This window comes from Oryx dammah, unplaced genomic scaffold (genome assembly GCF_014754425.2).
Source record: "Oryx dammah isolate SB20612 unplaced genomic scaffold, SCBI_Odam_1.1 HiC_scaffold_27, whole genome shotgun sequence".
NCBI classification, from domain to species: domain Eukaryota; kingdom Metazoa; phylum Chordata; class Mammalia; order Artiodactyla; family Bovidae; genus Oryx; species Oryx dammah.
This window is the reverse complement of record NW_024070211.1, coordinates 11,700,896-11,844,654: the sequence shown is the minus strand read 5'-3', so window position 1 is coordinate 11,844,654 and position 143,759 is coordinate 11,700,896. Positions and strand designations below refer to the sequence as shown.

General features: G+C 50.5%; 1 protein-coding gene across 3 annotated transcripts; it reads right to left on the bottom strand.

The window, feature by feature from the left end:
* Nucleotides 1–50,796: 50,796 nt before the first annotated feature.
* On the bottom strand, nt 50,797–137,375 carry PTPRU (protein tyrosine phosphatase receptor type U). 3 transcript variants are annotated; one of them, XM_040229853.1, is made up of 31 exons: nt 137,296–137,375; nt 119,521–119,652; nt 116,268–116,539; nt 115,669–115,750; nt 115,449–115,564; nt 114,892–115,066; nt 113,983–114,276; nt 100,057–100,365; nt 95,005–95,114; nt 94,564–94,765; nt 94,124–94,226; nt 91,451–91,724; nt 90,451–90,487; nt 89,380–89,518; nt 85,139–85,168; nt 81,674–81,831; nt 71,232–71,422; nt 70,458–70,533; nt 69,890–69,966; nt 64,288–64,324; nt 63,573–63,670; nt 63,375–63,491; nt 62,410–62,564; nt 60,855–60,990; nt 59,734–59,883; nt 58,664–58,837; nt 56,014–56,154; nt 53,807–53,932; nt 53,530–53,687; nt 52,203–52,338; nt 50,797–51,990 (listed from the first exon to the last, which is right to left on the bottom strand). In XM_040229853.1, exons 1-31 carry the CDS (start codon nt 137,366–137,368, stop codon nt 51,928–51,930), a joined length of 4,341 nt encoding a protein of 1,446 aa, XP_040085787.1. In that variant the 5' UTR covers nt 137,369–137,375; the 3' UTR covers nt 50,797–51,927. The 3 variants fall into 3 exon arrangements, with proteins under 3 accessions (XP_040085787.1, XP_040085785.1, XP_040085786.1); XM_040229851.1 differs by lacking the exon at nt 85,139–85,168; XM_040229852.1 differs by lacking the exon at nt 85,139–85,168 and having other exon boundaries at nt 63,582–63,670.
* Between the last annotated feature and the right edge of the window lie 6,384 nt (nt 137,376–143,759).

Genomic DNA, 143,759 nt, shown 5'->3' with positions numbered 1-143,759 from the left:
ACTTCCCTGAATAGGAATCAAACCTGGGCCCCCTGCATTGGGAGCAGAGTCTTAACCACTGGACCACCAGGGAAGTCCCTTTCTTTTCTTTTTAATGAGAGAAACCCTTGTTCATAATTATGGACTTAATTATTGTTGTTTAGTCAGTAAGTCCTGTCCAACTCTTTGTGACCCCATGGACTGGGGCCCACCAGGCTCCTCTGTCCATGCTCTTCCCAGGCAAGAGCAGGAGAGTGGGCTGCCATTTCCTTCTCCAGGGGATCTTCCTGACCCAGGAATTGAACCCACGTCTGCTGCATTGCAGGCAGACTCTTTACCACTGAGCCACCAGAGGGCCTGAGTGGACTTAATTAAGGTCTGCCCCGAAATCCTACATTGATGCCCTAACTCCCAGTGTGATCAGCATGATCGTATTATGAGATGCAGCCTTTGGGAGGTGATATGGGTCAGATGAGGTCATGAAGGTGGGGCCCCCAGAATGGGATTAGTGCCCCTATAAGAAGACACCTCAGACTGCTTGCTCACACACTCTCTCTCCCACCTTATGTGAGGCTGGCAAGAAGACAGGTCTCTGCAAGTCCCCTCACCAGGAACCAACCCTGCTAGCACCTTGATCTGAGACCTCCAGCCTCCAGATCTGTGAGAAATAAATGTCTGGTGTTTAAGTACCCATTTGTTATAGCAGCTGAGCTAAGACGTTCATTCTTGTGAATGATCTGTTAAGGGAGATGAATCTAGGAAATTCATGTACTGATGGAAAGCTATGGCTCTTTAAAAAAGCATTCATTTGTGGTGTAAAATACAGCTGAGTGAGAGTGTACAAACCCAGGCAAGGTCGATGGGCCATCACGGCACAGGCTGAATAGCTTTGCTGTAGAGCTGTCTGTAATTACCTGCTCCTAACTGGTACTCAGGGCTTCTGTTTCTATTCATTCCATGCAGGGAAACTAGAGGTCTGGTGGTGTCTGTCACCCCTTCAAGCCCCAGCTGCATTCTGTCACCTGCACCCTCTCTGCTGAGCTCAGATCCTTTCTCTGGTTGACTCCAGCCTTGGGGCTCAGGCCCAGGTGGTCCTATCTCTGGATCTTTATCCATGGCCTTGGCATGAGGCCTGTGGTCTTGCTCTCCCTAAGGACTTGGTGCAGCATCTTGGGTCTCTCCCACTTCAGAACCGAGCAAATGTTCTGGCACATGAAACAGAGCTCCACTTCACACCATCCCCCCACCTGGAGCAAGATGGATCCCTACCCTGGACCCCAGACATGAAAGGACCCTGCTTTGTCCCTCCTCTGGCCCTGCCTCTCCTCATAGGATGACAAACATGTATAGCCAAAGAAATATGCCCATTGGAGACTAGCCCCTAATTTAGACAATGGTTTGAATTCTTGGGACCTAGAATTCTCTGCCCAAGTAGCCTGAAGCACTTCCTGACCCAGGTGGGCCTCTGTCCTGGGTCTGTCCTCCTGAGAGTGAATACACTGGGAGCATACCCCAGGCATGAGGGATACTGAGGGGTACTGAGGGGTTTGTGAGAGTCATGGAAGGAGTTTGAACATGTGCCCTGGGGCCTCTACACCCTCAGGGTATGGGACAGATCTGGGGACAGAAAGGGAAGGAGGTGGGCCCAAGAAGGGCCAGGGAGGGTTCCTCCTGCACCTCCACACCTGGGCTGGAACCCCGAGGGGCCCAAGAACTTTCAGATCAAACCTGGCCTCCTGATTTATTATACAATTGACTCGGTCAAGATAAAAAATAGAATATATATTATTTCCAGTTCACTGGTGTGATTCGTCATTTTAAATATTTAGGAACGAGGGCCTCCACCAGGCACAGTCTCTGCCTGTCAAATGGCAGGGGCAGCCAGGAGCACCTGTAGCACACAGACAGCATGCTGGTCCCTGGGGTCAGTGGGGGAGAAGCGGGTCTCCGGCAGGTTAGGCTGACCGCCTTGTCTCTGAGTGGAGGAGCCTGATCTGGTCGAGAGGCAGGTGGAATCCTCACGGGGTCATAGGCTCTCCTTCTGTGGGCCCGGCGCAGAGCTCAGCCATCCATGGGGGTCCTTTTATCACACTGGGTGAGGAGTCCTGCTCTGCTTCAGGGAGCCTTCAATGCTATTCTGCAGAAAAGTAGGGCCCTGTAGGAAAAGAGGCTGGAGACGGTGGCAGAAGCCCCGTAGCTGGGCTTATGGCTCCATCCTCCCACTCTGCCTCATTTATTCCTCCCAACCAGCCTGCGAGAGGGTACGATCATCTTCCCATTTGCAAGTTAAAGCACCTGTCCTAGTCACACTGTCAGTACAGAAGCCCCCATCCTCCACTGTCAGACCAGGGCCCCTACAGGGGCCAGCTGAGTGTCAAGAGCAAGTGTCAAGAGCAGGGTCAGAGGCTGATATGGGCAGGAGCTCGGGGCAGAGAGCAGATCCCAGGCACTCCTGTTGCTCCCCCTGAACCTTTGGTGCCCAGCACAGATATGGCAGAGAGGGAGCATCCCCTGAGACGAGAGGCTGGTGAGGGGGCGAGAGCTGCAGGACCCAGGTGAGGAGGCTCCTCCAGACCCCTCCAGCCTGGTCTCTCCTGTTTCCCCAGCCTTGTTCAGTCACTGACCTCCCTACTCTGTTTTCTCTGCCCTCCAGCATCGAGGGCCTTGTCTCAGTCTCCCAGGATGCACCAGGCTCCCACCCACCACAGGGCCTTTCCATGTGCCCTTCCTGCTGCCGAGATCACCCTCCTGGTCCGCATAGCTCTTCTTCCTCTTCCCTAAGCAGGTCAAGTCCATATTATCGTTCTTTTTTCAGAGCATCAGAGCCCTCTCCCACGTGGCACTCACCCCAGGTACAATGAATTAAAGATATGGGCAGTGAGTCATCCGGCACATCCCTCCTCCAAGGTCCCCAGGTCCGCCTCTCCAGCATCAGAGTTCCCACACTCGAAATATGGAATGGATGAACAAATGGAGAGGATGAGATCTGAGCTGAGCCTGTGACTGCAGCCTGGAACCTCCCACAGCCCCGTATCATCAAGCTTCTCCAGTCCCTAGTTGGAGCCCTTATCATTCTGCTTCATAGATGGTCCTGTGACTGCATTGACCTCCCCATCCAGACCAGAGACTCTGAAGGGGGGATTCCCTCCAGGGCCCCAGGGCTCACCCCAGTGCAAGACTAGGGTGGGTACAGTGAGTGTGTATTGAATGAAAGGAGGGACTTTCAAGAGGAGGGAGGCCCGTGGCTCTACTCAGAGGCAAAAGCTCTGATCCTCAAAGTTGTGTGGTAGCCTGGATGGATGGGAGGTGAGTTTGGGGGAGAATGGATACATGTATCCTTATGGCTGAGTCCCTTTGCTGTTTACCTGAAACTATCACAACATTGTTAATCAGCTCTACCTCAATACAAAATAAAAAGTTGGTTTTTTTAATTAAAAAAAAAAAAAAAAAGCTCTGGTCCTTTGCTCTGCAGGCTGAGCTATGGTGTAAACTCTCCCCAACACACACACACGCATGCACACACACACGCACACATGTCTACGGCACAAATCTGGCTGCAAGCCTCAGAGCTCCTGGGGAAAGATACAGGAAACAAGATGGCAGCCGGGAGCTGCGGGGATGGGAGAAAGGCTGTCAGGGTAAGAGCATCAGTGAACTGGGGCCTCCTCTCTCCTCTGAGAAGAAGCAGGTGGTGGCATGCCTGAGACTGCTGTCTAGTGGTGTGGCTTCCATCACAGCTGTGGAGTTGGCAGTAACTGAGAGGCTTTGGTGGAGTGACGGCTTCTAACTCATTCCCACCCCCTTGAGGCTGACATCTTAAAATTCATGGAATCACAGCACCTCAGGGCTGCAAGGACTCTCCTAGGCACTTACTAATAACCTGCCATGGCAGGAACTAGATTTATTATCATGTGCATATTTGCAACCATTTACACACACACACACACACACACACTCACACTCATGAGAATTTTTCTTCACCCACTCAGCTTCTCCCCTTCCCTTGCCCTCTAAATGAGAATGTTATCTTTGCAAGATGGTTTCTGATGTATGTGTGCACCCACTTACAACACAGAGAAGTGAGGGGGAAAACAAAGAAGAAATCAAGACTGAGGTGCAATGGGGAAGGGAGAAGAGGGGAGACAGCAGCTCAGCAAGCTGCGGGCTGGAGAGATCTGGAAGGTTCGGCTTCCATGAGGCCCTGCAGTTCTCCAAAGATGAGGAAGGGGACCTGGAGAAAGTGTTGTGGAATGTACAAATTGCATCCCCTTTAGATTCCATCATGAAATGGAAGTAATAAGAAGTGAAGTAAAGTGAAAGTCACTCAGTCGTGTCTGACTGTTCATGCCCCCATGGACTGTAGCCTGCCAGACTCCTCTGGCCATGCAATTCTTCAGGCCAGAATACTGGAGTGGGTAGCCTATCCCTTCTCCAGCAAATCTTCCCAACCCAGGAATCGAACTGGGGTCTCCTGCATTGCAGGCAGATTCTTTACCAGCTGAGCTATCAGGAAAGCCCAGAAGTAATATAGGAATTCCTTTTTTTTTTAATTAATTTATTTTAAAGTGAAAGTGAAGTCAGTCAGTCACGTCCGACTCTTTGTGACCCTGTGCACTGTAGCCTACCAAGGTCCTCCATCCATAGGATTCTCCAGGCAAGAATACTGGAGTGGGTTGCCATTTCCTTCTCCAGGGGATCTTCCTGACCCAAGGATCGAACCCGGGTTTCCCGCATTGGAGGCAGACGCTTTAACCTCTGAGCCACCAGGGAAGCCCAGAATTTATTTTAATTAGAGGCTAATTACTTTATAACATTGTGGTGGTTTTTGTCATACATTGACATGAATCAGCCATGGGTGTACATGTGTCCCCCTATCCTGAACCACCCCCCACCTCCCTCCCCACCCCATCCCTCTGGCTTGTCCCAGAGCACCAGCTTTGGGTGCCCTGCTTCATGCATCGAATTTGCACTGGTCATCTGTTTTACATATGGTAATATACATGTTTCATTGCTATTCTTTCATATCATCCCATCCTTGCCTTCTCCCACATAGTCCAAAACTCTGTTCTTTACATCTGCGTCTCTTGCTGTCTTGCATATAGAAAGGGTCGTTGTTACCATCTTTCTAAATTCCGTATATATGCGTTAATAGACTGTATTGCTGGTTTTCTTTCTGTCTTACTTCACTCTGCATGATTGTTGATTGAGGCCTCAGAGGCGGTGCCACAGAAGACACAGACCAAGTGCTCTTCTGCCCCTTCCCAGACCCAGCGGATCGCCTCACCAGCACGTGCCCTCCCTCCGGCAGCCCTCAGGGGACTGTGCTGGGCTGCAGCAGACGGCAAGAATGTCCGAAAGTGACAGGGTGGCAGATTCTGTCACGGGAGACCTTCCGTGGTCCACAGACTTGTCATGCGACTTGGACAGATCTACCAGTCCCGGCCAGATAATTCTGCTACGCTCCAGGCCCGGCGATGGGTGGTGAGGCTGGATGAGAGCTTCCGCTACATGATCCGAGTTTATCTGCCGCAGGGTTGGGACATCGTCACCAATGCCTTGGGAGTCTATCATCTAAATCTCTTCCTAGCTTTCCTTTCTCCAAAAGTGGATCCCTCCTTAATGGAAGATTCAGACCATGCCCCCCCCCGTTACCAACCAAATAGAATGAGGGGTTCCAGCCCTTAATCCGGAGGCTCCCAGAGTTTAAGTTTTGGCACGCAGAGACCAAGGGCACCCTCGTGGCTGTGGTCTGCACCTTCTTTGAGGTGTTCTGGCCCATGGTGATGTACTTCATCAGGGAGTTATTTTCTTTCTAAAAAAGAGCTTCAATTACTTGTAACTGAAATACCAGGTTCTTGAAGAAACTGGCATTTAAACCGAATTTCATTGATTTACTTTCCAATGCCTGTCAGGCATGCAGGCGCTGTAATAGAGCGTGGGCTGGGGGACAGCCAAGCGAGCTGGGGAGGTCGGGCAGCTGGCAGCTGGGGCCAGACCCACGGAGAGAACTAGGACGACTGGCTGATGCCTCTGAGGATGTCTGCCAAGGCTGGACAGCCACGTGGAGGATGCCCACCATCCTGGGTGGGTAGATGCTCCAATAACTGCAAGTTCCAATGCCCGTTTCCCAGTTTCATCTCAGGAGAGAAGTGTCGAGTTGGTCTCTACCATAATGACTCAAAACTTTGTTCTTAACCACCATGATGGCTTTTGAGGTCAATTATACATTATGGATTATAATTTGGATTTATAAATATATTTAAATATATTATTATATATTATAAATAATTGTATTTGTATATTATAACCTATTAATATTATAAATAGGTGGCTCCAGTGGTAAAAAACCTGCCTGCCAATGCAATTGACCTAAGAGACTTCAGTTTGATCCCTGGGTGGGGAAGAATCCCTGGAGGAAGGCATGGCAACCCACTGCAGTATCCTTGCCTGTTGGCAGGACAGAGGAACCTGGTGGGCTGGAGTCCATAGGGTCGACATGACTGAATTGACTTAACATGCTGCTGCTGCTGCTGCTAAGTCTCTTCAGTCGTGTCCGACTCTGTGTGACCCCAGAGACGGCAGCCCACCAGGCTCCCCCATCCCTGGGATTCTCTAGGCAAGAATACTGGAGTGGGTTGCCATTTCCTTCTCCAATGCATGAAAGTGAAAAGTGAAAGTGAAGTTGCTCAGTCGTGTCCGACTCTTAGTGACCCCATGGACTGCAGCCTACCAGGCTCCTCCATCCATGGGATTTTCCAGGCAAGAGTACTGGAGTGGGGTGCCATTGCCTCTCCAAGATATGTGAAGAGTTGTTTTAATTTAAATGTGTTCTCAAGCAGCAGCCCCGTTTTCAGAAAAGCCTGGCAGGAGTGGCCAGTTCTGTGGGGTTTAATGCACGCACAGCTTCTCTTTCCACAGGGAAGCAACTCTGACCCGCACGTCAACTTTTTTAATGTAATAGAAAACCAATACTTGTTAACATTTTACCAAGTGACTTTTAAGTTCCAACTTTATTAAAGACATTGTCCTTGCAAAAGAAAAATTGTTGATCACTGGACTGTTTCTTTGGATACAACACTGGGTTGAGACTGGGCCCCACGGAACCCCAGTTATAATCAGTTCATGGCATCATGAGGGATGCAGACATTTTTCAGGGGCAGAGGTGAGATTGTGGGGATCATCCCAAGGGCCCAGGACCTGCTGAGGCAGGAGAGACACTGCATTAATAAGCTCTGAACCAAGAAGAGACTTTACTTGTAGAAGTTCATTTTAAAGTCAGAGGTTTGTGGGACAAAAACGAGGAATAAAATACTATCTTAAAGAGGGTGATCAAGCTAGCATTTGTTGGGTGCATTACTGAGAGTCAGGTGACAGTCTGGCCAGTGGATGTCACCTCCCCCACCCCACAGAGGCGGAAACAGCCTCAGAGAGGGGGATAGACTCGCACAAGGTCACACGACCTGGCAGTAAAGAGCTGGGTGCAAACACCGCCTGCCTGGCTCCCCCTTAAGCTCTTTCTACTCACCCCTGGGGCAGAGGAGGGGGAGGCAACGTGCAGCTTTGGAGGATCTGAACAGGAGCTGAAGGAGTGGCAGAGGTCACATGTGAGCTGGAGTTTGAAGAAGGCGAAGAATTCTGACCAACAGGGGCTAGGACATGGGTCATAGATGAGGGAGGGGTATTCCAGGTGGAAGAAGCTACATGAGGATCAGCTCGGAAGTGGAGAAGCCAAGGGTATTTGGGGGTGGGGTGGGGCAAAGAGGGAAGTGGGGTTTGGTAGGATCAGCAAAAGGAGAGTTAACAGGAAGGGTAGGGCAGGTGGGCCTTGACCAGGAAGTCCCTCCAAGGTCACAGCTTTGCCCAAATCTTCCAGCCCCCTGGAGTGAAATGGGTGAACTCAGCTTGAGTGTGAAAGCTTGGGCCTGTTTTTACAACCCTTCAGACTGCAGTTCTTTCCCTGCTCTAATCAGTAGCCAGCTGCCAGCCCTCCCTTGGGGCCCTGACCTCTCCCACAGACCCAGCTCTGCACATCCAGGTCAGCCGGCCCGGCGGACAGCATCAGCCTGCCCTGAGGCCCATCACCCGGCCTCCTCAGGCTCTGCATCATGGACAGCTCTGAGCTGAGTCACGGCCAAAGTCAGCGATGAGAGTGGCTATTGGAGGTGCTCACCCCTCCGGCCTATTGTCCAGATTAAAGCCGCATTTTCCAGAAGCACTGGCAGAATGAGACCCTCCCCTGCCTACAGTCCACCAATGACCTCCCATCCCAGCGTCTGTGGCCATTAAAGCCACTTGTGCTCTCACCTCCCACTGCCACCCTGTTATTCCCACTGTGGGAGGAAATTCGTTTTCAGGCTGTGCAGCTGCTGATTTACAACTCACTCCTGAGCCACCCACCAGCCATTAAGCACAGGCCAGGATTACACACACTGTTTCCACCTGACCACTCCCCCAGGCTTCCCATCATCCCCTCTCCCCAGACACAACCCCAGTGTCCCTGTGTTTCTCTGTGGTCCATGTTGTCTCCTGGGAGTCAAGCCTCCTGCTTTCCTTCAGCACATCTGCTGGTCTCTCTCCGGGAACCCAGCCCAGGGCACTCCATCTCTGCCTGCAAGTCAAGGAGCGCTTCCCCGTCAGCTCAGGGGCCACACTCAGCATCTCTCGGTGGGAGATCCATTCTGGCTGGTTGGCAGCCACCACCTGCCAGACCCCTGGGTCTCCACCATGCACATACAGGAGTCACGGGGGAGTCCTGGGGAAGGCATTACTGTTGTCAGAGCACCCTTGTGAAATGCAGAATCCCCGTGAAAGGAAGCACATCATGCGTTCAGCGTTCTCCAACTTCCCTCCCACCCACCTGGGTACTGAGTCCTGGAGTCAGGCCTCGTCACCAGGATCAGGTGCTAGGCTCTGGATTCGGCCGGGCCTGACTTCAAGTCCTGTCTCCGCCTCTCGAGCCCTCGGGCGACCTTTGATCACTCTGGACCTCAGCCTCCCATCTGTTCTTGGGGCAAAAGATATGAAGGAAAAGACGGGGTGACACTGGCCGCTCCGGAGGACAGAGGAGAGGATTCGGTGAAATGAGGCTCAGAACCACTGGCCCTGAGCCTGCGTGTAGGAGGAGCTCAGCTGTTGGCTGCTGTCACTGTCCCAGGGGCAGCGGGGTGGGGTGGTGACAGGCCGGGTGTGACCGTGGGCTCCACCCCTCCCTGGTGTGTGGCCAGGCAAGCTACTCAATGGTGCTGGGCACCAGTCTCTGCATCTGTAGCATGGGGAGGAGGATGGTGCGCCTGGCAGAGTCGCTGCGAGTATTCAGTGAGTTCTCACGGGTAAAGCACTTGCTCACGGCACCTCCATCTGAGCCCTCCCCACCATATCCACAGTGGCTCTTTCTGGGCCGGTCAGCCTCACCCAACCCCAAGCCCCCCGAAGGCAGGGCCAGTGTCCCCATTCAGGTGGCCAGCTCGTCCTGTTTTACCTGGGACTGTCCCAGCTTCAGCACTGAAAGTGTTATGTCCCAGGAAGACCCTCAGGACCCAGAAAACCAGAAGAGTTGGTCACCCTCTTCTCCATTTGTGCATTCCTCCCCAGCCCCAGCTTTGTCCAGCTGATTCCCCAGCTTGGTCCAGCTGATTCCAGCTTACATGTCACTGCTTCAGAGAGGCTGGGCCTGACCTGAGACGTATGTCCGCCTCCTTCCTCGTCCCTGTGTTGCTCATCACATTAACGTCTCCATCTGTTCCCCATCCTCCTCCCCGGTTCAGGAAGGGGAGCTCTCTCCCCCTCCTTCACAGGATTGCCAGGACCCACTTAAGATCTGGTGTGTAACTGGTGGTGCTCAATACATAAATCAATGTCATTCCTTTATTAAGCACCTAATATATGCCAGGCCCTGTCTAGGCACTGGGGACACAGCACTGAGCAGGACAGATTTAACATCTTGGGGAGGGAACATGGGCAGTGGGCAGAGCGAGATGGACAGTCCAGCCCAGTGGTGTCAGGGGCCTTCCTGGAGGAAGTGGTGTCTCAGGTGGGGTTGTGAGGATGAGCAGGGGTACACAAGTCACAGGAGGGGAAGAGGGTCCAGCAGACCCGCAAGTGGAGCAAAGGCTGAGAGGACAGAGGAGTCAGAGACAGGGTTCCTGAAAATTCCAGAAATAGAGTTGCCCACTGGCTGTGTGCTGGAAAAGGAAATGGCAACCCACTCCAGTATTCTTGCCTGGAGAATCCCATGGACAGAGGAGGCTGGTGGGCTACAGTCCACGGGGTTGCAAAGAGTTGGACATGACTGAGCGAGAGTCATTTTACGCAGAAGAGAGCCAGGCCTGGAGAGGTTAATGGGCCCACCCAGGTCACCAGGGGGTCAGCGATGGAGCACTTGCCTAGGAGTCCACTTCCCCAGAATCCTGGCCAGGCCTCCTTCACTTCGGGTCTTTCTCTGCACACCAATCCACCCTAGCCTCTGTCATGCTGATCTTTTTCCTCTTCTCTAGCAACTCCTCTTTCACCTTCCACCTTGGCAGCTAAGGCAATTTCTCAATGTCCAGCCAAAGGGGTAATACTTATCGGATTTGATTTAAGTAATAAAACATTTGCTGGCCCAGCCATTCGGTTGGGAGAGCTGGGAACAGTGGGACCTGGCCACAGACACAGGCATCAATCTTGCTGTTTTCCCAACATGAGGCCTCAGAGGTGCTGACTGGGGGCTTTAGGGCCAGCGGCTCTGGGGGTGGATCCTCTGTTCCCAGGCTGTGTGAGTCTGGGTACATCTCTTCACCTCTGAGAGCCTCGGCTCGCTCCTGTGGAAAGTGGGGCACCACCATGTACCCTGCAGGGGTTGTCATAAGAACTGGAGATGTTGGAATGCTAGCTGTCTTGGTCCTGCCCCCTCTTCACTAACTACCTCCTACATCAACCAGCACGTCTCAGGGTGGTTCTGCGTAGAAAGAAACAGGTCAACACACCTGTCCAAGTTCTCCAGGCCCCAGGATAGACCCTACCCATCCTCTGAGCCTCTGTGTGCAGGTGGGGAGGATGGCTCACTGGGCAGAGACTCAGGTTCAAGATCGCCCCTGCCCTGCCCCCTGGACCTGAGCCCCCCTCAGCTCAGACCGCCAGGTCTCACCCTTCTCACAGTACAAGGGGGTGGTTGCTCCTACGTCCGGGGCTTGTTGGGGACACAGACGCATAAAGGATGACCTCGCCCCCAGTGTGGCGCTCCCCTACGTTCTGTGATCGTCGTCAGCCTTCTTGGCTTCTACCCCATCGTCTCCTCTGCAGGTTCTCTTGGGGCTGAAGCTCTTCCTCTGGGAGCAGGAGGTCCCTGTTCTCATGATCCTCCCCTGTCCAGACTCTGAGTCTCCCTCAACAGAGCTTAGTACCCTTTTCCAGCCCGGAGGTTTATCATTTCCTATTTGTTATTCAATCTAGACCAGCACTGCCTTAGAGATCATCTGGTCCAATTCCACTATCATCAGATGGGGAAACAGAGTCCCAAGAAGTCATTCAGGGACTCAGAGCTGAGATTAGAGCCGGGGAAGCCCAGTGCCGAGTCCAGGACTGTCCACCTCTCCAGGCGGCCCCCTTCTGACACAACCTCCTCTGAGATCTTCCCCTGGGGGACTCCACGAGCATCCTCCCCAGGTCAGGAGAGGGTGGGTCCACTGTACCAACTCACAGTTTCTCCATCTATGAATCAGTTACAATCATCCCTGCCTCTCCAAGGAGCTGGGAGGAGAACCCTGCTCGGAACTGTCCCCATCAATAGACACTGCCTGGATGGACACAGAAAATTCAGGAACGGTTTGAAGGGTCAGGCACAGTGTCTTCAAAGGAGCTAATGAATAAACCATGAGTCATTCAGAGGTATCTGAAGTTCATCCACCTTCACTAGACTAGTCCTCCTCTCCCATGCTCTCCTTCCCTCCAGCAGAGGTGGGAGGTGAGAAATAAATAAACAGCAGCTTCCCCCACACCACCACCCAAGAGACACACACGTCTGTCTCTGTGCAGACATCACCCATCGGGCTAGCAGGGCCAGAAGAGAGAACCCAAGTCAGCCTCCCTTCTAGGATCAACACAGGTCAGATATGCCACACATCATCTTATTTATCCCACAAGAAGTTATTTAAACACTATAATTAGCCTCAATTGACAGAACTGTAAGAGAGTTCAGTGGCACAGAAGAGAAACAACAGGCTCTGAGTCAAACTGGCAAGAGTTTGAATTCCAGCTCTTGCACTTGACCATTGTGAGGCCTTAAGCAAGTTATTCAGCTTCTCAAAGCCCAAGTTTCCCCATCTCTAAAAAGGTGAATAACCACCTCACTGGGCTCTTTTGAGGATCTCATGAACAAGCAGGTCTGGGTCTAGTAATCATTCAGCACACAGTGGCCTTGGCTATTCATATTATCATTGTTGTCAAAGCATTACTCCTGTGTTATTTATTTCCCCTGTGCCACCCTGGCTGCCGCTACTGGGAGAATTTGGAGCTGAAACCAACCAGAAAAAGAACATGAACTTCAAGTGGCTCAGAGAGTTAAGACTTCCCTGCTGGGAGGGAGTCAGCGCACGCGCACGCGCGCACACACTTTTCCTCCAGCAAGAAGAGGTGCTGCTGCTGCTGCTGCTAAGTCGCGTCAGTTGTGTCCGACTCTGTGCGACCCCATAGACAGCAGCCCACCAGGCTCCTCCATCCCTGGGATTCTCCAGGCAAGAACACTGGAGTGGGTTGCCATTGCCTTCTCCTAAGAAGAGGTGGGACAGGGCCTTCTTCCTGATGGCAGCTCCTGAGCACTCTGCAGTTCCAATGGTTGCACGCTCCTGGTGTGTTGCCCGTCTGGGTCAGGATCCTATTTGCTGGCACCAAAAGGAAGGTAAATGAAGCCTGGGCAGCCAGGATGCCCAAGTGAGGATTCTCCTCTTGGGATCCTGCTTCCACTCCTGCTTCAAGAATCTGTTCTCTGAACTTCTCTGGTGGTCCTGTGGTTAAGAATCCATCTGCCAATTCAGGAGACACCGGTTCATTCCCTGGTCCAGGAAGATTACACATGCTGCAAGGTAACCAAGCCCATGCACCTCAACTACTGAGCCTGGGCTCTAGAACCAGCGCTCGGCAACAAGAGAAGCCACCACGCCAAGAAGCCCAGACAGTAGCCGCTGCTCGTCACAACCAGAGAAAGTCCGTGCACAGCAACCAAGACCTAGCAAAGCCAAAGATAAACACATAAATAAAATCAAAAAGAAAAGAACCTGTTCTCGACCTGCAAAATTGTCTCAGTACTATTCCCAGAACCTAGCACAAAGGGGACAGTCAGAAGATGCTTATTAAATGAACACACAAAGTCTAAGAGGCTATAGTTCTAGCTACCTAAGATTCTGATTCTCAGATTCTGTGGTTCAAGACTCTTAAACTGCTAGTGCTTTCAGTCAAGGATCCCAGGTTCAAACACCAAGAGGAGACAGGCAGGGAACATGTGAGTGAAATGGGCCAGATATAAAGGCAAACACATCCAACTGTGTGATGGGGACAGGCTGGGAGGGTCTGGGGAGCCCAGTCCCATCATAGCTATGACCTATAGGAGAACAGTGTAGCCAGGTCTTTCGATTTTTCAGGGCAAAGCAGACAGCTAGTTTTTTTTTTTCCCTTTTCTCTATCTTGTTGTGGTTGACTAGCCTCATTTTTAAAACTGCTATGTTTTTAAAAATAATAATAGGAGAAACTGGGTACGGGGCTTATGGGAACTCTCTGGACCATCTTTGCAACTTTTCTGCAAATCTAAATCTATTCCAAAAGAAAAATTTTTATCAAAGGGAACAAAAACACCAGAAGGGCCAAAAGAAATAGACCTGTTAGCGGAATCAGCCCCCAGGCAACTGCTTGCAAACTCTATTTTCAATAGCAGTAAAACTGGGCACTAAACTCAAAGCCAGGGCCTGCAGTCTGAACAGCTGACACACTCCCCACGACCTGGCTAGGCTGGGGAGGCAAAGCCCACACTTAGAAGACGGAGGCTGAAGAAGACAGGGGACAGGCAGAGAAGAGCAGGTGAAGGGTGTGTGGGGCTGGAGTAGGGGGTTCTGGGTAGACAGTTTAAGTTGAGAGGATGTGGAGAAAAGGGGACCCTCACGCACTGTTCCTGGGAATGTCGGCTGGTACAGCCACTATTGAATACAGCATGGAGTTTCTTCTCAAAATTAAAAATAGATCTACCACGTGATCCAATCATCCCACTTCTGGACTCGATCCAGGTCCACACCCTGACTCTGCTGCTTACCAGCTGAGTGACCTCAGGAAAGTTACTTCCTCTCTTTAGACCTGTTTCCTGATCTGTAATATTATGAAGATAATGATTTCTTGGCCTCGGATGCTACCTGGTCCAAAGTGTCAGCACAGCAGGCAGTTTCTCAGGCTCAGGGGAGCAGGGCTCCCACAGGCAGATCTGGCTGGGGTCCCAGCTTGGCACAGCCAGGCTCTGCCTCTGGTTTAGCTGACAGCTGGCAGCCCTCGCTGGTAACACAGCCCGTTGTTCCCAGAATCTCAGCTCTGCAGTTTCTCTACTTCTCTGTTCCAGACCTTGCTTCCCTTGCTGAGTAGGGTTCTACTCCTTGACTCTGGCTTGTTTTAGGCAGAACCTTTTATTGCAAAGGGCAGAGCACAAAGAGTTAAAGCAAAAGTATGAGGACTTATTGACCCAAAGAAGTAGAACAAACAGGATGTGGAACTGGCTTCACAGGGATGACTAAGGACAGAGGCTCTACCCGCTTCCTCCCTTCCCTTGGCTCTGCTTCCTTCTGTGTCAACACCCTTCTCAGGCAAGTCTTCTCCTCACCAGGGGGAAGACAGCCACCAGCGACTCTAGGCTTAGCTGGTCCTTACAGCTATGTGATCTCAGAGGGAGAGGGCCTGTCTCCCTCCCAGTGTCCATATCAGAGGATCTTGTTAAGAGAGAACGGAAGGGTCTGGACAGACCCCTCAGAGCTCCTCCAAATGAGCTAATACACCCTCCCTTCACAGGGTCTGGGGAGAACGATGGTCTGTCTCCCTGATAGAACTGTCATCCATGTCCCCCCAACACATGAAGGTAAGCTGTGAGGTTCATGGTGTCAGCAAAGGCAGAGTGGGCTAGATCAAAGGGCTCAGAAGACAGTGGAAAATTTGGAAAGGCAGGAATCTGCTTCCAGTCTTTCTGATCAGAAACTGGAAACAAAGGGACATCGGAAGGGACTGGAGGCCAGGGCTCGATCTCCCACAACAGTCTCCAGGGGCCCTGGAAGAGATAATGCCCCTGGCCTTCTCCTGGGCTCTGGGTCTAGCCAGGCTGCCTCCTGTACCAGGTAGGCAGATTAATAAACAATAGGAAGATGGGTGCCTTAGAATAAACCAGGACTGGAGAAGACCATCCCCAAGAAAAAGAAATGCAGAGAGGCAAAATGGTTGTCTGTGGAGGCCTTACAAATAGCAGAAAAAAGAAGAGAAGCTAAAGGCAAAGGAAAAAAGGAAAAATAAACCCATTTGAATGCAAAGTTAGAAAGAATAGCAAGGAGAGATAAGAAAGCCTTCCTTAGTGATCAATGTAAAGAAATAGAGGAAAACAATAGAATGGGAACAACTAGAGATCTCTTCAAGAAAATTAGAGATACCAAGGGAACATTGCATGCAAAGATGGGCTGATAAAGGACAGAAATGGTATGGACCCAACAGAAGCAGAAGATATTAAGAGGTGGCAAGAATACACAGAAGAACTGTATAACAAAGGTCTTAATGATACAGATAACCACAGTGATGGGGTCACTCACCTAGACCCAGACATTCTGGAATGTGAAGTCAAGTGGGACCTTAGGAAGCATCACTACCAACAAAGCTAGTGGAGGTGATGGAGTTCCAGCTGAGCTATTTCATGTCCTAAAAGATGATGCTGTGAAAGTGCTGCACTCAATATGCCAGCAAATTTGGAAAACTCAGCAGTGGCCACAGGACTGGAAAAAGTCAGTTTTCATTCCAATCCCAAAGAAAGGCAATGCCAAAGAATGTTCAAATTACCACACAATTGCACTCATCTCACATGCTAGTAAAGTAATGCTCAACATTCTCCAAGCAAGGCTTCAACAGTACGTGAACCGAGAACTTCCAGATATTCAACCTGGATTTAGTACAGGCAGAGGAACCAGAGATCAAATTGCCAACATCCATTGGATTATCGAAAAAGCAAGTTCCAGAAAAATATCTACTTCTGCTTTGTTGACTACACCAAAGTCTTTGACTGTGTGGATCACAACAAAATAGAAAATTCTTGAAGAGATGGGTGCAAAGAACTGACTCATTGGAAAAGACCCTGATGCTGGGAAAGATTGAAGGCAGGAGGAGAAGGGGATGGCAGAGGATGAGATGGTTGGATGGCATCACCAACTCAGTGAACATGAGTTTGAGTAAGCTCCGGGAGTTGGTGATGGACAGGGAGGCCTAGTTGTGCTGCAGTCCATGGGGTCGCAAACAGTCAGATATGACTAAGCAACTTAACTGAACTGAACTGACTGGGAAAGATTAAGTATCAGTGCATGAGCAAATCACAAAAGGAACCAATCAGCAGGAAACAACATCAGCTGCACCAATCAGATGAATTTGTTTTTCAGCCAGTCACCCATTGAGAGCTGCTATTCAGAAACAGGGAGGCTGGCGTTGGTGCGGCCTCCAGATGCTCAATGAACTTGGGCTTCTGAGAGTCTCCCCACCTCCCACAGGAGAGGGTACTCTCCTACTGAACACACAAGTACAAAATGACCTTTCATTGGATGGAAGCCTTTCGTCGCAGGCAGGGAGAGGGGGGGCCAAGCCTGACATTTCAGTGGTGCGTTGAGACACTCCTGTCTCCAGGCCCCTGATGATGTCAAAATGTTATGATTTTCCTGGAAGAAATGATGAGTGGAACCGAGTGGAATTAAACATCGGCCTGACTGGAGAGGTTGCTGAGGAGTATGTAGCCATGGTGACAGCATCCCTGCTGGCTCACCAGTCACCAAAGGGGACATGGGAAGCTGGGAGAGGAGGGGCCTGTCAGACCCTCCTGGGGACCCCACCCCTGAATCTCTGTCTCATCCAGAAGACTGAGGACCCCCTACTTTGTTAATTCATTCCCTCCCTCCTTCCATATGTTTCCCTAGCATCTATTTTGTTCTGAACAGCATGACATGTTCCCTATCCTCAGATATCCTATGGTCTAGCAGAGGAGGGAGACATAAATAGATAAGCTAATGAATATAATCAGAAATTGGGATGTTTATTGTGAAGTGAGAGAAGAGAACAACATGAAGGAGAAGAAAATCAGACTTAAATTAAGGGTCTGAGGAGGGCCTCCCTGAGGGAGCCTTTGCACTGAGGCCAGAAGGATCAGCAGTCAGACAAAAATGAAGAGCTCTCCTGGTGGCAGTAACTGCCAAGCAAAGGCCCTGAGGCAGGAAGGAGGTTGGGGCAGCCCAGGAACAGAGGCTGCCAGTGTGGCTAGAACAAGGCTGGAAACTGACAAGGACCCAGGTCAGGAGGGACCACGTGGTCTAGTAGCGGTTTATCTCAAGACAGTTGGGGGTGTGGGAGAGCTTTAAACTGGTTTGTGATGCCATCAGGCCCTTGTTTTAACCTCTTTTGTCCTCCCTGTGGAGAGTGGACTGGGGGAGGGGAAAGGAGGAAGAAGAGCATTCCAGGAAGAGGGGACAGCTTGCAGGCAGTCAGGTCAGTCTTGAAGAAGCAGAAACTGCCAGAAGCAGGTGGGAGCATGGAAGGAGAGGGAGGTGCTTGAGATGAGGGTGGGGATTGGATGAGGTTCTGCTACAGAGGGCTTCACAGGTGCCTGTTTAGTTCAGTCACTCAGTCTGACTCTTTGCGATCCCATGGACTGCAGCATGCCAGGCTTCCCTCTCCATCACCAACCCCTGGAGCTTACTCAAACTCATGTCCATAGAGTCAGTGATGCCATCCAACCATCTCATCCTCTGTCATCCCCTTCTCCTCCTGCCTTCAATCTTTCCCAGCATCAGGGTCTTTTCCAATGAGTCAATTCTTCACATCAGGTGGCCAAATAGTGGCCTGTTCAGAGTGTAGCTTTTTAAGTGGGGGAAGTGACATGATCCAGTTTTTTCTAAGTTCCCCTTAAGCTCAGCCTTACTTTGTCCAACAGTCACTCCTGAACAAGGTGTTAGGAGGCTCAGCTCCTACTGGATGGAAGGAGAGGGAGGAATCCTCAGACAGGGACATTAGGGCCCTGGCTCTGTGCTTCTCAGCTGTGTTACCTTGGGTGAACTCCTGAACCTCTCTGAGCCTCATCTCCCTCCTCAGGAAGCAGCGCGGAGACCGCTCACTCCATCGACCTTCCCTCAGGGTCTGATAAGCAATCATGTGTGGCTGAGTCCTCAGTGCTATCACCCATGTCATCATGAATCCATCTTCCCCAGGGAAGGGGTCATCACTACATCCCTGGAAGGCAGAAGAGCCGAGGGCGTCTCTCCCATTTCCCAGATGGGAAAGATGAGGTCCAGGGAAGGAACACAACTTACCCAAGGGTGGTGAGTGGCAGGTAGCAGCCAGGAGACAGAGGCTGAGGATGCTGGACTGTTAGTGCTGGTATTCTCTGGAGCCCAGTGGATATGAATTCACATCCTGTCTCCTAGTCACAGGCTAGGTGCTTGAGTCAGGTGACCCAACCTCTCTGGACCTCGGTCACCTCATCCCCAGTTTGGCAGAAGTTCAGACGGACCGAGGTCACCCCAAGTGTGGAGCCTGGCACAGGGAAGAAACTATTTAAACTGACCAAAAGGACACTGCCTGGGAGAACTACTCTCCCCTCCTAGGGAACAGTTGCCCAAGTCCCCCCACACTTGAATCTCTCATCTCCCACTTGGCTCTTGGCAGGATCCCCTGTCATTTCTATACAGATGTAACAGTAACAATAATTATGCTCATCCCAGCTCACAGACCCACCCTCCCAGCAGCGCTTGACAGCACCGGCTGCACTCCCCCCACCGCCCCAGAAAGAAGGGTGCTCAACACTGTCATAGGGCAGGACATCCAACACCCACACACCGTGGGACTCTGAGCGGGCCGGCCTTTCTCATCCTCAGCCTCAGTTTCCTCATCTGCTCAAAGCAGGTATTGAACTAGATACTTACAGAGGTGTGAAGTGTCGGTCGCACTGGGCAACCAAGTTCTGAGGATGTTTATGGGATGTGTGTGTGGGTCACGCCCTCTGACCTTACCCCCCTCCCCTCCCCCCAACTCACAAAGCAACAGCCATCATGACCTTCTGTATGACCTTCTGTCACACAGGCTCTGCCTACTCCAGCCTCAGGGGCTTTGCACGCGCTGTTTCTCCTGCTTCCCTCAGGTGTAACCAGGTTTGCCCCTTCGTTTCATTCAGGCCTCAGCTCAGACATCCCTTAGAGTGTCACCCACTCCAGCCTACCAGTCCTTGACCCCCTGAGTTTGTCCCCCCTCCAGCTTCATGTGTTTAAGTCCTAACCCCCAGTACCTTAGAATGTGACTGTATTTAGAGACAGCACCTCGGTTAAAATGAGGCTGTCAGGAGGGGACTTAAACCAATCTGACTGCTGTTCTTTCTCTAAGAAGAAGAGATTGGGACACACAGAGAGACACCAGCAGGTGTGTGTACACAGAGGAAGACACAGCAAGAAGGTGGCTGTCTGCAAGCCAAGGAGACAGGCCTCAAAGAAAACTAAATCTGCCACCGCTTTGATTTTGGACTTCTAGCCTCTGTAACTGTGAGAAAACAAATCTCTGTTGCTTAAGTTACTCAGTCGGTGGTATTTCATTAAGAGAGCCCACGTAAACCAATACAGCCCCCAACTCTACTTTATGTTTCTGTATAGCACTTATCAGCTCTGACATTTTGTATACGTGCATGTGTGTTTATTATTTGCCCCTTCCCCACCCCGTACACCAGGAACTCCATGAGATCAGGGACTTAGTCTGTTCTGTTCTGTTTCCAGGAAGAGTAAGCAGAGAGTAGGTCCTCAATAAGTGAAGAAATTGGAGCCAGATAGCCCTGAGTTCAAGTCCAAGGCCCTTCATTCCCTTACACTGTAACCTTGGACTGCATCTTGAGCTCTCTGAGCCCAGTGTGTCTCCTCTGTAAAATGGTCCTAATAATCGTGCCAGACTCAGAAGAGGGTGTGCCACTGTGTGGATTAATGCAGGCCAATCGCCTAGTGCAGGGCTCCAGAAATAAGAGATAAATTGTTGCTGTTACCTTAACAGCAGTAAGTCCATTCTTTCATCCATTCCACAAACACACACTGACATCTTTTCTGCTGCCAGATGCTGGGAATTTAGAAAATCAGGCTTGGCTTCTGACCTAGAGGTGCTCCCACTTTAGTGAGGAAGACAGAACAAAGAATCAATAATGAGGGGCCAGGAGCAGAGACAGAAATAGACTCTTCAGTGAAGGCTCACAGTGAGGAGGGTGTAGAGGCTGGGTCTTGAGGAGTGAGTAAGAGCTCTCCATGCCAATAGGGAGGAACGTGCATCCAGGCAGAGGAAAGCATGCTAGTTGCTCAGTCATGTCTGACTCTTTGTGATCCCATCCTCCTCTGTCCATGGATTCTCCAGGCAAGAATATTGGAGTGAGTTTCCATTCCCTTCTCCAGGGATCTTCCCAACCCAGGGATGGAACCCAGGTCTTCTGTACTGCAGGCAAATTCTTTACCATCTGAGGCACCAGAGAAGCTAGGCAGAGGAAAGGGCAGGGGCAAACCCAGGGGTGGCTCTTCGCAAGGTGTTTTCCTGGTCAATGTCCATTCCTCTGCCTAGCTGGTGAAGGGCCAAGGGATTTAGACCATGATCCAAGGACAGCATGGAGCCTGGAAAAGATTTCCAGCAGGAGGGACACGGTCAATTTTGTGCTGTGGAGGATCACTCCAGGGCAGAGTGGAGGGTGGGCTGAAGGGAAAAGGTTTAAGGGCAAAGAGACTGTCAGTGCATAGAGCTGGAGTATGGCAGGGTGGCAGTGGGCCAGAGGACCAGGAAGGGGCCCAGTGGTGAGGATGAGGCCCAGGTCAGCTCAGGAGAAGCAGCCAGGCCAAGGGGCTTGATGTGGAAGTGTCTGAGCTGCAGGATGGGTGTGCCCCGCAAGGTAGAGCTGGGCTGACTGGCAGGTTTCCATGGTTATGGGTCAAAGAGCTGAGGCAGGTCAGTTAGTGTGTCATCTTCACAGTTCACAGGGAGTCAGGAAGGAACATTCTGTCAACCAGAGCCAGAGCAGGAAACTTGAGGGCAGAACTGGAGAAGTTTCCTTCCACAAGAAAGCCAACGGGAAATACATTTGTTTTCATGACACATGTTTTCAGAAGCCCACATGCTTGTTTTTGTACTGGAGAGCCATGAATGGAAAATTCCACCTAGCTGAGACAGACACTTCCTCCTCCAGGCACTAAACAATAGAGGAAGCTTCTGTCCTAAGTTACTGGTGCCTGAAATTCTGCTATTTGAGCTTCATTCCTAAAGCTTGAGGCTTTGTCCTTTGTAAAAACACAAACAAATCCACAGGAGTCGTGTCTTCAACACAGACTTATTTTCATTAATTCAACATATATTTATTGACTTCTTCTTCTAAACCAGGCAGTAGCTAGAGGCTGGGAATAAAGAGATTAATTAAGACTTGTCCAGGTCCATACTTTTGTTTTAAAATGATTAGAGAAGACAGTGTAAGTGATACAAATCTTAACACTTTGTGAAGCAGGAAGTCTGTGTTCTCAAGGGTCCAGAGAATTACAAACTGGGGCAGAAGGCAGGAAGTATTTATAAGATAAAGAATAAAGAACAAAGAAGAGAAAAGCAGAAAACCAATATAAAACAAGGACGAGAAAAGGGGAAAATAAATAAGAAACAAGGAAAAAGCCTAGAGTCCAGAGCTGACTTGGCCTTTGGGGATTGGCTTATTAGATACACTGCCTTTCTGGTCAAGCGGAACGTTATCTGGGTTTCGTTATGCTGATGTAGCACCCTGGGCAGGAGTAGCTTGATCTTGGGCCTAGAGATTTATTTCAGCACCTTCAAGGAACTGGCAAACTCTGTGTGTAGTGGTGGGGGGAGGTGGGGCGGAGCAATAGAAAATCTGACCTTAATGGTGCAGCAAATGGGAACCCCCAGCAGAGGTAACTCATTTCATAATTGCCAAAGGTGAAGCAGGGGCTGCAATCTAAAGGGTGAAGTGGGTTGGGTGGGGAAGGACAATCCTAGCTGAGGGGCACAGCCAAGAAGAAGGGATGGAGTCCTGAGCCAGAGTGGTGGGGAATAGGAGACTCCATGCCCCTCAACAGGCTTGGCCATGAGGCAGGACGTGGGCAATGTGGCAGGGAAGACTTCTCATTGACTGATGTTATTATGCATCTCAGGTGGGAGCATCTGTCACAACCTTTGCTGCTTCCATCCCCAGCTTCCAACTCACCTCCTCCCGGCAATTCCACCACACTCCTTGGCTGAGCTGCTGGCTTCCTCAGTCATGGGGTGTGAATGATTTGCCCTCAAGTCCAGAGATGGGGTAAATTAAGACCACTGTGAGGGACCGTGCGGCAGAAGCATGCCGGCTGCGACGGACCACACAGAAGCGTGACCGAGAGGAGCTACCCCTGCCCAAGTTCAGGGGTGGTGGCCAAGAGGAGCAACCCCACATCCAAGGAGCAGTGGCTGCATGGGCGCAGGAGGGCCAAAAGGAGCTGCTCCACGTTCAAGGTCAGGAGGGGCAGTGGTGAGGAGATACCCCTCGTCCAAGGTAAGGAGCAGCAACTGCGCTTTGCTGGAGCAGCCGTGAAGAGATACCCCATGACCAAGGTAAGAGAAACCCAAGTAAGACAGTAGGTGTTGCGAGAGGGCATCAGAGGGCAGACACACTGAAGACATACTCACAGAAAACTCGTCAATCTAATCACACTAGGACCACAGCCTTGTCTAACTCAATGAAACTAAGACATGCCCTGTGGGGCCACCCAAGACGGGTGGGTCATCGTGGAGAGGTCTGACCAAATGTGGTCCACCGGAGAAGGGAATGGCAAACCACTTCAGTATTCTTGCCTTGAGAACCCCATGAACAGTAGGAAAAGGCAAAATGATAGGATACTGAAAGAAGAACTCCCAGGTTGGTAGGTGCCCAATATGCTACTCGAGATCAGTGGAGAAATAACTCCAGAAAGAATGAAGGGATGGAGCCAAAGCAAAAACAATACCCAGTCGTGGATGTGACTGGTGATAGAAGCAAGGTCCGATGCTGTAAGAGCAATATTGCATAGGAACCTGGAATGTCAGGTCCATGAATCAAAGCAAATTGGAAGTGGTCAAACAGGAGATGGCAAGAGTGAACGTCAACATCCTAGGAATCAGCAAGCTAAAATGGACTGGAATGGGTGAATTTAACTCAGATGACCATTATATCTACTACTGTGGGCAGAATCCCTTAGAAGAAATGGAGTAGCCCTCGTGGTCAACAAAAGAGTCTGAAATGCAGTACTTGGATGCAATCTCAAAAATGACAGAATGATCTCTGTTCGTCTCCAAGACAAACCATTCAGTATCACAGTTATCCAAGTCTATGCCCCAACCAGTAATGCTGAAGAAGCTGAAGTTGAACGGTTCTATGAAGACCTACAAGACCTTTTAGAACTAACACCCAACAAAGATGTCCTTTTCATTATAGGGGACTGGAATGCAAAAGTAGGAAGTCAGGAAACACCTGGAGTAACAGGCAAATTTGGCCTTGGAATGTGGAATGAAGCAGGGCAAAGACTAATAGAGTTTTGCCAAGAAAATGCACTTGGTCATAGCAAACACCCTCTTTCAACAACATAAGAGAAGACTCTACACATGGACATCACCAGATGGTCAACACCAAAATCAGATTGATTATATTCTTTGCAGCCAAAGATGGATAAGCTCTAAACAGTCAACAAAAACAAGACCAGGAGCTGACTGTGGCTCAGATCATGAACTCCTTATTGCCAAATTCAGACTTAAATTGAAGAAAGTAGGGAAAACCACTAGACCATTCAGGTGTGACTTAAAATCAAATCCCTTATGATTATACAGTGGAAGTGAGAAATAGATTTAAGGGACTAGATCTAATAGATAGGATGCCTGAAGAACTATGGAATGAGGTTCATGACATTGTACAGGAGACAGGGATCAAGACCATCCCCATAGAAAAGAAATGCAAAAAAGCAAAATGGCTGTCTGGGGAGGCCTTACAAATAGCTGTGAAAAGAAGAGAAGCAAAAAGCAAAGGAGAAAAGGAAAGATATAAGCATCTGAATGCACAGTTCCAAAGAATAACAAGAAGAGATAAGAAAGCCTTCTTCAGTGATCAATGCAAAAAATAGAGGAAAACAACAGAATGGGAAAGACTAGAGATCTCTTCAAGAAAATTAGAGATACCAAGGGAACATTTCATGCAAAGATGGGCTGATAAAGGACAGAAATGGTATGGACCCAACAGAAGCAAAAGATATTAAGAAGAGGTGGCAAGAATACACAGAAGAACTGTACAAAAAAAGATCTTCAAGACCAAGATAATCACGATGGTGTGATCACTCACCTAGAGCCAGACATCCTGGAATGTGAAGTCAAGTGGGCCTTAGAAAGCATCACTACTAACAAAGCTAGTGAAGGTGATGGAATTCCAGTGGAGCTATTTCAAATCCTGAAAGATGATGCTGTCAAAGTGCTGCACTCAATATGCCAGCAAATTTGGGAAACTCAGCAGTGGCCACAGGACTGCAAAAGGTCAGTTTTCATTCCAATCCCAAAGAAAGGCAATGCCAAAGAATGCTCAAACTACCGCACAATTGCACTCATCTCACACACTAGTAAAGGAATGCTCAAAATTCTCCAAGCCAGGCTTCGGCAATACATGATCCGTGAACGTCCAGATGTTCAAGCTGGTTTTAGAAAAGGCAGAGGAACCAGAGAACAAATTGCCAACATCCGCTGGATTATCGCAAAAGCAAGAGAGTTCCAGAAAAACATCTATTTCTGCTTTATTGACTATGCCAAAGTCTTTGACTGTGTGGATCACAATAAACTGTGGAAAATTCTGAAAGAGATGGGAATACCAGACCACCTTAGCTGCCTCTTGAGAAACCTATATGCAGGTCAGGAAGCAACAGTTAGAACTGGACATGGAACAACAGACTGGTTCCAAATAGGAAAAAGAGTACATCAAGGCTGTATATTATCACCCTGCTTATTTAACTTATATGCAGAGCACATCATGAGAAATGCTGGGCTGGAAGAAACACAAGCTGGAATCAAGATTGCCAGGAGAAATATCAATAACTTCAGATATGCAGATGACACCACCCTTATGGCAGAAAGTGAAGAGGAACTAAAGAGCCTCTTGATGAAAGTGAAAGAGGAGAGTGAAAAAGTTGGCTTAAAGCTCAACATTCAGAAAACAAAGATCATGGCATCTGGTCCCATCACTTCATGGGAAATAGATGGGGAAACAGTGTCAGGCTTTATTTTTTTGGGCTCCAAAATCACTGCAGATGGTGATTGCAGCCATGAAATTAAAAGACGCTTACTCCGTGGAAGGAAAGTTATGACCAACCTAAATAATATATTCAAAAGCAGAGACATTACTTTGCCAACAAAGGTCTGTCTAGTCAAGGCTATGGTTTTTCCAGTGGTCATGTATGGATGTGAGAGTTGGACTGTGAAGAAAGCTGAGTGACAAAGAATTGATGCTTTTGAACTGTGGTGCTGGAGAAGACTCTTGAGAGTCCCTTGGACTGCAAGGAGATCCAACCAGTCCATTCTGAAGGAGATTGGTCCTGGGTATTCTTTGGAAGGAATGATGCTAAAGCTGAAACTCCAGTACTTTGGCCACCTCATGCAAAGGGTTGACTCATTGGAAAAGACTCTGATGCTGGGAGGGATTGGGGGCGGGAGGAGAAGGGGATGACAGAGGATGAGATGGCTGGATGGCATCACTGACTAGATGGATGTGAATCTGAGTGAACTCCAGGAGTTGGTGATGGACAGGGAGGCCTGGCGTACTGCGATTCATGGGGTCGCAAAGAGTCGGACACGACTGAGCGACTGAACTGAACCAGAGGTGGGGCCTGATTGGCTTAAGCCACTAGCCTACTCCATCCTGCTGGCAGGTGATTGGTTCAGGGCAGGGCACATGACCCAGCTCAGGCGATTGAAAGGGGAGACACTTGCTGGGCTTTTGGGAAAAGGATTCACCTCTCCCCTCTGAGGGTCTTCCATGGTGTCGGATGGTAAAAGAATCTGCCTGTGATGCAGGATACCTGGGTTTGATCCCTGGGTGGGGAAGATCCCCGGGAGGAGGAAGTGGCTGGAGAGTTCCACAGTGGAGCCTGGCACGCTACAGTCCACGTGGTCACAAAAACTCTGACACAAATGAGTAACTAACACTTCTCACTTCCCCACTCTGAGAGAGCTCCCAGAAGGGTGTTCTGGCTCAACGGAGTGAGGGGGTAAGGAGTCAGGAGCAAAGATGACACTGGAGGAGAAAATGTCAGAGAAATGGAGCCTGACTGGACCTACCTTATGGGTCTCAGTTCTCTGAGCCAGCAAGCTCCCACATTTGTTTAACCCATTTATTGTGCCTGTCAGTGCAGGAGACATAAGAGACATAGGTTCAATCCCTGTGTCAGGAAGATCCCCTGGAGAAGGGAATGGCAACCCACTCCAGAATTCTTGCCTGGAGAATCCCATGGACAGAGGAGCCTGGCAGGCTGCAGTCCATGGGATCAAAAAGGGTCAGACACAACTGAAGTGACTTAGTACATTGTTACCTTCACGTGAAAAGTTCCTAACTGAAGCAGGGCATTTCTGGAGGAGAGACTTGGATAGAACTGGAAAAGGGGTGCCACAACCTGGGGTAGGGTGGGGATGGTCAGATCCCATTTCTCTTTGATTCCATCTCCATGAATAGTACTTAGGAGTCAAGATCTTTCCCCAGAAAATAGCTCCTGACCCCTATCACTGCCCTATGTGTGATGGACAGGGAAGCCTGGCGTGCTGCTGTCCATGGGGTCTCAAAGAGTCAGACATGACTTGGTGACTGAAAAACTATGTCACTGCCCTGGCTCCTGCTCAGGGAGCCCAGGTGTCAGGAGTCCTGGGTTCCAGCCTAAGCCAGCCAGCTGCCTGACTGTGGGGCTCTGTGTGAATCATACTCCCTCTCTGATCCTCCATTTGTGATTCACCCACCAGCCCCTAGACTGAGCTCTGGGGTGATGTCCAAGCAGCCCCAGAACCCAGAGCAACCCTGGCCAGAGCAGGTATCAGCTGGCTTGTTGATCAATCAGTACGGGAGCTGTACCTTCCAGCTCTAACCTCCTATGTAAGGGACCATGTTCCTCTGTTCACCCAAAATGCCTCCTGGAGACCCCAGCCCAATCTTACAGCAGCAGAAAGAGATTTCACTGGGAGAGATTCAGCATGCAACCTGCATGGTTCATCTCACACAGAATCTCTAGTGCTATTGAAGGCTCACTGAAACACAGTTCGTCTGTAGAGTGAGAAAAGAAATTCCCCCAAAGCTCAACCCTTTACTTTCCAGTTGCAGCTGACCTGGGCAGTAAAGCTCTAAGATTCTTTCCTCAGTCTGCTCATTGCAGGCAATGATGAAGAGCCTATGCTTTAACAAGAGTCGAAGAGTTAAACAAATCGATGAGATGGGTTGTGGGGAGCGGGGAGTGGTTTCGGGGTGGGCAGAGGATCAGCCTAGGTTTATTCCTTTGCTGGGTGGCATGGGTTGCATCTCAGAGTGTACGAAATGTGTCTGTATTCGCAGGCAGGCTCAGAGAAGGCAGGGGTGGAGGGAATCATCTTCTCCCAGGAGGAAAAGCTACAACTCAAAGAGGACCGAAGGGGAGTCAGGGGTTCAGTGGGATCCTATATATATGTGGCATGTGTGTGTGTATGTAGCCCTTGTGTGAGATGTAAGGGTGGGGTGGCCATGAAAGTGATAGAGGAAAAGGAGGAAGTAGCAGATGATGGTGTGAATTCCAAGATAAGTGTCTTGAGCTTCATGCTGTGAGCACTATACCCCACCACACACACACATATACACTCACACACACACATGATACACTTGCCAGAGGAATTTTTCAGGTGTGCCTAGCAGTACAAGAAGCCATAAGATAGGCATAGGACATCTTCCCTCTGTTTCAGTTTTACTCTAGTACGTGAGAAATACCATTGGTTTGTATTTTGTATTTTTTTAACATTTATTTATTTGGCTGCATTGCATCTTAGTTGCAGCACACAGGATCTTTGTTGCCTAGTGTGGGATCTTTCATTGCAGCACATGGACTCTCCAGTTGTGGTATGCAGGCTCAGTATTTGCAGCACATAGGCTCCAGAGCACTCAGGCTTATTGATAGTTGCTCTGCAGCATTTAGGACCTCAATTCCCTAACCAGGGATCAAACTCGCATCCCCTGCATTACAAGGCGAATTCTTAACCACTGGACCACCAGGGAAGTCCTTATATTTTGTATTAAAACAATCATGGGTATAATATAGAGAGCAAAATATGCATATTTTTGAAATTTTAAATTGCAGAATTCAAAGAACCTGTTAGCCTGGTTTGGGGTCTTGATGAAGCACTGTCTGCATTCAGACCTTTTGGTAACCTGGGTGTTTCCATGTCATGCCAATTAGCAAGAAACTTCCAGTTCCTGCTTCTCTGGGGCAGACTGGAGGGCGGGGCGGGGCTGTTGAAGGGATCTGTCCATGGTGCTGAAGCAGGATTAAATCATTTTAACAGGTAAGTTCAGGTCTTTAAGTCTCTGATCTATCTCTGTCTCATGGAAGGGGATGCAGAGGGCAGGGTCAGATCTCAAGAAGCTGAGGAACCCTAAGGGCTGGGGAATGGATATTCCTTACTACTTACCCTTCAGTTCAGGAGACAGAATCCTCAGGGCAAGGTAGTGATGGAAGTTAAGGAGGAAAGCTGGAGAACAAGATTAGAGCAAATGTGTGTGGCATTCACAGACTTCAGGGTAAATGTTTTGTTGAGTTTAGAGACTTTTTTCAACTTCCTAAGAACCATCCTGGGTTCTTGAAGAAGTAAGAAACCCAAAGTTGTGTGTGTGTGTGTGTGTGTGTGTGTGTGTGTACATGCATGGGTATCTATCTGACTGACTGCATGTAATAGATTCTCTGAGATGATACATCTCTCATATTAAACAATTGGCAGCTCATAAGCCAGTTATTCAAGAGGGAAAATATAGGGCAAATGTTTAGCTGAAATTTTATCCCAGTTCAAAAATGTAATCATTCCATGATAATTTTTAAATGTGTGAAAATAGCGAATCACTATGCTGTATAACAGAAACTAACATAGTGTTGTAGGCCAATTACACTTCAAAAACAAACAAACAAACTCATAGAAAAAGAGATCAGATTTGTGTTACCAGAGGCACGAGGTGGGGTGAGGGGGAACTGGATGAAGGCAGTCGAAAGTTACAAACTTCCAGTTATAAGATGAATAAATACTAAGGATGTAATGTACAGTATGATAAATATAACACTGCTGTATGTTAAGAGAATAAATCCTAAGTTCTCATCACAAGGAAACATTTTTTTCTGTTTGTTTAATTCTGTATCTATATGAGATGATGAATGTTCACTAAACATCGTGATAATCATTTCATGATATATACAAGTCATTATCCTGTACACCTTAAACTTATACAGTGCTGCATGTCAATTATATCTCAATAGAACTGGAAAAAATTTTAATTAAAAACAAAAATTAATTAATTATTTACATGTGTTAAATTTAAACACATCTAATTTTAACATTCTGAGTCTTTTCAGCTTCACGCATAGCTTTTTGGTCATAGCAACTAGGTAGACATGCTAAAAAGAGAAATCTCTCTCATCCCCGAGAAAAGGGTTCCCCTCTTGGTGGGTGCCGTGGGGAAAGCCTACAAGGATTTCATAACCCCAGGAAGCTGGAAAACCCACAGCTCAGTGCATCCTTCCTTCTGGCAGGCACTATCCATGGTTCTACTTCCTGTTCAGCCCAGTAGGACTTCAGGGAAGGTCCCCTCCCCCGGCCCCTCAGTCCTCAGCTGCTCTGCCCCCGAGTCTTGCTAGGCCTTCGACTCCTGGGAAATTCCAGCCTGGAGATGTGATGCTGATCAACTCTGACAGGTGGTCAGAGCCTCAGCTTCAGACATCAGGGTTGGAGTGTGGGCGCCACTCACCCACTGGGGAATTTGGGGGGATGTTGTTTCACCTGCTGCGTCTTGTTTGATATCAATGCTGACTCCAGTGAGTGCCCAGGGTGTCTGCATATGGTCAATGCCCTGTCACCCCCTCTCCCATCTCTCTAACATCACACCCATTGTTTACACATATGACAGTCATTCGATCATCATTGGCATTGACATCTCTTCCTGGTTGATCTAATGACTTTAAATCTGCCTTATTGTTATTTTAATCAATTTAGCCATCATTAGCACATGAATTGTCCCTACTAATATAATTGCTGTTAACCAGATAAAAATAATTCCTGCTATAATCAGCACAATAAATATGTGTTAACTATATTTCTCTGCCTGTGTGACCTGAGTTTCTGTGCTTTTCCAGGCTTCTGTCAACTTGGACAAACCCACTTGCTCCTCTGCTTGACCAAGGCTCCCGTCTTCCGGTATCCACAGTCGCTGGGATGGATTCTGCATCCCTTCTGAAGAACACAGTAATCTGTAGATTTACAGCTACTTGCTCTGCTTATGTGGCCACTCTAGTTATCGTGTATTGAAAACTTATTCTGGGTCAGGTGTGGTGCCAAGCACTTTGCCAAGATTATCCCTAAGAATGAGGCGCCATTCTAATCCCCATGTTACAGGTGTGAGAGCAGGTTTAGAACAGTCGAATGACTAGTGCAGAGTCCCACCATATGATGAGTAGATGAGCAGCCCTTTGATGTCAGGTCTTTCTGATTCTAGAGCCCACACTTTCTGCTTGCATTTTGCACCATTGAAAGAAAATAGTCACCCCCTCCAGATACCCCTTCTCCTCCTCTTTGCCCTCTTCTTCCTCACCTCTTCTTCCCTTCACTCCTTTCTGTTCCTCCCCACCTGTTTGTAAATCACACTTTCTCCCTTCCCCTTCCTTCAGCTTTTGCCTACAGCCCAGCCCTGCCAAGATCCCTTTCAACAGGCACCGTGAGATTTGATGTTCCACATCACTTGCTGTGACAGCAAGAGGGAAATGGCTTCAGAGACAACTTCACCTGATGGGGAGGAAATCCAGATTTAAACCCCTTCCCTGGCTCCAGGGCCACCTGGGAGACCACATGGGTTTCCCTTCATTTCTTCTACAGATTAGATGTGGAACTAGCGCTATCCTCAGCATCACCTTGCTGCAGACGTGGGAGTGATGGTAACGCTGACCCTGAAGTTACTTTCACACGACTGTGTCAAGGAGCTTTTGGACATCAAGCAATTCTCATAGCACCCTAGGAAAAACAGCATTGTACCCCTTAAATGAGGAAACTGAGGCTCAAGGTGATTTTTCGAAGCTGAAGGATTCTAGAGGTCATTAATCTTCTATTCGACAGATAAAGAAACTGAAACCCAGAGAGGAGTCACCAGCAAGAAAGAGGCAAAACCAGCATCTGATCCCAGAGTCTCTAATCTTCAGGTCAGTGTCTATAATAAAATGGCAGGCACAGCCTGTAAGTCTGTCCAAGTGTTTGTGTTTTTTTGTTTGGTTGGTTTGGGTTTTAGTTTCATCATGATTTCCATCCTTCCTGGTCTTCTGAGAAGTTGGGGGGTGGTTGGGGGCAGATCTGTGTGGATTCAGACTTGGGAGTCTGACGTCTGCCACCAACTCACTGTGTGTGACCTTGGGCAGCCTCTTCTTTGCCTCTGCGCTCCTCAGTTTTCTTATGTGTATGACAGAACCAGGTCGCTGAGTTTGAGTTCCCCAGGTATTCTGGATGTACTCAGAGCATCCCGTTCCTCCAGGGGTTTCAAAATTGGACATGGTCGTCATGACCTCTTGGCTTGGCAGCAGCTGCTTCACTTCCTCAACAATGATTTTATTTCGTCCTGCTGGAAACTCAGCTCCATGCACTTGGGCTGAATAAGTTGATTTGTAGAAATTAACATTTCCTGGGGCTGTTCACATCAGAAGCAGCAAGTCGTTGATCTGAGTACTTCTGAATGGGCTCAGGAGTCCAGCTGGGACAAATTCATCCCTCCAATGTGACATCTGCTAGACAGTGACATCGAATTATGTCACATTATAATAGCATCTCCCCAGGTTCCCAGAACCTTTATTTAACTGAAGTCGGAATCTCCCACCAAGAGACCCACGCCCCTCAATGAGGACTTTTCCTGGTGGACAGCTTCCTGGGAACTGATTGCAATGGCGTTATAGAGAACAGAAAGGGTGTTGATGGCAGGGAGGGGCCTCAGGACCCTCAGGGGGACAGGGAGCAGGGATAGACCCCCTGACAGGAGAGGAGAAGGTGGGGATGGAGGGGGCCACACTGATGGGATAATTCACTTCACAGGGTCTGTCATCCAGGGTAGGTGGCTTCGAGATTCATGTCCATCATTTACCCAGTTACTTTTTCACACACTCACTCAGCAAACTTCTTGGCCGGTGATGGGCCGAGTAATGTGCCAGGTAAAGGAGACACAGGGGTGACGAAGAGCTTGCCTTTACCCTTGGTGGGGCTGACAGTCTGGTACAGGAAACAGAGGCTCTGCCTCAAGAAGTACAATAAGAGACCCCAGGAAGCAGAAGGAGGGAACACTGAACTTTCTTGGGAGGCAGGTAGGGCAGGCGTGGGTCTTAGGGTGGGGGCTCCCAACTGGACCCTGAGGCAAGGTCTCTAGTGCCAGAGGTTCATCTGGGAGTGAGCCCCGGGAGCACACATGAGGACTGGAGAGACCGAGCAGGGGAGGGGGGAGGGCCAGGGAGCCTGGGCTCATGAGCGGGCTCAGTCCTGCTGGGGACCTCTGAGGAAAGAATAAAAGAAATGCAGTCACTTGGGTGGGAAGCTGTCAGCAGGCCCAGAAACTTCTGTAGCTGCAGGAGAATTCAGAAAGTCAGGGGGGTGTGGTGGTGAGGTGGGAGATCAATAGCATCTGCTACGGCTTCTTCGAAAAGCTGACATTTGAGCTGGATTTGAAGCGTGACTCGGAGTTTTGCAGCTGGAGTAGGCGTGGGGAGCGGCTAATCCAGGCGACTTGAAGAGTATATGGATGGGAATATGTTAGTCATTCAGTCGTGTCCAACACTTTGTGAACCCATGGACTATAGCCGGCCAGGCTCCTCAGTCCATGGAATTCTTCAGGCAAGAATATTGGAGCAGGTAGCCATTCCCTTCTCCAAGGGATCTTCCCCACCCAGGGATCGAGCCCAGCTCTCCTGCAATACAGGCAAGTTCTTTACCATCTGAGCCACCAAAGTGGCTTAAAGGGCCAGAGGGTTTCAAGAAAATAATTTATTTTAAAATTAATTATGGGGGAGATTTGAGCAGCCTTTATGCAGGGAAGCCGTAGGTAGTAGAGTTGGGGAAGTTGACAAATGTGAGAGACAGAAAATACTCAATAGAGACAAGCCCTGGAAAATGCAGAAAGGAATGGATCCAGGGGATGGGAAGGGATGCTTTCCATCAGAAGAGAATATTTTCTGTTCCTGAGTTGGTTAAGAATGCTTTTCCTGAGCTGAGGGAAAATAGGTTTAGCTGTAGGACCAAAGGGAGTACCCAAGAAACTCAGTTACCTGTTGAGAGCAAAGGAGTTGATGATTGGGATGGACGAGGGCTTGTGAAGGTGGAGGACTTGAATAGTCCTTGAAGGTAGGTGAGTAGAGCAGACTACGGGAAGGCCAGAAGGATGGACGGTGCTGGAGCCAGCTTATGTTGGCACTTACTCCCTGGCAGTGTTGCCAGTACTCACTGAGTACAGTTTTCTTGATGGCTTCCTGGCAGAGCAGAACAAAAGTTGAGAAAGCAGATGGCTGCATTGGAAAATGGCTGGGATTTGGCAGGGCAGGGTGGCAAGAAGAGAATGCCAGCCCCCTGCAGGCACACAGGATTCAAGGCAAGGGGACAGGATTTACTGGCTTCCTATCTCCTTTGCTGTCCTTGAACCAAAAAGAATGGGTGATAATGGACTGTCATGCAAGTTCCGCAGCCCCCTTTCTGTGTCACCCTAGGCAAATCATTTCCCTTCTTTTGGACCTCCTTTTCTATATGTTACTTCAGGACTTCTCAACCTCAGCCCTACTGGCATTTAGTGGCAGATAACTCCTTATTGTGGGGAACTGTCCTGAACATCATGGGATGTTAGCAGCATCCTCGGCCTCTATCCACTGGAGGCCAGTAGCAGAAACACACACCCATTGTGACAACCAAATGTCTTCTCAGGAGCAAAACTGCCCCAATTGAGAACCACTGTCTTAATTGGAATAAGAAGACCTATCCAGTCACACCATGTGAAAAAAGGGTCCCAAGAGGAACACACAAAATAATGGGAGCTGAAGCCGGCAGAAAACCTTTGACAGCTGATTAGAGATGTATGAGTAGTTATTTATCACAACCTCTGCTCCATTTTCCCATGTAAAATACATGGCTCAGAGGCTGCACTGGACCTACAACCCAGGCACCCCGCTTCCAAGATCCAGGCTCTTTCCAGACTACCAGTTTTGTGAAATTTCATCCTTTGGCAAGACGTCCTTAGAGGATCCTACATCCTTGTCCTTGTACAGTGGCTGGCTGTTCAAGATGGATCTGAAAGAAGCAGACGTGAGAAGAAAGGCCAAGATAAGAACAGAAAGGAGGGACTTCCTGGTGGTCCAGTCGTTAAGACTCCATGCTCCCAGTGCAGGGGATTTGATCCCTGGTCAGGAACTAGATACCACATGCTGCAACTAAGACCCAGCACAACCAAATTTTAAAAAAAGAAAAAAATTTAAGAACAAAAGAGAACTCAGATCTCTGAAAGGTTGACATGAAGAGAGCAAAGGAAACCAGGGTGGAGTGTACTGAGTCAGGGTCTGTTCAGGAGGAAGAGACCACACGAGTCATTTGAACATGGAAAATGTACTGTAAATAAGTGTTTATTAGAAAAAAAGGGTTATCTACTAAAAGGAATAAAAAGGATGCTAAAGAGCAGAGAACAGCAAATGTAGGGAAATTTTACTACCTCTAGCAATGTCTGAGAGTGTGGCTGAAGCTGGTCTGGAAGAGTGGCTGCTGGGTGAGGAAGGCATCGCCATGGAGTTGGTCCCCAGTGGCTGCTCAGGTGGGTGCCACCGGGCAGCTCCCACACTGAAGGAGGTCTGAACCCAGAAAAGCGGCTTCTCGTGCCATCGCCTGGCAGCATCCCTCCAGTGCCCTCTATTGACAGATATTGGCATTGCACCGGCTGGCAGAAAGAAATGTTAACAGGGTCCAGCTCCAGCATCACAAAGCAGAGCAAAGAAGGGTAGATGTGGAGCTGAGCGAACATGAAGTGACAGCTGCCGCAGTCCTGGCCTTGGGCCAACCAGCTTCCACAAAACCTTCCGTGCACTCTGCAACTCCCACTGGTAACCGCACTGTTACCACCTAACAGGGCACAGTTATCCCCTGTCCAAACACAGAGGTTCTCACACCTGCCTCGACATGAGATCTGTAGCTCCAACGTCAGTGTCTCCATCACTGGCTATATGAATGACTCCTCAAATACAGCACAGTCACACTGAACATTCTGTTTCCTACAGACTAAATTGTGCAGTTAACCTCCAATGACTTATTATAGATAATAACAGGAAGAAGGAGAGAAGAGAAGAAAATGGTTAACATATGGACATAAACTTATAAACATAACAAACAGCCACTCTGGTCCTCATTTCTGTAACTGGTCAAGCTATAATTTATATTAACGTCTATTGCTACCTGTTCCACATTTCTTTCCCCGCTCAGCCAGAACCTCAGCTAGTTGGAGTTTTGGTTTTGTTGGTTTTTTTTTTTTAAGGAAGAGTGAACCAAAACTTCATTCTTGAATGGTATGACTCCTCAATTATTCTGCCTTTTTGTGTTGCTTCAGTTTTTCAGTTATATTTACAGTTGGATGTGGAAGTAATAAGAGGTGCCCCAGACAATCCTCGAGTTCTACATATAGTCCTCTCTACTCTCACTGTGTAGCAGCAACCCAATTTCCCCTTGGAAAAGACCCTGATGCTGGGAAGGATTGAAAGCAGGAGGAGACGGGGACGACAGAGGATGAGATGGTTGGATGGCATCACCGACTATATGGACATGAGTTTGAGCAAGCTCCAGGAGCTGGTGATGGACAGGGAAGCCTGGCATGCTGCAGTCCTTGGGGTCACAAAGAGTCAGACACGACTGAGTGACTGAACTGAATCAGGATCAATCCTTCTGTCCAGTAGAGTAACCCTTCTTTGGCTTTGGTGTTTGTTCAATGACACAAAGACCTCAAATAGCTACATGGCAGTCTCCTCCTTCTGTTCACTGGAACCATCATGGTATCCTCGGGTATGCCCTCTCAGGAAAAAAGATCTCCAAGCTGGAAGAGCTCAACTTTGCTACAACAAGAAGCAACAATTCTGCAAGTGTGTGAGAATGAGCGTGAGAAGTGCCAGTCATTATTTACTGCTTCTCAGCTCCAGATCCACCCTTCAGGGCCTGCTCGTGATACTGGAATAGTCATCCTTACCAGCATGATGTTGATCTTTGTCAACAGATGGCACTGGTAGTACATAGGACACGCTATCTGATCTCACTGCCCTCTGCTTCTCCTTGCTCCTGCAGCACCAGTTTGGGGGCAGGACACTTAGGAGACCACACCCCTCATGGTATCAGCAGCAGCTGCACAGCTGGCTTCACAAAGGCAAGGTTGATGGGAGCCCCAGCTCATTTCCAAGAATGTTCCCAGTCCTCCCTAATCCTAACCCTAATCCCAGTTCTGTGGGAAACTTCTTAGCAGCCGGTTCTTCAGTGGGCTTCTCAGCGAGTTCAACAGCAGTTACCCACAGGCAACTTCAGAAATTCATCAGCACCCCAGCAGGCCACTCTCTGCCCACTAACCTTGGCCTGCTTGCGGAGCCAGATCACCTCTGCCCTGGGCAACCCAGTGAACTTTTCTGCCATCCAATGGGCTGCATCCACACTCTGTCCAAGGGTCTGAATTCCACTCTTGGGGAGGATCCTCCCTCCCTCTCAAGTTTTATTCCTTGCATACTCTCCTTCCAGCTTAGTGGTATTCTTTAGAGTTCTTTCTTGTTCCCCTTTAGTTAATTTAATGTAGTTTCCGTCTCCTGGTTGGACCTTGGCTAACACAGAACACTCCCATTTCCACACCTTGATTAATGGAATCCATGTATTCTAATGATGAAGGAGGCAGCCTTATACAATGGTGTCTGATTCAAAGCGTATATTACATCCTTTCAGAATTTGTCTGCCAACTCGTGCCCTACCTGAGCCTTCAATATGTCATTCCACCTTTCAATTAGGCCATTCACTTCCGGGTGATGAGTTATATTGTAAAAACTAATGAATTTCATGAGGATGTGCCTACTCCTCCACTTTCTTTGTTACAAAATGAATTCTTTGAGATGAGGCAATTCCAGGTAGAATACCATGATGGTGGTATGCTGTAAGTACTTGGATGATGGTGTGGACAAAAACATTACAGAGACAGCATATTTGTATCCAGAAAAAATATATATATTTTCCAGTAAGGAAGTATCTCTGTGCTGTACATGATAGAGGAGATAAAATGAAGTCAACTTACCACCAGGTAAACAGCTGGCGTATCCAGGGAAAGGTGCCATATCATAGGCTCACGTTGGTCTTTTCTACTTAAGGACTGAGCACCCAGCAGTGGCGATATCCAAGGCAGCCATTGTTGTTGTTGTTGTTCTCAGTCGTGTCCGACTCTTTGTGACGCCACGGACTGCAGCACGCCTTCCCTGTCCTTCACTATCTCCCAGAATTTGCTCAAACTCATGCCCATTGAGATAATGATGCCATCCAACCATTCCATCCTCTGTCACCCGCTTCTCCTCCTCCCCTCAGTCTTTCCCAGCATCACGGTCTTTTCCAATGAGTCAGCTTTTCATATCAGGTGGTCTGAGTATTAGAGCTTCAGCTTCTGCATCAGTCCTTCCAATGAATATTCAGGGTTGATTTCCTTTAGGATGGACTGGTTTGACCGCCTTGCTGTCCAAGGGCCTCTCAAGAGTCTTCTCCACCACCACAGTACAAAAGCATCAATTCTTCAGTGCTAAGCCTTCTTTCGGAGAAGGCAATGGCACCCCACTCCAGTACTCTTGCCTGGAAAATCCCATGGATGGAGGAGCCTGATAGGCTGCAGTCCATGGGGTCACTGACAATTGGACACGACTCAGTGACTTCACTTTCACTTTTCACTTTCATGCATTGGAGAAGGAAATGGCAACCCACCCCAGTGTTCTTGCCTGGAGAATGCCAGGGACGGCGGAGCCTGGTGGGCTGCCGTCTATGGGGTCGCACAAAGTCAGACACGACTGAATCGACTTAGCAGCAAGCCTTCTTTATGGTCTAATTCTCACATCCATACATGACTACTGGAAAAACCATAGCTTTGACTATGTGGACCTTTGTCAGCATTAGTGAGGGGAAATTCATGTTTTTGAGCCCACGCATGTCCTCCATTCCTGCCACTAAGGACACTTTATTCACAGTACCACTGGACAGGAACAGGGACAGCTAGGTAAGCAGGGTGACTGATAACCATGAAGCAGACATACTGTTCCTTTGATAACTGAAAGCCTCCAGGACAGCAGATACCCATCGGTGAGCCTTCATGTGGGACACAAATCTTCAGTCTGTTCCCATCCTGAAGAGTCCATCCTCGTACCTCTTCCCCAGAATTCTTTGTCACCAATTTTCCAATCCTATTCCTTCCAAGTCCCTGACCATCCAGCCAAACCATACCATTAACAACTGCTCATTAATCTGTGTAGATTCCTACTTCTGCTGCTGCTGCTGCTAAGTCATTTCCGTCGTGTCCGACTCTGTGCAACCCCATAGATGACAGCCCACCAGGCTCCCCCATCCCTGGGATTCTCCAGGCAAGAACACTGGAGTGGGGTGCCATTGCCTTCCTACTTCTGGCCATGTCTAATCCCCAAATAGACAACCAAATATTCTGCTTAAAGTTCTACCCACTGAAAAGATTTTCCTTTATCACTATCCTTCAGGGTCACCCCCTGATGGTCTTTTAATGCTGCAGTCTTCTATTTGGAGGTGGTACTGTCATATCATGGAGCAGCACCTGTACACCAGGCTTGAGTCTGTATTTCTCAGCTAACTGGCCATAAGGCACTCTCCACAAAGCCATCAGCAAGATTTGAGGAAGAGGAGGCAATGAAGCAGGAGTCTGAATCATTGCTTCAGACAGCTTACCCATATCTCCCAGACTTGCCCAAGCGTGGTCTCTTTCACACCACTTCTATCTGATGATAGATTGCTGCTTCACAAAGTTAAATTTATGGCTAGCTGTGTCAGGAGAATCCTAAATGGGGGTCTCAGGCAGCATGGTCACCTGCTGTAGTCTCTTCACCACAGTTCAATAGAAAACTAGAAACTGTTTCTCAAAAAGAAAGTGTTTTACGCAAAAGAGGGCATAGATTTACTCTAAAATCCTAGAAGGGATGTCCCTGGTGGTACAGAGGATAAGAATCCATATGCCAATGCAGGGGAAATGAGTTCAATCCCTGGGCTGGGAAGATTCTTCATGCTGCAGAGCAACTAAGCCCGAGTGCCACAACTACTGAGCCCGAGATCTTGGGCCCACAGGCTGCAACTATTGAGCTCATGGGCTGCAACTAGAAGCCCATGCGCCTGTGCTCCACAGCAAGAGAAGCCACCGCAGTGAGAAGCCCGTGCACCGTAACGGAGAGTAGCCCCCGCTTGCCACAATTAGAGAAATCTTGCAAGCAGCAACATAAGCCCACAGCAGCCAAAAATAAATAAATAAATATATCCATACATAAATAAAAACTACTGTGAAGATGTATTGTTGGTCTTTCCAAGTAAAGGCAAACTGATTTTGATGGTCTTCACAACTTGGTTTGGGCAAAAAGGCAGTATCTAGGTCAATGGCTACATACCAAGTGCCATAGTGAGTTGCTCCAGTAAAAATACTAGATCCGGGATGGCAGCTGCAGTAGGAGTTACTTCCCTGGTGAAGTAGATGAAGAACCTAGTCATTCTTCCAAACTCATCATATGTCTGCCCAGGGCAAACAGACAAGTTAAATGGGAATGGGACGGCAATCATCCCCTCTGTATATTTCTGCCTTCTTCATTCTCTGAACTTTCCCCAGAGAGAGAGAATTGCTTTCAATTTACTATCGGGGTAGAGAGGAAGTTCCAGGAACTTCTACTGAGCCCTGCCTTTCACAGCTTCCCTCACTTCATGAGTCAGAGACCCAGAGTGGGGATTTCTTCCAGCTGCCAAGTATGTGTACTTCAATTACACATTCTGGAATTGGGGAAGTGACCACTGGACACACCTGAGCTAAGGATCTAACGCCTGACTCCCTAAGTTTTCACTTTGACTGGTGGGCCTCAGTGGCATTTTGCATCCCCTGTCATTTATAACTTTGTTGCTATTTCTGTCTTGGGTATTCCTTTGGAAAAGGTGTATGGATTCATTACATACTCTAATGTATGGTCTATAGATTATAAGAGAAAATCAAGTATCTGCTGATACTTTTTAAGTTGACCTGTCTTTATACTTAGAAATGTCTCTTAATAGTAGGCTTCCCTGGTGGCTCAGATGGTAAAGACTCTGCTGCAATGCAGGCTCCCTGAGTTGGGAAGATCCCCTGGAAAAGGAAATGGCAACCCACTCCAGTAATTTTGCCTGGAGAATTCCATGGACAGAGGAGCCTGGCAGGCTACAGTCCATGGGGTTGCAAAGAGTTAGGCATGACTGAGAAACTATCACTCACTCTGGCATTCTGAATTATCATAAATTCAGAGCAGTGTCTAATAATCTCCAAGGTCTGCGTACCTTTCTTTCCCAAGTGCTTAGCTGCTCAGTCATGTCCAGCTCTTTGTGACCCTTTGAACTGTAGCCCGCCAAGCTCCTCTGTCCATAGGACTTCCCAGACAAGAATATTGGAATTGGTTGTCATTCTCCTCCTCCAGGGGATCTTCCAGACCCAGAGATCAAACCCATGTCTCCTGTGTCTCCTGCACTGCAGGCAGATTCTTTACCCACTAAGCCATGGGGGAAGCCCCTTCCCAAGTGCATTTGTCTAGTAAATGGCCACAGACCCCTCTGGTGAAAGCTTGGAGGAAGATTTATGGTACATACTCAGAGCACTGCTGCAGGAAGCTTCTTCCAGGGGCCTGGCCTCCCCTGTCACGGGGCTCTAATCTGTCTCCAAACTGATGAAAGGCCACCACTCTCCAGTGTGGTGAGTCAACTCAGGCTTAGGCCACCAGTTTCAGAGGTCGATGGGCTGGTTTTCTTCTGTTATATAAAACAAGCAATACTCTAGTAGCCTGTCCATCTGGCTCATTTCTAGGACTGCACTGATCAATTCAGTTCAGTTCAGTCACTCAGTCGTGTCCGGCTCATTGCAACCCCATGAACCGCAGCACGCCAGGCCTCCCTGTCCATCACCAACTCCCAGAGTTCACTCAAACTCACGTCCATCGAGTCAGTGATGCCATCCAACCATCTCATCCTCTGTCGTCCCCTTCTCCTCTTGCCCTCAATCTTTCCCAGCATCAGGGTCTTTTCCAATGAATCAGCTCTTCGCATCAGGTGGCCAAAGTATTGGAGTTTCAGCTTCAATTTCAGTCCTTCCAATGAACAATTAGTTACTACTAATTGATCTCTGTTAGCCAAGGCATTCTGATTACTGCTACATTCCTGCTGCCATTTACGGTAAATGCACTCACCTTGTCTTTGGCTGTTAAGTACTTAAGTTAAGTACCATCTACCACTCCAGGAACCTACCATCCCCGTGAAATCAGGGAGCCCATCTGAATACAGCATCGTAACACCTGGTCTACAAAGACGAACATCCGCAGAGTGTCTTAAAGATGTATGTTCTCACCTCATTAATATGCCTTTCAAAGACTTATTTAGGAAAGTGTGTTTTGGAATATTCATGGAACATAGGTTAGGGGTGGCTGTGCAGATCACATATGATAAATCCACTATGAAATCCTGTATCCTTAAGCCTTTGGATCAGAGGAAAACATAGGCAGAACACACTTTGATATAAATTGCAGCAATATCTATTTCAATCCATCTCCCAGAGTAATGGAAATAAAAAACAAAATAAACAAACAGAACCTAATTAAACTCAAAAGCTTTTGCACAGCAAAGGAAACCACAGACAAAACAAAAAGACAATCCACAGAATGGGAGAAAATATTTGCAAATGAAGTGACTGACAGAGGATTAGTCTCCAAAATTTACAAACAGCTCATGTGGCTCAATACCCAAAAAGCAAAAACCCAATCAAAAAAATAGGCAGACAACCTAAATAAACATGTCTCCAAAGAAGACATACAGATGGCCAAGAGGCACGTGAAAAGATGCTCAACATCACTAATTATTAGAGAAAGGCAAATCAAAACTACAATGAGATGTCATCTGGTGTCAGTCAGAATGGCCATCTGCAAAAAATCTAAAGACAATAAATGCTGGAGAGGGTATGGAGAAAGGGGAACCCTCCTACACTGTTGGTGGGAATGTAAATTGGTGCAGCCACTATGCAGAACAGCATGAAGGTTCCTTTAAAAATAGAGCTAACATATGATCCAGCCATCCCTGTTCCTCATTGCAGCACTGTTTATAATAGCCAATACATGGAAGCAACCTAAAGGGCCACCAGCAGATGAACAGGTGAAAAAGATGTGGTGCCTATACATACAATGGAATATTACTCCACCATTAAAAAGAATGAAATAATGCCATTTGCAGCAACATGAGTGGGTCTGGAGATTATCATACCAAGTGAAATAAGACAGAGAAAGACAAATATCATTTATTATATGATATCACATATGTGAATCTAAAAATAATGATATAAATGAACTTGTTTACAAAACAGAAACAGACACACAGACTTAATGAATGAACTTATTACCAGAGGGGAAGGGTGGGGTGGGGATAGACTGAGAGTTTGGGACTGACATGTACACAGTGCTATATTTAAAATGGATAACGAAAAAGGATCTCCTGTAAAAAATTTAAAATAAACAAAATAGATTACCCTTTTTTAAAAAGCCTTTGGAGTCTTTCTTCCAAATTATTCCTTGGAAGCTCTAGTCTCTCCACTCTTTAAATGTAAGCCACTTTCAAGTCCAAGTTTCAGGCAACCAACTAAACTGTTAAAGTCACCTTCAGCTCAAGCTGACACTCTAAATCTCAAATCTACATCCATGAATTCAGAATGATTTAGTATTCTTCCCCACCCTTAGAATCAACTCCTGTGTACATTCCCCAGGATTATGTCAAATCTTGGCATTCTCCTATTGTATAAACGATCTCCCCCTGGGTCACAGTGTGCACCTGACCCCTTGGAGCACTTTGAGATTTGACCTTTGTGATGGATCTAATGACAAGAAAGGATACATGTTGTGTCCTCAGGAGAATGGTCATCCTTTTTCAAGGTATCTGTCCCATATCACAGGGTTTTCAAACAAAGGAAAACTAGTCTGTTCAGATACAAGAGGGAAAGTTCTTTCCATTGGTAAAGCGAGCCTCAGAGTGACTCTCCATTTCATCTGAGTCCAACCAGATGTCTCTAACAGATGTTTCAGGACCCCATTCTTTCCTAACTTATGTTCAAGCTCTCATGTGAGAAACTTGGCAATGCTATAAATCTCACTGACATTTAAATTCCGTGACCCACACCATTAAATTTTATATTTTCTTTTCAGCAATATCAGCCCTGTGGCTACATGAAATAAGATTTTTTAAAGATGCCGCGGAAGCTCTGTGGTTCTCAAACCATGATTTGAGCTGAGAATTAAATGACCTGAACTTATTTTCTTTCGAGTAAGTGCTCCAGTGCCTTCAAGAATCCATCCCCCACCACAGTCTTTGCAGTCATAATTACTGACATGATGGTCAAGTGCACTAGTCAGTTGGGCTCCCCAGACATTTGCTTCAGTTAGCATTCCATCAAAATCCATCACAGGTGATCACATAATTATGATGCCACTACGCTGCTGATTACTAGCATCCCAAGTCCCATTGGCATGGTGCTTAGCGCTCTGCTCAAGCCCAAGGGCACAAGGAAGCCAATCAAATTTCCACCACTGAAGGTCTGTCTCCTGGGACCACCCCTGCTCCCAATTCTATATCAATTAGAACCCAGTCAAGAGACAGAGTTCAGAACCCATAAACTGAGCATGAAAAATTTTAATATAAAGAATTATTAACTAGCATAGGGTAGTTAATTACCAACAGGGGTAAAAGAGGACTCTGCTGCTGCTGCTGCTGCTGCTAAGTCGCTTCAGTCGTGTCCAACTTTGTGCGACCCCATAGACGGCAGCCCACCAGGCTCCCCCATCCCTGGGATTCTCCAGGCAAGAACACTGCAGTGGGTTGCCATTTTCTTCTCCAATGCATGAAAGTGAAAAGTGAAAGTGAAGTCGCTCAGTCGTGTCCGACTCTTAGTGACCCCATGGACTGCAGCCTACCAGGCTCCTCCGTCCATGGGATTGTCCCGGCAAGAGTACTGGAGTGGGGTGCCACTGCCTCCTCCAAAAAGAGGACTCTAAAGGACCTGAAAGCAGCAAGAAAGAAACACCCAAAAGAGCAACTTCCCTGGTGGTCCAGTGGTTAGGATTTTTGCCTTCCATTGCAGGGGGTGGAGGTTTGATCCCTGTTTGGGGAGTTAAGATCCCACATGACAAAAATCCAAAATATAAAACAGAAGCAGTGTTGTAACGAATTCAATAAAGACTTTTAAAATGGCCTACATCAAAAGAAAATGTACATTTTAAAGAAAGAAATAGCCAGAAGAAAAAGTGGGCTGCAGAAAAAGAAAAAAAAAGTTGCTAATATAGCTAGGCTGCTACTGCTAAGTCACTTCAGTCGTGTCCGACTCTGTGCAACCCCGTAGACGGCAGCCCACCAGGCTCCCCCGTCCCTGGGGTTCTCCAGGCAAGAACACTGGAGTGGATTGCCATTTCCTTCTCCAATGCAGGAAAGTGAAAAGTGAAAGTGAAGTCGCTCAGTCGTGTCCAACTCTTAGCGACCCCATGGACTGCAGCCTACCAGGCTCCTCCGTCCATGGGATTGTCCAGGCAAGAGTACTGGAGTGGGGTGCCATCGCCTTCTCCGTATCTAGGCTGAGGGAGAGTGAATCATGACAGAACTAAAGACCGAGGAAAAAGCCCTCCCTCAAGACGGAAATTCAGACCTCTTCAGGGAGGGTGTGAGGAACACAAGCTCATGCAGCCTCTAGTGGCTAAGAACTTTGCCAGGGAGTATGGGCTAGAACTGGAGAGTGAAGCTTGAGGATATATCAGAGCTGGTCCACAAAGACCACTGAGGTCGTGGCTCCTGTGCCGAGAAAAAAAAAAAAAAAGATGGGTGGAGGATCAGAACCTGAAAGCGTAGCCCACGCCATCACTTCGCAATGTCCCTCTAGTGCCCCCTACTGGCAAAGCCGAACATTGCTCCCGCTGGCAAAAGAACTGTTTACAGGGTCCAGCTGCAGTATCTCACAGCAGGGCAAAAAAGGGTGGATTTGAAGCTCCGAGACAAAAAAGAAAAAAAAATTAGATAACAGGTATTGTGGGAGAGACAGACATGGAAGGGAGCAACGAGTCTGTCAGGCAAAGAGGCTACAGAGGCCAGGGTTTCTCTGCCTTTGGCAGAGAAGGGGCACACAGGGACTGTAACCCTGCAGAGCAAAATTCTGTCCCCAGCCCACTTCAAAAGGAGAATGCAGTCACAAAATAAACACAGCTCAACAAAGCCACATTGTTCAGCTTTCAAATGAACAGAAAATAAAATTCCTGGAAAGGTTCCCTCTTCCCACCCCGGGGAGCAAGTAGGAAGCGAGTTAGGATGCATTTCATTTTTCTTGAAGAGGCTTTCTCAGTTCCTTGGTTCCTGCTGACTCAGGCCACCTCCACCATCTGCAGATTCAACAGACATTCAAACGTTCATTCAACAGCGTTGTCATCAGGCCTACTAGGTGCCAAGCAGTGAATCTGGGAGGCTCTTTAACTGTGGGCTTCCGTTAGGCCTGCCTACATCTTTCTGTGGCTGAGCCCATCTTGAGCGAGTGTTGAGAGGGGAGAGTGATCCATGGACGAGAGAAATTACAGGTTCAGACTCTCCAAAATTTCTATGAGGATTTTAAGAGCAAGGGCTTTGGAGTCAAGTGACACAGGTTCTCATTCTGTCCCGTTTCTTCTTTTTTTAACCACCCCCCCACCACACACACACACGCTCTGTCTTGGCTCTTTAGTGACTGTGACCTTAAGCAATTCACTTCAATTCTCTGAGCCTGTTTCTTCATGTATCAAATGATTTTGGCAATATCTATCTCAGAGTTTCTGGGAAGATCAGGGGTAATGTCTGTATTAAATATAATCCAAGCATAGGTGCCCAGGTCTATCATGCCAAAGTCAAACCACACCCTAGATTTCACCAGACCCAGAGAGCAGATGCTTAGGCCAGGGGCCTGGCACCACCACCAAACAATGCCAGCCCATCGTCACTGATATTGAACCATCACTGCCCCACCTAGTTCTACCTCCTTATTGGACAGATCAGAACACTGAACCCCAGAGAGGGCAGGTGATTATCCAAGGCAGCACAGCATGGTGGTGGCCAAGCCCACACTGGAACCAGACCTCAAATGGCGTTAAGCCACTTGACCATTTGAAAAACTAAAAATAATGTGCTTCAGGGTATGGACTCTGGAACAAGGCAGGCCTGAGTTCAAGTCATCTCTCTGAAATTTCTACTCATTCAACAAATATTTATTGAGTATCTGGTACAAGCCAGGCACCCATGCTAGTGCAGGGGACACAGGAATCTGATCTACACAGCTCCGGCCCTTGCACAGTCTGGAGGGTGAGACAATGAATAAATAATCAATGTATAACCAAGTTCATCATCAGCTTCGGGAGAATGAGGAGGGACATACAAAGGGTGAGGCCCTGAGATGACAGGTCAGTGGGGCAGGGGTCCCCCTTGGGGCCATCAGGGAGGGGCTCGTGATGGTGGGGGGGGGGGGTCTCTGAACTGGGACCTGAACACCAAGAAGGACCAGCCATGCAGAGGCCGGCGGAAGGCACCCAGGCAGAGAGCTCGGAGCCATGAGAAGGGAGGCGCAAGTGAGCAGAGAAGCAGGAGGGACACGCGGAGAGAAGGCAGAGCCCATCAGCAGGGCCTCCAAGGTCACCCCAGGAGCTCAGCTTCGCCTGCCGAGTGGCAGGAGGTCGCGGGGGTCTGAGCAGACCGGGGATGGGACCCGGTGTAGCTGTTCGAGCGACCACTCTGGCCACCACTGTCAGTCACTCCAGGGCTCTGTGACCTTGGGCAGGTCACTTAAACTCTCAGAGCCCCAATCTTCTCACCTCTAGAGTGGGGATGACAATGTCCCCTGCCTCACAGGTCTCCTCGGAGGCCAACAGGACAGTCCACACAGAGTAGTTGGCAACAGGCCCCGGGCCTTGTAAGCACAGAACGGAGCTTTGCTCTTTCACGTCACCACGTCTAAAGCTCTCGTCCTCCACCACAAGACGGCACCTGGCCTGAACCTGTTGAAACCATAGGTCCCTCTAACCCTATGCACCATCCAGTCCCCCCTGCCCTGGGAGCACCACAGCCCCTGGTTCCTTCTCCTGTTTCTCAGATGAGGCCCCCGAGGCTGACTGAAGGTCAGGACCAGCCGCGGTTCCCCCGCGGGGAGGAGGCCTGTGGACCAAGGGCCTTGGACGCCAGAGTCTCTGCTCCCACTGGCCCATCACAAGGCAGTTCTGCCCACATAACGACCTCTTTATTTCTGCACTGGCCTCCACCCTGAGAGTGTCTATTAAGCCCCTGTCCAGTAGAGGTTGCCAGGGGAGGTCAGTAGGAGCCTGGTAACAGGGAGCAGCCAGGCCCCGCTCTCAATCAGGGCCTTGCAAATGGCCTTAGCATCCATCAAAGTCATGACTCCATCTCCTGGGTGCCCAGGATGTATAACATGTCCCAATCAGGGCCCAGCAGAGAGGTGGTGAGAGGTAATAATTACCTTGGCAGGTTCCTACAGCCAGATTTATGATGACATAAAGAAAAAAAATTAGCTCCGGGCAGTAAATAGGCAGCTGGCCCCTCTGCACTTGTAGAGATTCTAATTACTGGAGTGGGGCGGGCGGGGCCTCTACCCCACGTCTGCTCCGCCTGCAGCCCTGGGCAGAGCCAGGCTGGCCCATTCAATTCCTTTGCTCCAGGCCACCTTGTCCAAGAGACCACATTTCACAGCCCTTTGAAAGTCAGCGCCCAGCCCACGGATCACATTTGGCATTGCATCAAGGGATCCCCTGGTTTCCAGCACCCCCAGGCAGGCCACAGTGTAGCTACAGGCACCGCCTTTGGAGTCAGCCTGGTGTAGGTTCAAGGCTGAGCTCTGCCGGGCAAAGGCTATGACTTTGGGTGAGGAACGTGCCTTTCTGAGCCTCCGTCTCCTCATCTCTAAAATGAAGGGGTGGCCCCTACTTTGAAGGGCTGTCGTGTGGATTAAGTAAGAGACAAAGGCTGCAGGTGCTAAACAACAGGCACTGGCGAGCACGCTTACCATCCAGGGCTTCCGGATTGTGGTAAGAGATGGTGACTCTGAGGGCCAGTGATGCCAGGGGGACCTGCTAGTTCCTTTCAAACACTGTATCTCCAGACTTTGCAACCAATCCTGCGAGGAGGTAATGCTATGTTCCTTCTCTAGATGAAGAAACTGAGCCTGGGGTAGTTCAGGGACTCGAGCAAGGTCACCAGCTCGGGGGATGTGGGAGCTTGGCTTGTTGATTCTCGAGCCTGCACTCCTCCTAACACACAGCCCACCCTCCCAGCTCCTCTGAAAGCTCGAGTAAAGCCAGACAGACAGGAAGAACCTCCCTCCCTCCCTCCCTCAGGCCAACATTTCCTAAGCATCTGCTTCAAGTCCAGTCCTTTGCCAGGCAATGGACACAATCAGGTGATCACGGAGACACTTCCTGCCCTTAAGGAACTCAGCACCTGATGGGAGAGGCAGGACCGCTGACCCACTGCACAGAACTCATATGTATTGGTTAGCTTTTGCTGCATAACAAAACAATCCCCAAATCTCCTGGCTTAAAAGAACAATCTGCTCTCTCTTCCAGTTCTGGGAGGCGGTTGAGCAGTTTCTGCTAAACCTAATCATGTGGGTATACTCACCTGACAGGTCAGCCTGACTGGAAGGCCCAAGATGACCTCATTCCCATGTTGGTTCTTCTCCGTGTGCCCTCAAATCTCCCAGTAGGCGAGACAGGCTTCATTATATGGCAGAGTGCCAAGAGGGCAAAAGCAAAAGCTGCAATGCCTCTTGAGGTCTAGAAGCCAGAGCTCATGCTACATGCTACGCTGCTTCAGTCGTGTCTGATTCTCTGTGACCCCATGGACTGTAGCCCACCAGGGTCCTCTGTCCATGGGGTTCTCCAGGCAAGAATACTGGAGTGGGTTGCCATCCCCTTCGGCATGGGATCTTCCGGACCCAGGGCTTGAACCCACGACTCTTATGTCTCCAGCATTGGCAGGTGGGTTATTTACCACTAGCGCCACTTGGGAAGCCCAGAAGCTCACCTGATGTCAATTCTGCCACATTCTGTTGGTCAAAGCGAGTCCCAGATAATGCTTGGCCAGTATCTATGACATACATTTGCGGCCCATCAGGTAAGTCTTAGTGGTCAGTTCAGAATGAATGGGAAGGTCAGCTTGTGCCCTCGCTAAGTGGGATCATAACCGTCTAAGGGATTTTTAATTCAGATTAAAGGATATTGAATTGTGAGGGTTTTAGGATGGGCTGTGTCCTTCAACCAATGGAGAAACTGAGGCAGAGTCAGTCAGTGCAGACCAAATCAATACATCATAGAGCCAGTCTCCACATGAAGAAACCAAGGCCCAGAAACTGCAAGAGTCTTGCCCACATCCTACAGCAAGTTTGTGACAGAGCCAGGGGTGACTCGGGTCCCTGCCAGCCAGCTCACTCCTCCTCCGAGACTGGGGACGGGCCGGACTCAAGCAGCTGAAGTGGGTCCACCCTGTGGATGTGGATCCACCCTGTCCTGTCTGTGTTGTGTTTTAAATGGAGCTCTTTCCACACACCCGCCACCACACAGGCACTTAATCACTCTCTTCTTTCATCCTAAATAGAACTGTCTCCATTTTACAAATGGGAAAGAAACCAAGGTCGGGAGAGGCAGCTGATTGGCCCAGGGTCTTACAGCCCTGGGGGACCGTCTGTCTGACACCGAAGCCTGAGTTTCTCAGGAGGGACCCAAAAGAGCTCAACCTGGATCCAAGCCCACAGGGGCTGAGAGGCAGCTCCGTGGCCATCAGAGGTCTCAGGATAAAGCCTCCTGTCTGAGTAAGTGTTTCAGAGGCTTGGGTGGAGCCAGCTCTGCAAGTGGAAAGCTCCTGAACGATGCTCGGGTCCATGCCTCTCCCCCCATTTTATGGATGGAAAATCCAAGACCAGACCGGGGCCCTCCCATGGCACTGGGAGGCTGGGGGCAGGCTCCTGTCAGGCTGGTCAGACACATACAAGGCTGCTCGGTGGCATTCAGAGAGCACGTTTATTTACAAAGCACTTTACAAACAACCAGTTTATGCCTCCCCACAGCCCCCTGCGAGGTAGGTCAGTAGTCATATCTACAGTTTACAGATGGAGAAATTGAGGCACGGAATGGGGGTGTGGCCTGCCCCATTTTAAAGAGACCTTCCCACCCACCCATCAAAAAATAAACAGAAAAGCATTGATCTTCCATCTCAAAATATACCTTCTTTCTCCAAACCCTAGGGGGTGGTGAGCACCCCTGATTTAACAGTGTCCCAGGAGGCACCCTGACCAGGAGCCACAGGGACTTCAACCCCAGGGGCTGTCGTTCAGCCTTGCCGATTGTCACTGACCCAGGCGGAGCAGAACCCAGCCAGTGAGGCCTGAAGTGACAGGCAGAGGGGGCTGAGGTGACTTCATTTTGCAGACATTGGGTCAAGCAGGAAAGGGACCCCACACAGGACAGGGTAGGGATGGGCAGATCTTGGTTTGGGGGAGGTCAGGGCACATTCAGGGAAGCAGGAATTCGAGGTGGGAGGGATCATGAGCAAAATATCCCCAGGGCTGCAGGGAGGTGAGGGGTGGAGAAAGGAGCTGAAATTGCTCCTGCGAGGACCAGTCTGAAGTGCCTACTGGAGAATCAGGGTAGAGTGTGTGGTCTCCCCAAGACCCGCAGGGGCTGGCCAGATGGGATATTAGATACCAAGCCCCAGTGCATGCTCTCCCCACATTGGGCCAAGCTGGGTGGAAACCCTGGCCTGCCATTTGCTCTGAAGGGCTTCACTCATCTCTGCCAAGGGCTGGAATGCAGTCCAGGGGCTTGGGTCTGGGTCCCCCTAAGCTGGCAGTTCCAAGCCGGTCACTCTGCCAGGCGGTGCCAAGCCTCTCAGCAGGCCTGCAGGACCCCGTGGAGGCAGGCTGGGCTGCAGTCTTGCTAAGCTCCTCCTTGGCCCGCAGCCTGCTCACGGCTGTGCTGAAAGGCCCTGCCCACAGTGGAAGGGGCACCAGGCTGGCCCAGCACGCACTCCGGTGCTTTCCCTGGGGGTGCACGTCTTCCTCGTCGGTCCGTTGGGGGTGGTGGGCCTGGCCCTGAGTGCGCAGTGGGTGCCCCAGGCCAGGGGCCCCTGCTATCTTGACTCCAGCCCCTCCAGGTACTCCAGGGCCACGTCGTAGCAGAAGTGGTACTGATCCTGGGAGAGGGAGAGGAGTCACCAGCCGGGTCCCTCCCTGCCCCACGGTCAGGGAGAAGGGGAGAAACGGGGGTGACGCTTTCGCACCACAGAACTAGACCCCAAGGCCCAACAGTGGGGCCCAGATATGGAAGAGGGTATCCGAGGGGAGCCTGGTAGGGAGTGGACTGGGAAGTTGGAAGCAGACGGGCAAGGGGTACAGGGCTTCTCACCAGGGTCTCCACCATATTGGGTTTGTAGTTCCTAAGCGTTTTGGCAGCAAAGAAAACGTCCACCAGGTTATGGCAGCGGATCATTTCCAGGACCGTGGCGCAGGCGCAGAAGGTGCCGCTGCGGCCACCCCCATTGCTAAAGGAGAGACATGAAAAGATTTGGGGCTGGGCTTGCAGGGTAGGGTGAACTCAAAGATGAAGGGCAGGGCCAGGGAATCCAAAAGAGAGGAGTCAGGGAACCCAGAAGGGAGGGGCTAGGACACCCAGAAGGGAGGGTCGGGGCCTGGGAACCTAGAAGGGAGGAGTCAGGGAACCCAGAGGTGAGAGGCTAGGAAACCCAGATGGAAGGGGTCAGGGAGCGCAAAGGTGGGCAGCAGGAAGGGCTGGTTAAGGGGGCGGAGTCAGAGGATAAAAGACTAGCATCCCAAGCAGAAGGTATCTAGAACAGAACCTCTAAGAGAAACAGAGATTCTGAGAACAAGGAGTCGAGACACACTCCAGGAGAAAGACACCCAGACAGTGACAGAGGAGCGCTGCAAGGCAGCAAACAAAAAACCAGACAGCAGAGTGGAAACCGAACACTGAGATCACCAGTCACCCCCAGCATCACAGACACAGCCTCAAACGCACAGAGACTCTCCCAAACGGGCAGCACTGCCAGGGAGACCCTCTGCTTCCCCCAGCCCTCTCCCTCCTCTGCTGTCTGTGACCCGGGGTGGAGTGGGGCAGGGGGGGCTGCTTCTCTTGGGAGATGAGGGACAAACCAGGCCCTCTGTCCCCTTCCTGAGGGGCATCTCCCACTAAAACCAAAAGCCCTCGAGAGGGCCAGGCCATGCCTGACTCAGCTCCCTGCCCCTGCATCCTGTGTGCCCAGCCTGGCACTGGGGTCAGTAAGTGCTGAAAGCATGACAATGTGGGAGGCAAAGGAATGAGTGCACCCAGATGTGCGTGAATAGATGAATCTGTGAATGAAGCATGTAAATGAATGCATGAGGAAGGACAGAAAGAAAGGACACGCATGCAGGCACAAACAAAGGCCAGGATTCCACTGGCTTAGAAAATGTACCACCACCGTATCATGGGGTCAACTATTTAGACAGGACTCTCTCCAATTAAACTGGCAAAGTCAAACATCACACAGAGGCTATAGTGGTCACGTGTTTAGGATGGAGCCCACACCCTGGAAAGTGACAGGGCTCCTCCAAGGAAGGCAGGGTCAGCTTCACCTGGCCATGCTGCCTGGAAGCTCAGGGACTGGGTGCCAGGCCGGAGGCCGTCTCGCACCCCGGCCTCTGCCCTCCCCAAGCCAGGGGCGGCCGCCACTCACAGGCAGTGCACGACAGTGCGCCCGTCGCCACTCTCCGCCTGCCACTCGTCCACCGCCGCGAGCAGGTGCAGGAAGGCCTTCTTGGAGTCAGGCGTGTCCCGGTAGGCGGACCAGCGCAGGAACTGGAAGTGTCGCACCAGCAGGTGCCCCTCCTGCATCTGGGGCGGGAGCAGGCAGCCAGGGCACCTGAGTACCAGGGTTCCACGGCCCCCTGGGGACCTCGAGAGGGTCGTTCAAGGCCACCCAGCCCCGATCCTGGGGCTCCCATCCCACTCACCCGAGAGATGTTCTGCACCCGGAAAACTCGGGCCACCAAGTCCTCGTCCGCTGTGCCCGACACAAACTCCACCTCCATGAGGCCATACTGCTGCCGGCCTGGCTCCGGCCAGTACTGCAGGCAGGGCTGGGAGTGTGGGACGGGGAGGCGAGCTGAGCTGAGCAGAGCTGGTGGGGCAGCTGCTGCTTACACCCACCCCTAGACCTCCATGCTTGCCCAGGAGCCCACCACTCACTCCAGACTCACGTCCAGGTCCCCCCTCCACCCCTCAACATCCCACCGCTCACCTATCAGATCACAGCATACACCCACCCGGTGCGTTTGTACTGATACACTCAAGTCAGCCGAGACAAACTGTTGTGGGTTCATTGACACCGCTGTGCTGCTAGACAGCTACACCTAACACCCTCACAAGCACATACACCTACCCCTGGCTGCCTTCTTCCAAGGACAGGCCTCAAATGACCCCCACTCGCCCCAGCACCCCTGCCCCGAGGCCTTCTCTCTCGCTGCCTCAGCCCTCCAGCATCAGCTCACAGACATGGGGTGTCCCTCTGCTGCAGCACAGCTTAGCACCCCCCTACTCCTGCCCCAGGATCCCTCCATGGAGTCAGGGTCCTAAAGGTAACCCCCTCCAGGTCACATTCTCAAGCCAGTGGAGGGACAGGGAAGGCACAGCCCCCTTACACACAAATATGTGGGTCTTCTGGGGAGTTGGTCTGAGGCCCCAGCCTTCTAGTGTAGCCTTCTAGCAAGGCTCTTCCTTCCTCCAAGCCCCAGTTTCTCCAGCTGTGAAATAGTCCCCAGGCCCCTCCCAGGCAATACCCTGTTCCATCTGCCTCCCTCTCTGACCATGAAGGGAAGACACCACCTCCCTCTTTCTCCTGGGGTCCTGGCAACTCCTTGCATTCAGGCCTTTGCACGTGCTGCTCCCTCCCCATGGACCACCTGTCCCTCATCTCTTCACCAACTCAACTCCACCCTTCATGTACCTCTCAGCTATTACCTCCTCCAGGAAGCCCTCCCTGATACAACATACCCCAGGCTCCTCTGTGTCCCTGTACCAGCTCCACGGTAGCCTTCTGCCTTTGCTTTCATGATCAGTTTCAGTACCTGCTTCCCCTAAACCATGAGATCTGGGAGGGGCCACGTGTTGGGCTGACAGAGAGTGGCCTGTGAGCAAAGGTGGTTGAATGAATGAACAAGCATGTGACTAGTGAATGACATCTCTGTGAGCCTCCCTCTGGGTCCCTCCCCTCCATCTTAATAAGGGCAGGGTTCATGCAACATGGGACTCCCCAGGACCCCTGCCCAGATCCTGGAGCCCATTACCCTGAAGTCCTGGGTTATTTATACCAACTGCCTGACTTGCAAGGAGCCCAGTTAACAATCTTCTCCAGGCAGCCATCTCCAGGCTATCATGCTCATCTTATAGCAATGGTCATACGGAGCTGGAAGGTGGGGTGTCTGGACTTCCCAATCCAGCTTTCAGAGCCCCAGAAAGAAATGAGGGGAGCTGCCTCAGGCCGAGACCACTGACCACCTTCTGGACCATCCTCAGAAGCAATGGTCACCTCATCATCTTCACCCCCATCATGTACTGAGTACCTGCAATGTGCCAGTCACAGTGCAGTGCTAAGCATCCCACACAATCTCACACGATCCTGGTAATAATCTCATGACAGAACGGGTGCTGAGATAGTCCCCATTTCACAGAAAAGGAGACTGAGGCTTGAAGAGGTGTATTGACTTACCCTAGATCAAACTGTCAGAAAGTAAGGAGGCTGGACTTCTACTCTGCCTCAAAGGCCCCCATGATTAGCTGAGTGACAGGAAGCAGAGGCTCTGGGAGGAGGCAGCCCCAGGGAAGGGGCACAGCTCTGCCACTTCCCAGCTGTGTGACCTGGGAGAAGTCCCTTCCCCTCTCTGGGTCTTAATTTTCTCACCTGAGGCCCATAAGTGCAGAGCAGAGTCCCTAAGATACATCAGATACCCCATAAAGAGCAGCTGCATTTCTCCAGGCTGAGCCTGGTTTTACAGACAAGGAAACCGAGGCTCTGGGAGTGGGTAGGACACATCTGAGGCAGCTCAGCAAGTAGGCAGGTGGCAGAGCTGGGCTCCAACCCCTGACTTTTGCCACGCGCCCTTGAACAGACTGAGGGCCTGGGCAGCAGGCAGCTGGCCAGCCTGGCCAGCGGAGCCCTCACCCAGGCAGAGTTGGACTGGTGCAGCTGGTTGAGCATGACGATGGAGGTGCACCCGTAGTCGTAGACCAGCCGCCAGAAGTCAGGAGTGGTGCTCTGCAGCGGGTGGAGGGTCACAATGAAGGCCGCGCTCCGGGTGTAGCTCTGCAGGGAAACCGGGACTCAGCGCCCAACACTGCCAAGCCTCTGCCCCACTGTCCTCCTGCCCTGCCCACCCCAGCTCCACCCCACAGGACCAGGCTGCTTCCAGGGACCCAATGTGGGGGCTGGCCGGCACCGTGGCCCCTAGTTGACAGGGTGAGCCCCCAGGCCTCTAAGGCCCAAGTCCATGGCCCCCCTGAGCTAAATAGCTGAAGGTTCCCAATAGGTGGCAATAGGAGCTTGGGCGTTGTGGGCAGAAGCTGGCCAAGCTTGCTCCCTGCTATTTGCACCTGCTATTCCGGTTACCTGGAACAAATTTCCCAGGTGTGCAGGGCTCTCTCTCTCTCACTTCTTTCCAGCCATTCCTTAACTTCAACTGCTTCAAAGAGGCCCTCTTTACCAATTCATCAAAAACAACCACATGCATACCCCAAAACCCACATTAAACACTTCCTCTATCTGGTTGCTTTTTTAAGAAATTAACAGTAACTGACAGTCCATTGTATACTTGCTTGTTGACTGTCTCAATCCATTTCCCCAAAGGCAAGGTTCAGGAGAGCAGATTTTTTTTCAGGGTGTGGCCTGTGACCAGAATTTTATCGGAGTTCAAGAAATATTTTTTTAATGAACAAATATCTAGGTGCCTTCCAACTCCATGGATGAAGGGTCTGAGACCCCAACCCAAGCCCCAGACCAGTGACCAGTACTGACCCCATTCTCCACTCCTGATGTTGCCCCACCGGGTGAGCCAGCCACAGCCCTCCTCCCATTTCAGTGCTCCAGTCCCAAGTCTCCTGTACCCTGCCCTGTCCCCCCTGTCCATGTCCCCTCCCTCTCCTGATGCTCTTCTCTTACCACCCCCTCTCCCCAGAACCCACCGAAGGCTCCCCCTGATTGGCAGCTCCCCAACGCTGGGCCCAGCCAGACTCTAAAACTCAGGCCTGGGCACCCAGTGGGGCTCCCTGAAGACTTAACCACCAAAAACAGCCCCCACCTGGCCCCCAGACAAGCTCACCGCAATGCAAGCAGCAGGGCCTGGCTCATAAGCCTCAGGCCCTGCATGGCTGGGATCAAGTGTGAGATATCACAGTCCCAAGGAAGTTTCTCCACCAGACTGGCCCATTCCCACCAGGCCAAGGAGCCCAATGTGACCCTCTCCAGCTCAGGGGCTCAGGACCTCAGAGAGCCTCCTCTCCATCACCCCCATGTACAGACGGGCACACTGGGGGCCAGAGAGCAAGCTGAGAGTGAGGCCACAGATTCCTACGTCCCCCTCCAAAGCTCACCAGCACCCTAGGCCACCTCCCCAGGACCCCAGCCCCTTCTCCGCTCACTCCCTTCAGTGGCTGCAACTGCTCACCCCTGCTTGCCTTCAGCTCACTCCAGGAAGCCCCTGGGGAAGGAAGTGTGGGAGCTTTCTCTTTGCAGAAACCCCACTGTTCCCTGCACCGTTGTGCCAAGGGGCTCTGGCTAAGAACTGGGCCAAGAAAGGCCCATCTGCCTCATCCCTGCGGTGGCGGAAGCTCCCTCCCCACAGCTCTCATCTCCACGTGGAAGGACATCCAGTGGTGACATCCACCTTCACAGGTGGATTTGGGACAAGACGGGACGTGCTCAGCTTCCAAAGGGAAGGCCCTCCCCCTCTCTTCCCAGGCCAGCTCTTCCTCAGAAGCTGTGCATTCAACTGTTGCCGCTCCCCACCAACATGTAAAGGCCTGCCCCTTGCAGGAAGGGGCTCCAGCTGGACCACTGGGTCTGAGAGGACAGTTCTGCCTGCCCGAGGCTAAAGGAGTAGCCGTCCAAGTAGCCACACAGCTGAAGTCACCTTCTCTAGTCTCACCAGTTTCCTTAGAATAGTAACATCTTACCTCCACCTGAGCCCCCTGCACCTGTCTGTCAAACTGGTTCCATTTAGGAAGGAATAGGGGGTCACTCACAAGACTTGTCCCCCTCAGGCAGTGGCACCCTGAAGTTATTCACTGGCCCCTAAATGCCCTGGTTCTGTTTGCAAAGCCCAATAAAGGGGTGGAGCCTCCTGAGCTGGGAGTAGAGGCTTCTAAACAGTCCTGAGTCCTCAGAACCACTGGGCGTGGGGAGCAAGTCGCTACTCCAGGCCAGGCTCCTGGGCAGGCTCTAGCTCCACCACCCCAGGACAAGCTCCCCTGGCTCCAGATACCAAATCTCACGTCCCAACCCCAGACCCTCCCAGCCTCCCCAGCCAAAGCCCTTGAATCACTCATCCTACCCCTTGTTCTGCTGGGCCTGACCCTGGAGACAGCCCTGCCTGAACTTCACCACCCAGATCCCTACTCAGACCAAGGGTAATATCTGATGGGGAGCACTGGTTCTTGAGTGCCCCGAATAGAAGATCCTTGGTGCAAGAGGAAGGCCACCCAATGGGCCGCCCCAGAAAGGCAGAGGGCTCCCCTAACCTGAGTCCTCCCTGGCTCCTGCACCTTCCCTCACTGCTGGGTGAGGGTGTCCCAGAGCCCAGCCCACCCCCGCGCCTCACGTCAGTCAGGGCCGCATTGATGTAGTTGTTGGGGTCCCCGTCCGTGGAGACGAGGAAGGGCAGGCAGCGGTCAGGAGGCAGGACATCCATGCTGCGGTTCTTGTCCCGGTTCCGGGGCAGCAGGGCGATGCTGCACTCCTCCACATCCAGCGGCGGTGTGACAGAGTTCAGGGTCTACAGAGAGAGAGAGGAAGGGAAGGTGATGTCCTGTGTTTGTGGCGTCTCCTCCCCCCATGAGACCCCATGAGGGAAACTGGGCTGGATTATTATGCCCATTTTATGGATGGAGAAACTGAGATCCAGAAAGAAGAGAGAGAGGGAGGGGACCCAGGCTCCCTGGATTCAGGCTGTGCAGGGCCCGGACGGAGCTCTGGAGACTGGAGTCTGCCTCCTCGCCACCTGTATACTGTAGACAAGCTACTCTATCTCTAAGCCTCATTTTCCCTCTGCTGTAAAATGGAATAATTATTTGCCTACCCCAAGGGACTGCTGGGAGAATAAAGTGAGATGACACCAAGCCTGGCACGTGCACCACCTTCAACACTCAGAGGGCACCGTGAGGATCATTCCCAGGAGCCAAGCCCTGAAACCCCACATCATCCACAAAGCGGACTCCGGAGCCCTGGCACAGATGGTCACCTTCCCAGCCCTGGCAAGGAACAGCTGGCACAGGGGTAAGCCGAGGACTCTGGGCCACCTCCCCTCCCCTCCTGCCTTCATGCTTTGGGCGTCCTGGCTTATGGGGTCCCCGTTTCTTCCTCTTGTTCTTCTTGTTGCTGTTTAGTCGCTCAGTCGTGTCTGACTCTTTGGGACCCCATGGACTGCAGCCCACCAGGCCCCTCTGTCCATGGGATTCTCCAGGCAAGAATACTCAGGTGGGTAGCCTTTCCCTTCTCCAGGGGATCTTCCCAACCCAGGGATCGGAGCCAGGTCTCCCACATTGCAAGCAGATTCTTTACCGTCTGAGCCACCAGGGAAGCCCCCTACAGCACTGAGGACCTCCCACTGCCACACACATGCTCACTCACTCACTCACAAGCCACACCTATACACATATACTCATGCCCCACCTGGAACTCCTCCCGCAGCTGGGAGGAGTTACTCTGAGGGTCAATGCGGATCATTTCCTTATATGTGGCCTTGAATTCGCTGACAGGGATGGTGGTCTCCCCACACAGGCAAGCCTCCAGGATTGCATCATGGATAAAGATGTACTGCTCCTGGAACAACAGGAGAGAATATGAGGAACCAGGAGGGGAGCAGAAGTGAGAGACTTCAGGGTCAGGAGGAGGCAAGTTCAAAGTTGCAGCTGGGGTGCTCTGAGGTGGAATCCAACCATGTGATACTACACGTGGGACCCACCATACTTGAAACAGCCTCCACAGATATTTGCTCATTGATCTCACGTTTCATCCCAGAATAACCCTACGAGAAGCTCTGAAGGTGAGGGGACAGCCCAGGGTCACACATCTAGAGAGGAGACAAACCCAATAAGCATTACGTCTTGACTGTAGAACTTATGACCTGGGCCCAGTGCTGTGTGACCTCACCCAAGAGAACATAGTGGAGCTGAGCTTGGGAAGACCCTGAGAGGCTGGCAGCTCTGTGATGACCTGGAGGTATGGGATGGTCTGTGATGGGGAGGGAGGCTTCAGAGGGAGGGAATATATGTTTGCTTACGGCTGATTCATGCGGTTGAACAGCAGAAACTAACACCACAACATTGCAAAGCAATCATTCTACAGTCTTAAAAGATATCCTATGATAAACCATTATAGAAAGCAATATTCAAAAGAAGAATGTATATATGTATAACCAGATCACTTTGCTGTACAATAGGAATCAACAACATTGTAAATCATCTACGCTGTTCTTCAGTCACCAGGTCACGTCTGACTCTTCGCGACCCCATGGACTGCAGCATGCCAAGCTTCCCTGAACCATCTCCCAAAGTTTCCCGAAGTTCATGTCCACTGCCTCGGTGATGCCATCCAACCATCTCATCCAAATCAACTGACTTCAACAAAAATAAATTAAAAAAAAAAAAAAGAGGCTGGCAGGCCAAGTCCAGGGATGGGAAGGGACAAGGGGACATCCTAGGACACCTTTCTGACACCCTCCACCAGCTTTGAGCTCCTACATGAGGGACTCTTGTCCTGGAGGGGCTGTGGGGGGAGGGCTGCACCCCCACCTCGGTCTGGATCATGTTGACGCGCCGGGAGCAGAGGGTTTTCACGCAGTTGTAGATGTCCACGACGCCCTCACACTCCGCCATGTCCAGCATCACATCCAGAACGATGTAACACCCTGTGCGGCCAGTGCCTGCGCTGTGGAGAGAGCACCCGCGGCCAGGTCAGAGGCTTGGGGAGGGAGCCCAAGACCGCGAAGAAGAAGAGAGGAGACCTGGGGCCCTGGGTCATATCTCCACCACACAGGCGATGGGGGACATGGCGGAGCCTGGGAGGAGGCTGCCAGAAGAGTTCCAGGGAAAGTGGCAGAGGACAGAGGGGGAGCTGGGCCTTGGGGATGGAGAGGAAAGGAAGGGTGGGGAGAATGCAGACCTGAAACCAGCTCAGCTTGGCAGCCGTGATGGGGGAAGAGGAACAAAAGTGATGCTCAGCGTAACCCAAGAATGTTCTGGTCTCCTGGATGTCTGGAAATCTCCTACACATCCTTCAAAGCCCTACACACTTAATCCCATAGTCAGTGGAGCCTCCAGGAAATGTCAGGCTTTTGAGTTCCCAGAGCAATCTGGGTGGACTCTTACCAAAACCCCCTTCTCTGCTCCGTGTTCACTGTTTATAGGGCTATCTCCCTACCTCACTGTGAGCTCCTTGAGAGCTAGATGGGGTCGAACCCATCTCTGGAATCCTTACATTTAGCACCAGGTAGAGCAGAGTTGAGAGGAGTGGGGAGGACAGAAATGACACCAAGATCTCAAGCTTGAAAATGGTGAGAGCGACGGGTTGGCCAGGACACACAGCCAATGGGTATCCCATGTGCCACTGATAGGGACTGGAATTAGTGAAACCACTTTGGAAAACTGCCCACAGTATCCAGTAAGGCTGAACATTCACAGAGCAATTCCACTCCTACATACTTACCTCCCAGAAATGCGAGTGTGTGTGTCAGCCAAAAGACATGTAAGAGAATGTCCTTAGCAGCACTGTTCATAACAGCTCAAAGCTGGAAACCACCCAAATGCCTCCCCACAGCAGAATGGATAAGCACACGGCGGTTTGTTCATGCAGTGGAATCAGGTACAATATGGATGAACCTTACAAGCATAAGGCTGAGAGAAAGTCAGACTCCAAAGAGCACCTGATGTGTGATTCCACTGATACAAAGTTCAAAAGCATGCACAATGAATCTCAGACTTAGAAGTCAGGAGAGCGATCACTCTAGAAGGGAAGAGGTGGGGTACAGGCCACAAGAGAGCTCCAGGGACTTCTGGGTTCTGTTAATGTTCTGTTTCTTGATCTGAGTAGTGCTGAGTCCTTCACAGTGAAATTGGGGAAATTCCTAAAGCTTACTTTTTATTACAATAGCCCATAATAATAAGCTACACTTGGTGTGCACACGATGGTGCCAATCCCAGAGCCAAAGCTCAAAGGGCAAAGGGCATCAGGAGGTCATTCTCCCCGTCCTCTGCCTCTGAGCAGGATGGACTCGGGCCCAGTCTCCCTTAGGAACCTCAAACAACCCCATTCCCCACCCCCTTCTCCCTGGGCTCCCCAGCACCCCACCTGCAGTGGATGACCACGGGCCCAGCGTCAGGGGGCGTGGAGGCCTTCACACGCCGGATGAAGGCCAGCAGCCCCGTGGCGTGGTAGGGGACGCCGTGCTCCGGCCAGGCCGTGAAGTGGAACTGCCGGACCTCGTGGCGGGCAGAGTAGCCTCTCTGGGGAGACAACAGAAGTGACAGTCAGAGCCCCTGCCAGCGTCTACCAGACACCTGCAGTGTGCCAGGCACGGGAGTGAGCATCTCACCGCAGGAACTCAGTTCACCCCAATGAGACTCACGAGGTGGGTATTAATGACTCATTGTACAAGCAAGAAACCTAAGCCTCAAAGATGAGAAACCGCCTGCCCGAAGCCAAGACACACATTAGGCAGGGATTGGGCCGAGATCTGCCTGGTGCCACATCTGCTCTGTAAGTCACCCATTTCCACCACCTGCTACACAGCTGCCCTAAGAGACCATTTTGATGCTCCCAGTCTTAGTTCAAAGGGAGAAAACTATCTTTCCTGAGGATTTTATAGACAGTCAAATAGGACTGTGCCATCCCTCACCTGGGGCTTTTCATGAGTGATGTAACCACTCTTGAGCCTCACTTTCCCTATCTGTAAAATGGGTCTAATAGCAAAGGCCTAACCCACAGACTGAAGCAGGGCTGAAACAATATGTGTAATGGGCTGAGCACAGCGCCTGGCACAGAGCAGGATCGGCACCTGGCAGTTATCCTCATGGTCCTCATCGTTCTCTACATTCACACCATGGTCATCATCTTGACTTTCTCTTGCAGTCACCAGTCAAGACGGCCACCTTTCCATCTTTTCACAGTGCCCCCTGTGAGGCGCTGTGGCTGCCCTGCTCAGGATGCAGAATGCCACCCCCACCCTCCACTCCTGGGCTGGGGGGGTTGGGGGTGTGCCCTGCCCCACCTTCTCAGGCACCCTGGGAGGGGTCTGGTGACCACAGGAGACTCACCCGCTCCAGGGCAAAGCTGCGCACAACATACTCGGCTAGAGTCTCCGTCTTCACCAGCGTGATCTTGATGTCCCCGTACATGTCGGAGTCCTCCGGCCAGTACCGCGAGCATTTCACCTGGAGGCCCCAAGGGGCAGGCTCAGTGGGCTCTTCACTGCCCCCGGCCTGCCACGCCCCCTCCCCCAGGGCCCCACTTACCCTGCCCACCTCCACCAGTTTGGTGATCATGACGATGCTGGAACAGTGTTCCTGCCATACCATGCGCCAGAAGTCGTAGACCATTTCAGGCTTTGGCCCTGGGGCGCAGAGAGGGCTTGTCTCTAAGGCCAGGTCTCCACCCAGGCCCAGCACACCGCTGCCCCACACCACCGATGCAGGCCAGGAGGGTCCTGAGCCCCAGTGGGGGCTTCATGCTTACCCCCACACACCCCCATCAACTGCTGACTCATGCCTGTTGGGCCCTTGGGGTGGTCATTATCAGGGAGAGCCTGCCTGGAGACCCCAGTCATCCTAAGTGGAACCCAGGAGGAAGAGCTGGAGGGCCATGGCACAAGCCTCCAGGAGGGATGGACAGATGGACAGTGGAGAGGATAAGATACAGCCCAAGGGACCCAGGCAGCCCCCAGACCAAGGGGCACAGTCCACACCCATGAGGACCGAGGCTGGCTGACCCTTTTGCATGCAGACAGACAGGTGGACCAGGAGCTACACTCAGACAGCAGACATCGGGAGATACAAACACAAAGAGGGAACAGATATGGATGTCCAGATTCCAGAAGATCCAGACAGACAGACAGATGGAAGGTAGACAGGGAGGCAGGCAGATCAGCAGGGAAGGCAGGAAGGCAGGCAGAGGGCACTCAGCACACTGGGGCGGGGGCTGGGGGGAAACATGGGAAGAGGTGCCAGGTACCTTGAGTGGCTATGAAGTGATTTGACCTGTGGTAACCCTGGAACAGGAGAAGAGGGGGTGTTAAGACCTCGAGGATTGGCCCCTCACTTGCTCAGGCCCCTCTGCCCTTCTCTCCCAGAAGCTGCACACACAGCCCCCACTCAAGGAAGTGCCCCACCCTCTTGACCTGTCCTTTGCCCATCCCCCAAGTAAGGAAGGAAGTAGAGCCTGGATACCAGGGTCATGGGTTTAAACCCATCTTTGCTACGTGACCCAAGGGAAGACACGACTCCTTCATGGGCCTAGAGGGTCTCCCCTTTCATAATTGGGGATAATTGTCCATAATCTGCTTATAACCCAGCTGCTCTTTAGAGACAAATACATTGCAGGGTGACCCTACCCTGTTCTCAAAGCCCCAGAGACCCTAAGCAACCCCACGCCGCAGGCTGGGTCTTGTCAGTTATCTCAGTCCTGCTCAGGGCAACCAGAATGGGCAATGTCCCTCCCCACGACCTGGTCACCCAGGGCTTGGGGTGGCCCAATGAAGGCTTCAGGTTAGGAGCAAGTGAGCGCAGGAGTTGCTCATGGCCCTTAGACAAAATTTTTTTTTTAATCTTCAAAATCAATAATAATGATAAGAGCGATAATAAATAACTTACATAGTTATTTATTAAAATAATAATAAATGTTTGAGGCCCTGTTATGGACACATACTGTGCTAAGCACTTTACCTGTATTGTCTCCTGCAAAAGAGGCCAGGAGCCACTTTCATCTTCCATCCCCAGAGCCCCCAGGCTGAGAAGTGGAACCAGCCAGACTCCACTCCCACCCTGAGGCGGGACCCACCCATGAGATCTTGCCCACATGAGACACCCAGGGAATCAATGCAGGTGACACAGAATAAGTAAGAAGCACTGCAAGCATGGGATAAGTAAGAGATCAGCCACTGGCCTCCAGTTCACACCCTCAACACAGCTCCCAGCAAATCCTTTGACCTGGTGGGCTTCCCAGGCCCAAGGGGCCCTGCAGTCAGACTGCCAGAGCACAAATCCCAATTCTACACAACTCCTGCTAAGTGCTGGGCGAATCCCTTTATTTCTCTATGTCTGTATTTTCACATCTATACAACGGGAATAAGTATAGTATTTATCTCCTTGGGCTGCTGGGAAGGGTAAAGTTACATACATTAAGGACTTGGCACATGGCAAACACAAAGCCCGTACTTAATCAATAGTCGCCATTATTACTGCTACCACTTTAAATGTCAACAAGTATCACTGAAGGTCTCAATGGTGTGAACATCAAGAATTACTGGGCAGACAGCAGTGTACGACAGGAGTTAACAATACGAGTCTTGGGTTAGGCTGAGCTGGGTCTCTGCTGCCAGGTAGTAACTGTGTGATTCTAGGCACTAAGCAGGCACTTCTCAGGCTTTAATGTGCATGCAAATCTCCTGGAGATCTTGTTAAAAGGCAGATTCAGATTCAGATGGTCTGGGCAGGGCCTGGGATTGTGCATTTCCAACCAGATCCCAGGTGATGCCAAGGCGGGGCCTCAAAACACACTTGGAGTAGCCAGGCTCTCTGACTCTCTAAGCCTCTGTCCTCCTCCAGAATATGAAGATAATACCAAGACAGGCACGTGCTGTATACCTACACGTTCCCATGAAAATGACCAAAACATAGTCAAAGTTACCAAGACTGAAGAGCCTCCCAGAGTCACTTAGCCCTCACTACCGGAACCTCTCCAGCTCTAGCCTAACTCCTTCCCACTGTCTCCCCAGCCACGCCTCTGCTTCATGTCTTTAGGGGAGCTACTGGGCAACAGGTCAGAGGGGGCGCTTGGCAGAGGTGCTGCCAGTGTTGCCCTCCACCCCTAGCCTCAGTCAAGCTGGGAACAGGCTACTCCACCTAAAGCCAGTTTGCTTGAGACTCTCACACGAGAGCCAGAGTCTCCAGTGCCCAGCATATTGCCAGCACCCAACTGCTAATCAACACATACAGCAAACAGCTCAATAATTTTTCAGACAGATGGCTTTCAATATCTGTATATTCACTTTTTAGTTGCACATGTGCATTACTGCACAATACATCACACAGAGGACAGTGAAATGGAAAGTTTTAAATGATCAGATGTTAAAGGAAGATAAGGAGACCACCTTGAGCACACCCGCTTTAGAGACCAGGATTAGAGAGCAGGGGTGCTCCTACTCTGGGGCATCAGCATGTCCTAGGAGCCTGTTCCCGGGCAGACACTCGCCCCTCCCTGGTGCCTTTGAGAGGGCAGATCTAGGAGACTGACTACCTGCACAGTGGGCAAGGCCCCTGGGGCATCCCAATGCCCCCAAAGAGAGAGATCCAAAGTCTCATGTAAGGGTGGGTGGGGTCTCACGTAAGGGTACAGGGCTCAGGTTGAATTTGAGGCCCCGGCTCTGCTAATCCAAAGCCTTGGGGCCGTGAGTAAGCCACTCAGTCTTTTTAAGCCTCAGTTTTGTCATCTGCCAAATGCAGGTCTCAACCTCATAGAGTGTGGCAAAGATGACATGAGGTGCCACAAGTGCCTGGCACAGAGCACATACTCAGCCAATAATGTTTTTGGTAGCAGGCCTTTGAAAATGAAATAAGCCATGTCCCCTCAGGATATTTCCTAAGAGTCTGGCAACAACTAAATGAATGCGTTGTATGGAGATTGAGATGTAAAAACGTAGAACGATCTAGGGACTTGCTCAGCCGGCCAGCGGTTAAGACTCCACACTCCCAATGCAGGGAGCATGGATTCAATCCCGGATTGGGAAACTGATTGGGAAACTAAGATTCCCATAGGCCGTGCCATGTGGCCAAAAAATTTAAAATAAAACAAGTTTTTAAGTAAAAATGTATATATATAATGATCTATATTCATCACCTCCTAATGGGGTTGCTAAGGCTGAGTACATCCATTGCCTTCTGTGGGTCTTACATTTCATTTAAGTTTAGCAACTTTACAAATCAACTGGGTAAAGAAACTCAAAACAAGGCAGAGGGTATCTAGGAGCACATGAGGAACAACTTCCATCTTTAGCAGATGTGACAGCAGGGACCTTACACTTTACATATTAGTGCAAGGCCCCAAGCATATACCTGTCGTCTGAAAGTCTAATAATGAGCTGTATTTTTCCAATCATAAAAAAGCCAGGCATATATTTGTAAAAGAAAAAAAGAAGATAAAATAGACAAGGTATCCCCCCAAAAATCCCACCAACTATTACAAAAGTTAGATTTGAAAAATCAAATAAGAGGACTCTGCTAGATGGATTTTTTTTTTAATTCTTATAAGGCCCACACATAGCAAAATTATAAAATACCCAACTGCTCCCCCAAAATAAAACATTCAAATTAGGGCTAAATTTGAGGGCAAAGCGGTGAGGGTTGAGTTTCAAGCAAACTGACCACAAAGGGACTGGAACACAAGGGAAACTACTACGAAAGGGGAGCGCCTGGGGCCATCCCCGGGACCCCCAAGCAGCGGGAGGACAGGGCACCCAGGGCAGCTCCTCCCACCCGACCCCTCCCAGGCCCACAGAAGGTGTGGCTAATGAGGACTCATCGGGCACAGGGAGCTGGGGAGAAGGAAGACAGAGGTGTTGGCCGGGGAGATGGCCGGGGCCTGGGGAGGCACCCAGACACTGCAGGCCCCCGCTTAGGGTAGAGGAGATGGAGGGCATTGTTTACAACAGGGGTCGTGTCAAACTTCCAGCCCCGGCGGCCCCTGGCCAGGCTGCTGACGTGGACGGTTGGTGCTGGGCACACAGTGGAGGAGCAGGAAGACAGAGACGAGAGAGAGAGAGAGAGAGAGACAGCCAGAGACCGCGAGAGAGCCTGCGATACGGCCGGTCAGACAGACAGGAGGAGGAGGAAACGGGAGAGAGATACTTACTTCACGGTTTATCCGAATCTTAATGATTCCAGTGAGGGAACAGGACAAAGCAAAAGAGACAGATATTAGGCCAGAGGCAGATGGAGGTGGACGGCAGAGCACAGGAGTGGCTGGAATGGGTGATGCCCAGCAGGCGTGGCAGAGCAGAGACGGGTGGCCGGGCCTGGGCAAGAGAAGGGCAGGGGCAGGGCCCTGGCGGGGCCCCAGGAGAAGCCGACTAGGGCCTTGAGGACCCCGAGGCAAGGCCCCTGTCCCTGTCCCCGTAGCTGCCTAAGTCTGAGAGGCAAGGCCAGGTCGGACCATACTGCAGCCTGGGGAGAGGGTGGGAGAGGGGGTGGGTGGGGGAGAAAGCAAGGGATTCTGGCAAATATGGGCGAGCGCATCTGGCCACCAGGAGGAAGTGAAGAAGGAGAAGAGAGGTCACCTCCACCGTCCCTGATCGCCCCCTGCTCCCGGATACACCTCTGACCTGGCACACTGGTCCTGCCTGAGATTACCCTTCCCTTCCCTCTCCAGCCACCCAAAGCCAGCGCAAGCCCTCTGACTCCATGCAGCCCAACACGGCTAAAGCTGGCCCCACCACTACCTTTGCGGTACAATGCTGAGAAAGTCATTCACTCCTCTTTCCTGGCCTGTGATTGCCCATCTAACCTGAATTCATTCCACTTGTATGTTTACGAGCCTCCCCGACTAGAATCTACGGATTCAAGGGAAGCAGGGACTATGTCTCCTTTTTCACAGGTGTGTTCCCGGTGGCCAGCACGATGCCTGGTACACAGTAGCTGCTCAAAATATACTTAACATCCAATGAACGAGTAAGTGACTCTCTGCACACTTGACTTGCTGCCGGTCGGGGAGTCTGATCAGCGTCCCTGGGCCTGTCCTGTCCCACTCTCATCCACACTTGGGAAGCAGTTCATCGCCTCTTCTTCACAACCAAGCCCAGGCCCCCCTGGCTGCCTGCCCTGTCTCCAGCCCCTCCCCCTGACCAGTAGCTGCTACGGCTAGCAGGACAGCCTTGTCATCAGCAGCAAAGGCTCTGGAGACCCTGACCAGCTGAGATGCGGCTCCCCTCTTGACCACTTGCTAGCTGGGTCACCTAGAGGAAAAGTAGCTTCACTTCTCTGAGCCCCAGTTTTCCTCACCTGTAAAGTGAGGCCACGATGCTGACCACAACATAGGGTGGTTGTCGGGATTATAGACAATTAAATATTTGGCAGAAAGTGCTTAGCACAGTGCTTGGCACACAGTATATGGTCAATTAACCTGAGTTTGCCACAGTCCAACACTTCCAATGCTCCCTGATGGCCCTAGGAAAAAAGCCCAGCTCCTCAGCCTGCCATTCGAGGCCTTCACAGTCCAGCCCCTGCCTGACTCAGCCTGACTGTGTGCCATGAGAACCCCACCTCCAGCCTTGGGGCCCGTCACCAAGAGGGGACCTGTCCTCACGTCTAAGCCTGACTGTCTGCCCTCTTGCCTCCATTCTGCTTCACTCACACCCCCACCCCAGGGAAGCCCTCCTGAGAGCCTCTGCCCACCCTGTCCTCCCCTCTGCTGAGCTCCCTGGCACTGACTGCAGGAGGTGGGGGCGCTCAGAAATCCAGCCACGTGAACCCCAACTTCTTCTTTGCCGGGTCCCGCCCCGCCAGGACAGTGAGCCTGGAGTGGCCAGGGCCAGTCGGCGGACGCAACAGGGCAAGGCACTCACGTCTATGTAGTTGGCGTTGATGTAGTCGGCGTCGGGGTCTCCCAGCATCGGGTGCAGCTTCACTCGGTGCCGATCGTCTGGAAACACAGAGCACGTGGCCATGGGGCGGGCAGGGGCTGAGCTGGGGAGTCCAGCTCCGGGCAGTAGGGGGGAGGCTTCCTGGAGGCCAGAGCCGGGGCACAGGCAGGGCAGTTAGGGAACCTAGAGACTCAGGGCCGACCAGCGGGCCCTCCGTATCACTGGAGGTAGGACAGGCCAGTGGTTAGTCGGGGCTACAGTGTCAAGGAGGCCTGAGGCCCGGTGCTGCTCTGGCAAGTATCAGCTTTGTGACCCCGGGAGGGGGGCTTAACCTCTCAAGCCTCAGTTTCTTCATCTGTAAAGTGGGAGTTCTACTACATCCCACATCACAGGACTGCTGAGAACACTAAGTCAGATGAGGAGCATGGTGCTCAGCGCACAGCCCAGCCTGCGACAGGCCCTCCATAAACGGCTCACTCTGCTCTTCTCCCTCTTCCTGCTTCCTCCCACCCACTGCCCCCCCGATCGCAGGCCCTCCTGCAGGACTCACAGGCAGGCATCGGTTCCTGTCGGCCACCCTTGACCTTGTCTTTCTTCTTTGTAGCATCCCAGCCTTCAAAGAAGCTCTGCCAGAAGGGAAAGGCGTAGTTAGTTGGGGGAGGGAAGCCCCTCCCCTCCCAAGAGCCCGACCCTGTCAGCAGAAGGAGGTAGGACCACGGTAAGGGCCAGGTTCAGGGTTAAACTTGGGGCCTGAGATGAAGTCACTGTATATTCCTTTATATGTGAGGGACTAAGTTTAATACCAAGCAGTGTGGGGAGAGGAGTGAGAAAAAGAGGGGGAAAGAGGTAATTATAGTTCAGAGACATTTCAGAATGAAGGTTAGGTTTAGGTCAAATCCAGGTCTGAGCTGGGACAAAGGTAAAATTTTGAGGGTCAAATTAAGCCCAGACGGAGGTAGGATGGGATTCAAGTCAGAACTCAAACGGAGCTTAGGATGAAAGTTAGGGTCAAAGTTACACTGGGGTTTAGGCTGGAGGGTCAGGTTGGTGGTCAGGTCCACATCAGGGATAGAAAAAGCATCCTGGCAGGGTCCAGACGGAGACCGACATAAGATTCAGACACTTTTTAAGTCAGGGTTAGGATGAGGGAGAAACCAGGTCAGGCTGAGACTAGGGCCAAGGTCAAGGCCAAGAAATTAGCTTGAGATGGGGACTGTCAGGGCAAGGATCCATCCAGGAACCAGCTGAGGGCTGCCAGGGTCCACAGTGAGGAGGAGCCAGGGAAGGCCCTTGGGAGGGGTCCCAGCTGGACGGGGCCAGGCACCTCATATTCCTGCTTGAAGCCGTAGCCCTCGGCCGTCTTCATCTGGTTGATGTGCTGCAGGAGGTCGGCCACACGCACAGCGGGGTGCAGCTGCCCCGTGTGATACGGGGAGCCCTTCCGGCCACACGGCCGCCGCGGTGAGCCCCCCAGGAGGCTGCTGGCCTCAGTGACCCCACCGCCTCGCTGGTCTCCTGCAGCCAGAGAAAGGGAAAGGGGACTCCTGACGTGCACAGGCCCCAGCCAGGGGAACCCCACGTGGACTCAGGGGGCCGTGGGAGTGATGGGAGCACAGCCAGCGTGGAGGGTGCCCGGGTTGTTTGCTGGAGCCAGGCAGCTGGCTGGGCCGCCCTGGGTGACCCTGGACGAGCCCCTTCCCTGGGGCATCCCGGTCTTCCCATTGGTAGAATGAGGGGATCGGGTCACGTGCCCTCTGGAGGCCCTTCTGGCCCAGCCCTGCGGCTGGGATCCCTCGTCCCCTCACCCTCCTGGGCTCCCCAGCGAGGGCCCACTCTGTGACTTCAGCCTGCAGGGGGCAGCGCTCAGCAGAGCCCACGACATCCCCTCCTTCCTCCCCCTCTTTCTCCCAGGGAACAGTCTGGAACACTGACAACTCCCAGCAATCACCCCATTCAAAGACAAGCAAGTCCTGAAATTAGCTGCCGTTGCCACCCCCTCTACAGATGAATGGGAAGCACCTGAATAGAGGCGTTTCTCCAGCGCAAGCATTTCCATTGTCAGCCTGGGTGGCAGCTCAGCCCATGGGGAGCAGGTGGAGAGGATCACGCTGCCCCACACTCCAGAAAACCATCCCTTCCCCATGGACCACTACTCCCCAGCTCTCCTGGCCAGCCTCCCCAAGAACATCCCACCCTGGTCCCCCTGGTCAGGTCCTGGGATGGAGGAACAGCCCCACTCAGCCACACCTAGCTTCCAACACTCACTCCCACACACTCAGCACGTATTCCCTCCTCCTGGCCTGGCTGCGGTGCAGGGGCTTTCTCTGCATGTCTCACCACTGTTCTCTGCCCAGCTCTGAGCCCGCAGGGGCAGGTGCAGGACTCCCAGCGGGCCTCCCTTCCCAAGTCTTCACACATGGTCTTCCTCTGCACCACTCTCCCCTGATGCCCGGTGAATTCATATCCATCCATCAGGTCTGGACTCTTAATTCCCAGTCTTGACTAATGGGTGGAATGAATGCAATACCCAGACAGACACCACCACCCTCCCCAAACTCCAATCTCTGCCTCCTCAAATCAGGGAGACTGCGGGCCCTGCTTGGGTTCCACTTCCTGTGCCGAGGTTTGAAAGCTGCCTCAAGGTAGAGGGGCAATGCGAGGCAGGCGCTTCGGTTTGTTTTGCTTTTCTCAGGAATCACAGTGGAGGACTGCCTGGTGCCCAATGTCTGAAAACAACTGTTTCACACATTTTATCCAGATTTCCAGTTGCTTACAGCTGGAGGGCAAACCACGCACCAGTTACACACGTGTATGTGTATGTATGTGTGTGAGTTACTCATGTCTGACTCTTTGTGACCCCATGGATAGTAGTCCACCAGGCTGCTCTGTCCATGGAATTCTCCAGGCAAGAATACTGGGGTGGGTTGCCATTTCCTTCTCCAGGGCATCTTCTCTACCCAGGGATCGAACCCAGGTCTTCTGAATTGCAGGCAGATTCTTTACTGTCTGAGCCACCAGGGAAGCCCACCCATTACACATTTGTGGTCAAATGCCTCAAGACCTTCATTTTTCAGGTAGAGAAACTGAGATCTGAAGAGGAGAGATTTGCCTAAAGCAGTGGCTGCCCAAGTGTGTTCCAGAAAATACTGGTCGTGCCCGATGACTCACGCATTCAACAAAGAGAAGGATCATGGGGAGGGGTTCTGTGTTTTAAAGGAGTTTGTGAAATTCTGGTTTAAATAAAAATAAGTAGGTTGTTTTCCCCTGTGAAACCTCCTAGGGCTTCCAACAAGTTAGTATTTTAAATCTCCAAGAGATGGGTGGGAATAGCAAGGTTTCACCTCCGTCTTTCACCACAGACTGTTTGTTTCATGAAATATCCTCAGGGGAATACAGTATACTATGGCAATTAAGAGACAGGATCTGGTGTCAGACAGGCTTCAGATCAAATCCCAGTTCTGCATGTAACCTTGGGGGTGTTACTTACTCTCCAGAAATTTCCCTTTTCATACGGCAAATGAAGATTAAAACTGTTACTCTCCAATATGATGATATAAACATTCAGTGTGCATGCATGCTAAGTCACTTCAGTCGTGTGTGACTCCTGTGACCCTGTGGCCTGTAGCCCGCCAGGCTCCTCTGTCCATGGGATTCTCCAGGCAAGAATACTGGAGTGGGTGGCCATTCCCTTCTCCAGGGGATCTTCCCGACCCAGGGATCAAGCCCGGGTCTCCTGTGTCTCCTGCACTGCAGGCAGATTCTATACCAAGATTATGTATATACAGCACCCAGCCCAGTGCCTGGTACATGAGCACCTGCAGATGGGGCTGTGGACATCATTGGGAGTTTCCAGGAAAAGGAGGATCCCCTTGAGTTTCAGAAAGCCAGGCCAGATGGTTGACAAGAGGTGGCCTTTCTGCCCGGGTCCTTCTCCACCACTGGATCCTGGTCTAAGACATGACAATTCTAAAGAGCATCCACAACAAGCACACAAGACAAGCACACAAATTTCAAGCAAAAAAAGACTTCTGCCGGTTCAAAGATCTCAGAGATGAGGGGGTCCTCAGTGTTCTTCAGGGAAACTGTGTTGACAGCTCCACAGTGAGCTCTCCAGACAGAAAATCCAGCAGCTCATCTCAGAGATCTTGAAAGGCTGAAAGCTCTGATACGGCCTCACAAGTAGGCATGGAATCATCTGGCAAAGGCCGAAGACAAACAAATGTCCCCACTGGTTGGGAAGAAGCCAGAGCCAAATCTGGGCAGCTTCCAGGTGAGTCCGAGAGCAACAAGATGTTCTCCAGACAAGACCACCAGAGGACAAAGGATGATGAATGATGATGCTGCCAGGAAGATGTTCCATTCCCTGGGCCCAGAGAAGACATGTCCTTACTCTTCTCACCCATGCATCCCCATGGGATCTCTCTCTCTCTCTAACACACACACACACACACACACACACAAGATCCTTGGCCTTGGCTTTCTCCAGCTCCGTAATGATTATGGGATAATTTGGGGGAGTAACCACTGGATGCTTGCTCCTTGGAAGAAAAATTATGACCAACCTAGACAGCATATTAAAAAGCAGAGACATTACTTTGCCAACAAAGGTCCATCTAGTCAAAGCTATGGTTTTCCCAGGAGTCATGTATGGATGTGAGAGTTGGACTATAAAGAAAGCTGAGCGCCAAAGAATTGATGCTTTTGAACTGTGGTGTTGGAAAAGACTCTTGAGAGTCCCTTGGACTGCAAGGAGATCCAACCAGCCCATCCTAAAGGAAATCAGTCCTGAATATTCACTGGAAGGACTGACGCTGAAGCTGAAACTCCAATACTTTGGCCACCTGATGCGAAGACCTGACTCATTTGAAAAGACCCTGATGCTGGGAAAGATTGAAGGCAGGAAGAGAAGGGGACAGCAGAGGATGAGATGGTTGGATGGCATCACTGACTCAATGAACATGAGTTTGAGTAAACTCCAGGAGTTGGTGGTGGACAGGGACGCCAGGTGTATTGCAGTCCATGGGGCTGCAAAGAGTTGGACACGACTGAGCAACTGAACTGAACCACTGGACAGCTGATGTTTTGCGGGGAGGACTGGAGGCCCAGAGGAAAGAACACTGGGTGTGGAGTCAGAGGAGCCTGAATGTGAATTCTGACTCAAGTCACTCGACCTCTCTGGACCTCGGTTTCCTCATTTGAAAATAAGGATCCTCAGACTTCCCTCAAAGATAGGCACTTCCTCCAATTCCCATCCACCCTTGATGAAGACAGGCCACCAGTTATGCAACCAACAGCACACACTATACTTCTCCTTACTATTTGCAATTAGCAAGCAACTTTAAAGAAACACAACCTGTAACAATAGCTAACAATATCTAACATACTGAGGGCTTTCATATGCCTGGCATGGTTCTTAAGCCATGCATTCCTTAGAATATCCCTGTGATGTAGGTGTTATTGTTATTCCCCTTATTACACAGGGGCTTCCCTGGTGGCTTACAGGGTAAAGAATCTGCCTGCAATGCAAGAGACCTGGTTCATCCCCTGAGTTGGGAAGATCCCCTGGGGCAGGGGCTGGCTACCCACTCCAGTATTCTTGCCTGGAGAATTCCATGGACAGAGGAGCCTGGCAGGCTACAGTCCACGGGGTCACAAAGAGTCAGACACAACTGAGTGACTAACACTTTCACTTGTATGGGCTTCCCAGGTGGCGCTAGAGGTAAAGAACCCACCTGCCAATGCAGGAGACGTAAGGGACACAGGTTTGATACCTGGGTCAGGAAGATCTCCTGGAGGAGTGCATAGCAACCCACTCTATATTCTGAGGCCAGAAGGCTTGAGTGTCCTGCTGCTTAAGTGGCAGCATTAGGATTCATGCTCAGCCCATCTGACTCCAGGACCCTACTGTCTTCCTCTGATTTCCTCTTCCTGATAAGAGGGCATTTGCGGTGTCAAATAAGGGGCATTTATTTGACAAACCATTTGGCTGGAACCCTCTGGTTCCCATAGCAGTCAAGACCTCTGGAAGGATGAGAACCCAGAGGGTTTGAGGGTTTCAGGGCAGGATCAGAATCCACAGGGGCACATTCCAACAACTTGGGAACATCCCAGCTCAACATTTACTCAGCATGGGAAGTCCCTATTTAAAATTTCCATACTGAGGTTGAATCTAATCAACATGGTTCTAAACCACAAAAATCTGGCCTCACTGTTAGGAAAAGAAAAGTAGCGGCTAGACCAGGACGCAGCATAAAGAAAGAGAGAAGCCTTAAGACTGAGTTTCAGTCTCCTGAATACATCTTGAGCTTCCCAGCCGCCACACCTTCCCCCTGCGTCCAGCATCCTGCCTTCAGTGTCCACCCCTCCTCACCGTCCATCAGATCTTATCCATCTCAGCTGAAACCCTGGCCTCCCCTGCCCAAAGGTGTATCTTCTCAAGACTATGGCAACACATTTTCCCCACTGCTCCGCCAGCAGTTAGCCCAGTGCTGAATCTCCTGGGTCCATCTCACTTCCCAACTAGGCAGTGAGCTGCTTGGGTGCAAAGCCCGTGTTTCCTGCCTCTCTCCGTCTCTCCCTAGGACTCAGCAGCAAGATGTGTGCCCACAGCATCCCCACCTCCCACTCCCCCCAAAACCCACTTGAGTTTTCCGCCCAAGCAGGCCTCGCCAGGTTGTGAAATGTGCATTTACACACGCATTTACATTTTCACATGCTCTGTGCATTTACCTCATCATAGATGCCTTTGCTTCCCGACTCTGCCAACCCAAATCCTACCCGGTCCACCAGACCTGCGTGATACAGCAATTTGCAATTCAAAGATACCTGCATTTAAATCCTGACTCTGCCACCTTCTGGCGGTTTGACCCAGACAAGTGATTCTCCTCTCTGCATCTCTGTTTCCTTGTTTGTAAGATGAAGAGTTGATTAACAGCTCAATGGCAACCCACTCCAGTACTCTTGCCTGGAAAATCCCATGGACGGAGGAGCCTGGTAGGCTGCAGTCCATGGGGTCGCTAAGAGTCGGATACAACTGAGCGACTTCACTTTCACTTTCACGCACTGGAGAAGGAAATGGCAACCCACTCCAGTGTTCTTGCCTGGAGAACCCCAGGGACGGGGGAGCCTGGTGGGCTGCCGTCTATGGGGTCGCACAGAGTCAGACACTTCTGAAGTGACTTAGCAGCAGCAGCATGCAGGACTGTAGTTAAATTTAATGAGGGAAGGTCACAGAGAACATCAGGCAGAAATGCAAGTCAATGGACTTGAACGCATAAATGAAATGGACACATTCCTAGGCAAATATAACACTAAAAGTGTCTTTTAAAAATAGAAAGCTTGAAGAGCTCTTTATTCCTTTAAATAAATTGAATTAAAAGTTTTAAATGTTTCCATAAAGAAAACTAAAGAAAAGGACTCTTTTGGTTTCACTGATGAATTCCACCCAACTTTCAGGGACTTGGAGCCAATGACTCCAATCTTCTGTGATAAGGAAAAGAGACAAGATCTCCGTGCATTTTATAAGACGAGTAGAATCTGGATACCAGAAACCAGACAAAGATAACACAAAAAAGAAAAATTACAGGCCAATCCCACTGGGGAATACAGCTTTAGAATCTTGAACTATATTATAAATATACTAAATCCAATAATTCATAAAAAAAATATTACGCATCAGACCAAGTCGATTTTACCCCAGGAGTGGAAGGTTATTTTAACATTAGAAAATGTATCAACACAATATTGTAATGCAATTATCCTCCAATTAAAAATAAATAATTTTTTTAAGGGAAAAAAGGGAAAATCTAAAACTGTCACTCACCTCACTAACAAACTAAAGGAAGAAAAATGACATTATGAGTAGCTCCTAAAGAGTCAAACAAATAGACAAATATAACAATACAGATATAGACTCACAGACATGGAGAACAAACTAGGTTTTGCCAGAGGGGCAAGGGGTAGGAAGAAAGGCAAAATAGATGAAAAGGATTTAGAGGTACAAACTACCAGTTATAAATTTTAAAAGCCACAGGGATGTAATATACAGCACAGAGAATATAGCCAATAATATTGTAATAACTTTCCATGGTCTATAATCTAGAAAAATATCAAATCATTATATTATATACCTGAAACTAACAAGACTGTAACCCAACTATACTTCAATAAAAAAAGAAAGTTTATCAAGGTGGATGGATATAAGACATTAGTCTATTCACACAAAAATCAATTGCATTTCTCTATATGACCAATACTTAGAAATATAATATTCTAAAAATATACCCCATGTGTGCTGGGAAAACTGGACATCCAAATGCAAAAGAATGAAGTTGGACCCTTATCTAACATCATACACAAAAATTAACTCAGAAAGGACTAAAGACCTAAATGTAAGACCTAAACACAGGGCAAAAGCTTCATAACATAAGATTTGGCAAGAATTTCTGGGCTATCATACCAAAGGCATAAGCAACAAAAGAAAAAAACAGACAAAATGGACAACATCAAAGCACAAACATTTGTTCATTAAAAGATACTAATCGCAGAGTAAAAAGGCAACCGACAGAATGAGATTAAAATGTTTGTAAATCATTTATCTGATAAGGATTAATATCCAGAATAAATGTAGAACTCCTAAAACTCAATAGTAAAAGGACAAACAGCCCAATTCAAAAATTCTCCAAATAAAGTACCCAAACAGCCAATAAACTCATGAAAGGATGCTCAACATCACATCACTCCAGCATTAGGGAAAAGAAAATAGAAACTACAAGATACCATCTCACATCCATGAGGATGGCTGCTATAATTTTTTTTTCTTTAACAGAAAACAAGTACTGGCAAGGATGTGGGAAAAACTGGAACCCTGTGCACTACTGGGGTGATGCGAAATGGTGCAGCCACAGTCGAAAACCATGGCAGGCCCTCAAAAAACTAAAAATAGACCCACTATATGATCCAGCAATTCCATTTCTGGGTATATACCCAAAAGTACTGAAAGCAGGGACCCGGAAAGATGTTTGTATATGCCCATGTTCATAGCAGGCTTCCCTGGTGGCTCAGGCAGTAAAGAATCTGCCTACAGTGCAGGAGACCTGGGTTCCATTCCTGGGTTGGAAAGATCGCCTAGAGAAGGGAATGGCAACCCACTCCAGTATTCTTGCCTGGAGTGTTATTCACAATAGCTAAAAATTAGAAACCACCGAAGTGTCTATCAACAGGCAAATGGGTCAGAAAAGTGAGCATATACATACAATAGAATATTATTCAGCCTTAAAAAGAAAGGCAATTCTGGAAGTTCCTTGGCAGCGCAGTGGTTAGGACTCTGAGCTTCCACTTCAGGAGCCACAGGTATGACCCCTGGGCAGGGAATTACGATCCCTCATGCCATGCGGTGCAGCCAAAAACTAAGAGTTAAAAAAATTAATTTTTTCAAAAAGCAATTTAAAAACAGGCAGTTCTAAAAGGTGCTACGACATGGATGAACTCTGAGGACATTACGTTAGGTGAAATAAGCTAGTCCCTAAAGACAAGCACTGCATGATTCCACTTATATGAGACAGCAATCAAAGTCATAGAAAGTAGAATGGTGGTGGCCAGGAACTGAGAAGAGAGGGAACAGGAAGTTTAATGGATATCGAGTTTCGGTTTTACACAATGAAAACCAATCCTAAGATTCAATGCACATTCCACCAACAAAGTTTGCCAAGGAATTTGAAGAGATGATTCTAAAACTTGTAAGAAAAAGAACGAAGGCAAATATAGCCAAGACATCCTTGGTGAAGAACAAGGTTGGGAGGGCTTGACGTTTCAGATATCAAGACCTAGATACCTATGGTAATTAGCTAGTTTGGTACTGACATGGAAATCACCAAACTGGCCTATGATAAAGAACAGGGAGCCAAAACATAGTCCATATATATATGGAAATGTGATATATGATACGGGGTGGCTCTGCAAATCAGTGGTGAAAATATGAACTGTAATACCTGATGCTGGGACAGTTGATTTTCCCTATAGAAAAAAAATAATTTATATCACATACAAAAATCAACTACAAATGGATGAAGATGTAAAAGTGAAGTGCAAAATATTAAAAGTTTTAGAAAAAAGTAAAAAATGCCTTGCAATTTTGCATACAGAAGAATCCACTAAACAAACACAAAAATAGAAATCAAAAAGGAAAAGACTGATGAACTTGACTAAATCGACACAAAAATTTGTTCCTCCAAAGACACTATAAATAACCAGTGAAGATGAGCCACAAATTGGGAGAAGATATTTGCAATTCATAAGAGACAAATGAGTCTCATCCTAAATATATAAAGAACTCCTAAAAACCACTAAGAAAGCAACAGAAAACCAAACAGAAAATTAGGTAAAAGACATGAACAGGCATTTTACGGAAGAAGAAACCTGAATGGCCGATGATGATTTACAAATATGTTCAACTTCATTAGTAATCAGAGAAATGCAAATTAAGACTACAGAGAATTACCATCTTTATACAAACTAGTTTGGTGAAAGTGAAGAAGCCTGGCAAGTTCTGATCTCGATGTGGAGTGATGCAAACTCTTGCACCCTGCTGCTAGGAATGAACACAGGCAAAGACGCTTTGGAAAACAATTTGGCCCTGTCTCAGAAAGCAGAACAAGCACATACTTTATAATCCAGCAGCTCTTATTTCCAGAAGCTGCTGTGCAGGTGCATCTAGAGATTCATTTAAGAACATTCACAGCAGCCTCGTTTGTAATAACAAGAAAACTAGGAACAAATCAAATGCCCGTGGATGGCAGGATGGAGAAATAAATTGTGATATATTCATACAATGGAAAACTATACATCAGAGAAAATAAATGAACTATAGCAAAATATCCACCTGGGTAAATGTTGGAAACATGGTGTGAGCTGAAAAATAGAGAGCAATTTCATTTTTATCAAGCTCAGAATGAGCGAAATTATAGCATGCACTGTTTGGGGACACACACACATGGTAAAAATTACTCCCCCAAAGCCAAGAAAGTTATAAACATAAATTTCAAGGGAATATTTACATCTAAGAGGGAGGTAGGGGCTATGAGAGACGCATTCAGATGACTTTCACATTCACCAGTGGGCTTTACCAGTGTTTATTGTATTATTACGACTTCATGATTTTCCTAAATAGTCTATTTCCTTTTGCACAAATCAGCACTAAGTCAGATCAAAAGATGTGTGATGAAGCGATTGATGAGACGCTCCTAGCATATACAGCTGACTCACCCTCCTCCCCCTACTAAACGATGTGTACACATTCTCATTTAGTCTCCCAGTGGCACCACCAGCAGAGATGATCTCCTTCCTCATTTTATACATGAGGAAGCAGACAACCAGAGAGGTTAAGCCACTTGCCTCAGGTCACACAGCTCAGGGGACCTGAGATGCAAACCGAGGTCTAACTCCACAGCACTCCCTTTCACACAGCAGGAAGGAGATGGCTCTGACCCCACAGCAGCGCTCCCTTCCCCGAGTCTCCAGAACACTTCTCACAGTTAACAAGGGAACTCACACTCCTTTTAGATGAATCTGCATCTAAGACCTCGATTTTTCCTAAAGCTCACACCAGTGCCCTCTCTGTATCCCCAGGGCCTGTGCTGGTACCCAGCAGGATGCTTAGTCCTGTGGTTCGCGGTGTTACGGGATCCGCTGATGGGGGGCTCCGTGCTGTTGGCTCAGGAGTCTGGGGCAGGAGTGCCTGGGGGCCACGAGGAAGGGGCAGGCACTCACCCCGGGGGCTGTAGCCGTGGGCGTCCATGAAGGAGAGGCCCAGCCGCTCATCCTCCTGCAGGGTGCTCTGGTCCGTGAAGCTCCGGTCCACAGCGCTCATCATGTGGGTCTTCTCCTGGCGGTAGTTGACGGTGGCTTTGGTCATGTTCACTGGCTTCCTGCAGAGGAGGGTCGATGGGAGTCACGGGTGCTCAGCTGGGCAGGACAGCACCCAGAGGTGGATGGGGAGACCCGGCAGTCAGGGGCCTTGAGGCCAGGAGCCAGTCTAGAAGCATCTCTGGATACTGAAGGGACTCTGGCCCCATCCTTTGCTCACCAGACCCGGAAAGCTGCCTCTTTGCCCAAAAGGGACCAGGCGGGGTCCCTGATGCTGGGCAAGATTGAAGGCAGAAGGAGAAGAGGGCGACAGAGGATGAGATGGTTGCATGGCATCACTGATTCAATGGATATTAGTTTGAGCAAACCCTGGGAGATAGGGAGGGACAGGGAGGCCTGGTGTGCTGCAGTCCACAGGGTCGCAAAGAATCAGACACAACTTGGGAACTGAACAAGGGTCCCTATCCTGTGGACCTTTGCTGAGAGCAAGGGATGGAGCAGTGGTGGCCTCAGGCTGGGATATGCCTCCTAACTCTCACTGGGCCTGAGGGCTCAGAAAATGGGGAGGACAGTCACTCTAGGCCTATTGTCGCGTCACAACAATCACCACATCCATAACGAGGAAGACGGCAGCCCAGCTCCGGCCTTGCAGGCCCTACACATAACCTTCCTTCCTCTGGCCTCACCAGGCAGCTGCCCTGGGACCTCTTCCTCCTGCATGGGAAAGCACTGCAATTCTCCTTCAGTCAGAGGGTCTGGTTAGAGCTCGGCCAGTCTCAGTGTCCAGTGTTCAGTGGACACAGAATAAATTCCAATCACAACTTTTTCTTACCCCCAGGAACCCCAGGATGGTCCTCCCACAGGCCACACTAGACTTAAGTAATTCACACAGCATCCATATTCCTGTCGCTGCCCACCAGCCCATCCAGCTGCCAGAAGCTGCAGAGGGAGAAGGCCCAGTCCCTCCCAAGAGGGGGAGCTTCGGAGAGGACCCTGGGCAGGGACCCCTGCACAGCCCAAGTCTCCAGTCCAGCTTTAGACGTGGATGGTAGTTTGCAACCCCAGGGAACTCAGAGGAAAGTGGGAGGGAGTACAGGGGTGGGGAGGCAGGGCTCAAGGCTCCACGTCCGAGGGGCTGAAAGCCAGACAAAGAGAAAGGACGTGGGAACAGCACTGAGACTGGAGAAGAGCCGGGACCCGATCACAGGGAAGGCTCGAGACCAGAGAGCCGTTCACCTGCCCAGCCCTGCAGCATGCAGGACTCAGGGCAGACCTGAGAGAGGACTTCCAGGTCGTGCGGGCTCAGGGACACTGGTCATCGTGGAGATGAAGAGGATAGTGTGGGACTCACTCCCCCAGAGAGACAAACTCCACTCAGCCCATCCTGGCTCCAGAGCTGCTGGGGGCAGGGGGAGAGACAGGATGACCTCTGGATGCCCCTCCTGCCAGGACAACAATGTGTTTCCTCTGGGAAACACAGGAAAGAGGACTCTGTGTCCGTGCTGGGGACCAGTGTGGCTATGCGCTGCGGTGGGTATGACTTTCCCAATCTGAGACAGCTCAGCAGGCCCAAGCCTCTGACTCCCACCCACCTTCAGGCTCTGGCTATCTCCCTCACTGTGGCCCAGGGCAGAGCCAAAGACCCTTTGGAGGCAGATGAGGAGAGGTCTCCGTGGCTGTGACCTTGACCATCAACATAGGACAGAAGGTGGAGGAGGAAGGGAGGTGAAGAGGGAGACAAGGGTGGGACAAGAGAATTAGAGATACAGAGAAGGGAGAGGAGGGAAAAAAAGGACTAATGACAAGAAGAGAGGTGGGGAAGGAGACAGAGGGCGGGGGGACAGGTCAGACACCAGCGACCACAGGGACGACAGACAGAGGGCCTCGGACAGAGGACAGCCCTGCCGGCTGGCTGGACCATGCAGCCCCAGGGGGACCCGTCCCAAGAGGATCCTGGCCTAGGAGGCGGTCTGCAGCGGTGAACCACAGGGCTGTTCCCGTCCAGGCCTCCTGCTCTACTTGGCAGAAGAACTTCAAACACCAACCAACCAGATCCGCAGACAGAGCCAGGAGGGACACCGCTCACTGCGGCCTCCAGCCGACCTCAGGATGAGATCAAGCCGATGGCGTGTAATATGGACACTCAGAAAAGTTCGGCATTTAGATTCAAAATTAGGTGCTCTGTGACAACCCAGAGGGGCGGGATGGGGTGGGAGATGGGGACACATGTATACCTATGGCTGATTCATGTTGATGTATGGCAGAAAGCAACACAATACTATAAAGCAATTATCCTCTGATTAAAAAAAATTTTTAAAGAATACATATATGTGTGTAACTGAGTCACTTTGCTGTACAGCAGATATTAACACAACATTGTAAATCAACTACACTTCAATAAAATAATGTTTTTTAAAAACAGCTGCAGAGTAGAGGGAGCAGGAGAGCTGCCTTGTTAGGAGCTCAAGGAACAGCTGAGCTGGAGGCTCCACGTGTGTTGACGGGGGTGTGGTTGCTGGAAAAGCCAGGGTGACAATGGGTGATGTCGATACAAGAAGAGGGTCCAAGGAGGAGGTAAAAGACCACCGTCCTCTGGGCTGGCCCAGGGCCACCTGGGCCTGCTCTGCAAGGAGGGGACAAGCATGGGTGCAGGGGAATGATCTGGAAGGCTTGCAGGGTCAGAGATCCCAGAGGCAGAAAACAGAGTGGCATCAGCAGGCCATGGAGTTAAAGGGGGGCCTGGGCTGTACCCCTGTGTCTGCATGTCCTGTGACTTCTGACAAGTCCTTAACCTCCCTGAGCCTCAGTTTCCTCATCAGTGAAATGGGGCAATCACAGGGCCTCTTCTCAGGGTTGTTATGTGGTTTCTGTGTGAAGAACTGAGCTCAGGGGAGGCAACCAGGGATAGGTGGGTCTGAGGAGCTGGGCCCAGCTAGAGAAAGGCTGGAGGTGCCCTGGGAGCCGCCCTATGTCTGCCCCCCACACACACGCGCACACAGGCTGTGGACCCAGAGCGGGACCCGGGCTAAGACCTTCCTGGATGTGGACTGAGGTCTGATGTCGGGAGGTCCTGACAAGCAAGAGTGGCTTGAGACACAAGGGGCTGCCTCGGGGTCAAGAGGACAGGAGCCTCCGGGAGGTCCAGTGACTTGTCTGTGGCAGCTCAGAGAGCTGGTTCTGAACCCGAGACTCAGCACAGAGCGAGCGCTCATGACCTCCACACAGGAGGACGGCGGGGAGAGGAAAGAGCAGAGGAGGGAAGCTCAGGGGCAGGGTGGCCGTGGAGGAGGCGCTGACCCCAGGCAGGGCAGAGGCGGGGGCGGGGGCTCCCCAGGAGGGGCGGGGCCCCCAGGCAGGGGCGCTACTTACGGGTAGTAGGAGTACGCATAGTGGTTTCTCCTGGCAGCGTGCAAAGAGAACACACAGGTGGGCCACGGTTCGTGCACGAGGCAGGGCCCAGGGCAGCACCACCAGCAGGAGGGGCCTGGTGCTTTATCTGCTGGGGACCGGGCTGGCCTGGGACCGACGGGTCAGAAGGGCCGTCTCTGACCCAAGGGCTGGCCCTGCTCCTTCCAGAACCTTCCCCAAGCCCACTGCTGGAGTGAGAAGGAGGTGGGGAAAGGGCCTGGAGGGAAGCAGAGCTTTTACACACATGTGTTCACAAAGAGAAATACTCACACATGCAGACACACTCATGGATACACACACTCACATAGAAGCACATGGACATACTCATGCACTTACAAACACAGACCTATTACATATATGCACTCAGACACGTACTCAAACACACACACTGGCACACACAGATACACAGACATATATATTCACAAACACACTCACACACAGATGCCTGTACTCACACACTCGAGGTAACTGTGCACTCACCCCTGCAGACCACCCCCCCGCCCCCGCAGTCCCCCTGCCCGCCCCCCCCCCCCCCCCCCCCCCCCGCAGGCTCCCCTGCCCTGAGGGGACAACCCTCTGCAAGCTGGGAAGAAATGAGCCGGGAAGGGGAGGGGCGCTGGATGCCAGGACCAACTGGGGCCACCCTCAGCCACCCAGACTGCCCCTGGGTATGGGGTCCATTAAAGGAGCCACGTGACCCCCTCACAAGCACCCAGAGCACAGCTGGGCCGAGACCCCTGACGGGACCTCGAGGCACCAGCAGTGGGGTCGTGGGGCAAGTCTGATCTCACCTCCCCGGCGGGGAGCCGGGTCCCGGAAAGTCGAGTCAGCCCGCGGCTCTCGGGGGATCAGCGAGAGTTCAGACCAGGCCCAGGACCCTGACCCCAGAGCCAGCTCCTCCTGAGGCCCCTTCCAGGCCCGCTCCAGGATCCTCCACTCACCTGCGCCCACATCACCCCATCAGCAGGGAGGGGAAGGCAAGGAGAGGGGAGGGGAAGACAGAGGCCCAGCCAGGGCGGGAGAAACACTTGCGGTCACACAGCACGTCTCCCGTCCCAGGGACAGAGTGGGGGTCCAGGGCCCTGAGCTGGTCATAGTGGCCCTGAGGGCAGGGAGATGGGCTGAAGGAGTGGCATTCTTCTGGTCTCAGCTGAACTGTCATAACTTCAAAAGGGCCGATCCTAAGGACTCCCCCGCAATCACCAACTGCATTAGTTCCCCTTTTACTCTCTGCCCCTTCACCTGGACACCCTGGTCTTTTCACAATTTGTAATCACGCATTTGTGCTTTTTTTAGTTTAATGCCAGACTCCCCACCCACAGCCACAAAGCACAGGAGGACCGCATCCTGGTTGCTTTTGCCCACTGTGGATCCCCAGGGCCCAGGACAGTGCCCAGGGAATATGTATTCCCTCGATACAGATTTTATTAAACTGAGTAATCAATAAATGAAGAAAAATAACTAAAAGAACTCCACCTCTATGAGCTTCCATTTTCTCCTCTAAACAAGTGAGGTTAAAAATAATCCCCTCCCGGACAGCAAGCAGGCACCCAGCCCTTCCCTGCCCCCTCTGGTTGCTGGGTGGGGGCACGGGTTCAGGAGGACCCGAGTCATCCATAAGTCATACCCAGAGGACCCAGGGAACACACAGGCAACAAGAAAGAGCCTCCTCTGCCCTCGTGCAGTTCTCAGTCCAGCAGGGAAGAGCAACACCGAGCAAAGCCTGTATGAGTGAAGTGCACGGTGGGGTGGGCAGGGTGGGGGAAGTGCTGCAAAGGGAAGTGGGGAGGGTCTCTGGAAGCAGAACTAAAGGGTCCAGCTGGCCTGGGGCACCCCAGAGCTCCCAGGGGCAGGTGCATCCAGCCTCACTCTCCAGGGGGCAGGATGAGGAAGCTGAGACCTGCTCCCAGCCACCTCCTCCCCACCCCAGGTGCCTCCTTCCTGGGTGCACGGGAGCTCCCTGGGGGCTGCTATCCCTCAGCAACCTCCTAATCTGTCCATTTCATCCATATCCCAGGTTGATCTGAACACCCCCATCCCTGCCAGAGCTGCTCTGCCCCATGGCACCCACGGTGCAGACTGAAGGAGCCCTCAAGAGCACAGTGAACCCGGAAAGCCAGGTAGGATTCGGGGGAAAGCAGCAAGGGGCTACAGAAGGGGGCTGAATGGCTTTTAGAGGATCTAAGAAGGAACAGGGCGGAGGCAGGTGGCCATGGGGAAGGGGTCCTAGAGGCTTCCAGTAGCAGCTGCATGAAGTGGAGGGCTTCCCAGTGAGGCCCTGGTAGCATCTCTGACCCATCCATCCTCTCCTGGGCCTGGCACTCTCTTTGCTGGGGTGGGTGACCTTCCCTACTTTGCCAGTCTTCCCTCAAGAGTAGATCTGGAGAGACTCAAATACCACCTGCAATTCCCCAAATCTGATCCCTCCCTTACAGCCCTCTATCTGTGCCACTCCCCACCCCAGGGCCTCGCCCCCTACAGGAACTACTGTGTGCCAGCTGCGGTGAGGCCCTTCACATGCCCGGCCGTAAGGAGGATGAGCTTTGCGGTCAGGCCCGGGTCCAGTCAGGACCTGCTACTTAAAGTGACATGGGCGAGTCACTTAATAATAGTTTCCCGACCTGTAAAAAGGAACTTAAATCTGCTTTGTGAGTCAGGATCCAGGAAGGAAAAATTCCCTGATGTCTCCCGAGTGCCGGAACAGTGCCTGGTACACAGTAGGTGATCAGTAACTACGGTTCTAATGGGTGATGTGTGGAGAGCTCTTGGCACAGCATAATACTCATTAAATGACAGTTTAAATGATTTTGCCTCAGGAAGCTTCACAGGGAACAGTCAGAGCCTGATGCCCTGAACAAACCATCCCAGCACCCCACTGCTGGCATGTCCCCACCCCGAGAGTCTTGGGGAGAGTCTCTCTCCTGCTGGGGCCGGGCCTCAGGCAAGGGGGGCCCTGCCCAGTTCTCCCTCATCTCCCTGGATCCTGCTTATCTGCTCCTGACAGCCCAGAGACCCAGAGCCAACCCACCCACGCGTGCCCAACTTGGCAGCAACAAGGGCCGCAAAAGCCAGAGCCCAGGAGGGGAGAGGATGGAGCAGGCTCTGCCTCTGGCTCCCGGGTGACCTTGGGCGGGTCTCTGCCCCCTCTGGGGCTCAGCGTCTCCATTCCTCAACTAAGGGGCTTGGACCACAGTGTCCTGGGGCTACCTGGTAGGAAATGAGGTGGGGCAAGGAGAATGAGGTGGGGCAGGGTCTCAGAGGCCCACCGAGCTCCAAACCAAGGCTCAGTCTTTAGTGCTCCATGTACTGGCTCTCGGGAGGGGTTTATTTAGTGTTTTGAAGATAGGTTCTGCTGCTTTTGGAAGACGGGAAAACCACTAGGCTAGACATCCTTGAACTACAATGGCAGCTCTCAGTGTCCAGGTTCTGAGCATCCACAGTTCTAAACTTGGAGATTCTCAGAATCTCACATCCTGGATTTCTAAAACTCCAAAACAGTGTAAGTTCTAGGTTCTAGGATAGGCTGGTATTCACTCCGCCCACTGCGAAATGTACCTGAAAGTGCCTCCCACACAAACATAAGGCTGGACCTTTGAGGCCTGGGAAATGGCAAGGGCAGGAAGGGAGGTCTCCTCTGAGTCACGGGCCCAGAAGGACTCCTCAGGGATCAACAGTAACAGAGCCCAGGGCAAGCTGAGCCCAAGAGAAGATGGAGCCTGGGAAGAGCCGCTGCTCAGGGTCCTCGGTGTGAAGGGGAGTGAGCCCCGCCCCCCACTGCTCAGGGACAACGCGCCAACCCCGGGCTTAGGGCAGACACGACGGCAGCAGATCTCTGTGCACTGAGGATGCCAAGTCAGGTTACCTCTCCACCATCCCCATCAGAACAGCCCAGCAGGCAAGGCGGGTGGGGCCCACTCCCAGCACGGCTCCTTGGCAGCGGGCACTGAGAGCCTGTCCCTGGACAGGGGCACCTGGTACCGGCCAGACCTGGGCTCCAGCCAAGCCACTCTGGGGCAGCTCCATCTGCAGAGTCTCAGGCTTCCCCTCACCGGCTTGGGTCTATCCACAGGCCTGATGCCCAGGTTGGCAGCCCTCCACACGCCTGCCAGGCAGCTGCCCAACCAGCCCTCAGCCTCCTCTCTGCTCACCCGGCCTCGGACAGGCAGAAGCCCCGGGTGGGCCAGGGCACTGGCCTCACTCACCCCTTTCGGATGATAATAATAATGGCCCCCAGCAGGAGGATGAGGACAGCAAGGCCCCCCGCACAGATGCCCAGGATGAGTCCCATCTCCTCCGACCTCTGGGACACCTCCAGGGGCTGTTTGCTTTCCTTGCAGGCGGCTGGGGAGAACAACACAGGACAGAGGATCAGAGGGGAGGCGGGGACCACCTTCCCCCTGCTTGCAGGGATCTTAAATTCCAGGAGTTGGTGATGGACAGGGAAGCCTGGCGTGCTGCAATCCATGGGGGTCGCAAAGAGTCAGACATGACTGAGCGACTAAACTGAAGCCCCAAGGAATAAACCAGGCTGCACAAACAGGTGCACAAAAATATCTGCCCATCATCCTCAGCACGTGTCCCGCCTTTCAGTCAATCAGACCCATCTCTCACCGTCCCTCCCACCTTCCACATCCCCCGGTCAGAGGCCTTACATGCCCTGTGTCCCTATCTGGAATAGCTCCTCATCAGAACAGCCCAGCAGGCACAGGACTGTGGTGCCCACTGCGATGCCCTCTCTCCTGCCTCAATCCTCCCCATCCTTCAGTGGATGGGGGATGGCGGATGTGTGTGGGGCCTTCAGACGCAGCCTCCCGCCCTCCTGGGAGGCAACAAGGGAAGAGAATTATGTATCGAGGGCTCAGTTAGGGCATCTCAGGACTGGGAACCACCCACATTCCTCATCTGGGAGCAGCGTCAATCCCGACACTACAGGTTCCATGCTATCCCCCTTCTCCTCCCCACAGGAAAGGGGGGCAGATACAGACTCCAGGACCAGGGTCCAGTACCCACCACCCCATTCCCAACTTCAATGGCTCACCCTCTGCCAGGCCCCTTCCGTGACCACGGTGGTGTGAGGGTGTGTGCCCAGGCTGGGAGAAGGAGCCCTCGAGATGGGGCACATAGGGCCCAAGAAGGGACATGTTTCCTGGCCCCCACCAGTCTGCCAGACCTCCCGCCTCTGCTCTCACAGGCCTGAGTGCCCAGCGTCCACCTCCCCAGAGCCCAGCAGGTAAGAAACCCGTGGCTGAAGGACTGAATCCAGGGGGACTTACCCTTCCGGGCGAGGCGGATGCAGTTCAGCCGGGTCTCCTGGAGGCACAGATGGGGCGGGTCTCAGCACCGCTGAAGCCAGGACCTGACCCTCCCCAGAGGCAACCTTAGACAGGCTGTCTTGGCTCTGGTCAGAGTTTTCCTGGTATGAACTGTAACTAAACACACCCCACCAGCAGGAGGGTCGAGGGAGAACCAGGGACAGAGGGGCCAAAAAGGGGACGGGTCCACAAATAGGGCGATGCCTTAGGAAAGTGGAATGAGATGGCCGGGAACAGGGAAAAAAAAAACAGCACAAGGAGAGGGTGAGGAGGAGGAGCTCAGAAATGAGCGTAGCGCTTAGGTCCAGGGGTCCGCTTGGCTACGGGGCAGCCTGGAAAGGAGCAATCCGAGGAGGGACGAGCCTGGAGGAGGGCGGGGCTTCAGGGAGGAGGCTGGTCCCAGGCTTCAAGGTCAGGTGAAAGGGAGAAGAGGAAAGGGACACCCTCTGGAGCCAGAGGAGCCTGAGTTGGGAGACCAGGGCCTCAGGAGGCGGCAGGGGCCACACTGGGAGCTAGGGTAGAAATGAATCCAGGAAAAGCCCCCCAGGGTCCTCTGTCATCTCTGGGATTCTCCAGGCAGGAATACTGGAGTGGGTTGCCATGCCCTTCTCCAGGGGATCTCCCCGACCCAGGAGCTCAAACTCGGGTCTCCTGCATTGCAGGCAAATCTTTTACTATCTGAGCCATCAGGAAGAAGCCCCCCGGAAAGCGTTAGTACTGGAGAGAAGGTGTCTGGGGTTAGGAGGGCGGGGCTCAGATCGGTAGGCGGAGGTGGACAGGGCTGCGGCAGGCCTGGGCGCAATATGGGGAAGGAGGTGGGGAATAAGGCTAGTGGCAGGCGAAGGGTGGAGGCGTGGAGGATGGGGCATTGTCTCCAGCTTCTGTAGCAGCCTGCTCCGATCTGTCCTGAGCCTGTCCCCCACCCGGATCGCCCCCACCATGACCCCGGCCGGCCCCTCACCCCCTTCAGGTGGCTTGCTGCCTGGAAGTAGATGAGATAGGCCTTCCTGGGCTCAAGCGGTGGGTTCCAGAAGCCGCGGTAAGTCTGGTTGTCACCCACGGTGAAGGGCATGGCCTCAGGCAGACTGCTGGCCGCCAGTTCGGCCCCAAAGTAGTGCACCAGGCCCCGGGCCAGCGCCGCATCGAAGGTCAGCGGCACCGGGAAGCAGTCCTGGCTGCCAGGCTCCCGCCGGAGTCTCCGCGGCCGCTCCTCCTCCACAATCACCTGGTACACACTGGACATGGGGAGGGGACAGGGCAGTGGTCACGGTGGCCGGAGAACAGGGAGAGCCATCTGGTGACTAAGGGTGCGGGCTTTGGGGTCAGGCTCAGGACAGCCCTCATCTCAGCTCTGTCTCTTCCTAGCTGGGCAAGTCACTTAAGCTCCATGGGCCTCAGTTTTCTTCTCTGTAAAATGGGAATGATTACAGGATGGCTCCATAAGGTAGAGGTGAGCAAAGAGGCAAGTTTAACAAGCAGCCAGTGCCTGGGCAGCTGTTATTCCTGTAACTAAGGCTGAAAGTATGTGGGCCCTACTCAAGCCAACCGAGCCCTGAAGCTCCACCCTGACTCCCAGGGCCTGGGAACCTCAAGCCCCGGGCTCCAACCAGGTTCCCAACAGCTCCCTCTAGGCCTCAGTAAATTCGAGTAAGACACAATGCGTTGATTCATCCAGAAAGTTTTTACTGAGCTCAGACATGAGTCCTATGCTGGGCACTTGGGGCTCTGGGCTTCCTAGAACTGGCCTCCAGTGGGGGAGCCAGTCACTGAGCAGGCAAACGAGGTCACGCTAAACCTACATCTCGAATACCCTCCCAACCCGGAGGCAGCCCTGGGTCTGCAACTCTGAGCCTGCCATCTCCCGGGCCTGATGGCTGATTTCTGTTCCCTGGTCTCTGTCTCCCGATCCCACCTTGTGTGTTTCTATTTATTTTCATCACTATATTGAATGGCCTTGTCCTATGAGCTCCTCCAAATCCTCTGTGGAACAAAGCCAAGAGTAAATAAATGAATGCTGACAAATTTAAATCTTTCCACTCCCAGCCTCAGTCACGTCTTGGCGTGTGACACCCCATACTGACAATGGCAGCCTGCACTCTGGGAAAGTAGAAATGCCTTTTCCTTGCTCTCCAGCGGTTTGTTTGGGTTTGTTTGTTGTTTTTTTTTTTTTTTTTTGAGCTCCCAAGTTAGGAGGGAATCACCCCAGCACCCTAAGATTTAGGCCAGACAGGTTCATCCCGTCATTAGCCAGCCCAGGCCCCTCTCAACCTCCATTTCCCAGGCCGAGGTCAGGTCTCCCCTGGCCCCAAGTCCCGCCAGGAGATGCTAATAATCATGAACCGTGAACAAAGCACACGTTGATCTGGGACAATCACCATAAGGCACAAAGGAAAGGGAGGCTCAGAGAGGTGAAGGGACATGTCCAAGGTCACACAGTCATCAGGCCTCTCCACCTCACATGGTCCATCCCTCGCCCCATCCCAGGCTTGCCTGGGATGCTGACTGGGCTGCTCACAGGATCCCCCAAGGATACAAGGAAAGGAGAAGGTGCTGGGTCCCCAACTCCTCCCAATTCAGAGGTACCAGCGTCCTGAGCCTCCTGCAAAATGCCAAATTCCCCTGAGCTCTGCAGACTCCTTCCTGCAGCTCCTGTTAGAGTCCGGGAATCAGCCCAAATCAGACTGTGCAGTAGCAAATATGGGGAGGCGAAGCAGGAGGGAAAAGTGAAAGCGCGGAGGAGTGAGGAAGTGAGTGAGTGTCAAGAGCACCTGGGAACCCCCTGCCTTCTTGGGGGGTCTCAGTAGGACCCTCGAAGGAGCCGGTGGACCAGAGGGCCAGGGAGGCTCCGTGACTTTAAGGAAAGGTACAGGCTGTACAGACAGACCAGGCTTTCAAATCCCAGTGCTATCGCTTACCAGGCGTGTGGCCTCGGGGGCACATTATCCAGGCTCTCTGAGCCTGCTTCCTGATGCGGAAAATAAGGGTGCTGATACCCACTCCACCGGCTGCCATGAGGATCAAATGACTCATGCAGGTAAAGTCCCTAAGATGACGTCTGGCTGGCAGGAAGTGTGTGCACACATTGCACAAACACACACACACTCTCTCACATACACACACATCACACCCACAATCACACACACACACACCCCATCTTATCTCTAGCACCTTCTCCTCAACAGAGACAGTCACTGCAGCATCTGCTTCCCCTGCAAAGAAGTAGGGAAGCCAAGCTCTCGGCCCCTCCAGAGAGATGACCCCACCTGGCCAGATGCCCTAGCCTTCCAGGAAGCTCATCCCTGTGTCTCCCACAACAGGAACCCCCAAGGGAAAAGCTGGGGAGAAATAAAGCCCCAAGGTGGCAGAGGTAGGCCCTCTGGAGAGATCCAAACAGTCTCCTGTTCCAGATCTTGTGACAGTCACCACCAGACAGCCCACAGCCTCAGAGGGGAGTGAGTACAGGCCTTCCACCCGCCCAGGATCACACAACGTCCTCCTCCCGACACTCTGAACCCTGAAGAGGAGACTGAGGGAAGACAAGGCTGAGCGGGCCTGGGTGGGGGTTCTGGGTCAGAGGACAGGCCTCTTCCTTTACCGCCCTGACCTCCCGCCCCTCGGTTACACGTGTGCCCACCTGATGGGCGCCCCGCGGCCCTGCGCCGGCCTCAGCAGCACGGTGATGGTGTTCTCAGACTCGCCCAGCGGCGACGGCATGTCCGCATAATCAAAGCTGGGCGCTGGGGCAGAGGACAAGGACATAAGCCCGGAGCCTGGCCACTGCACCAGGAAGGCCAGGCCTCCAGGCTCCTTGACCTCTGCCCTCAGACCGCTCTCCCTTCAGCCTCTGCCTCCCTGTTCCCTCTGACCTGAGCTTCCCTGACCCCTGACCTCAGCCCTCGGATTCCACCAACCATCTCCAAAACCCTCTGAGTTAATCCTCCCTGACCTCACCCTCTAAATGGTTCATTTATCTCAGCAGGAGTCCTCCATTGCCACCCCCAGGAAGCCCCACCTCTGTGCCCAGGGGACTCTGGGCCTCCCCAAAGAGGCCAGGCTAGGTCAGGCGGGGCTCACCTGAGATGTTGGTGGTGATCTCGGTGAGCGCCGCCTGGCCGAAGCCTTTGCCCGTGCGGGCCCGCACGGAGAACAGGTAGGTGGTGCCCGGGTGCAGGTTGGAGAAGACATGGTAGGTCTCATTGCGGAGCTTGGAGATGGTACGCCGTGGGCCCGGCACATTCACCGCCGGGTCTGATGACTCGACACTCTGGTAGCTGATCTAGGGGCAGAACGGGCAAGCAGGCAGGCTAAGGGATGGGGAAGTAGCCTCCCACCCATCATGGTTCAGGTGAGCCAGGCCTCTGGGTACCTTTGCCTTCTGCCTTCAGGTCCCCCATCGCCCACAGTGTATGGACCCCAGCCATAGCTGAAGGAACGCCAACGATCACCTCTGTTCTCCCACCCCACACACTTCCCTCTCCAACCTGTGGGCCCACCGTCCACCAGGGGCCCACCCACCTCATACTGAGTGATGAGGCCATTGGGTTCCTGGGGCTCCTCCCACTTGAGGAAGATCATGTCCTCCAGCGGAGTAAAGGTCAGGGACTCAGCCGCAATCCCGCCAGGCACTGCGAGGGAAAGATGACACGGGGCAGGGAAAAGCAAGCTTTGGAACCAGATACCTGGGTTCAGATTCCAGCCTTGCCATTTCCTAGCTGGGACGCTTGGACTACTCAGCCTCTCTGAGCCTTGGCTTCTTCATCTGTGAAATGGGGATGACAACAACACCTCCTCCACCGGAATTAAATGATGTGATGTGCATAAAGCCCCAAGGCAAATACCTATCAGCACTCTCATATGGTCTGGCCTACGTCTGAGCACTCGAAAAGGGCAGCTGGCATTTTCATTACTGTGCAGGAGGCATTTCGAAGAGAAGAATGAATGCTCCTATTTTGTTCCAGCTGAGTGGTTTTCAGAAAATATAGACATTTGCCAGAAAAATGAAAACAACTGCCTTACAGTGGCAGGATTATGGGTGGAGATGTTTTCTTGTCTGAAAATTACTAATTACACAAACAATATGTTCAATGTAGAAAATCAAAATAAGCATAAGGAAAATTAATGGCACCGACGGTTCCATCACCCAGAGATAAACACTGTCAACATTTTAGCAGAAGCCCTTTCAGATACGGTTTTGTTTTGTTTTTGTTTTAAGGTATCATCTTTGCAGCTGGCTCCAGGAATTTCCTCTAGGAAGAGAATGGCCTTCTTTGTTTTTGGGAAAACACTTTGATAAACCTTTGTAGGGAAGCTGAACTTCTAAGATAGGGGAAAGCAGAAACCAAGATAATAGCTCAAGTGCCTTGTGTTAAAATGAAGTTAACCAGGCAATTCCACTATTCACCCGCCAAAATGTTAAAAGGAAAAAGACAATTCCAAGTGCTGGTGAGGATGTAGAGCAACTGAAATTTTCACACACTGTTAGTGGGAGTGTAATTCAACACAATCACTTGGGAAAACTGGATATATCTCCTTATTATGAACACAAACCCTGAAATCTAGCCGTTCCACTCCTAGGCATAAACCCATCAAAAATGTGTAGATCTACCAAAAAAAAAAAAAAAAAGAAAATCTACAAGAATTTTATTTGCAGCACAATTTAAAATAGTTGCCGCCACTGCTGCCACTAAGTTGCTTCAGTCATGTCCGACCCTGTGCGACCCCACAGACAGCAGCCCACCAGGCTCCTCTGTCCCTGGGATTTTCCAGGCAAGAACACTGAGTGGGTTGCCTTTTCCTTCTCCAATGTAAAATAGTTGAAAGCAACCCAAATGCCTAACAATAGTAAATAGGATGAATAAATATTCACATAATGGATTATTCAGCAATGAGAATAAATTCTCTAGAACTGTACACACAACCTGGCTGAATATCTCAAGCATAAAGCTGAGACAGAGAAGCCAGTCATAAAAAGAACATACACTGATCCAGAAAAGGTAAAACCACAACTACAGACCTATTGGAAGGACTAAACTCCCAAGGCTGACAACACCTCCTACTGGAGAGAATTCTGAGCACCTGCAGCGCCCTGGCGATGCAGCTGTTCAGTCGCTCAGCTGTGTCTGACTCTTCGCGACCCCACGGACTGCAGCACGCCAGGCTTCCTTGTCTTTCACGGATGGGGATGCAAATGTATGGCCGCTTTGGAAATCAGTTTGGCAATTTCTTATCAAGTTCAACATACACTTACACCCAAAACAACACTCCCATTCAAAGGTATTTTCCCAAGTAAACAAAAACTTAGTCCATTTGAACCAGCATGCCAATGTTCATAGCAGCTTCATTTGTTTTTTGTTTTTTGAATGTATAATGTTTTAATTTAGTCTGGGTAGAACCACAAGGGTTGCTATGTGAACATATCATGGTTTAGGCTATTATATACAACAGGTGTCCTGAAAACAGGGGTAGTTTTATCCTCCAGGTTACAGAGTTTCTAAAATGGCTTTCTTTTTTTAAACTTAATTTTTATTGGAGTATAGTTGCTTTACAATGTTGTGTTAGTGTCTACTCTACAGCAAAGTGAATCAGCTATATGTATTAAAAAAGAGAATATACACTATATGATTCCACTGATATATGTTCAAAACCAAGCAGAAATTAGTCTATGGCATTACAGGTCAGGATAATGATTACCTTTGGGAGCTGTGAGTGGGAGGGTGCAAAAAGGGGCCTTCAGGGCTGCTGGTAATGCTTTTTCTTGGTCTGGGTGTGGGTTATCCTGATGTGTGCAGTCTAGGAGAATGCCAGGTTGAGCTGACCACTTAAGATAAGCACACTCCCCGTAAGTATCATACTAATACTTCAGTGAAAAGTATAAAATAGTAAATAATTAATTAATATTAAAAAGAGGCAGGAGAAGGGGGACAGAGAAAAAAGAAAGAAAAACAAGGAGCCAACTGAGGCCTGGGGGCCAGGGTCGGGGGTGAAGCAGCCTCAACAATGTACCTTGCAGAAGGAAAGGGGAAAGTCAACAGATTTTAAGAATGGAGCAGTCTGAGAGTCAACATGAGACTACTTGAGAAGGGTAGCAATACATGCTACCCCAAAATCTGTCACTTGGAATAAGGATTATTTTGAGTTGAACTGAGGAAGCAATATAGGAGCTTACACAAAAAAAACTTCTCTACCCTCCCCCTATTTGCCTAAAAGTAGGACATAAATTTGCACAGGTGCCCTCCTCTCCTCTTTACCTGGTAGGACAGAAGTTAATCACTGAGAAACCTCTGGACCCTTATCAGCCCAGAGGAATCTACCTGACAAACTTTACTGACCACCATTAGTTTCCCCATACATTTGATTTCCCCTAATTTGCTGCTCCTAGAAGTTTGAAGTCCTTTTCTTTTGTCTTGCCACTTTACTAAAAATTCATTGTTCTATGGTTAAGATGCTATATAAACCCAAGTTCTTACCACTCCTTTGAGTTACTCATCACTGAGTACTCCCTATTATGTGCAAAGCGTGTGTTCATAAACTCTGTTTCCTATAACAGAAAATAATCTGAATATATATGTGTGTGTATATATTCACATATATATTATATAAGCTTTGGAAAGATTAATAAAATTTATTTTATTATATATCATAAACTGAATCCCTTTGCTTATGCCTAAAACTAACACAATATTGCAAATTAACCACACTTCAATTTTTAAGAATATATAACAAAAAATAAATGGAATTTATAACAAAAATTTTTTTAATATTTTTTATCTTATTTTTATCTTGTTAATCTATCTTTGCTCAGTCAATTTACAGGATCTCAGCCAATGAACCTGAGATAGGTAGGAGAAAAAAGTTAAGTTTCTCCAATTTAGGGTAAACCCCTCCAGACTTCATTCCCACCCCCAGCAAATCCTCGTCAGTGTAGGGCACAGGGCATACACACTTCCTCAGGTGAGTGGGGTTTTCCGGAAATTGAGAAAGGAGTTGAATTTTATATCTGGGCCACTGCTGTGCAGACAGAAAATTATACATGTGAGGAAACAAACAAACAAAAAAACTATTAACCAAGGAGCTTAGGGGTACCTGGGGATTTACAGCAATCTGGAGGAAGGCTTTGGACCTGTGCTGAGATTAGAATGTAGCTGTTAAGAAAAACAGCTCTCAAACAGATGGCCAGGTTTGAAACCCAGCTCTGCTACCCATCTACTAGTAATGAGACTTCATCGGCAAAATGGGAAGGGTAACAGTAAACAGCCAGATAGGGTTGTCATGAGGTGCACGTGCATTAATATATAAAAAGCGCTCTGAAATTGATGAATGTTAGCTTGATATCAGTGGAACAGTACACTCAACAATGACAGAATGTACATTTTTTTCAAGTAAATATGGAACATTTACTAAAATTTAACCATATATCACTGGTGGCTCAGCTAGTAAAGATTCCACCTGCAATGCAGGAGACCTGGGTTCGATCCCCGAGTTGGGAGGATCCCCTGGAGAAGGGACCGGCTACCCACTCCACTATTCTGGGCTGGAGAATTCCATAGACTGTATAGTCCATGGAGTAGCAAAGAGTCGGACTGAAAGACTTTCACTCACTCACAACCATATATTAGGCCATAAAGCATGGATCAAATTTCAAAAGACCAAAATTAGAGTATGTACTCTGACTACAGTGTAAGCTAGAAATCAATAACAAAAAGATAATTAGAGAAATTCCAGTCAGAACTCAAACAACGTAATTCTAAATAACTCTTGGGTCAAAGAATGAATCATAACAGAAACCAGAAAATATTTTAAACTGAATGATACTGAAGATAGGATATAGCAAAACTTGTGCAATAAAACTAAAGCAGGGCTGAGGGAAATTTATAGCTTTAAATGCATATATTAGAAATGAAGACAGGCTCAAGATCAGTGATCTAACAAGCTTCCATATGAAAAAACTAAAAGAACAGCTGATCAAATGCAAAGAAAGCATTTTTAAAAAGAAATAGAAGAGAACGTAAGTATAAAATAAAAAAAATAAACTAGGCCAAAATTTGGCTCTTTGTAAAGATTAATAAAATTTATATACCCTTACCAAGAAAGAACATGAGAAAAAAAGAGAAGACACAAATTACCAATACCAGGCATGAAAAAGGGGATAGCACAATAGATCCTGCAGACATTCAATAAATATAACAAGAGAATATTATAGCCAACTTTATGTCAAGATAGTTGACAATTAAGTGAAATGATCAAATCCCTTAAAAACGGAGTACACCAAAACTGATACAAAGACTAAAAAGTCTGAATATTCCAATATCTATTTTGAAAATTAAAATTGTTATTAAAAACCTCCCACAATGAAAACTCCAGGCCGAAATGACTTCCCTGGTAAATGTTCCCAAACATTTTAAGGAAGAAATTATACCAATTTTACCCAAAGTCTTCCAAGGAATAAATATTAGTATCATTACTCTGTTGTCACACAGTCGGCTTAAACCTAAGCAAAAAATCTCCTAGGGCAAGTTCAGTCTCAGACACGTGGTGTCTGTGGGCACCGGGGATCAGGAGGCCTCTTACCATCCTCGTCTGTCTGGAAGGTGACTTCCTTGCCCTCTTTGCGCCCCTCGGGGTTAGCGAGGACGAGCCGCACGTGGACACTCCGGTAGGGCAGCAGGTTCTTGATGGTGTAGCGGCTGACACCCCGCTCCATCTTCACACACTCCCGGACGGTCTGGTTGTGGCTGCTGCCCAGGGTGTAGTGATAGCACAGGGACACGGTGTAGGTGTGGCAACGTGTCACGTTGTAGCCCAGCGGTTCCCACTGCACGGTCAGTTGGCGGGCCTGGATCTCAGCAAAAGCCAGGCCTTTGGGGGCCCTCATGGGCTCTGGGGAATCCGAGCAACAGAAAAGGTAGAAGAAACAGGAGGAGAAGCAGGATGAGAGAGAAAACATCAGGCAGCTGACTAGTATCAACCCTCATTTGCCCCCAAGAGTCCAAGAGACCCCTTAGTGCAGCAAAAAGGGAATAGAGTGTGTGTTTTGGAGTCAGGCAGGCCCACATCTGAATCCTGGCTCTGTCGCTTGCAGCTGACAACTACTGGCTAAGTCACTTTATCTCTCTGAGCCTTCCTTTCCTCATCTGCAAAATGGGACAATAGGCTCAATGTCATAGGATGGCTGTGAGGTTTAAGGTAAAACATGCAAAGCATGTGTAGCAATGGCTAATACACAATGTGAAAGTGGCTCAGTCATATCCGACTCTTTGTGACCCATGGACTACACAGTCCATGGAATTCTCCAGGCCAGAATACTGGAGTGGGTAGCCTTTCCCTTCTCCAGGGGATCTTCCTGACCCAGGAATTGAACAAGGGTCTCCTGTATGGCAGGCGGATTCTTTACCAACTGAGCTATCAGGGAAGCTCCAATATACAGTAAGCCATCAAAAATATTAGCTATAATTTTTTTAATAATACAGTTCACTTCCTATTCCAAGTTCCTCCTGAAGGAAGTCAAGATAGTCTGAATCAACCAACTGTTGTATTTTTCTTCATTCTCTGTTAATTCCAAACTTGTTCTAAAACAGTTTACAGTAATATGTACAATAGAATAATACAGAGAAGTCAGCATAATGGGGGAAACGAGAGCCAAATAGGTAAATAATTCCAGAGAATGTTAGGAAAATAGAAATGCATGCCATTAGGTCCCGCATGGAGCTATAAATATAAGGCTCAAATTAGGTGATGTGTTCCCTGGCTGCCAAAGAAAAAAGGGAAATACAATCTGTTCTATAAAGATGATGATGATGATGGTGGTGGCTGTAAACATTTACTGGGGGCGTTGTCTGTGCCAAGCATTGCTTTAGAGGCTTTAAAATGCTTTATCTCATTTAACCCTCTCTGTAATCTAATAGAAAGCTGCCATTATTAGCCTTGTTATGCAGATGTAGAAATAGAGGCACACAGGAGAGATTAAGTAAACTTGCTGACTGTCACACAGATAGTAAGTAGTGAAGCTGGAATCCAAACCTGACAAGCCGGCTTCAGAATCCACACTCTTAACCACCACTACTCTGCCTCCCCATGAAGAATTCACTGTCCAAAAACTAGAAATAAATAAAAATAAACCAGGAAACTTCCTTGATGATCCAGTGGCTAAGACGCCACATTCCCAATGCAGGTAACCGGGTTTGATCCCTGGTCAGGGAACTAGACCCTCGCATGCTGTTACAAAGATCAAAGATCCCACGTGCAACTAAGACCCAGCACAGCCAAATAAGTAAAATATTTTTAAAAATAAATAATAAATGAATAATAGTTCAGTTCAGTTGCTCAGTCGTGTCTGACTCTTTGCAACCCCATGGACTGCAGCACGCCAGGCCTCCCTATCCATCAACAACTCTCAGAGTGTACTCAAATTCATGCACATTGAGTCGGCGATGCCATCCAACCATCTCATCCTCTGTCATCCCCTTCTCCTCCCGCCTTCAATCTTTCCTAGCATCAGGGTCTTTTCAAATGAGTTAGCTCTTCACATCAGGTGGCCAAGGTATTGGAGTTTCAGCTTCAACATCAGTCCTTCCAATGAACACTCAGGGCTGATTTCCTTTAGGATGGACTGGTTGGGATCTCCTTGCAGTCCAAGGGACTCTCAAGAGCCTTCTCCAAATGAATAAAAAGGATACCTTTTTAAAAATTAATTAATTAACCACACCAATGCCTCTGGAGAGGCAGCTACCCAACATAAGGCAAATGCATATTACTGTGCTCCATAGCCTCTTGAAGATTCCATAGGACCAGAATGTTATCTGCATTTTATAAGTAAAGAAATCAAGGCTTCTTTACTCGGGGGCTCAGGCCCCAGTCCTGCATCTGCACTGAGCAGCTATGCAATCCTAAGTAAATCTCTGGGCCTCAATTTCCTCATCTATAACATGATGGATGAAGCCATGATTACTAATGATCCTCTTCTCTCTTGCCCTCTGACTGTGCAGGTTCTGTGACACCTGCCAAGTGTCCTCAGTTAGAGGATATCAGAACACACCTTAATGAACAGAAAAGAAAGTCCTACTGCTTTGCCTCTTAAGATGATTAAGTATGACCCTATTATCGTTTTCATATGATTAATTTGCTCAGGGTGCTCTTTACAAAGACAACGCAGAGAGAGACACCAGGCTGCTCCTCACTTGCAGTGGATGGGTAGGTGCACAGCTTTATACGCTGGCCAGCACAGTGCAACTTTCCTTCCTTCCCTGGACCAGAGGCAAGTGGCCGTCTCCAGTCATACATCGAATGCCACCAAGAGATTTCAGCACCTGAGAGTAAGGCTTACCTCTTGACTTCTTACAGAGAGCCTGGCTCTCTTATCCCCACAACAAGGCAGACCCAATCCTCACCCGAGAAAAACATTAATAGGCTGGTTCCCTGCTCACTGCATCTTGAGGGCTGATAACTGCAAGCCCACTTACCACACTTGTCTTTTCTCTGCTGTTCCTGGACCATGGAGATTTTCCTAATGTTTTTCTATATAGTTTTGTTTTAACTCATTGTTCTTATCTGTTTAGGAAGGAATGGGTGAGTTTTGTGTGTGTTCACTCTGCAGTCACTCTGCCATCTTGTTCAGAGGTCTTTGCTTTATTTCCTGAGACTTTGTGGCTCTGGTCCTGGCTGCTCGATGTGTCCTGTCCCAAGGTGTCTATGTCTGTGTCTGTGTCTGTGTCTGTGTCTATGTCTACTAACGCCAAGTACCATGGATTTACTTGCACTAGTGAGAGTGGATCTCGGTTCCCTGAAGCTCTGCTCACATCATCCCCACCTCCGGGAATACCTGCTCCACATCCTTCACCATCCTTCCAGGTTTGGCGGAAGCACACTGCTTCCTTCACCTTCCTGCAGCGTTCAGACAAGGACACGAAACATCAACTGCAAACTGGTGACACGAGCTGGGCTGGGACTATGACCAACGAGACAGTAAGGGTCTCATCCAAAAGGAGCAGCTGCCACTCGGTTCCGGGCTGTGTTGCCAGATCTTCCCATTTATGAAGCCAGAAGTTCCCATTTTTTGTGTGAAATCTCCAGATTTTTAAATACTGGCAACCTACTCAGGTTTTTTTAAAAAACCATTTTGCCAGGGGACCTCCCTGGCGTTCCAATGGTTATGACTCCACACTTCCAATGCAGGGGGTGCAGGTTTGATCCTTGGTCGGGGAACTAAGATTCCTCAGGGCCAAAAAAAAAAAAAAAAACCAGTTTTCAGGGCGCAAAATGGTAACATCTAACTTGAAGATTGAAACTTTCACCCTCATGCTTAAGTATCTCATTCTCCAACAGCTATGTTAGCCCCCTCCCCCCTTGCTAGACAGAGGGGGTCTCTGAGAAGAAAGCGCACTTTTCTTTCTCTCCCCACCCTGAACAAATTTGGGCAGATCCAGAGGCTCAAATAGTTTGTTGACTACAGGCTGATATGTTGATTGAGGGGTGTGAATTCATGAGTCTCTCTGTGTTTCCAAAAACCATCTGGCACCCAGACACACACTCTTCGGCTGCCAGCACACACTGGCAAAACAGAACCTGGGGGCCTCAAAGCCCCAACCCTCTGAATTCCACAGGGCTGTAGGCCACTCGGAGGTCAAAGGTCTAAATGCAGTTTTTTTTAAAAAACAAGAAGGCTAACAGTTAACATCTGTTAAATTAGCCCCCAATGCCTTTATTTTAATGATGCTAAGGAGTACTCAATAACCCTGAAATATTAACTGTTGCTTGAGGAAGGGGCTTTAGAGTGGGGTTGGGTACTGCAGAGTTCAAATCCTATCTCCACATTTCATTAGTTCTGTGACTTCAGGCAAGTGATTTAACTCCCTTTGAACATTAAGTTCTTTGACTAAAAAATGGAAATATAATAACACCTATTTTGAAGAGCAGTGTGAGAGTTACATGAGATGGTGTGAGTCTAATTCATAGGAATTAATTAATATGTGCATGCTAATGGTGAGATATGGTGACTGCAGCCACGAAAATAAAAGATGCTTGCTCCTTGGAAGAAAAACTATGACAAACCTAGACAGTGTATTAAAAAGCATAGACATCACTTTGCTGACAAAAGTCCATATAGTCAAAGCTATGGTTTTCCCAGTAGTCATGTACGGATGTGAGAATTGGACCATAAAGAAGGCTGAGTGCCAAAGAATTGATGCTTTTGACCTGTGGTGCTAGAGAAGACTCCTGAGGTCCCTTGGCTAGCAAGGAGATCAAACCAGTCAATCCTAAAGGAAATCAACTCTGAATATTCATTGGAAGGACTGATGCTGAAGCTGAAGCTCCAATACCAACCTGATGCAAAGAGCCAGCTCACTGGAAAAGACCCTGATGCTGGGAAAGATTGAGGGCAAGAGGAGAAGGGGACGACAGAGGATGAGATGGTTGGATGGGCATCATCAACTCAATGGACATGAGTTTGAACAAACTCTGAGACATACTGGAGGACAGAGAAGCCTGGAATGCTTCCGTTCATGGGGTCTCAGAATCACATATGACTTAGCGACTGAACAACGACAAGGATAAGATATACCTTTATATACAGCATCACCCTTTATAGCAGCAGTATAAATTAGTACAACCACTTTTTAAAGCAATATACGTCAAAGCCCTTCCTTAAATCACCTCTGACTACTTACATGAAAGAAATAATTCAAGGAGGGAATATAGCATGATCAGCACTAAGTTTTTGATACAGTTTTATTCACAATAATAAAAATCTAAAGGCAAATAGCCCAGCCATATGGAGACACTCAGTGGACTCCTACAGCCAATAAACACAATTATAAACAACATAACACAAGTAACAACACCAAGAAAAGGAAGTAGAGTGCAGAACGCTTTCCACATCCCAATGACAAGGGTGTGAAACGTGTACTGTAGGCATATGGGCAGAGATTTGCAGGAGGCAGGAAAACTAAAACAGCTGTTGGGCTAGGATGGTGAGATTTAGAGTGATTTCTTTTAAATGCCTCTACTGGTGTTATATTATTGTTTTTACAGTAAATAATACTGTGGGAAGGGAGTTTCATGGAGCCCAAAGAGATGACAACACAGCTGGCCAACAGCAAAACTATGGGTCAAGGCGCCTAAGCAAAGAGGGGGCGGTGATGCAAACAAAGAGAAACATGTGATTAAGAGGAGCAGGCTGAGTTGTTTGGATCCTATCTGCCTGGTCCCTGCTAATTTACACAGCTTCCATCCCAGCCAGGCCATGTAAAGTGTTTAGCAGTGCCTGGCACAAAGTGGGTACTCAGCCCACGATAGCAGCTATGCAGCTATTACTGGTAGTAAGGTGGTGGTGGTGGTTTCCAACATGAGACTGGAAGTAAGGACATTCAAACCTTGGTGCTGACTCTGCTATGGACTCACTGTGTCAATGTGGGCCAGTGACTAACTTGAAATTTCACTTTTCTCATCTGTAAAACAAGAATGGTCAACAGCTGTCACCATGAAACTTGGGTTCTTAACTTACTGTATAGTCACAGGCAAGTCCTTCCCATCTCTGGGCTTCCATCCCCTCATCTGCACACTAACAGGAGTGAAAGAGAGACTCTCTGTGGACCCTAGGCTCTGATTTCTTTCATACCAAGTACCTGACCAGAACTGGCTTTGAAGAGTTAAAAACACCATAACAATAATAGTTGTCATTCACTGAGTGTTCACTGTGTGTTAGGCACTAGGCTTCACAGGCATTTAATACATTTACATGCAATCACCTGCATTTAATTCAAAACCAGAGGGTTGCACAATTCAGGCTTCACAGCTCCTCTCTTTTCCATCTACACTTATTCCCTAAAATCTAAGGACTAAATCAGGGGTTCTCAACCTTGGCATTACTGACATCTCAGACTAGATAATTTTTTGTTGAAGAGGCTGCTTATACACCGTAGGATATTTATTACCTTCCCTGGCTTCCTCTATCCCTAAGATGCCATTAGCACCCCACCCCCAGTTGTGACAACCAGACACTGCAGATGACTCCTGGGAGACAAAATCACCCCCACTAAGAACCACCAGCATAAAAGATCTCATCCAGTCTCATGGCTTTAAATATCATCTACACCATGTCTATACTGACGACTTTCAAATTTATATCTGCAGCCCAAACCTCTTCCCTAAACCCCACACTCGTAAATCCATCCACCTGATGGATATCTCCACTTGAACGTCTAATAGGCATCTCAAAGTCAACATTTCCAACACAGAACTCCTGATCTATGGCACCCCGTCATACCTGCTCCTTCCGCAGTCTGCTCCCTTGCAGTAAATGATAACTCCATTCTTTCCGCTGCTCAAGCAAAACGCCTTGGAGCCATCCTTGACTTCTATTTCTCTCTCTCACTGCATATCCAATCCATCAACAAATGCAGTTAGCTCTACCTTCAAAACAAACCCAGACTCTAACCACTTTCACCACCACCACCACTTCCTCCCAGCTCCCAGCCTCCACCATCTCCAGCTGACTTGTTGCAGTAGCTTCCTCACTGGCCTCTCCTCTGATCCCTTCGCGCTCCTAGAGTCTGTTCTCCACAAAAGGACAAAAGTGATCCTTGTAAACATAGGAGGTGATGTCACTCCTGCTCTCCAAACCTGCAATGGTCCCCCAGCCCACCCAGAGTAAAATGGCTCTGGGTCCCATATCCCCAGTATGACTTTGACCTCCTCTCCCGCCAGCTCCCCTCAGTCACTAGACCACAGTTATACTGGTCTCCTTGCTGCTCCTCACATATTCCTAGCATACTACAGAACTCCCTGCTATTAGGTCGGCCTTAGAACGCCCCTTCCCCCAGCAATTCCTCTAGCTTCCTGTGTGTGGCTCTCTCCCTTACCTCCTTCAGGTCTCTGCTCAAATGTCACCTTCTCGGTAAAACAGTCCCTGAGCCTTTTTGAAATAACAGTTCTCCGAACCTCACACCCCATCCCCCTTCCTGCTTTGGTCTTTACAACCCTGATCATCAACCGACAATCTATATATTTCACTTGTTTACTACTTCCTCCTGCCAGAAAGACAAAGAAATGCAAAAAGACAAAATGGCTGTCTGAGGAGGACTTAACAAATAGCTGTAAAAAGAAGGGAAGTGAAAGGCAAAGGAGAAAGGAAAAGATGTATACCCAACTGAATGCAGAGTTCCAAAGAATAGCAAGGAGACATAAGATCAATGATCAATGCAAGGAAATAGAGGAAAACAATGGAATGGGAAAGACTAGAGATATCTTTAAGAAAATTAAGAGATACCAAGGGAATATTTTTGCAAAGATGGGCACAATAAAGGAGAGAAATGGTAAGGACCTAACAGAAGCAGAAGAGATTGAGAGGTGGCAAGAATACACAGAAGACCTGTACAATAAAGGTCTTGACGTGGATAACCACAAAGGTGGGGTCACTCACCTAGACCCAGACATCCTGGAGCGTGAAGTCAAGTGGGCCTTAGGAAGCATTACTATGATCAAAATTAGTGGAGATGATAGAATTCCAGTAGAGCTACTGAAAATCTGAAAAGATGATACTGTTAAAGTGCTGCACTCAATATGCCAGCAAATTTGGAAAACTCAGCAGTGGCCTCAGGACTGGAAAAGGTCAGTTTTCATTCTAATCCCAAAGAAAGGCAATGCCAAAGAATGTTTAAAGTACCTCACAATTGCACCCATTTCACATGTTAGCAAGGTAATGCTCAAAATCATCCATGCTAGCTCTCAGTACGAAACTAGGAATTTCCAAATGTACAAGTTGGATTTATAAAAGGCAGAGGAACCAGACATCAAACTGCCAACTTCCAGTGGATCATTGAAAAAGCAAGAGAATTCCAGAAAAACATCTGCTTCATTGACTATGCTAAAGTAAATCATAACAAACTGGAAAATTCTTATAAAGATGGGAATACCAGACCACCTTACCTGCTTCTTGAGAAACCTGTATGCAAGTCAAGAAACAACAGTTAGAACTGGACATGGAACAACAGGCTGGTTCCAAATTGGGAAAGGAGTACATCAAAGCTATCTATTGTCACCCTGCTTATTTAACTTATATGCAGAGTACATCATGCAAAATGTCAGGCTGAATGAATCACAAGCTGGAATCAAGATTGCTGGGAGAAATATCAACAACCTCAGATATGCAGATGACTTCACCCTAATTTCAGAAAGTGAAGAGGAACTAAAGAGCCTCTTCATGAAGGTGAAAGAGGAGAATGAAAAAGCTGGCTTTAAACTCAGCATTCAAAAACCTAAGATCATGGCATCCAGTCCCATCTGCTGCTGCTGCTGCTGCTGCTAAGTCACGTCAGTTGTGTCCGACTCTGTGCGACCCCATAGATGGCAGCCCACTAGGCTCCCTCATCTATTTGCCATAAAGTGATGGGACCAGTGACAAACTTTATTTTCTTGGGCTCCAAAATCACTGAGGATGGTGACTGCAGCCATGAAATTCAAAGACGCTTGCTCCTTGGAAGAAAAGTTATGACAAACCTAGACAGCATATTAAAAAGAAGAGACATCATTTTGCCGACAAAGGTCTGTCTAGTCAAAGCTATGGTTTTTCCAGTAGTTATATATGGATGTGAGAGTTGGACCATAAAGAAGGCTGAGCACCGAAGAATTGATGCCTTCCAACTGTGGTTTTGGAGAAAACTCTTGAGAGTCCCTTGGACTGCAAGGAGATCCAACCAGTCATTCCTAAAGGAAATCAACCCTGAATATTCATTGGAAGGACTGATGCTGAAGCTGAAGCTCCAATACTTTGGCCACCTGATGCAAAGAGCCTATTCACTGGAAAAGACCCTGATGCTGGGAAAGACTGAAGGCAGGAGGAGAAGGGGGCAACAGAGAATGAGATGGTTGGATGGCATCATCAACTCAATGGACATGAGTTTGAGCAAACTTTGGGAGACAGTGAAAGACAGGGAAGCCTGGTGTGCTGCAGCCCATGAGGTCGCAAAGAGGCAGACGCAACTTAGTGACTGAACAACAACTACCCGCCAGAATGTGAGCTCCATGCAGTTCCGGCATGAGGAACTCATACACTAGTGGCCTTTGTCTGTCTTGGTCGCAGTCTTCTATCCTTAGCAACTAAACAGTATCTGACAAGTAATAGGCACTCAATAAACATGTGTTGAATCTTCACATTTACCCTGTAAACATTATTATTACCCCCTTTTATAAAACAACGGGACTAAAGCTCAGAGAGGTTAATCTGACACAGGTCCTTCAGCTAGAAGGTAATCTCCCCTAGAATACTCTTACCAACCACCCAAGGGTCTCTCCAAGTGTGGCATTAAACTGTATTTTAGATGGTTCTCAGATCAGCTCTTAAAAACACAAGAATATTCACTGGCAAAAAAATAAACCTCAACCAAATCCTGTAGCTTATCTAAAAATTAACTCAAAATGGATCATGGACTTATTTGTAAAACTATAACACTTTTATTTAAAAAAAAGAATAAGAGAAAATCTTCAGAATCTAGAGCAATGCAAGGAGTTCTTAAATTTGACACTAAAAGCATAGTTCATAAAAGGAAGTTTTGATAAACTGGCCCTCATAAAAATTTAAAATGATTATTCCATGAAAGCCCAGGTGAAGAGGAGAAAAAAGACAAGCTAAAAGCCAGGGGGAAATATTTACAAACTATATACCCAAAAAAGGACTAGTATCTAGAATGTGTAAAGAATTCTCAAAGCTCAACAATAAAAAATGAATAATCCAATTAGAAAATGGGCAAAGACATGAATAATTCATGAAGAGGATATACAGATGGCAAACAGCACATGAAAAGATGTTCAGCATCACTAGGCATGGAAAGTGAAAGTTGCTCAATCGTGTCCGACTCTTTGCATGGACTATATAGTCTATGGAATTCTCTAGGCCAGAATACTGGAGTGGGTAGCCTTTCCCTTCTCCAGAGGGCTCTTCCCAAGCCAGGGATCAAACCCAGGTCTCCCACATTGCAGGCAGATTCTTTACCATGTGAGCCACAGGAAGCCCATTGATGTCACTAGGCATTAAAGAAAGGCAAATTAAGACCAGGATGGGATATTACTACATACCTCTCAGAATGGCTAAATTTTAAAAAAAAATAATAATAATAATGACAATACCAAATGCTGGCAAGGATGTAGAAAACTGGATCACTCATATACTGCTGATGAGAATGTAAAACAATACAACCAACTCTGGCAGTTTTCAATAAAACTGCAATAAAAATGCAATTACCATATGATCCATCATTTGTATCCTTAGGCATTTAGCCCAGAAAAAAATGAAAAATTATGTTCATGCAAAAACTTGTACATGAATGTTCATGGCAGCTTTACTTGCAACAGCCAAAAACTGCGACTGGTTCAGGTGTCATTCAACAGATGAATGGTTAAACAAACTCTGGTATAGCCACACCATGGGATATTACTCAGCATTAAAATGGAATGAACTATTGATTTATACAACTTGGATGAATCCCCAGGGAACTACACTGACCAAAAGAGTCAATCTCACTGCCGAGATAATTCAATGAGAAAAGAATAGTCTTTTTCATAAATGGTGCTGGCACAACTGGACACCCACAAGCAAAAGAATGAGACTGGACTCCTACCTCGCCCCAAATCCAAAAATTAACTCAAAGTGTGTCAAGGAGCTAAATGTAAGAGCTAAAACTATAAAACTCTTAGAAAAAAATAAAAGTAAATCTTCCTTACTTTGGACTAGGCAAAAGTTTTCTAGATGTGACATCAAAAGTCCAAATAACAAAAGAAAAAGCAGATAAATTGAGCCTCATTAAAATTAAAAACCTTTGTGCTTCAAAGGACACCATCAAGAAAGTTAAAAGACAACTCACAGAATGGAAGAAAATATTTGCAAATATATCTGATAAGGGTCTAGTATCTGGAATATATAAAGAACTTTTACAACTCAATAATTAAAAGATTAAAACCCAATTTAAAAATGAGTAAAGGATCTGAATAGACATTTATACAGAGAAGGCATACAAATGGCCAATAAGAACATGAAACTTGTTTGATATTTATTAACCATCAGAGACATGCAAAACCACAATGAGACACCACTTCATATCCACCAGGAGGGTTATAATCAGAAGACAGATAATAATGAGTGTTAGTGGATATGTAGAGATACTGGAACCCCCATACACAGCTGATGAGAATGTAAAGTGGAATGGCTGCTTTGGAAAGCAATCCAGCAGGCTGCTGAATGGTTAAGCATAATTACCATACGATATGTACATGCTATACCCTCAGGAGAAATTAAAACATATTTCCATACAAAAATCTCTACATTAATACTCATAGCAATAATAACCAAAAAGTATAAACAATGCAGATGCCTTCCGACTGATAAATGTATAAGTAAATTATGGTATGTCTATACAATAGAATATTATTCAACAATAAAAAGTACTAAAGCATGCCACAACATGGATAAACCTTGAAAAACTAAGCCACAAGAAAGAAGCCAGTCACAAAAGACTATGTATTATATGATTCCATCATATACAAAACGTCCAGAGAAGCAAATCTATAGAGACAAAAAATAAATTAGTGGCTGTCTAGGGCTGGAAGTATTAGCAGGACATGAGAGGAGGGGTGGACTGCTAAAGGATACAAGGCTTCCTTTGAGGGAGGGGAAAATGTTCTAAAATTTATTGTGGTGATGGTTGCACAACTCTGTGAATATACTAAAAACCAATGAATTATACACTTTCATGAGCAAATTGCGTGAGATGTGATTATATCTCAATAAAGCTATTACCAAATTAAAAAGGCAATTCAAAAGATTATATACTGGGACATCTCTGGAAGTCTGGTGATTAAGAATCTGACTTCCAATACAGGAGACATGGGTTTGATCCCTTGTCTGGGAAGATCCCACATTCTGCTAGGCAACTAAGCCCATTTGCCACAACTGCTGAGCCTGTGCTCTAGAGCCTGTTTGCCACAAGAGACACCACCGCCGTGAGAAACCCTCGCACAGCAAACAGATTATCCCCTGCTTGTACCTATTAGAGAAAGACCGAGTGCAACAATGAAGACCCAGTGCAGCCAAACAGAAATAAATACATAAAAATAAAGTAAATAAATACATGTAAATAAAGTGAATAAATATCATGCGAAGAGTTGACTCTTTGGAAAAGACCCTGATGCTGGGAGGGATTGGGGGCAGGAAGAGAAGGGGACGACAGAGGATGAGATGGCTGGATGGCATCACCGACTCAATGGACATGAGTTTGCATGAACTCCAGGAGTTGGTGATGGACAGGGAGGCCTGGCGTGCTGCGATTCATGGGGTCGCAAAGAGTCAGACACGACTGAGCGACTGAACTGAGCTGAAGTGAACTGAACCAAAGGAAAACAAAAAAGGTTATATACTGTATATATATAATGTATGATTTTATCATCTATATAACATGTTTTAGAAATGAAGAACAGATTAGCAGTTCCCACGGGGTTGGGGTGGAGGGATAGCAATGATACAAAAGGGCAAATCAAAGGATCCTTAAGCTGATTGAATTGTTCAGTATCTTTTGACTGTGGTGGTAGATACACAAACCAACACTAGAATAAACTATATAGAACTAAATATACACACATACACACAAATGAGGACAAATGAAACTGGGTAAGTCTGAATAAGATCTGTGGATTTTGTCAATGTCAGTATCTTGAGAGTAATATTACACCACAGTTTTGCAAAATGTTACCATCGCAGGAAACAGGGTAAAGCGAAAAGGAAAATCCCTTGTATTTTTCCTTATAACCACATATGAATCTTTTATATGGCAATAAAAATTCAACAACAACCACAAAAATGCTGAAATCACAGAGTAAGAAAATCGTTCTGTTCTCAGTCTCTCTTCTGATTAAACAAAAAAGTCTCCTCTGGTGCAGGTGTGCCATCGCTCATAACAGATGCTGTACCCTTTTAAATAAGAAAAAGCAGACCTCAGGCTTAAATGCCCAGATGAGAGAATCCAGCTAGAAGTTAATAACATGCTTTTATTTTACGCTGTTTAGTTGTTTGTTTTACCTAGATGATACAGTGTAGAATTAAGAACACAGATCCTGAAGCCAGCCAGTCAAGAGTTCTAATCCCTTACTGTTCTGCTACTTACTAGCTGTGTGACTTTGAGCCAGTCACTTACATCTCTATTCATGATCATCTGTACAGAGGTTACAGATTTTACACCTCATCTGTAAAATGGGTACGACAAGAGTACCTAGATCATGGGGTTGTTCTGAGTTTTAAATATCACACACACACACATATGTCCCTCAGAGTAAAGTGTTAGCTTTCATCCTTTTCTTTACCATAACTGGGATGGAGCGAAAATCATAATGGTTCAGAAAGTTTCAGAAGCACAGAGGGAGGCCATACTACCGTTCAGAATGTACCCTTCGCCCCTTGGATGCCCTAAGTCCATACCTGAGTATCCGGAGGAGGCAATGAAGCCAGGAAGCACCCACCTGCGCACTTGGTGCGGCTGACGAGGGGCGGCCCCGGACGGCCGGTGCCACCGTCACCCGGGCGCGTGAGGAGCACGCTGATCTCGTACTCCGTGTCGGGGTCGAGGTGCCACAGCTTGTAGGTCTGCAGGCTGACGGCGTGCACCTCGGCCCACGGGCCGCGCGCCATGCGGTACTCAATCTCCTTTCGCACGATCGGCCCGTCGCCGATGATGGAGTTGGTGTTGAGCTGAATGATGAGGTAGGTGGGACCCGCGCGCAGCAGCTGCGGGGGTGCAATCGGGGTAGGGGGCTCTGCAAGGAGATGGGGGAAAGACGGAGCCAGACGAATGCCGCTATGAATACCTGGCTCCCAGCTCCTCATCCTGCAACATCCAAAACCCCTAGAGCCATCCTGGTCCCTCACCCTTACCCCAGGCTCCTCATGCAGCCCCCCAAGTCCTCGACTAGACTGCCTCCCCTCACTAAATCCCCGGGCCCTAAAAGACGCCAAATTCCAAAAACCGACCTTGCCCCTCACCTCTCAGCCTACACCTTCTCCCTCACTCCCTTCCAGATCCCGAAGTCCTCGCCTCTAAGGGCTGACCGCTTGTCAGTTAGGGTCAACCCTGGGAGACCCACAGCCCGATCCCGCCTAGCCCAGGTCACACCTTGACCCAGTCCCCACGCGGGACCACCTCTCAGAGGGACCTCCTCCCCACCCTGACCTTCAATTAGGACTGGATCTCCCAGGAAATGACGCTCCCTCCTCGAGCCCCGCCAGGGAGGTCAGAGCACACGGAGAGTCGGACGCGGCCTTCCCTGGCGGTCCACGGGCCACGCCCCATCGATGAGACTCCGCCCCCAGTAGAAGCCACGCCCACCCCGCCTTCGCCCGCCCCGCCCCTCGGATGCCGACTGCTCGCTCACCCTTTACGATCAGCTCCGCGAAGTTGGAGACGCCCGCTCCACGCGGGGCCTGGGACACGCAGCGGTACAGGTCCTGATCCTCGCGGCTCACGGCGACCAGGGGGAAGGTGGCCAGGAAGCGCCGGTGACTGATGTGCCGCACGCCGGCCGCGGGCACCAGGGCCCCGCTCTGTCGCTGAGCCGGGAGAGGGGCCAGTGGGTCAGGGGAGCCGGGGAAGAAGGGTCCAGATCTCGGTCTGACCCGGGCGAGCGGAGTGGTAAACTCCCGGCCCCATTTCGCCATCCCGAAACTACCCAGGGACGTGTGGGATTCCTGGAACCAGCCCTGCCCCAAGAAGGTGTGGGCTGGGGGGCGGAACCTGGAGCCACGCTCTTATGTCGGAAGAACTGGGCACTCAAGAGGGCAGAGAGCCTAGGATGAACCAGGACACGTGTGTTTGGGTGCTGGAGAAGGACAGAAGGCCTCAGCCCTCCCCAAGGAGCTTGAACTTTTCGTAAGAAGCTGGCCAAGTTCCCCCAACACACACACACCCCGGGCACCCCCGACCCCCTCTCACCTGTAGAAGGAAACGCTCGGCCTCCGCTGCTCGGCCTGCCGCCATGCACTGGAACGAGGCGTTCTGGCCCGCGTTGACCTCCACATCGCCCAGGCGGGAGAAATGCGGGGCCTTTGCTGCCGGAATAGAGCCCTGGCGTGAGCTGGGCCAGCTCCCCACTGTCAGCAGGAACCGCGGCCGCCGCACCCCTCACCTTGCGCCCCAGGGGGCCAGGACTCACCGCAGGGGTAGCTGAGAAGCAGGATGTCATCTAGGCCCATGTAGCCCCTGCGGTCTGGGGAGACAAGGGCCTCAAACAGCACCTGGAGGAGGCAGGAGGGTCCCTGTCATCTGACATTTCTCCAGCCCTGCCCACAAGAGCCCCCTTTCAAGCTCTGCTCCAGCCCCATCCTCCCCAACAAGCAGAGGTCAGTCCCAGCTCACAATTACCCTCCATACCAAGCCAGCTGGTTGTAGCAGAGGGTGTCAGCATGCAGAGCTAACAAGGTCAAGGCCAGAGGTTCCATCCAACCCGGATGGATGTTACCTTCAAGTCACAAAACTTGGCAGCCAAGACAGGGTTTCCAAGCCAGCACTATTCCAACTCACCCCTTCCCCAGCCACAAACTATCACTGTTAACAATGACCTCTGATGCTGAACCCAGACTGAACCATTACTGGAGAACCACAGACTGGCCACTGACCTTGACCACAGATGGACTCCTGATGCTGAATACCAAATAACTCCAACCTCGGCCACTTGCTTACCCTGACCTCACACTGACACCCCTCTCTACCCACACTCCCAATCAGACTTACTGCAGACTGAACCCAGCCCACCTGATATTCATTAGGCCAGAAGGTGCTGACAGCCAGTTCAGCCTGGTGCCACTGACGGCCGTGGGATCCAGTCATATTCCAGACAGCACTGCCCAGGGGACCCCCATTGACACGCACATAAATGCCCAAGGTGCCCGGGCTGTGCCCATCCCGGCTATACAGGAAGTAGCTGAACTGCACACAGTGGGTGTCATTCTCGCTCAGGCTCTGGAAGATGACATGGGCCCGCTGGCCTGGAGCATGCTGGGAAGCGTTGACCACCAGGTAGGAGCCTGGAAAGAGAGGGGGAAGAGGCAGGAGCTGAGAACGTAGGGGAGGACCAGGGTCAGGTGGGCACAGAGGAGGAGGCAGAAACAAAGGACTTCATGTGGAGTCAGGGGGCCTGAGTTCTGGTCCCAGTTCTGAATCATGGGATAAGTCCCTCCATTTCCCTGCATCCCTTTCCCAAAGGAAAGGCTTGGAGCAGCAAAAAACACACAAATCTGACTTTGCCAAAACCCTTTATTGCTCCTCGCATCACCCCTAATAACCTCTGTCCAAGCTCATGTTGGTCCATGTCTTTTCCCACATACTGAGCTGTCCTGGGAGGCAGGGACTACAACAGTCATCTCAGGAGTCAAGAGTCTGGCACATGACAGGCCCTCAAAGTCCACCTCTTCTGAAGCCCCCCCACCCCTCCATCCCTCTCTGGGTGTCTCTCCTGGAACCTGGATCATTAGTAAAGTGTGTATCAATCTCCCCACCAGCCTGTGGGGCTCCTCGGGGCTCCACTGTGTCGCCAGCACAGGTCTGCAAGCTGAACGAACACACAGAACAGAGGTTGAATGAAAGGACTCTAACTTCCCTTCAGGCCCCCACCCCCCTGAATCTAAATTCCTGGGATACAATTTCCCTTGATTTCAAACCTGGAGAAAGGCAATCCTGTCCCTTCCCCAGGGAAGAGATCCAGGCTGCATGCTGGGAAGGGTGGGGTGGAGGGGGTGGGCAGAGAGGGGCAGAGGGGGAAAAGGGAGCTGGCCTCCTCTGGACCTGGCTGAGGGATTATGGCCTCCCTTCTGTGGGGAGAAGGCCCCAGCAGCTGCCAAGAGGGTGCCCGAAGCCACGCAGGGCTGCCTCTTCCCAGGCTTGGCCACCGGCCAACACAAGCTCATTCAGATCCCAAACCACGAGGCTCCCTGCTCCAGGAGGGTTCTCCAGGGACTCCGCTGGAGGGAATCGCATTCATCTGTGGGAGCCAGAAGCCTGTGAAGAAGGCAGCTCCTGCATCAGTCCTGGTGGGGTCGTAAACAAAACTCCAGATCCCCATCCCCACCCAGGAAGGGACGCATCCCAGCCCCCAGCACAGTCTCTCTTGGCCCACGCCTCCAATCTCTCTCCTCTCCCTGTGAGCAGCTGTGTGTGCGCCTCTCTCCCCCTTTCAATCTGACACTCTGTTCTTGCCTCTTCCTCCTGCTCCCTCTGCCTCTCTCTCTTCTTTTCCCTAGTTTTTTCTCACTCTGCATCCCTCCCACTTCTCTCATCCACTCCCTTCATCCCCATTGCCTCACCCTCTCTTCTCTCCTGCTCTCTGACTTCGAGGATGAATCCCCCCTCCTCCCTTCCCTAAAATGTAAGCACCAAACACAGTAGAGACTCCATCCATCTGGCTCACCACTGTATCCCTAGGATCTGGCCCAAGGCCCATACTGCGCATGAAATTTCTCATCCCCTTTTCTCACTGGGTCTGTCTCCAGTGGTGTAGGGGAGAGAGAGAAGCAGAGCCTATACAAGGTGGTCAGGACTGTAAGAGGTGAACTCAAATCAGCCACCTTGGACCTGAAGGCTAACCCATCTCAGGCCAAGGCTGGGCCCTGGGAATATGAAGTCGGGCCACTCAACATCCCTGCCATGGTGGGCATCTTGACAGCTCACTGTCACCCAGCTCAGACTTTGACATCTGCCAGGACAGAGGTCAAACAAGGAGCTAAGAGTCCTGTGAAGGCAGAGATAAATGTCCCATGGAGAGCAGAGTGTGAGCAAACGCACAGAAGCGGGGAGACACCGGAGGGCTCCAGGAGATGAGGCCAGGGGTAGGAGGCCAGGCTGCAGAGGTCAGGTGATGGAGGACCTCCCTCCTGTTGGCTTCAAGTCCTGGCCCCACAGTGAGAACCTTTGCTGTCCCTCCCATGCACTCTTGACAGCAGATGCCATCTTGGCCATCCTGTGAGCTGAGAACAAAGGCTCTGGCTTCCTACTGTGACAGGGCCAAGGGGAGGTGCCTCAAGCTATCCAGTTCTGGGTTCGCCCAGCAAGCACATTTGGTTCTTCTACTATGCTATGTCCTCCAATCCAGCCTTTAGCAGTAATAAAGGTGACAATCTGGCCTCCATCCACCTTATCCTCTTCTTAATCCCCAGTTGATTCTTTACCCAATGGCAATGGGTGGATCTTAGTAGTTAGGCCCCTCAAATATCTCCAACAATTGTTTCTAAGCATTCATTGAACCCTTATAGGCCACCTCTGGGTTACGTACATTACAACACTATAAAATGGATTATTCTGTGCTCCATTTTACATTTAAGGAAATGGAAGCTCAGAGAATTTAAGTGACTTGCCGGAGACCACACAGCCGGTAAAGTGATGAAGCCAGGATCTAAAGTCCAGGCTTCGTGACTCAGTGCACTCGAGGCCATCAACAGGGTAGAAGGCCAGGCCTAGGGTCTATGCAATTAGTCTCATGACTCCCGGTCCAGTGTTCATGATGCCAAATGCTCCCCATCCTGAAATAGGGACTGGACAAGGCAGAAGCTGGGAAAGACCTGGGACTTGCAGGAAGAAAGGGGTGGAGGAAGCAAAGGTTTTACACGCATCCAGCCCCCAGGGCGACTGCTCTGTCAGCACCTTGACGTCCTGGGGGACCAGGATTCAGTCACAGGGAAAAGGAACCCTCCCTGAAGGTGGAGGATTTAGGAAGACTTGGCAGGCGTAAGAAGGATCCTGAGCTAAGCTGCCCCAGGAATAACGGGAGGTGGGCTTTATCCTACAGTTTACAAGGGTCTTTGAGGACTTGAAAACCCATTTTACAGGTAAGACTACCTGATGTACACCACTGGTCTGAGTCCAGGGAGCGCCACATTCACACTGTCACGTGTCACTACAGAGCAGATGAGGCCCAGAGAGGTTAAGCAATGGACCCGAGGTGACACAGCCAGTGGGTAGGCAGCCTGGCCCGGGAAGGAGACAAAGGAGGAATGGTGACTGAGGGTAGGCTCACCGTGGGGCAGGTCCGCAGGCGCCCGGGTGCCGGGGTGGATCCGCACCTGCTCCCACTGGAAGTCGTCGTACTGGGCCTGGCTGTACTCGCAGGGCACCGCTGGGTCACTCGTCTCCTCGAAGGTGCAGCCAGCTGTGAGGGCAGGGCCTGCTTAGCCCAGGCTGGAGTGGAGATGCTGGCCCGAAGGGCTCCCGGGCTACCCTCCAGGTGCCCCCACGGTCCCCTCCTACCCAGGCCCACCCTCCTCCCCTCTGCCTCCTCAAGCCCTCCCCTCCACTGCTCCCTCCAACAAAATGCTCCCTCCCTCACCCTCTCCCCCCAGCAAGGCCCTCTTTCCATTGTCTCCTCCCCATGCCAAGACCTCCCACATTGCCCACCCCCTCCAGTGGTCCCAAAACCCCCTACGGCTCAACCACGCATTAAAGACCCTCCTCAGCAAAAACTAGTTGTTATTACTCTGTGTGTGTGTGTTTGTCACTCAGTCATGTCACATGGCTACAGTCCACCAAGTTCCTCTGTTCATGGGATTCTCCATGGCAAGAACACTGGAGTGGTTGCCATTCCCTTTTCCAGGGGGATCATCCCTACTCAGGGACTGAACCCAGATCTCCTGCATTGAAGGCAGAGTCTTTACCATCTGAGCCACCAGGGAAGCACGTTATTATTCTTGTGCTGTGCTTGGTCGCTCAGTCATGTCTGACTCTTTGCGACCCCATGGACTGCAGCCTGCCAGGCTCCTCTTTCCAGGTGGATTCTCCAGGCAAGAATACGGGAGTGGGTTACCATACCCCCCTCCAGGGGATCTTTCCAATCCAGAGGCTGAACCCAGGTCTCCCGCATTGCTGCCAATTCTTTACCATCCGAGCCACCAGGGAAGCCCATTATCATTATTATTACCCATTAAAGTCTCACGACAACTCATGAGATCAGAACAAGAATTATCCCCATCTTATAGATAAGGAAACTGAGGCCCAAAAAGGCTAAGTGACTCCTTTAAGGTCAATCGGCAGGTCAGTGACAGAGGCGGGGTTTGAACCAAGATCTCCTGACTGCTGGTCAGTGTTCTATCACAGGCCCCTGCACCTTTGCAGAGAGGACAGACAGTGGGCCCCAGGACTGGCAGAATCGATCGCCCTAAGCCAGCCTTGATGGCATCTCCTTAAAAATAACAACAACTGATCATGTGACTTACAACAAGCCCAGCACAACGCTAAGTGCTCTGAGTGTGGAGTCCCGTTTAGGCCTCGGCTTCTGAGTAGGCACCACTACTGCGTCACTTCTATTTGATGAATGAGCCCAAGGGATGCCCACCGCCCAAAGTCACCCAACTGAGATCTCTGCTTGCAGGAACACAGCAGGCAAAAACACTTATGTGAGGTCCAGGTACCCATGACTACAGGAAGCAAATTCCCAAGATTCTGAGCCACTCAGCACAGTTTAAATAAGGAGAAGGGGAGTCAGGAAGGAGACCGAAATGGATGCTAGGCCTTAGGCTGGTAATGAAGTCCACGTATCTCAGCTGGCTCATCAAAGCCCCTAGCTGGATCTAATCCACCTGAGAACACCACTGGTTCAGGAAGTAACTGGCGCTTGCACTCTCCCCTGAGCTGGTGCAGCGGTAAAGACTCCACCTGCCAGTGCAGGATGATACAAGCAACTGGGGTTTGCTCCTTGGGTCGGGACGATCCCCTGGAGGAGGAAATGGCAACCCACTCCAGTACTCTTTCCTGAAGAATCCCACAGACAGAGGAGCCTGGTGGGCTACAGTCCATGGGGTTGCAAAGAGTTGGACATGGCTGAGTACACATCGCCGCCACTACCAGGGGTAAACTTAGGCATCTGAGACCCAGGAAAACACCTTGATGAGCAGCCAGGAAGCAAACACAAATCATGCCAGGCCCTATCCAGCCACTGGTACTTCTCCCCACTTGACAGATGAGGCAACTGAGGTTCCCAGGGGTGAAGGAATTTGTTCACAGTATAAGGTGGTAGATAAGTAAGTGGGCTTTGGCATCAGACAGACTTGGGATTGAATCTTGACTCTGCAATGTGCTGGTCCTGGGACCGTGACCACTGCTCATCTTCAGCTCCCCCATCCACATGGGGGTTTGTTGAGGATTCAACCGGGGTCCACTTAGCATGATGCCGGCACATGCAAGCACTCAGAAGTCAGGAGCTCTGCACTGAGCCGCCTGAGTAACAGAAGCAGAATTTGAGTCCGTGGTGCTCCGAGGCTGAGGCCCACATTTCCCACCAGAAAAACCTTCACTCTGAGAAGGAGCAAATCTGAGCCCCTTCCCAGCCTCAAGGAGAGGAGGGATGAGCAACAGAGAGTAACAGGGAGTGAGTGCCACGTGCCAGGCACAGCAGTGGGCAGCTGCACACACAGCTGGTGGCCTTTCAGGAGGCTCTGCTGTGCCCTCTGCAGCAGGGGACCTCTCCAGGTTGTCCCAGACCACGTGAAGCAGCCCCTTGAACTGACCCGCAAAGCCAGGCATGCACAGGCTCAACGCTGTTGGGGGTGGGGGGTCTCCCTTTCCTCTTCACGGACCCCATCAGGGTGTAAAATAAAGTGGACACGAGGCTGGCACAGAGTGGATGGCACAAAATAATAAAACCTCGCTTCAGAGTTGGGGCGGGACCTTGGCTGAGCACTTTGCCTCTTTGTGTGAAGAACTCTGGCCAGCACGTGCCCTGTAGCCTGTGGAGGCAGGTTTTAACCCCATCTGTGCTGGGAAGGCCTTGGCTCTCCCCCTAGAAAATGACCCATAGCACACCACAGAGAGAGAACAAGGCCAGTAGAGATGGTCAGGGAGGGCTTCCTGGAGGAGGAGACAGCTGACTTCATTTACCCTGAGCTGAGTCTGTGCCTGAGGGTTTAGTCAAGGCCTCCCTGAGCCAGATGAATTGCCATAAAGGGGACCCCAGGACCTAGAGTGCTGCTGGGGTTCAGAAGGACCTGGCATTCAGGTCCTTCCTGTTCCTTCACAAGTAACAAGGCAGTTGTGCCAGACGTGTCACCCGTGGCCCTAGGGCGAGCCTGAGAATGTCAGCCCCCTGGCTTCCTCCCATCCATTCTAAGCCAGGCCAGGCCACGTGCGCTGTCAAGACTCCCAGACTAAGTGATCTGGTCAGAGGGACCTCCAGACTGTCTGAACTTAGCCAGGGTAACCTTCACACTGCCTGACCCAGGTCAGTGACACCCAAACAGACCGACCTGAGCCAGTGGCCCCATCCAGATGACCACCAGACCATCTGACTTCGACCAGACTGACTTCAGACGAGCTGACCACAGCCAGAGTGACCCCTGACCACTATCAAATAATTCCAACAACTGACCCCACCAGGCTGACTGACCCCAGCTGACTGTCACCACTTGGAGCATCCCCTTCCAGAGGCAGAAGGATTCCATCCCCAGTCCTGAGTTTCTGGGCCAGGCCCATTCCGGCCACAGTCCTTAGACGGTAACAAATCTGGGGACAGGCTCTCCAAGGAGAGCCCCACCCTGACCTGGCCCCCAGCTCACCCTGGGATGGGAACAATCTGCCCTCCCAGATCCTGGGAAAAGCCCCCATCACCTGCAGTCTGGGTGGCTCAGGAGCTATGAGTCCCAAAGCCAGGTCCCCGCCTCTGCTAGAGACCCAACTCCTGCTGGGGGCCCCCAGCCCAGAAAGAAAATAGATCAGACTTTGCATTGAGAGCAAGAACGGTCAGGAGATCCCTCTCGGCTCCATCGACTCAGACTTGGGCCCAGACATGCACACACACATCAACGCCACCACATGAGGGCTGCCACCTACCACCAGGACCTGCCATGCCACTATCCCTCAAAGTAACTCACAAGGTAGGTACTATGATTATTCCTATTTTACAGATGGACACCAAGGCACAGGGAGGTGGAGGTGGCTTGCCCAAGGCCACATCTTAAGTCTGAGAAGCTGGAATTTAAGCCATCTATCTTCATTCAAGAAGACTGGCCACGTGTGCCAATTCAGTTCCAGTCACAGGACATTCATCCACTGACAATACAAAGCAGGCCCCGAGTTGGCACCATAAAGGCACAAGCATGGCTAAGACTCTGCTCTGCCTTCAAGGACTTCCTAGTTAGAGTGGAGGTGAGGGAACAAGGCAAAACAGAGAGGAGTCAAGGCCACGGTGGTGGGGATGGGGAGGTGGTCAGGGGAGGAAGGTAGGTACAGGGGGAAGCTTTCCTGGAGGTGGGTGCCTCTGAGCAGAGCCTGGAAGGATGGGTGTCACTGTGGCCAGCAGAGATGGAGAGGGGCATTTGAGGAAAAGGGCCCAGCAGGAGCAAGGGAAAGTAGTGGGTAACACAGTTTATACAGGACACAGAGAGGAGCCCAGACTGGCCAAAGCAATGGGAGATGAGACTGGTGGGCAGGAGGCTGAGGCCAGATCTAGGAGAGCCAAGTGTCAGAGTGAGAGGTTCGGCCTCGTTCTGAGTGGGGAAGACACAATTCGTATCGGAGCAGAGAAGCTTCTAGATTCAGATGAGACAAGTGATACATCCTATCAGCCAGCAGTCCTCAACCTTTTTTGGGACCAGGGACCAGTTTCGCGGAAGACAATTTTTCTACAGACAGGGCGGGAGGGTGGGGGCAGTGATGGTTTTGAGATGATTCGAGCACATTACATTTATTGTGCACTTTATTTCTATTATTATTACATCAGCTCCACCTCAGATCATCAGGCACTAGATTCTGGAGGTTGGGGACCCCTGCTATAAGCCTTGAGGAGGGCAGGGGACTTCTCCAGATGACACTATAGGGTCAGAAGTGGGATAAGTTACCAAGGGGTCTGGAACCAGATGTCAGAAACCAGTGAGGAAGGGACCTCAAGTGCCCATCCTGGACACAAACAGCACACGTCCCAAGCACACCAACAGAGGTGCACAATGCACACACGTGTGCATGCACACACACACGTACACACACACACAAGCTCAAATGTTCACACTCTCTTCCCCTAGCCTTGTCCATGCTTTGGGGACAGAGTCTCAGCTGGGGACAGGGAGAAAACCAGACCCTTCTGTGGGTATAGCATCTCTGCCAGGGCCTCCCTGAGAGGGTGGGCTGAATCAACCCAGGACCCCCAACAGCTCCCCCAGCCTCAGCTCAAACTGGCCCAGCTACATTCCTCAGCTAATCTCCCCAATCTGGCAGGCGGTTGCCGGAGCAACCGTCAGCCACAATTTGGGAAGGGAGGATGATGGTTTATCCACATCCGGCTGGGCTCTGGATGGGGTGATGTAAGGGGCAAAGCAACCTCTGCAAGAGGAACCAGAGTGTAGGAGGGGGTCTCCACCCCTCCATATGCATGTATTTCCATGCACAGACGTGCGTGTGTGTGCATGCACACACATGCACACGCCAGTGAGAGTGATGGCCTGGTGCTGACTTGTGAGTTCGACTGGGAGGCAGGAGGCCTGGATCTAATTCCCACTGAGCCTCTAACTCCCTGTGTGACCTTGGGCAGCTGGCTTGCCCTCTCTGAAGCCCCACTTGCTCACCTATGAAATGAGAATGAAGATCTCGGTGACTTCTAAGACTGTTCCACCTCTAGAATTCTGATTCCATTTGTGTGAGCATGCATGTGGGTAAGAATAACTTGAGGGCAGAGAGATGCTACGGGGGACAGGTATGTGAGGGGGAGCACGGGTCTCAAAGTGTGAGTCTCCCAGGCAGTGCGCTGTGAAGTTGTGGGTAAGTAGGCGTTTGTTTACATGCAGGGGTACAGTCAGCAGCAAGTGTGTGCCTAAGGGGAGGTGAGTGTATGCGGTGGGTAGAGGAGAATGGTGCATGTGTGTGCGTGTGTGCCTATGCGTGTGGGCACCACAAGCATGGAAGCACCAGACTTCCTCCCCACCAGACAGGGAATGGTGCTTTGTGCCAACTACGGCTGCCAGCCAGCATCAGTGTTTTCCAAAGACCCTAGGTAAACAGAGTCTGTTTGCAATGAGATTTTTGTTCCCTTTGGTTTGTCAATAGAACATTCAGTTCCCCAGGGATGGCCCCAGGAGAAACAAAACTTCTCCCAATGGATTACAAATTTAGGGGCTGGCCTCATACCCTACCCCTGGCTTAGCCCCAACCCTGGCCTGGGGAACTCAGATACAACCCCAAGGATAACACTGGCTCATGTCATCATCTGAAGCCACACCCTCTTTCTAGGTAGCCCAGCACCACCCTGGAACCAACACAGACTCACCCTTGGACGTTCCTGCCCAACCTAGCCCCATCCCACGTTCTCCACTCCAACAACAGCTCCATCTCAGGCCTGTCTAACCTCCACCTCCTCCCTTCTTGAGGTCTCTTTTGCCCTTGAATACCATCCCCAAGCCCTGTGTATAGGAGCATACCAACCAAGGCTGGACTTACTGACTGCACAATCCCAGCTGGTTCCTTTTTCTCTATTTTTAATTGAAGGATAATTGCTTTACAAACTCATGTTGGTTTTCTGCTGTACAACAACGTGAATCAGCCATAATAATACATATTACATACATATTACATGTGTATGTATACATCATACATATTAATACGTGCCCTCCTGCTTGAATGTCCCTCCCTCCCCCATCCCATCCCTCTAGGTCATCACAGAGCACCAGGCTGAGCCCCCTGTGTTATACAGCAACTTCCCACTAGCTATCAATTTTACACACGGCAGTTTATAAATTTCAATGCTACTCTCTCAGTTCATTCCACCCTTTCTTTCCTCCACTGTGACCACAAGTCCATCCTCCACATCTGTGTCTCTATTCCTGCCCTGAGGATAGGTTCATCAGTACCGTTTTTCTAGATTTTTCTAAATTCCATATATATACATTAATATAAGATATTTCTTTTTCTCTTTCTGACTTACTTCACTCTGTATAACTGGCTCTAGGTTCATCCACCCCAGTTCAACTGACTCAAATTTGTTCCTTTTTATGGCTGACTAATATCTCATTGGAAAAGACCCTGGGAAAGATCGAAGGCAGAAGGAGAAGGGGAAAACAGAGGATGAGATGGTTGGATGGCATCACTGACTCGATGGACATGAGCTTGAGCAAGCTCCAGGAGTTGGGGATGGACAGGGAAGCCTGGCATGCTGCAGTCCATGGGGTTGCAGAGTCAGACACGATTGAGTGACTGAACTGAATATTCCATTTCATATAAATACCACAACTTCTTCTGATCCTGACCAACCCCACCCAGACTCGAAGATCATGATTCCAGTCCAGAAACCTGGCCCAGCCCACTTCACTGCTCTCCTGGCCCAGATCAATACAGCCAGACCTTAGCTAGGGCTCCCTGGCACCGCTCCTCAGAGCCCTAAATAAATGATGATCAATTAATCAAGGGCAGGGCTAGCAGCAATATGCTCACTTTCTAATCACACAGCATTCAGCAGAGCTGCAACCAAGAAGATTACCCAGGGCCAGGCCACAAGGTGAGAAAGCTGAGCTTTACCCTCTGTAGGAGCCAGTACAGAGCCCAAGAGTGCCAGCACCCTTCCAGTTCTACTGAGAAGAGAAGGCAGTCAGCTACAGCAGAGGAAACTGCAGCCAGACCTACGCCCCAACTCCTGGATCAAAAGCACAGTAAGCCCCAAAATTAACAGCAGGGCTGCCATGTTGTTAATGTAAGGGGCAAAAAATAAAAGACATTTGCTCCTTGGAAGAAAAGCTATGACCAACCTAGACAGCATATTAAAAACAGAGACATTACTTTGCCATCAAAGGTCCATCTAGTCAAAGCTATGATTTTTCTAGTAGTCATGTATGGATGTGAGAGTTGGACTATAAAGAAAGTTGAGCACTGAAAAATTGATGCTTTTAAACTATGGTGTTGGAGAAGACTCTTGAGAGTCCCTTGGACTGCAAGGAGATCCAACCAGTCAATCCTAAAGGAAATCAGTCCTGAATATTCATTGGAAGGACTGATGCTGAAACTGAAACTCCAATGCTTTGGCCACCTGATGCAAAGAACTGACTCACTGGAGAAGACCCTGATGCTGGGAAAGATTGAAAGCGGGAGGAGAAGGGGATGAGAGAGGATGGATGGCATCACCGACTTGAGGGATATGAGTTTGAGTAAGCTCCGGGAGTTGGTGATGGACAGGAAAGCCTGGTTGCAGTCAATGGGGTCGCAAAGAGTAGGACACAACTGAGCAACTGAACTGAACTGAAGGGGAAGACATGGGGCAAGGCTGGACTCCAGAGGCAAAGGGCTGAAGGGAGAGCTGTTCTGTGCAGAGGTTCAGTGGACAAAGAGTCCATGGACCCTGGTAGTGCAGACACTCTGTGTCACATAAAACCGCAGTGCAGTCCAGTGCTTAAGACCCTGCACTTCGTATGCAGGGGATATGGGTTCGATCCCTGGTCAGAGAACTAAGACCCCACATGCCACATGGCATGGCCACAATATTTTAAAATAATTTTTTTAAGTGCAGAGTAGAGAGGCAGAGGGCTATGCACAAACACGTGCAGTGCAAAGACCTGGATCTCCAATGGTCCCGTGGAGAGAGAAAGCTACGTGACCCCAGTGTGGGTGTCGGGGTGCAGTGCAGCAGTTCCACACTGCACAGAGGCGGAAGGCAATTACACAGTGCACGGGAACAGAGCCAGGGTGCACAGACCTCACATGCTCCAGACACAGCACAGCACGACTGGTCGGGGCCATGACGCAGTGGAGAGGTGCCCCATCCATTGTGGCCATGACCCAGAGCTGCTCGGGGGCACGGTGCACCAGGGAGCAACTTAGGGGTACACTAGGCTGGCACAAGGGATAGGTGTATAGAAGACCACCAAGGGAGTCCACCCAAGCTTCACTAGGCTTGGCACATAATTGGCGCTCCATGAATTCTCACCGAAAGGATGTCTAGAGGAGGCAGGCTTAACACACAGATATTTGGCAAAGAGAAGGACGTTGTGCAGGGCAGAAGGAACTGCTGGTGCTTCACACAACCCCAAGGAGCACACAAAGTGTAGACTCAAGAGCAGGGCGAGAAAGTGGCACCGAAATGGAATGTCGTGAAGACACCGGGTGAAACAGGGAATTCGGTGCAAACGCTCTGGATCTTGAAACCCAGTAGAGCACTTGAACAGGTGAACAGGTACAGAGCAAGGCAGAGGCCCAGGACAGTGAAGGTGTGCGGGGCACAGGTGCATCACCAGGGGCTTGCAAAGATAATGCAGGTAAAAACCCACACCAATCCAGAGCCCTACAACGTGGCCTCGAGCTGCAGTTTAGCTCCCGACTTCTCAGACAGCATGCAGTGGGAGCCAGAGGAAACCTGCAGTGAAGCCAGTTGAAGCAAAGACACTGCTCGTCTGGGGCTGCCTACAGAGTCCCGGGAAGGATACCGGCTGACACCTCAGCAGCCCTAAAGGGAAAGGGTGAACTAACACAGGCGTGGCGTTAGAGCGGCAGTGGTGCAGGCTGCAGGCCCGGGCCCGGAGAAGGCGCACCTCTGGGGCAGCGCAGTGAAGCAATGGGACCGAAGTGCTGCACCAGCAAGGGATGCTGTCCCGGGACAGCAGGGCGGAGGGGCCGCAGACAGGCTGTTCCCGCCTGTCCCCGATGCAGTGCAGATGCCCACGGCGACCATGCAGCGCCTACAGAGGCCACGGGACGCAGATGCAGCGTCGTGGTAGCACGCCATCTGTTGGCACAGTGCAAGGGTGCGTCGCCAGGGACCATGCCCGATTCCAGGAGAGTCCACAAGCCTGACACAACACCATCGTCTGACAGTCACGCAGCACGGAAGACACAGAAGAGAGCCGCAAAGACACAACAGGCCGAACAACGACGAGACACAGCACGACGGACATTGCAGATGGAGCGAACAGACACGCGCGGAAGTCCCGAGTCGATGCAGCACGGAAACCCAGAGTGCAGCATGCAGCCTAGGGGTGAGATGCAGAGCGGCACACGGATGGAATCCAGTGGCCTCGCCCTGAGGGGATGGGTCCAGGAGCCCCCGAGAGCACACAGCCAGAGCAGTCCAGGGCCGTGATGCAGGGCGGTTCTTAGCATGGAGTCAAGAGGGGCACACGCCTCCCGTGATGCTCTGGATAGCAGGGGAGCCCAGATCCCAGAAAACCCTTGCGTCTACAGCTCTGCCAGGCTGAGCTGGCCACCCTACGGGATGGAGGCTGAGGCCCCATCCACCCTGCAGGCTTCCCCCTCTCGTATCTCCCATCTCCAGCATCTTCCACCCCAGTGACTCTCCAAGGGCACAGGATGAAGCCACCGCCACCCACAGGGCGGGCAGCCAGAACTGAGCAATGGTCCAGGTATTTCTATCTGAGCAGGGCCCCAGCGCGCTGGCAGGCAAACAATGAATTCAGATTCTGCTGAAAAGCTTTTGGACAATTAAAGCACATCCCCCTGGCCCCCGGCCCAGGGCTGGGCAGTGTGGGGCAGGAGTAGAGAGAGACAGAGGGACACCTATTGGATTCGGCCCTGGTACCGAGTGGGTGGGAAGTGGGATGAACAAGGAGGGAAGCAGGCAAAAGGCTTCCCAGACCTACTGAACCTGGATCGTCCCTCCAGCAGCCCCACTCCCCCTCCCAAGCCTGGATTTCATCAGAAGCCAAGAACAAGCTTTTCTGAGAACATAGGATGCTATACCACATACACACACACTTAATAACAGTTTAGCACACACAGAGCTTACCACATGCCAGAACCTGTTCTAAACCATACACGTACGTGTATAAAATGCATCCTCACTGCAGTCCCAAGCAGTACGTTCTATTATCATCTCTCCTCTCACAGATGAGAACGCTAAAGGGTCAGAGAGGTCAAGCAACTCGCCCAAGGGCTACGTGGCTAGCAGTGGGAGAGCCAGGATCAGAACCTAGATGGTGTGGTTCCCAAGCCACACTTCCCCACTACACTCTAGGTGCACACACACATGCACACATCCTGAGCAATGTATGGCCCACCCTCTCAGTTGAGACCCCCCCATCCTGTCCAAATAGGTTTCTGATACTTTCCAGTTGTCACCTTTTGTCCCTCAGCTGTCCCATTTCCCCTTCTAGCCATCCCCCATCTATTCCCCCACCCTCAGTTGTCCCCCCAACACCACCTGTCCCCTCATTCCCAGCTGTCCCCATCCCCCCAATATAGCTTTATTGCAGGTTATGTCCCATCCCCCCTCATGGTTCCCCACCCCACAGCTGTCATTCCATCCCTGGCTGTGATCTTGCCCATCAAAATCTCAACACGCCTTCCCAATTTCCCTCTCCCAGTCCTTCCTCCCCTCTACTATGCGTGCCTGTGTGCGTGCTCAGTAGTTTCAGTCGTGTCCGACTCTTTGTGACCCCATGGACTGCAGCCCGCCAGGCTCCTCTGTCCGTGGAATTCTCCAGGCAAGAATACTGGAGTGGGTTGCCATGATCCTCTCCAGGGGATCTTCCTGGCCCAGGGACAGAACCCGCATCTCCCGCATGCTCTGCATCGCAGGCGGGTTCTTCACCACTAACCCAGCCCTTCCTCCCAGCCCAGTGGGGAAGGAGATGGGAAATGCTGCAGCCCACTGAGTCACGTGCACTGTGGGAGAAACCTGGTCAACCGTGCCGGAAAGGGTCTGAGAAGGCTTCCCTGGGGAAGTGACACAGAGCTGGACTCTGAAAGCTGAGCAAGAAGGCAGGCTTCCAGGAACTGAGGCAGGTAGGAAGGGCATTCTTGGCAGAAGGCACAGCATGTGCAAAGGTAAAGAGGTGCGAAAGGGCCTGGCGGGTTCTGGGATCAACACTGGCCTAGTGAGCCTGGAGCCAAAGGCGGGCAGGGAGGAGCGGGGTTAGGGGAGGAGAGGTATAAACACAGAGCAGTCATGGAGAGCAGAGACTGGGTCATACAGGGTCTTCTCTGCCATCTCAGCCTTTGGCCCCTGGGCGATGGAGAGCCTTCAGCTTAGAGCAAGGGAGTGGCAGCATCCTATGTCTGCCTGAGAGGCCATTCAGATCCCGGGATGGTGGAAGCAGGCAGATGGCAGAACAGAGACCAAGAAGGGGGCCACTACAATGGTCCAGGCAGGGAATGAACGGGCTGCAGAGAAGGGGACGTGGATTCAGCAAAGCCTTCTTCAGTGGCCACAGAGTGACAGTCCATCCACTTGGTGAGGTGTCCAGGCCTCACTAAAGATGCTGTAGGCCTTGCACCTCTAGATCAGCACTATCCGTGGAGTGTTTTGCTGTGATGGAGATGACCAATACACAGCCTGACCAATACACAGCCTGACCGATACAACAGTTACTAGCAAGCGGCGACTCTTGAAGACTAAAATCTGGGTGGTGAGAATGAGGGACTGAATGTTTATTTAAATTAAAATCTAATAGCCAGGGACTTGCCCAATGGTTTAGTGGTTGAGAACCTGCCTTCCAATGCAGAGGATGTGGGTTCGATCCCTGCTTGGGGAATTATGATTTCACATGCCACGGAGCAACTAAGCCCTGGAGCAACTAGAGAAATCAGCACAAGACAACTGGAAAGAAGCCTGCAAGCCACGATGAAGAGCCTGTGCATCGAAACAAAGATCCAGGGAAGACAAAAAATAAGTAATCTAATAACCACCTATGAAGAAGTAGCCACCAAACTGAAGAGTGCAGGCAAATTCCACTATCTGATAAAGTTCTAGTGACTATCCATTGAGAAGCAGAACCACAGGGGCTTCCTCCAGAGGGCTCTGGCACTGGGGACTGTCTGAAGATCAGGAGGCCCGCCTCCTGGAAGGCAGCATCACAGGCTGGGTTGACACAGGCCCAGGCCCTGGTCCACAGTGGAGCACAACCACATGGACATTCCCCACCCAAACATGCACACCCCTTTCCTGGAGATGCAGACACCTAAATATACACCTAGACACACTGACTATGGAGCACCTTACAGCCAAGCCCACCAACACCTGGATACTCCAGCACAGGCGCACCCCATTGCTGGATACATAGATACCCCAGACCGAGACACGTGGGTACCCACACCCAGGCATCTGGGCAGCCCCACAGCTGGGCACAAGGCAGCTACAGTCCCCCACACCCATTAACCTGAGGACGCCCAGCCACCGGCGTACACCCACCTCTGGATCCAGAGACACTGAGATATTCTTATGCTGACACATCCTGATCCTCCCACATCCGGGTCCTGGGACACCCACGCCCAGATCCTGAGATGTCACCCATCCAAAGAGCTCTGCACCCAAACTCCAGGGATCTGACACATGGATACCTGGACATCCAGCATCAGGCTCCCCAGGATCAGAGCAGATGGTTGCCTCCTGACTCGGAATTCAGATCCTGCCACACAGGGTGACCAGATGGCTAGATCCGCCCCGCCCCGCCCCTGCCGAGAAGCCATACATATGTCCTGTGCCCAAGGCTACAATCATACAGTCACAGCCACACGCACGCACGCACACACACACACACACACACACACACACACACACACCCCATTCTGAGGGTCCAGATGTCAGGGTGACACCTGCACACACCTCCCCTGGCCCTCCCGAACCCCACCTGCAGGGTCACCACGGGGAGCAGCACTCCCCGATTCCTGGGTACAGGGGCAGCCAGGACAGAGGCTGAGACGAGGACAGAGGACTGAGGGGACACCTGCCCTCCCCCCACAGGGCCCTCCCCCTCCTCCCCAGACCCGACGCTCAGAGTGACGGTTGGGACTCTGATGCCTCTCACCAACCGTCGAGCCTCCAGGACAAAGAGCTGAGCCCAGGGATGACAACAGGCCCTGCTAGCTGCTGGGGGGCAAGGGTGGTTGTGGGAGAGGGGGTGGCGGACAGCAGCGGGGGCAGGGTGAGGGGCTGGCAGGCAGAGAGATGACCTCTCCAACTCCCAGTTCCCAGATGACACTCTCTGTGTGGCCTTTTCATACAACACCATCCCCCCCACCCTCCACCCAGCAGAATTTTCCAGATTCCTGGAGGGAAACCTATTTCTTCAATCTCTACTTTCAGTGGAGTTGGTGCGCCCCCATCTGGCATCTCCAGCTCAGAACTTGACCTCCTGGACATCATTCTTTCCTGCCTGGTAGGAGTGGGCCAGGCCTTGTACCTAGCAGTTAAGATTCAAACGTGAGCTAAACACCCAGTCCCTGTCCCCACTGAGCTCATGGTCTCTAAGGGAGAAAGGACCAATAAACTGTAATTACAATAATTACAGTGCTGTGAAAAAATCCAATCAACACTCCCCTCCTCCCTTCTTGGACTGGAAGAGGGAGTGACCAAGGAAGGCTTCAGAGAGGAGGTGATGTCTAAGCTGAAACCTGAAGGGGGAGCAGGAGCTCACACAGTGAGGAGGCGGACTTAGAGAGCTCTGGGGAGAAAACACAGCTTGTCCAGAGGCCCGGAGAGAAGACGGAGGGCAGTGGGCATTTAGTGGGTGTTGGGAGGTGGGTTAATCTGGTCAGACCATAGGATGCAAGGCAAAGAGCACAAAGCTGATGGGACTGGACAGGCAGGCAGGGGTCAGAGCAGGCAAGAGGACCTGGGGAAGAGACTTAACCAGGAGGTAATAGGGAAACTTCAGAGGGTTTCAAACCAGGGTTTCAAATGTGTTTTAGGAAGATCCCTGACACTATGGAGAGAGGGGTGGAAGGAAGAGGCTGGAGCCTGCCTGCACAGGAAAGATGGCGTGAGGGTCGGGTGCATCAGGATATAGGAGAACAGCTTGGAGGAGGGAAGGATGTTGAAAGAAAAAGGAGGGCACAAGGCTGCCCCAACAGCTCTAGCTAACGCAGTCCTGCATGACCAGCCACCCCCCACCCTGGTCTGGCTTAGCTGATGAAAGCAGGGCAGGACGGTGGCACACCTGGAACAAGCAGGGCACCCACCCTAGGTTTTTCCTGGCACCAGAGCTGGGCAGGAGGCCGCCCAGGAGCTCAGCACCCCCTACTCTGGCCACTCTCACATCTTCCTGCTGAGTCCCTCCCCCACCCCAGGGAGAAGTGCCAGCTGCCCAGACAAGCCTTTATTGCCCAACCTGAAACCACTGGGCAGCCTCTCCCTCATTCCTGCTGTCCACAGCGCCAGCAACCAAAAGGACAAAATGAGCTAGAACGCAACAGAATAAATTACTGCCAGATTTGCATGGCTCAGAGACATCACCACCCACCCTTTGGGGGGAGGGGGGACTCAGGAGGCCCTTTCAGGGAGCTGGGCTGACTCAAACCAGTTCGGGGATGCCGGGAGATCACATCCCTTCTACTCAGGGCTTCTGAATGAAGCTCAACAGTAATAGCTACAAGTGTCAGGAACTGTGGAAGAGAAGTGACTTGCCCAAGGACACAAGGATAGCAAGTGGCAGAGGCAAATTTGAACCCAGGTCCCCCTGGCTGCAAATCACAGCCTCTGGGGTTCTGTAGCCATCCTCAAAACAGTCTTTTGTTCCCTGGCACTCACAGACAGAGGCTTACTTTACAATCTGCCAAGTACCATACTCCTTTATCATGAAGCCCAAGGGACAGAGCAGAAAACCGGGGACCCAGGAATGGAAGCAACTGGCTCAAGAGCTCAGTCCCCAACCTCAGCCGTGGGTAGTCCCCCTGTTAAAAGAAGGGGGCACATCTGAGGGTTCTCAGAATCAAGGCGATGGAGGTAGGGATGGGAGTGCATGTAGTACCCTCGGTTTGATCTCAGAGTGGGGGAGGGGGCAAAGTAGCTGCAGGACAGGGGTAAGGGTTGGGGGAAGATAAGGAGGGAGATCGCCTTAGGGGTCCTCTCCGACGCTCAGGGGTCAAAGCTAAAGCTGTGCGCGATGGCCTGGGGCCGCAGGGTCCGGCTGACCTCAGAGTCAGTGGCAGGAGAGGCTGCGAGCGCCCTGGGAGCTCCGCCCGAGAGGCCGGAGCCGGCGTCAGGGCAGCAAACGCGATCGGGAGAGGCCAGTTCTCGGAGACCGGAGGCCTGAAGGCGGCTCCCTGGGGCCGCGGTGGCTCTGCCTGTGTCTCGGCTCGGAAACCCGTCTGGGGCGTCTCCCCGTTACTCGGGCGCCCCGGGTACCAGACTGGAGCCGCCCAACCAGAGCGCGCGGGGATGCTGAGGCCGCCGGGAGGGCACAGGCCACCCTCGCCCCAGAAGGGCCATCAGACGCAACTCCGCAGGAGAGGGCCCCCAGTGTGGCATCCCAGGCCTTCGGGTAGGATGGGGGGTGGCGGAGGCAGGGACAGACACATGAACACACACAGCCGCCGCCTACACACGGTCCACAGCACACACGGACACACAGCCACAGCTCTGGATACACACATTCAGAAACGCGACCACACGCACAACTTCACACACACACACCTCCAAAAGACTCCACTCTCCGAAACACACTCAGAGAGACAGCGCGGTCACACGGCACCCAGAAGCACCGAGATACACGCTCACACGCGTACACTCACACCCCGTCAGCCCGGAGGCCGTACAAAGTTGCGGAGTCGACGGAGGGGGAGGGTTGTCCCAGGAGACCCCGGCGTCCGCGGCGCCTCCAGCGCGCAACCGGAGGGGGCGCCGTCCGGCCGCCCAGAGCCAGGCCCGGCCCACCCGGACGCACCCCCCACCCCGCCCCGCCGCCTGGGTGCAGCCGCGGCCCGGTCCCCGCACGATCGCCTGGCCGCACGGCCCTCCCCTCCAGCCGGCCCCGGCGCGCCCCGCAGCCCCCCGCGGCCGCCCCCACCCCGCGCTGGGCCCTCCGGGCCCCGGCCCCGGCGCCCCGCAGACCCGGCGCCGTCTCGGATCCGCCACCAGCCAACGCCGCGCTGAACTTGCGAAACAACAAACAGCCCGACATGTCGGAGTCGGCGGCCGCCGGGCCCCCATCCCTCTCTGCCAAGCCTCAGGCCCGGCCCGACCGGGGAGGCAACGGGCGCCGCCAGGACAACTTGTTCCGGGGCCCGCGCGCCCCACGCGCACACCCGAGGGACACACACACAACACGACCTGCACCGCCCCCTCGGGCGGCCCCGGCCCGGGGCACACACTCAAGCCGTGGCCCAGGCGAGGACCACACTCGCAACATTCCTGGACACGCAGCCAGCTTGCACGAACACACTCACATCCGCTCCAGACACGCTCCTACACACGCATTCCCGGCACACTCGGCATTCACTGGGACCCACGCAGCCCCCGGCGGAGCACACCGCCGGCCCCAGACACACGTACACATCGCGCACACGGCGCGCGGACACACTCGTTCCGGACCCGTTCCCACGCCTTCACACACGTACACGGATCTCACAAGCACACACATCGCACACGCGTCCTCTGCTCCCCACGCGGGCAAAATCCACAGAGCACTCTTCGCCACACGCAGAACAAAAACACACAAGCCATTCTCGGGCACACAAAAAACAACACTCCAGGCTAGGGCACACACAAATGCCAAAAAATGCAACACATCAGCAGAGGCAACTCTTGCCACACAACCGAACTCAGATGGACACACAACAGACACACAATCCTACTTGGCCCCACACACACACTACACAGAGGCAGACACGACACTCGGCGCACACCCCATGCCTTTATGCACACAACATTCACCCCAACATACTCGTGGACACACAGCACACACAGCACCTTTTCTTGCACATCCCTCAGGACACATTCGCAGGCACACAACCCCCTGAGCACACGGTCGCACATCCAGCAGTCAAGACACACCGGGAGCAAGCTCGCCACGTCCGGTCAGCCAACACTCCCACTTTCTTTCGAGATACGCCACCGGCGCCGGGGCTCGGCGGGGCAAACTGGGTCCGACCGACGCGCTCTTACCTGCCGGAGTCTCGGTCTCGGGTGCGCAGAGCTGGAAGGTGAGCGCCAGGACAAGAGCCTGGGCGCGGGCCATGGTGCGCCGCCGCCTGCCCCGGGGCCCGGCGCGGGGGGGCGCCGCCGCCGGAGCCCGAGCCGAGCCCGAGGCGAGCCAGAGCCGGAGCGAAGCGGCGCGGCGCCGAGCGGGACTGGCGCCGAGTCCAGAGCGGGAGCCCAAGCAAGCGGGGCGCTGACGTCAGGCTCGGCCGCGCGTTCCTCGGTCTCTAGGCGCCCCCTACTGGCAGCCGCGCGCTCCCCTGCCCAGTCCGGTCGCCCGCGGCCCTGACGCGCCCCGCCCCCACTCCCGGACCCCTGCCTGGCGGTCCGGGGGCTGGGCCTGGATTTCCAGCCGCCTCACCGGCACCGACGTGCTTAGGTGAGCAGATCCACTCCTCTGCTCATTGCTCCCGCCTAGCTTGCACACAGCTCTCCGGGACAGAGACCCAGGGACACAGAGCCTCTCGGTCCTACCCAATGCTTGAATCCTCTCTACCTCGATCCCTTTCAGTGCACATCCACACTTATCTCCAAAGACAGGGAGTTCATTACCTACCAAGGGCAGGTGATGGGGTCTTGGAAACGCTAGCTTTTGGAGTTGTTCATAGTATTCCTTTCAGTTCAGTTCAGTTCAGTCGCTTAGTCGTGTCCAGCTCTTTGCAACCCCATGGACTGCAGCACACCAGGCCTCCCTGTCTATCACCAGCTCCCGGAGTTTACTCAAACTCATGTCCATTGAATCGGTGATGCCATCCAACCATTTCATCCTCTGTCGTCCCCTTCTCCTGCCTTCCATCTTTCCCCGCATCAGTGTCTTCTCAAATGAGTCAGTTCTTCGTATCAGGTGGCCAAAGTATTGGAGTTTCAGCTTCAGCATCAGTCCTTCCAATGAATATTTAGGACTGATTTCCTTTAGGACGGACTTGTTGGATCTCCTTGCAGTCCAAGGGACTCTTAAGAGTCTTCTCCAACACCACATTTCAAAAGCATCAATTCTTCAGCTCTCAGCTTTCTTTATAGTCCAACTCTCACATCCATACATGACTACTGGAAAAACCATGCTTTGACTAGATGGGCTTTTGTTGGCCTTTATCACCCTTTTAATGTCCATGGGATCTGTAGTGATGTCCCCCCTTTCATTTCTGATATTAGTAATCGTGTCCTTTCTCTTCTTTTCCTAGTCCGGCTAGAGACTTATCAATTTATTAATCTTTTCAAAGAAGCAGCTTTGGGTTTGGTTTATTTTTCTCCATTGATTTCCTGTTTTTCATTTCACTGATTTCAGCTCTAATTTTTATCATTTTCCTGCTTCCCTGGCATTCTATTTGCTCTTCTTTTTCTAGTTTCTTAAGGCAGAAGTTTAGATGATTAATTGCATATCATTTTCCTTTTCTCACATATGCATTCAGTGCTATAAATTTCCCTCTATGCACTGCTTACCCAGCATCCCACAAATTTTGACAAGCTGTTTTCATTTTCATTTAGTTTTCACTTATAAATATGTCAAAAAATTTAAATTCCTCTTGAGATTTCTTTGACCCATGTGTTACTTAGAAGTACATTATTTAATCTCCAAGTATTTGGGATTTTTCAACTCTCTGTTATTATTTCTAGTTTAATTCCACTATGATCTAAGAGCAATCACTGCATGATTCTTTTCTTTCAAATTTATTAAGTTGTGTTTTATGGTCCAGTAGGTGGTCTATCTTGGTAAAAATTCATGTGATCTTGGGAAGATTGTGTGCTCTGCTGTTGTTGGATGAAGTAGTCTTTATTTATTTAGTTGTGGCATGTGGGATCTAGTTCCCTGACCAGAGATCAAACCCTGGCCACCTGCACTAGGAACTCAGAGGCTTAGCCCCAGACCATCAGGAAAGTCCCTGAAGTAAGTTTTTAGATGACCTTTATCTTAGTTGATTGATGGTGTTGTGGAGTTTAATTATGTCTTCCCTGAGTTTCTGCCTGCTGGACATGTTTATTTCTGAGAGAGAGCTGTTGAAGTCTCCAGCTGTAATAATGGATTCAGCTATTTCTCCTTGTTATGCCGGCTGGCTTTTAAAAAGTTCTTTCTCTTCATACCATGAAATCTACCCCCCTCACTGACTCTCATTGATTCTAGTCTATCTCCGGGCTACACAGGTTAAGTCCATCTGGGCCTCTGCCCAGTATAAACCCTTGTACGATGACTACAAACTAGTTGTCCATTTCTACATAAGACCAGGTGCCTTCTATGTGTTTCACCTGTATGGATTCATTTAATCCCTACCACTATTTTTCCCATGACATAGTTGAGAAAATTAAGGTACAGAGAGAGAAAGTGACTTTTCCGAGATTATGTGTAGTAAGCAGCAGCTCTGAGACTTGAATCAAAGACATCTGGCTTGAAATGAATAGAAGCTGAGGCCTGTCTCCATATGGAGCAAATCAACAAACACTAGATACCAATTTTTCTGTTCAACAGTTGCTCTAAGCCAAAGTGAAGATATAAGACAGATAAAACTCCCTACCCTCATGGAGCTTATATTCCAATGGGAAGACAAGAACAATATACAACCAAAAAAAAAAAAAGCAAATTCTCTGGTGTGTGAGACAGTAGTATACTGTAGAAATGGGGGAGATGGGACCTCCCTGGTGGTCCAGTGATCAACAATCCACCTGCCAATACAAGAGACATGGGTTCATTCCCTAGTCCAGGAAAATTCCGCATGCCAAGGAGCAACTAAATCTGCGCACCACAACTGCTGAGACTGCATGCTGCAACTGCTGTAGACCAAGCACCTAGGGCCTGTGCTCGGCAACAAGAGAAGCCTCTGCAATCAGAGGCCGGCTCACCACAGTGAAGAGCGAGCCCCCGCTCACTGCAACCAGAAAAAGCACACGTGCATCAGCAAAGACCCAGCACTGCCATCAGTAGATAAAAGAAAGAAATGGAGAGAAACTGCAGGGGAGAGGGGATTGGTGCTGTTTTAAATGGAGCACCTACTCTTATGGCATATTCATTGCGTGTCTGCTGCTTTAGAACACGAGCTCCCTAAGGGCGAGGACTCTGTCTTATATCCCACTGCTTGGTATCTGGCCTGTATTCAGCACTCAAGAAATATTGAATGGATGAACAAATGCAGACATGGTTCTTGCCTTCGTAAAGCTTACATTTTCCCGGGAGAGACTAACAGCAAACACACAGAGAAAAGACAGAAAGGACCATCCAGAAAAGGAAACTCAAGGAGAAAAATCTGATGAAAAAGAAGAAGCAACCAGGGATGCTGCCTTTTGCAGAGGACCATGGCAGAAGCCCCATGGCAGGAGTTTACTGCTGGTGCCATTTTGGGGGGATGTGGAAACTGAGAAAAGCAGCAAAGTTTTTTGGGTATCTCAGAAAGCATAAGACACTTGCCCAAGGTCACACAGCTAATAATGGTTGGTCCAGAGCTCAGACCTAGATCAGACTGATTCCACAGCCCTCTTTGTGCAGAGGAAGACTATGAGCAGAGACTGAGCTGGAAGGATAAAAAGACACAAGTAACAGATGGACAGATGAAAAGAGAACATTCTGCTCCATTTGAAAAAGACCATAGGCTTCTCTAATCCTTGAGAGAAGAAGGAAGAGAAACAGAAAGTCTTGGCCTGAAGTGACCAGCCCAAATCTAGGGAAAAGGAGATGGTACCACTGACAGGCTCAGGCCACGAGGAAATTCAATTACTTTCAACTCATGGAACATTCATGACACCTGCCCTGTGCCAGGCCCCATCTTGGGTGCTGGTGTCATGGAGATGCACTAAATGTGGCCCTACTCTTGCCCAGAGGGGAAATGGACACATAAATAAGTAAGAGACTGTGTTCTAAAGGTCGTAACAGCAGCCCAAAGAAAACACAAAGGCACCAGGGCTTGGCTCAGCCTGGGGGTTTGGGAAACATCAAAGAGGTGATACCTGAACCTGGAGTTTCCTAGATAGGCAATGGAGAAAAGGGCATTTCAGGCAGAAGGAACAGCCTGAATAAAGGCACGAGACATGCAAGTACTGGGAAAGGTCATTGTCAGATATGGTTGCATCGTAGTCTCTGCATGGTCCAGCAGCAGAAAACAAAGACAGTGCAAAAGCTGAGGGACAAAGGGTCTCGAATGTAATACCAGGACAACTGGATCTGGTCCCCTCAATCAGTGGTTCTCAAATGGTGCTCCTGAAGAAGCCCGAATGTTCCTCAAGTCAAGCTGAGGGATCCCACGGGTGAATTAAAATCACAGTCATTTTTTCTCTTTTTTTCTAATACTTATTTATTTGTTTATCATGGGGGATCTTTTCCTTGCAGCACTCAAATTCTTAGCTGTGCCTGACCAGAGATTGAACCCAGGCCCACCACATTGGGAGTGCAGAGTCTTAGCCACTGGACCACCAGGGAAGTCCCAGTCATGTTTTTCTAATTTAGAAAATAGATTAATTACAATGAGTAGAAATTTTTTGTTGTTATTTTAAGGTGTTTTTCCTCCATCTATTTTTCTGAAGATTTTAAAACATGTCAGTAGTGTGAGAGAATGATAAAATTAGTATAGAACCATAGTTTTGTTTACAAGTTTAAGTTTAATATATCAATAGTTCAGAGTTTTCTAATACAAAGAACTGTAGCTTCTGGTTCTCCCTGAGTATTGACTAATCATGGAAGGATTTTAAGCAAGGGATCAACAAAATCTGGTCTTTCTCTTAGAAAAAAGAAAGTAATTCTGGAGGCCTAAGAAAGAAGGAAATGGAGAGAGAAAGAAGGGAGAGAATTTCAGTTAGGAAGAAGATTGTTGACACAGTTCAAACAAGAGCTGATGTCCTGGGCCAAAACTGAGAGCTATCATGATGCACAGGGGACCACATCCAGCCCCCAAAGAGGAAGACAGGCTGGCTGAGGCTGGGTGACTCTCCAGGCTTCCTGGATGAGCTGCCCAGGGAATTCAGAGGAACCAGTTTCATAAAGAAGATAAAATCAACAGCTCAATGTCACCTAGGGAGTCTTCCAACAGAAATAGAACTGTGGGTCACTGTGAAAATAAAAGATAGGCAAGACGGGGTGGGTGTGTGTGGAGGGGAGGTGTGTGTGTACTGGGAGGAAGACCAAGTCTTCCTACGGAACACTAATTTTCTCTAATAACAAAAATAAGTAGGGGCTTCTCCGGTAGTCCAGTGGTTAAGAATCCACCTGCCAATGCAGGGGACACAGGTTCAATTCCTGGTCCTGGAAGATTCCTCATGTGGTGAAGCAACCAAGCCTGTGTACCACAGCTTTTGAGCACATGAACCGCAACTACCGAAGCCTGTGCTCCACATCAAAAGAAGCCACCGCAACGGGAAGCCCAAGCACTGCAACAGAGTAACCCCTGCTCACCACCACTGGAGAAAGCCCGAGAAGCCCGAGCGCAGCAACAGAGATCCTACGCAGCCAAAAATGAGTAAATAAATAAATGACTTTGTTTAAAGTACAGACACTTTTGAGCATGTACTGTAAGCCAGTCTGGGTGTTTTACAGATGATATTTCTCATTTAATCTTTACAATAACCCCCGATAACAGTTATCACATGCTTTCATGCCAAACATTGTGTTAAATGTTTCAAGTGAATAATAGCTCACAATCACCTTAAATCAGATACCAGTATTTCCTTCATTTTAAGGATAAGGAAATGGAGACACAGAGAGACCAGGTGACTTGTCCAAAATCAAATGGCCAAACAGTGGCAGAGCCAGGACTCAAAGCCAGGTTTGCCAGAATGCAGCATGTGCGCCCTTTGACCTGACACTTTCTTTTCTTCCTCAGAGGAAAGGCTCTAAATTGGCAACTTTGAGGTCAATAAAACCCAGTGAAAGGAATTCTTCCTTATCCTTTTAAGCCTTGGTTCAGTGTTTCTCAACTTTGTTCCCCAGGCCACCTGCATCAGAAAATTCTTGAGAGCTGCTTGTAAGAAGTGTAGATTCAAAAGAAAAAAAAGGAAATGTAGATTCCTGAAGAATTATGGCAACTAAACGTAACACACGATCATGAACTGAGTCTTGAACAAGAAAAATTATATTTAAGGGATAACTGATTAAAATGTGAATAAGATTTGGTGATTGTGCAGACTTGTTAATTTCTTTATTTTGATCATTTTGTTACACATGTTTTTGTTTTTTTTTTTTTAACTATATAAAAATATCAGTTCAGTTCAGTTCAGTCGCTCAGTTGTGTCCGACTCTTTGCGACCCCATGAACTGAAGCACGCCAGGCCTCCCTGTCCACCACCAACTCCCGGAGTTCACTCAGACTCACGTCCATCGAGTCCGTGATACCATCCAGCTATCTCATCCTCGGTCGTCCCCTTCTCCTCCTGCCCACAATCCCTCCCAGCATCAGAGTCTTCTCCAATGAGTCAACTCTTCACATGAGGTGGCCAAAGTACTAGAGTTTCAGCTTCAG

Excerpts from the sequence above, each read along its gene's own strand:
- PTPRU (XM_040229853.1), bottom strand. The coding sequence starts at position 137,368 with ATGGCCCGCGCCCAGGCTCTTGTCCTGGCGCTCACCTTCCAGCTCTGC. Across the intron at positions 85,169-89,379 it reads ATTATTATCATCCGAAAGGG|GAGAAACCACTATGCGTACT; the intron begins GTGAGTGAGGCC and ends GCACGCTGCCAG. Across the intron at positions 59,884-60,854 it reads TCAACATGATCCAGACCGAG|GAGCAGTACATCTTTATCCA; the intron begins GTGGGGGTGCAG and ends CTGTTGTTCCAG.